A 141105-nucleotide genomic window follows, 5' to 3' on the forward strand; every position below is an offset into this window, starting at 1 on the left:
AACTCCCAAGCATCTTATGGGCTCACCGCACTAGCCCAAAAACAAGCAACGGGGAAACACCTTTCAGCCTCGTCTACGGGTCTGAAGCGGTGATACCCGCGGAAATGGGCCTCCCATCTCCTAGAATGTTGGCTATCGCAAAGCTAGACAACAACAGGGAACGTAGGATCGATTTGGACCTCCTAGAAGAAAGGCGCGAGAACGCCGCCATCAACGAGGCCAAATACAAATCCAAACTGGAAAAGTATTACAACGCGCGAGTTCGCGTTTGTACTTTCACTCCAGGGGACTACGTCCTACGTGACAACGAGGCATCTAATGCCGAGCGCCCAGGAAAACTTGCCCCCAAGTGGGAAGGACCCTACCTCATCAGCGAGGTCTTAGGGAAGGGCGCATACAGGTTACAAACACTAGAGGGCGAACCTATCGCCAGAACATGGAACGCACAACAGCTTAGACGCTGCTATATGTAAGCTATGTTCCTACACTCTCTATGTAACCTAATGGGCCGCAGGCCATTTGCAAATAAATAAATAAGCAATTTTCTACATTATTGTTTGTTATTACTATTACAAATGCGTGTTCCACTTTGCGGTATCCCAAAAACAGATTGGCAAAATCTTCATTCATGATACCCATACAAAGTGGTAACCACACACAAATATTGTAATAGGCCAGCAAAAGACAAACAGACTTGCATGTTTTATCCGGCCGGATACACAAGTTTTTGTTAAACACAATTCCTGAGCCCCAAAAAGGCAAACAATGGAATTGACGCGGACTCATACGACAAAGGTATGGAGTACACTCGACCCCATTCACAAATGGGTAGAGTTCCGGTAACATAAGCTTTTACAAAGCTTAAGCAATTCTAAAAACCCTCACACGGTAAATAACAGAATTGATGCATACCCATACAACAAAAGTATGGAGTATACTTGACCCCGTTCATAAATGGGTAAAGATTACGCATACACACGTTCAGACATGCAAGAATTAAAAACACTTGTATAAACTGAACAAAGAAACTTTATATTCAAAAAATTCAAGTATCTACATGATGCTTACTGAATTTACATAAAGTTCCTACTCTATACAAGAGGAATACAAAAAAGGAGGCACACTCGCCAACCTAAACCCTATTTTGTACCGCTGGTCCCCGCGTCTCCTCCGGCACCACCAGCGGGTTCCTCCTCTTCCACATCAGGGTAAAGCATCCGCAAGCGGTCAACATAGTCCGCAACCTCCAAACACTCGTCCAGCTCCCCTACACAGGCAAGGGGCGTGTCATAAAAGGAGGCTACGGCCGCTTTCAGACGACCCTCGGTATCTACATCCCGGAACCCGGATGCCTGATCAGTATAACCGCCTGCGGATAGTACATTGATGTGCCCAATGCAGCGGTTAAAACCAGCCTTGAAGCCAGCATCACGCGCACGTTCCTTAACCAGGTCCAAACCTGATGAGGTCTCAGGGGCATTCATTATGGCCTCGACAATCTGCAGTAAAAAGATCATAAGTCTTGCGTGCTAATCCAAGCAAATGTAAAGGCAAAGGATACTTACACGCGCGATACCGTGAGTCCGCAACCACTCACGGTCAGCTTCCAGTTGGTTCAAAGAGGACACCAAGGCATCCTTGGCCTCAACAGCAGCGTCAGCCCGGTTCTCCGCAACAGACACGCGGGCAGTAAGGTCCGTAACCGCGACCTCCCGCGCCTGCACCTCAGCCTGTTACAAGAACAGCAAACGGTTCACCCGATAAATATTTTCAAAACAATAAAGGAAATATAAAACAAAAGTAACGCAACATACCTGAAGGCTTTCAACAACTTTGCCTAAACGAATGCGCTCCGCATTCGCCTCTTCAAGAGCCTTAGAAGCACGGCTCTCCTTCTCTGCGGCCTCTTCATAGGCCTTTGAGGTACGAGCCCCGGCTTCTTTGGCCTCTTCAAGGGCCTTCAAGGCGTCGGACTTCGCCTGCAGCGCCTTCACAGAAATGGCCTCAGCCGCAGCCTTCTCTTGGCTCAAGGTAGCATTCGCTGCCTTGGCATTCGCCAACTCCTGCCGAGTATGAAACAGAACGTTATTCTGCTTAGCCCAAGATTCATTCCATTTCTTGCGCTCATTGGACAACTTTTCGTTCCAACTCTTGCGCTCATCAGCAAGGAGTTTAGCAAGGGAACGCACCTGTTTTAGCTGGGCAGCGGCAGCCCATTCCGAAGTCTGCTTCTGCTTCTCAAAAGCAGCTTTATCCTTCTCGAGCTGCTCCGCACCCGCACGAGCAGCCTCGATCAGCTTCTCGGCTTCCGCCCGCATACGAGCAGCCTCCTCCTCGCGGCGGCCCAGCACCTTATAATCTTCCAAAATGGCATTAGCCACAATGGAAGTCCCTACCAACATGGTCGAGAGCTGGTTTACACGCAGCTCCCGCGGCGCGGCACGAGCACGCTCGACTTCAAACGGGGTCCCCAGACCACCCAAAATCTCCCTACATGCCGCAGGGTCGTTAGAAATATCATCCCCCCTGCATAACAGTCCAGGGGGGTCGGTGGTACACCATACTGCGACCCGGGGAGTAGGTGCGGTAATAATACTCCAATTCAGACTCTCCAGGCTGAATTGGAGGCCCGTCATAACCCGCACCACCGGCAGACGAGCCGCTACCTTTCTCCCCAGCAGGAGACTTCTGCGGCTCAGCATCCTGCTGCCGCACCTCAGCATCAGACTTCTGCTTACCGGCATCTGAAAACCTCAAGTTCAATCCGTCACCCTCATCAGGAGAGATCAGATTGTCCGAGGAGTCCACAGTGTCAAAAATCCGGTCAGCAGTCGCCTCCACCGTCTTCTCCAAAGGGGGATCACGAACTGGCCCAGCAAAAGGGGCCGCAGGCTCCTTAGGCGCGACCTTCTCCTTCAAAACACCCGCACCCGCGGCAGCGGTGTGCGGAGGAGACGCAGGAATTTCACCAAAAGAATACCCCGCATCTCGGGATTCTGCAATCCAAAGAGTATTCAATGAATATTACCACCCATGGTACATACAAAACAAAGAAAAGGGATATACTTACCAGCAGCAACTGCAGGTTTCTTCTGCACCGGAGCAACTCTCCTGGTCAGCAGTCTCCGCCTCTTCGGTTCACCACCACCAGCAGCTTTCTGCTCTGGCCCCCTTTTCTCTCCAACAACGGGGGGAACCACACCAGTTCCACCCGCGGCCGCACCACTACCTATAACACCCAAACCCTCAAGGGTGTCAGATACTACGACGTAATCGGTATATCCCCGAGAACAAGATTGATAGGTACCTGCGGCTTCGAAAACGGAAGAAGGGGCAGCTGAGCCTTCAACACTCCCCTTACCACGACCCCGCACGGTCTTTTTTACCGTTTTCTTCTCCACAGTCTTTTTGGGGACGCGTTTCTCAAACTTCCCCAAATCCGCAAGGACACCTGGATTCACACAATCAACAGAACCAGTCAAAAAGACAAACTGAAAAAACTAATGCCGCGTAAGACGTACCTCTTGCGTCTCCCGGAACCGGGGCTTCCAGCACCGCTTTTGATGGTACGCGGAAGTTCTTCAGAATTTCAAGGTTGAAACCTTTCTTCAACTCAACCGCGATCAGTTCAACCTGGCCCTTGAAATCAGGCTCAAACATCCTCCACAAGCCAACCGCATCCGCTGATACATGCATGCAGGTTACCACAAAGGCTTGGGAAATAAGGAAAATAACAAAGGGTAACGAACTTACCACCACCCTGTTCCCGCAACACGGGTCTTTCCTTCCTATCCGGTCTAGAGAGCATCATCCGCAATATCCATAGTTGGTCATTATCCAACTTCTTGAGTTCAATAGGCCGCAGCCTAGAGAACCAGTCCGCGGTCTCTGCGGAAGCAACAGGAATATCTTCATCGGAAACTCCAACATCGACGTTCCTGAAAGACATGTTAGCATAGACCGCACAGGCTTTCACGTAGAAGAACCTCTTCTTCCAGCCTGTCACACCCTTAGGGGGTGTCATCAACTTCAGACTCCCATGCCTTTGAGTGAACGAGAAAAAACCGGTGTTCACCGTCAACTGGTAGAAACGCCGGAAGTTCTCCACTGAAATGGGCAGGCCATAGGCACGGAATGTGTACTCAAAATTCCGAATTCGGAACATTCCGAAAGGACTAAGCTGGGAGATATGGAGGTGATAATACTCCAATACCTCCGCCACAAACACCGTCACCGGCAACCTAAGGTTACCGTGGGTGAAAAAATCCGCCCACAAGGTTATATAACCAGCCGGAGCATCGGCACCGGTGTCCCCCACTTGTGGGTAGGTAGCATTCCAGTCTTTGGCCATCTGAACAGTGGCCATCAGGGTTTTAAAACTACCTTTTGTCCACTTTAACACCGGTAACCCACCACCGGGAACATTAACATCATCATCCTCGTCTTCTTCCTCAGCCACTATCGGCTGTTCAGGGTTTTCACCCTCCACATTGTGTGGATTCGATGGTTCAGCCATCAAAAATGTAAAAGAAACGGAAGATGATGAACAGAAACACTAGAAACCTCACCGGAATTTCAGAAAAAATCGTCGGAGAAAACAGATGACAACTTTCTCTCAAACGGCAAATTTTTTGAATTTTCGACAAAGTGAGAGGAAACCACAAACGGTTATCCCCTTATATACCCATCGCAATTAATGCGGAGGGAGAAAGCAAATCATCACGTTCAAAAAGAGCGTATCTTGCAACAACACGTGTCGAGCGCCGTTTTAGCTGACGGTTATCACGCGCGCGTGGCCGCCCACGCGCCTGACAAAGAAGACGTTTACACTCCCTGCTACAGTGCATTTAATGCCTCGGGCAGTGCAAATGTCCTTTCATTTCAGCACATGCAGAAACGTCTCACCAACTTCTACCAACTCACACGTGCGATCAAGCCACGTAGGCAAGAAAAAGCGACAACATCATCCAAAAAACATAAGCGGCATGCGGTTTTTCTGGTTTACCGCACCATAACCCATACCGCATGTCGTTTTTTTATATACCCTAAAAAATAGGTAGAAATATATCTATCTATGCTATAAAGGGATATATTACCTTTTCCGCATCACTCACGAGCACACGTGAAATATGCGGAAGTGACACACATGAACCCATTCAGATGTGTCAGATGCTCAGAACCAGTGTTGTTCTTTGGACTGAACCGCATCTCAGGAACAGGCAAAGCGCATTGCCTTCCTTTTCTTCAAGCTTCAAATCCCTCCTGTCCGGTTCACAACCACAGAGGGTACATGCACAACTTCTTCAGAAGAAAGAAGGAACGGAATCTACGCGCCCGCACATCAGCAGCCCTGACTCCTGAACCTTCAAGAGTTACATCCGTGCAACAAGCACACTTTGAGCGAATATGGGACTGCAACATCGCAGACACCCATAAAGAGCTACAGACATAACCATAGCTTCCGCAGAGTGGTTGCTACGGAAACGCAAAGCTCACTCCACATCACCGAACGAGGCTACCTCGTTGTAAACTCGGTATTGGAGCGTGAAGGTAAGTGGCTTCAGAAAGAACGCAGATACGTGCTCTAAACAAGCACTTATCAAGCAGCAAGTGTCCGAACAGCGGTAACAAGTCTGCCTATGACTTTGTTTACCTGCCAACGGACCGCGGTAACAAGTCTGCTTACGACTTTGTTTACCTACCAATGGATCGCATGGAATAAACAACGATGGGCATCCTCTTGCCTATGACCATGTTTATTTACCCATAGTCTAGATCCACATTGTTCGACCAAACACGGCCAACAATGACGCAACGAAGTAACCGCAAAGAACGTACGGTTACTTGAGAGCTATCAAGATGAACACGAACACCCAACAAAAAAGGGATGGTCATCTCATCATAGGATGCTGAACATAGAACTTGAGCAAAGTTCTAACACAACATCCAAAACCTTCAAACCTGACCGCAAAGGTTGGTTTACAAGTTTTTCTTTTCTTCTTCGTGCACCATTCTGGCAAATGGTTCGAAGAAGAAACCACCTCCAAGAGGTTCGAAACATGTGCAAACCTTCGAACCACCATCCAAGAGGTTGGTTCGAAGTTTGTACAGCATTACTATGAAGGTCCCTAACAGGCCTTCAACACAACAACAGGTGGCAACCCACCTGACGACATGCAACGGCTGAGAATTTCGCATCAAGCGAAACCCCTTCACCGGTACGGAAGAGGCATAGCCGGATTTTTTACCAGATCACCAGGTTGATCTGGCCTAAAATTTTCTCCAGACTGCCACACTACCTTCCTACACCATAAGTCCAGTACTCCTCCCACGTGCAACTTGCACAAGGGAGCAACACTAGACTGGGGGGACTTGAAGGGGTATGGTCCCAAAACGACCATTACCCGCATCAAACAAACCCCTACCAGCAAGCAAACCGCACCCATGCGGTCACATCCTTCGAACCCATTCGGTTCGAAGATGAATAGCTTGACCCAAGTACGAAAGAAGATGAGCATATCGATGCGGCTGGCACCGCATCATATGGCCATTTTCGTCACGACAAGGGAAGCGAGCAAATAGTCTCCACATACGATGATGCGGCCAACACCGCATCTCGCGTATTTCTTGATCACAAGTAGGAGACGCGGTAACTTCAGACGTTACCGCATGCAGCGATGCGGCTCGCACCGCACCCTGCATATCCAACAAGTGGACTGACACGCCAGGCAAGTGGCTGACACCACGAGGCAAGTGGCGCCGGCGACAGTCCCCTGTCAGAGCTATTAAAGCAATGGGCTGACGTGGCGTAACCCCCACGGCCGGCGAAACTGACACACCTGCAACGGTGCAGCTCGTCGTCAGCCCATCCATCAATCTCCTCCTTCACTCCTCGGCTATAAATACCGACCCCAAACCAGGTTTGAGGTATCTCTTCACAACTCTAACTACTACTATAATCTTGCTTTGCTTCCCAAGCAAACTACTGATTCTCACGCCGGAGAGTGGTAACAAGGAGCACCCCCCACCCCATCCTCCTTGTTACGAGTCACGGCTTGTTTCCTTGTGCAGGAGATCATCCACCGGTGACCCAGCCAGCGATCTCCGAGAGGAAGGGATTAACCCTTCTTGACGAGACCAGTGTGTTAACCCTGCCCGGTTAACCATTGTTTCATCAGTGACGATGAAGGGATTAGATATTGAGAGAGTTATTCACATGTTTAGAGAAAAAATATGATGTTTTTAGAGAGAGCACTATCGTGCTAATAACATGTCATATAACCGAGAGAAAAATATGATTCTTGTATGTTATTCATCCATATACAATCTGGAATTAAAAAATAATAAAACTATATTTATTGATATAAAAGCGAGTACAATTTGTCCGATTTTCTTTCGTCTTGGGCCCTGGGCCCAGGAGCCCATTTTTAACCTTTCTTTATTATTATATCATGTGTACTTGGGCTTCCAGCCCAGCCTGGCCCACCAGAAAAAGGAAATAAAAGGTATGGGTGTAAACGAATCGAGCTGAGCCTGAGCTCCATCTCGTTTAACTTATGAAAGTTTGAGCTCGAACTCGGCTCGGTTCGAGATTTGTTCCTAAAGCTCGAGCTCGGCTCGCAGATAGTTTGTCAAGCTCGAGCTCCGGGCTCGGCTTGTTAAGTTTTTATTGAGGTTTAAAAATAAACGTTTAACTATTATAAATGGGCTTGAAACATTGGACAATTGGGCTAACGAGTTAGGCCCTTCACCAATCTAAATTTAAACAATTAGGGTTAAATGTTAGAAATGGGTTGTGTTTAATTGAGATTATTAGAAAATTTATATATATTTCTACTTTGGTTTTTCTTAATAAGTTTATCGTAAGAGTTTTATATATATGTAATGAATTATAAGAGTAGGATCAAATACAAATGATATTTCGTTATAATATCGTAAGAGTTTTATAATAAAAAATGTTAAAACAATTTAAACTAGCCCACATAATCGGTATAAGTTTTACTTTGTTCGAAGAATATGTTACAATGAATATAATAACAAATAACAATATATGATTTGATGAAATTTTTTAATCTATTTATTCCCGCAAGTTGCTTTGTCTTTTCTGCCTGATTTACTTAAATTGGAACTAAGGATGAACTGCACAAGAATTCCGCTTCGTTATTACTCTACTGCTTCACCTTCTTCAACCACCCATTTCAATCAAAGAATCCTGCATCTCAAAAATGCCTTCAAGATCGATGATGCCCTCCAACTGTTTGATGAAATGCTTCAAAGACAACCTCCTCCTTCCATCATACAATTTAACAAGCTGATGACTCTTATTGTAAAGATGAAACATTATTCCACAGCTCTTTCACTCTTTAAGCAAATGAGATTGATGGGTGTTCCTGTTAGTATCCCTACAATGAGCATCTCTATTAACTGTCATTGCCGGTTGAATCAAGTCGCTTACGGTTTTGCCTTACTAGCAACCATTTTCAAGCAAGGTCATCCACCCGATTTGGCCACCTATAACACTCTCATTCATGGGCTTGTTCTGGCTGATCGCGTTTATGAAGTTGTTGAGTTGTTCAAGAAACTGCTTAGAGAGAAAGTTTGTGAGCCTAATCAAGTTATGTATGGAACCGTTATTAATGGGTTGTGTAAAGTAGGTCACACTACCAAGGCCTTTGAACTGCTCAGGTACATGGAATCAGGCTCTTGTAAACCAGATGTAGTACAGTACAATACAGTCATTGATAGCCTTTGCAAAGACAAAATGGTTGATCATGCATTACAACTATTTACCATTATGACTGAAAAGGGTGTCCTTGCAGACGAGATCACTTACAGCTCTTTGATTCAGGGTCTATGTAACTTTGGTCGAGAGACAGAAGCTGCAAGAATGTTGATGGATATGGAGGGGAAAGGGGTATCTCCAGGAGTGCATACCTTTACTATATTGGTGGATTGGTTTTGCAAGAAAGGATCCGTAAAAGATGCAGAGCTTGCTCTACAAGCAATGGTACAAAGAGGACTAAATCCAAATGTAATCACTTATAATGCACTAATCGATGGATATTGTTTGCGTGGTGAAATAGAGGAAGCAGAGAATGTTGATTATATCTATAAACATGGGTTAAAACCACACAACCCTAATCATGTTTATTCAATCATAATCCAAATATAGATACCAAGATAGAGATACTTACTTGTAGGGATGATTATCTTTGAGAATAAAGATGAAGCCATGATTCCCATTATGGTACCTCAGGTTGATGGATCACCTTAGAGATAATTTTAGTATTTTTAGTATTGGTGTTCTACTAGAGTTTTTTATCACCAATTATTATCAATATATAAAGATCAATAATTAATGGTCATCAATAGTGATCCGTTATAAGAACTCTATTTATTCTCTATTAATGGTACCTAAAGGGAAATCATAATTGCCCCTTAAACTAATCAATATTTACAATTACTACCATCAAGTAATTGTCGGGGACTAGTTATGTCATATTGGTAATGTTACCAAATGATCCGTGAGGCCACATCAACAGGTTATTTCTAACATTCTCCCACTTGGCCGAGTGATCATTTGTGATAAGTATAAGTAAGTTTGGCCAAGTTAAAACATTAATCAATGTTTCAAATTGAAATTGCAACAGAAAAATACAGTCATTGAGTTATTTCAACTCAAACCCCCATTAATCATGTTACAACCCCAAATCTAAACATACGTAAATTTAAGACCAAAATGAGTGAGGTAAGCCCTTTAAAATTAATTTGTATAATTCTTGTCTATACGTCATTAGGTGCACATACGTATTTATAGACAAACAAATTGTATAATTGAGGAAAATAATAACTAATCATTCATATGTATGATATGCTATTATGTAAGGCCTTAAGTAAAACCCGTCTTTATTATGAGCTCTTAAAAAGACTTTGGGTGTAGACCTTAGTTATCGGATCCGCAAGCATATCATGAATGTAAATGTATTCGATACAAGTATTTAGGTTCCTCTTCTTGTTCATAAACGAACAATAATTTTGTATCAAAGTTTAATGCAGCACCTCTCGAACTGTTACTGCTCGAGGAAATAAGGTAGCTGACTTTTTACAATAAGTCTTCAATATAGTATTTATATGGAGTTAACAAGTTAATGAGCCCACTAATAAATCTTCAACAACATTTATTGACAACTGCGTTGTTAATTAACAACATATTATGTCAATATAACTTATTTTGTTTTATCAGTTTCTTATGACTACTCCATGAGACAAATTTGTCCGCAGACATAAGGATCACCCCAAATTGACTTTTAGTTTCTTCTGAATATTACAAAATCAAGGTAAGAGTAATCAACCTCTTCTTATAGTCTTTCTCGTTTCTTAAAGATATTGTAAGATGCTTCACGATAATCTATAGTGGTCTAATTTTCATCAATGTGAGCAATATCTGAACGAGTATAGACTTGAACCTTCGTAAGGCTTCTAATTAATGAAGCATAAGGAAATAATCTCATTTATCATTTTATCCTCTAAAGGAGAGCTATATTGTTTGTTACACATGTAAGAGCCCGCTTTAGAGTAAAGCTTATGGGACGAAACTAATGTCCTGTTGGGTCTATCTCGGTATATTTTGATATCTCTCACGTAAGTGGTATCTCCGAGATTCATTATATCAAAATATGTGTGAGAAATTATTTGACTTGTGTAACATATACTTATCCAAAAAATTGCTATCTATATAAGGATAAGTTTACATTAGTTGCTCCCACTCATCTTGAGGCAGGCACATAAATCCACTTAATTCTTGATGAAAAGAATGCATTAAGATTTCATCACATTTTGATGTTTGCCTTAAACCCATACATGGAATTAATTGACTTACAAAGTAAGTGTTCTTGACCTTCAGTTTAGAACTTTCAGGTTGTTTTATGAACATGTAAATCTTTGTTTAAGGAAAGTTGTTTTAATGTTCATATAATGTAGCTCTAAATGATTATAAGCCACTAGAACAACAATGATTCTCAAAGAAACATTTTGTAAGAAAGGTAAGATGATTATTTGATAAATAATTCTCTTCTGAGCATAGCCTTTAACAATCAATCATATTTTTAGCGTCTTAACGTTTGCATTCAGATTTTGTTTAATGATGAACACCCTTAGGTAATTCAACCAAATCCCAAACGTTAAAATCAAATTTGCTAATAACAATTTTATTACATTTAGAAATTTGATTGATGCTAATGGCTTAATTAGAAGAGGTAGGATCAGTAAACTTTCTAAAATCCATTTCAACTTCAGTCAAGGAGGATACATAATCATCAAAGTTAGTAGGCTTTTAAACCTAGATGGCCTCCTTAGTTGATTATTAGGCTTATTAAGAGTTTCAGTTTTATGGATTAACTCTTGATTAAGTTGCTATCACTTTCAAGATTCTAAGTGTGTAAGAGTTGGTGCAGTATGGTGTGCAAGAGGTGTAATCGGAGTAAAATTTAATATGTCTCTTCCCCCCGCCTCTTGCACTTCTGGCAAATCCTGATAAGGACTGCTCCCACTGACTTAGAAATCTTTAACAATTTAGCATGCTTATGGTCAACATTAGAAGACCAATAAATTCTAATAGAGAAACAAATTAAAGAAGTTACTCATTGTAGTTTCTCTGTTTGAGGATTACAATTTTGGCAAGAAATCTGAGTGTGCCCACGTTTAGCAACAATGAAACTTTTGTTAGAGTAGCAATATATTCTTAAAGAGAAAAGTTGTGAAGGAGCAATGTCTTGTACAAGAGGTGCAAATTGAGGTAATAACAAGTTTTCACTCCCCCACCGCTTGCAACTTTTGCAAATTAAGATTAAGACACTTAATACTCCCACTAACCTTTTAGATCTATAGGAATGCTACAAGATAAGTTTCAATGATGTATGTGCTGTGGGAACATGTCATATATGTTAGACTTGATTTCCTTAATGTCCATATGTTATAAAAATTTTGGGGACATATTTAGAAGGAATCATAGTATATATGAATTAATTTCTTTAATACCTTAATTCATATAAGACAATACAAGTAAATATTATGATAAATGAATTATGTCTGAATATTCCATTTTGGGATAAGTTCCAATGAAATATAATTTCTAATGGAACTTAATTTATTCCCTTAGCCATTAAATATTAAGGCTTATACACATGCTCGTAAGTCTCTAAGAATGAGATTTGATAATATTTCATCCTTCATTAAACTAGTCATGATTTCTCATGAAATTTGGTCTTAATGGATGGAATTTGTAAGTCTCATTTTTCTTTTGTTAAATTTTCATTTTCATGATAACAAAAGGTTGTGAAAAATGTAGCATCATCACGTTCTATCTTATAAGGTTTCTATCCAGATTGAGATAACAAATAATATGAGAGTTTAAGGTAAAAGTGACTTTGTTTTAACCATGCAAACCTCACAACTGTCATAATGCAGCTTTTATATTGATACTAAATTCTGAATAATCTACAGAATATATAAGGTATCATTAAGCCCAATTATAAAACAGTTTATTATGGTTCTTATAGTCTTAACATAAAATTTTGCCACTAACTCTCATATTAATTATTTGTTGATTTCTAGTAAGGAAACACATAGAACTAGAGTCAACCGGTCATGTGTTGGTTAGAATATTACCATTAGCAGACTTAAATATCATAAATATCTTACTACTTAGCCAGCTGTTCCATTGAATTATGGATAGTATCGATGCTCATGCCTAGTTTAATGGCATAAACCTGTAGTGAGACTTTCCTTTGAAGAAACTTATAGCTGGAAGTAGTACTTGTACACTATCTCTGAATCTTAAAAGTATCATCCTTTCAGGTTTAGTGGCGATGAGATGAACAACATCTAATTTTCTAGTTTCATGCATTCCTTTTCCTGTACATATGCTGCTAATCAACACACTCGTTTTCCTTTGGTACTCTTGAGTGTAATAGTTGATTCTTAAGGAAACTTATGATATTAGTGGAAAAGTTATATGTAATGCACCAGAAAAGTGTACTGATTTTCATGTGTAAACCTTTAAATTATGGGTCATGGTATTGTACATCATGATGTATTCACATATGCCACTAACTTTATAGTAAGAATCTAGAGTAATGCATGCGTCTTAGGAGTTATTTTGATTCTTCCAAAGAAAATAAATTAGTCTTAGGAAATTTAGAATCTAGAATAGCTCACATGATAGCAATAATTAAGTGGGTTCTTGATTATCATAAGAGATATAATGTTTGACTTATCCCACTAGTCATGCTCTAGTTTTCTTCTGTATAACTTTTATCAGAAAAGAGCAGTAGAATTATCATATCTTAATAAATAATCAACAATCCAACAAGATAAAATTTTGTAGAAACTCTTTAGTAAGCAAAACATTTTAGGTTTTGAAATTAGAGTGGATAAAACAGATGAGATACAAACTTAGGAAGAAACTTGGAGTGATTTGCATTATGGGGTAATCAAGTAAGGCAGACACAAATTATTATATTGAAGATATAGTCTACTATAACACCAAAATAACAGACTAATATAAGGTTCTACCTGAATTTTGGCTTCGCTTTGGCTTTGACCAAAATTCAGACATTATGAACGTACATAAATAACAAATTGTCTTGATGTTCTAAATAAATTTGGCTTCGCTTTGGCTTTGACCAAAATTACATGTATTATGAACATAAATAAATAAAACCAACTTAATGTTCTGCCTGAATTTTGGCTTCGCTTTGGCTTTGACCAAAATTCACGCATTATGTACCATATAAAATAATAAACCTCGGCTTAATGTTCTACCTAAATTTTGGCTTCGCTTTGGCTTTGACCATAATTCACATATTATGAACACACATAAATATAGACTGTCTCAATGTTCTACATGAACTCTAGCTTCGCTTTGGCTTTGACCAAAATTCATGTATTATGAACACACATAAATAATAAAGTAAAGCACATAAATATAACATAACACCTTTGGGCCAGAAATGAAATATTTATGTAAATTAGGCTGATAATTTATTATGTGCATCATCAAACAATTCGTTGTTGGTTTCATTATCCAATAATACACATAATCACATAAAATGGTATAAATTAAAGTTGGGCCATTCGCAAAATAAGAATCTCACATAAAAGTTGCATATAAAGGGCTTTAAGTGTACAAACATTTAGGCACAAAATCAACTATTCACTTCATGGATTATAGTCTAGAATTTCTATAATCAATTCATTAATTGCAATCATTAAATTCAAACATTAATTCATGAGGACTCTGTAACCGATTATTTCAAGAATGCATGAATACATAATCAAGTTTGTAACTGATTGCAAAATCATGTATTATAAATTCATCCATTAATCATCATAATAAATTCTAAATAGCATTCACAAATTGTATTAAATACAACTCTAAAATATTCATGAATACATAATCAAATTTGTAACAGATGGAACCTATACTTGAATACATAATCAAATTTGTAACTGATGGAACCTATACTTGAAATAAAATATTCACGAATGGATAAATTGATAGAAAGAATTCAGCAAACTAGATTGTTCCATCCAAGTTTACCAAACATAATATTAAAATAATTTCTTATGAGCAAGGCTTTAAATTGTAAGTACAATTTATGGAAAAACTTGGATAAATATCACCGCAAACAAAAATTAATTTACGATGATGTCAAAATCATTTGCTAAAAAACAATTTGAATTGATTATCATATTAAAATGTTTTTAGTTGATTTTTTTACGACTAAGGAACTCAACTCCATCATCAACAGCGAATCATCAATATTGGATTTCATGATCGAATTTGATATAATCAACATTGCTCTGATACCACATGTTGATTATATCTATAAACATGGGTTAAAACCACACAACCCTAATCATGTTTATTCAATCATAATCCAAATATAGATACCAAGATAGAGATACTTACTTGTAGGGATGATTATCTTTGAGAATAAAGATGAAACCATGATTCCTGTTATGGTACCTTAGGTTGATGGATCACCTTAGAGATAATTTTAGTATTTTTAGTATTGGTGTTCTACTAGAGTTTTTGATCACCAATTATTATCAATATATAAAGATCAATAATTAATGGTCATCAATAGTGATCCGTTATAAAAACTCTATTTATTCTCTATTAATGGTACCTAAAGGGAAATCATAATTGCCCCTTAAACTAATCAATATTTACAATTACTACCATCAAGTAATTGTCGGGGACTAGTTATGTCATATTGGTAATGTTACCAAATGATCCGTGAGGCCACATCAACAGGTTATTTCTAACAGAGAATGTTATAGATCGTATGATGGAGCAAGATATTGTGCCCGATATCATCACCTATAACAGCCTGATAAACGGATACTGTAAGAAGAAGAGAATCGATGAGGCCAGGCATCTCTTTCAAGAAATCCAAGACAAGGGTTTGATTCCGGACGTTATTACTTACAATAGCATGTTACAAGGTTTGTTTGAATCAGGGAATCCTGCAGCAGCTAGAGAACTCTTTAACGAGATGCAAGCAAAGGGCCACACTCCAACTGTATTGACTTATGGCATCTTGTTCCATGGAATGTGCAAAAACTCCCAGACAACTGATGCATTGGCTCTCTTCCGTTCGCTGGGAAGCAACGAATTGATGAAAGGTATAGTGTTGTATAATATATTGATTGATGGTTGTAACAAATGTGGGAAGCCTAACTTAGCTTTGGATCTGTATGATGAACTTCTATTAAGAGGATTGAAACCAAATGTTAGGTCCTATAACGCAGTGATACTTGTTTATTGCCAAGAAGGCTTATTGGTTAAAGGTAAAGAATTGCTCAGAAAGATGGAAGTGAACGGTTGTTTGCCAAATAGTTTCACATACAATATAATAGTTCGAGAGTTACTAAAGAAAAACGAGTGTGGAGAGGCCGAGATATTTCTTGAAGAAATGATAAACCGAGGTTTTATGCCTGATCATGCTACTTTTGAGAGCTTACTAGTCCGGATCCCAAATGTAGGAAAAGATTCTCGTTTGCGAACAATTGTTCTAAAGCTAACAAGTGTAGAAAGAAAAGATGGGGGAATACCTAATATAACATCTCCGTGTTAACGTTTGTCTTGTTTTTTGATGGTTTCAAGAAAATAATCAAATTCTATTATTGACATACTGGTTAGTGGTTTCATACTGCTCAACGTATTAACATTCTGTAATATTTTATTATTATTATTATTATTATTATTATTATTATTATTATTTATTATTATTATTTTTTTAAATCAAATGGTATTGGGCTTACTTGACCTAATGCCAATAGGCTAACTTCTAAACCGTAAAAAAGTTTTGTAAATGGGCCTATCTCGGAGTTGGTATGGTTATACTAACTTCTAAACCATAAAAATTGTTTTGTAAATGGGCTTACATCGGATTTTTTTTAAACAAAACACATGCCCCGTAAAATCACGGACCACGTGCGGTGGCCCTCCCCGCACACCCTCATCACCGTCCATGCAACATAGGTTGGCAAAAGTGATCTCGCATGTAGAGGAGAACGAGTCGAGCGCCGTGTAGGGCAGCCATGGCCTCGTGAGAGTCAGCTACTCAGCTATGATGCTGGGGGTGTGAGCCTTGAAAGAATTTTATTATACATATTTTAGATGTTTAAAGTTAAAAAATATATTGTGCATGGTGGCACAACTTATATTTGGAACGCTAAGCAATTTTTTAGTGTTTCAAGCTTTTTTCCATAATTTTTATTTGATACAAATTTTTATGCCGTAATACCATGTGTAGTGGTTCACTTCCAGGGGGTGACCACCATCACAGCTGAAGCCACCTCGGCACAAAGTTGCCATCTCCATGCCACACCTTCCCCTCCGCCCATTCATGCGTGGTTAGAACCATGCCCACCAGCGCGGTGTTCAAGTACAAAACCTGCAAAAGTGGAGCCACGTGCGTGCCGACTAGGATCGTTCCACGCCCCTGGGTGTGGACATTTACAGATGGTCTAAAGGTATGATTAGAAAATGACTTTCTAAATACCAGTTAAACACTGTTTATTAATTTTTTAGGGCCTTTAACATTAGTGATGTTATATTTTCTAAGGCTATGTTTTTTTTATGTGGGGCTTTGTCACGAAAAAAAATGTCGCTACATGTAGAGGTGCACAAAAAACCTGAACCCGGAAAAAAAAACCGTACCTAAGTATTTTAAAAACCGCGTTTTTATACCCGAACCCGACCCTACCCGTAGGGCAGGGACCGGGTATGCATATCCTTCGCAGAACCCGAACCTGTAACCGGGTTTTTTTTGTACCTATTCCATACCCGGGTTTTCAGAACACCCGGGTTTACGTAATACCCGCATCAAGTTTAAAAAACCCGGAACCGGGTTTGCACCGGGTATGACCATTGGATTGCATGTTGTGTTCACAGAAGCCTTTTATGATCGTTTTTAACGGTAATAGAGTTGTTGGGGGCTTGTTCTGTTGCTTTTGAGAACAACAAAGAGCTACAAAAATATCTACATAAAATAGTTTGGCGCCAAACTGATAATGGATATCTTGATAGAGCCATTGGGGAGTGGATGTTGTTTATGAAGTCAAATAACAAAAAGCTACAAAAAAAAATCACTTACAAACTCGCACAACAGTTTGCTGCACGTCTTTTGTTTCTTTTCAGTGCATCGGGTTTTTTGAATACCCGGATCAGGTTTTTGAATACCCTATGGGGGTTGTTTCATACCCGAATCCGGGTACACAGGGTATGGATTTCCTGACCAATACCCGGACCTGACCCAGGTATTAGCAATACCCGAAAATTCTAAACCTGGTCATACCCGTACCCAAGTATTAAAAAAACCTGGTTTTGTGCACCTCTAGCTACGTGACACCATATAGGCACACTTTACTTTCACCGTTTAATGATTGTGTGCCTAGAAATTATTAAGTGGATATATTGTTTAACATTATGAACCTGGACACTAAAGGTGACTCATTGTTGTTTGTTTAGCTCTTAATAAGGTTTTTAATGGTTCAGACCTCTTTTACTGACCTCTTTTACTGGTTAAGCACTTAATGATTCAGACTGTTTGTTTCGCTAGCGGATGTCTAAATACTTTAGACATTTGCCTCTAAATGGTTAGGCATTATACTGAGTCTAAATAGTTAAAACCTCTTATTTGAATTGGTCAGACAACATTTGCCTCTGAACGATTAAGCATCATGGTTAAGCACTTACTCATTTAGAAGTTGCCAAACAAAGATAGGAAATCAGGAATACAATTTATATAATATTAAAGAAGAAAGTTGGTAGCTTCATATCACGGCCACCGCCTTCTTTTATATATAAGGAAGCTTGGCATTATTTTAAACAACTTTATATGGCCTGGTGGTTGGCTGTGAGTAATATAAGCAGGAGGTCATGTCCCTCTCATTTTTTGTAAGTCAGTGTTCTTTCCTTAAGTCATTTTTTGTAAGTCAGTGTTCTTTCCTTACGTAATGTGAGTAACAAATTAAAAAAACACGTCGTGTCACACATGGGCACCACACGTTAATGGAATCATCATATCGCATATCGCATGTAACGAAGTCAGAATCATGATGTTGTCTCCGTAACGCGTGACACGCGTAAAAATCTAGTTTGTATAAAAAGTAAATGTTAAAAAGTAATAACAAATAAAAAAATTCAAAAGATCATGTATTTTAAACAAAACTTGTACTGGTTTCATGAAACCAAGCCAATTCCAAATATTAGGGGTGAGCAAGAAAACCGAAATAACCGAACCGTAACCGAATAACCGAAATAACCGAACCGAAAAAGCCGAACCGAAACAAAAACCGACGGTTCGGTTTTCGGATTTTTAATAACCGAAAATTTCGGTTCGGTTTTGGGATAAACTTTTTCAATAACCGAAAAAAAACCGAACCGAACCGATAAGTTACAATTCATATATTTTTATATTTAAGTTTAAATTGTTTAAGTGTTTAACCCAATTCTAGTAGAAAATGTTATTTTTATTCTTGAATGTTAAGTGTTTATAATAAAAATATTATAACTGAATTGATTTATTATTACCAATAAGATATATAAGATATAACAAAATTTAATATAAAAATTAAATTTAATAAAAAACTTTGAAGAAACATAAAAATAGATTAGAAGGTTAGGTGTATGTAAACAACATTAACTAAAGAGGTTAACTATAATAACTTAAATGTAAACATATAAAAGATTGTTATAATATAAATTATACTTTTTATTTTTTGAATCTTACATAATTTTGTTCCAAAAAAACCGAAATAACCGAAAAACCGAACCGAACCGACGTAAAAACGGAAAAACCAAAACCGAAAAAAACCGAAACCGAACGGTTTTTAAAACCCGAAAACCGACATTTCGGTTTCGGTTTTGATTTTACCCAAAAACTGAACCGAACCGAACCGTGCACACCCCTACCAAATATCTTCATCTTGATCTTGTATTACACTATTACTACACTTGTACTGGTTTCATGAAACCAAGCCAATTCCAAAGATCTTCATCTTGTATTACTACACTTTGAATTCCAGCAAGATGATTTAATTCTCTCATAAAGCGGATGCGTATTTCCCAGCATTAATCACTTTTTGTTCGGGCAGGTCAGCCTGTGAGTTAGTGTTTTGCTTCCTCTCCAGCACCTGATCTTTTCTGCCTGATTGATTTGAAATTGAAAGTAAGGTCCATGAACTGCACAAGAATTCGACTTCCTGCTTCAACCTCTCATCTCAATCAAAGAATTCTGCATCTCAAAAATGGTTCAGGACCCACCAAGGTGAATGACGCCCTCCAACTGTTTGATGAAATGCTTCAAAGACAACCTCCCCCTAACATCATCCAACTTAATCAGCTCATCACTCTTATTGTAAAGATGAAGCAATACTCCACTGCCCTTATACGTTTAAAGCAAATGAAGCTGATGGGTATTCCTGCTAATATCTATACTATCAACATCTCTATTAACTGTCATTGCCGGTTGAATCAAGTTGCTTACGGTTTTGCCCTACTGGCAACCATCTTCAAGCAAGGGCATCCACCTAGTTTGGCCACCTATACTACTCTCATTCATGGACTTGTTCTTGCTGATAGGGTCTTTGAAGCTGTTGAGTTGTTCAAGAAGCTGCTTAGAGAGAAAGTTTGTGAGCCTGATCAAGTTATGTATGGAAGCATTATTAATGGGCTCTGTAAAGTAGGTCACACTAGCAAGGCCCTTGAACTGCTCAGGTTCATGGAATCAGGCTCTTGTAAACCAGGTGTAGCACAGTACAGTGCAGTCATCGATAGCCTTTGCAAAGATCGAATGGTTGATCATGCATTACAACTATTTACCAAAATGACTGAAAAGGGTGTCCTTGCAAATGTTATCACTTACAGCTCTTTGATTCATGGTCTATGTAACTTTGGTCAAGAGACAGAAGCTGCAAAATTGTTGATTGATATGGAGGGGAAAGGAATATCTCCGTCAGTGGTTACCTTTAATATCTTGGTGGATTCGTTTTGCAAGAAAGGATCCGTAAAAGATGCAGAGCTTGCTGTACAAGCAATGGTTCGAAGAGGACTAAATCCAGATGTAATCACTTATAATGCACTGATTGATGGATACTGTTTACGTGGTGAAATAAATGAAGCGGAGAAAGTTCTCAATGGCATGATGGAGCAGGAGATTGTGCCCGACATCATCACATACAACAGCCTGATAAATGGATATTGTAAGAAGAAGAGAATCAACAAGGCCATGGGTCTCTTTCAGGAAATCCAAGACAAGGGTTTGATTCCTGATGATTTTACTTACAGTAGCATGTTACAAGGTTTGTATGATTCAGGGAATCCTGCAGCGGCTAAAGAACTCTTTAACGAGATGCAAGCAAAGGGCCACACTCCAACTGTATGGACTTACGGTATCTTGTTCCATGGAATGTGCAAAAACTCCCAGACAACTGATGCATTGGCTCTCTTCCGTTCGCTGGGAAGCAATGAATTGATGAAAGATATAGGGTTGTATAATATATTGATTAATGGTTGTAACAAATCCGGGAAGCCTAACTTAGCTTTGGATCTGTATGATGAACTTGTATCAAGAGGATTGAAACCAAATGTTAGGACCTATAACGCAGTAATACGTGTTTATTGCGAAGAAGGGTTATTGGTTAAAGGTAAAGAATTGCTCAGGAAGATGGAAGAGAGTGGTTGTTTGCCTGATAGCTTCACATACAATATTATTGTTCGAGAGTTACTGAAGAAAAACGAGTGTGGAGAGGCTGAGATATTTCTTGAAGAGATGATAAACCGAGGTTTTATGCCTGATCATGCTACTTTTGAGAATTTACTAGTCCGGATCCCAAATGTAGGAAAAGATTCTCGTTTGCGAACTATTGTTCTAAAGCTAACAAGTGTAGAAAGAAAAGATGGGGGAATACCTAATATAACATCTCCGTGTTGACGTTTGTCTTGTTTTTTGATGGTTTCAAGATAATAATAAAATTCTATTATTATGCAGGATAATATGTGCAATTGTCGTGCAATATTCTTCTATGAAAATTGACATACTGTTTAGTGTGTTAGATAACATCTGCATACATTATATATTATAAATTAGCAACCAGATTTGGCTGCTGGGTGTTGTATGCTATGCATGAAAGATGTTTTATGCAGATGTATGTTGTACAGTGGGTTATGTTTATACTTTATACTTTAGTTTTTGTACTTTGAGCAGTTAATAATTGTACATTAAGTTTTTGGTGTTGTAAACTCATTTGGTACTGACGCGTGGTTATTGACGTGTCATAAACCCCTTTACTTTTCAATTATTTACAACTCATCTACACCAAATCTCAGAAGAGAGGGGGAGACAAAAAGTCAATTGGAAACCTATCTCCCACCGCCCTCGTCTTCGTCTTCCCGTCGCTCCTCCTCCGTCCTATCCGGCGCCTCCTTATCTCTCCTCAACAATGGCTCCACCTCTTGCTTCCTCCCTCAATTAATAGGCAATGATGACGAAGGAGATGGTCTACGCGGCGGCGGCGTCATCTTCGCTGGCGAACGGTTGGTTTTCTTCAACTTTTAAGATTGGGGCTTTTATTTTGAATCTTTACTATGTATCTCACCCTTTGTTATTTAACCATTACTAAATTGTTAACCATCGTGTGTACAACTTTGTTATCCTTAACCTTCTTTCCAAAATACACACAACCATAGATAGAATGGAATGAAAAGGGGAGCCGGCTAACAGTTTTCGGCGAACCCCTACGAGTCCAACTATAGCGATGATGAAGAACCAGGCTGCGGCGACGATTCGCGGTTTAATTTCAACCAGCTTCAAATCTATAAGTAAAGTTTGTATTCTTGAATCGGGTTTTGATTCTGGATCTAATGATTATTGCTTTAATGTTTTTGTTCAACTAATTTGTTTTAGATCGGATGAGGTAGAGAAAGTTTTTAGTATTCGATCTATCATGCCTACTGTCAGTTAATTTTACCTGCTCTTGTAAACTTCTTATAATTTCATCTCAATGTTCCTTTATTGTTTTTTTTTGTCAGCACAAGATGAATACAACGAGTTACGCTTCGAATTTGGAATAGAACTTGACGATGTGGTGAGCATTTGCATATCCTTACCCACCTGTTTGCAAATAAGAGGTGCATGATTTTATCGAGTTTTAAATATGATATACTAGACTTCTGAGAAAACGTTTATAAGAGAAGTGAAATATCTAAAATAGGAGGACGCAATTGGTGGAAATGAAGAAATAATCTACATGTTGCTTATTTTTTTTTTAACTTTTTGACTTCATGTATGTGTAATGTGCTCAACGCCAAGTTTAGGAAAACAATGTAGGTTTATTATGTTTTTCAAGTCACATAAGCTGTGATGATGAAGTTTCATGTTTTTTATACCAACATGACATGTAATATGATATATATATATATATATATATATAACTGAAATACTCTCAGATAAATAACTGCTGAGGAAGCTCTAAAGTCTAAACCATGAGTGGTAAGTATTTTTTTATTAGTTAATATATAAGCTTATAATCAAGTAGACAAGTTGTCCAGGCATAGCTGGTACTCAATCCGAAGGTCTATGGCGTCATCTTTATCCAAAGTTCCAAACAACAGTCGTTTGGCTAAGCATATATTAAATATTTTCTACAGAGTTGATCACAAAAAAAAAAGTTTATATACACTGCAAAAGTTGTAGATGTAGTCCATCTCAATATTTGAAAACACTATTGGTTCCTCTTTAGAGAGGGTAATTGAATTTGGTTGGGCTAATCATTTTTATCTTTTTTCACTTTCGCATTAAGTTTCTTCTTACTATTTTTTATGGTCTCTCAAAAAAGTTTTGTTACATTGTTTTCGTTTTAATTTGCTTATGAACTATTTCGTATAATAAGGTTATCTATATCTATGCTATTTTGTATTCCGACTTTCACATGTGGGCTTGAGTTTTCGGGTCTGGTTGACCCGATCACAAAGAGGTGTGCTTATGCAGTCATTATGTTTTGTTTTGCAGCTGCTGTGGGTTCAAACAAGGCTGCCTCTTAACGGTACTTCTCTAAACACTAGAAAGCTTGATGAAGAGACTGAAAATCTCTCCTGTGAGTGCTTATGTGTCTCCTATCTTTCTTTTATATATTTAATACTCCTGCTAAAAGTTGGTTTTGGTTATGAAGAAGGAATAGATTGTGGAATATATGAATCATCTAAGCCAAAGTTTTAATCTGAAATATGCTTACCTTAGGATTTCAAATATCCAAAGGACATTCCTATAATGCCACAGATAGAATAATAATAAACATAGGCTGTATAATGCTAATAATGATGGTGACCGCATGACAGCAGATTTTAGACCGTGGGGTATGGTGGGGCTTGGGTTGGGGGCATGAGTTGACACGTGGAGTTCGAGCCCCTCCACCGGCGAGTGACGTGTCCGTGGGGTATGGCGGGGCTTGGGTTGGGGTGTGGCGTGGCAGTTTATTAAAAAAAAATTGAATAGGACATGGCCAACAAAGCGAATAGGAGCCCGCCACATAGGATTGCTAGCCCGCCCCACGCCCGACTTCAAACTCCCGCCCCTTGGGCCACGCCCCAACCCAAGCCCACGGGGTGGTGGCCTGGGCGTTTTCAGCCAACTCAAGGCCCAACCCAAGCCCCATACCCCATAGTCTTATACAAAAAACTGAAAATGAATATTTTATATTATTGTCATCATGCATTCATGCAATATAATATGTTTTTAGGTTTGTGTTAAATATGGTTGATAAATTGCTACTGTTTCCAGTAGTCGGTGATTGGTTCGAGTTCGGTTTGTACCAAAAAGAACATAAATACAACCTCAAGATGCACAAACATGTTACTAATACATAGTATTAAATTCTGACTTATTTGATTTTCGGATGTTTATGAATATGCAGATGAGACAAGACCCAAGAGTTACTTTGTGTGGAATGATCCTTGCACTATAAATGTACCTTTAGTTTTCGTATGTAAATATTAAATGGGCTTTTTAGCCTTACCACTCTTCTTTTGTAACAAGAGAAATCTAATGATCCTCATAACGCTAAATATTCTATGTAAGTAAGAAATGTGTCTTAATTTGTAGACCCCCGGCCGCATCGCGGCGGGGGCTTCCATCTAGTTTTAAATATTTGGAACGTCCGGTTTGTTGAGGTGCGGGCGAGACATCGGACCATGTACTTGTTACTTGCCGCATGGGCTAACTTCTAAACCATAAAAATTGTTTTGTAAATGGGCCTATATCAGATTTTTTTTCAAAAAAAAAAAAAAAAAAAAAAACACGTGCCCCTCAAAATCACGGGCCCTGTGTGGTGGCCCTCCTCACACACCCTCATCAACCCCCATGCAACAGTAATCTCGCGTGTCGAGGAGAACGAGTCAAGCACCCTGTAGGGCAGCCATGGCCTCGTGAGAGCTACTCAGCTATGATGCTGGGGGTGTGAGCCTTGAAAGAATTTTATTACAAATATTTTAGATGTTTAAAGTTAAAAAAATATATTGTGCATGGTGGCACAACTTATATTTGGATGCGAAGCAATTTTTTAGTGTTTCATGTGTTTTTCCATAATTTTTATTCGATACAAATTTTTATGCCGTAAGACCATGTGTAGTGGTTCACTTCCAGGGGGTAACCACCATCACAGATGACAGTGGCAGCTTTGACGGTGTGCGGAGAGGATCTCCGCACAAGGCCTGTGATTTTGAGGGGCACCTGATTTTTAAAAAAATTCGATATATATATATGTTACTTTTTTTTAAATAGTAAACACATACCAATTCCAATATAGGCCCATTTACAATCATTTTTTATGGTTTAGAATTTAGTCCACTTGACATTAGGTTTATTGAGCCCAATACTAATTTGATTTTTTTTAAATAATAATAAAACATTACGGAAGGACACATTTTTTTCAAGCTCGAACAGGGTATGTAAATTCTCAGAGACGCCACTGAGAGCTGAAGTCACCTCGGCACAAAGTTGCCATATCCATGCCACACCTTCCCCTCCGCCCATTCATGCGTGGTTAGAACCATGCCCCCTCCATGCCCACCAGCTCGGTTTTCAAGTACAAAACCTGCAAAAGTGGAGCTACGTGCGTGCCGACTAGGATCATTCTACGCCCCTAGGTGTTGACATTTACAGATGGTCTAAAGGTATGATTAGAAAAAGACTTTCCAAATACGAGTTAAACACTATTTATTAATTTTTTAGGGGTCTTTAACATTAGTGATGTTATATTTTCTAAGGCTATGTTTTATGTGGGGCTTTGTCACGAAAAGAAATCTCGCTACGTGTAGAGGTGCACAAAAACCTGAACCCGGAAAAAAACCCGGACCTGAGTATTTTAGAATCCTCATTTTTATACCCAAACCCGACCCTACGGACGGGTAGGGACCGGGTATGCATATCCTTAGCAGAACCCGAACCCGTAACCGGGTTTTTTTGTACCCCTTTCATACCCGGGTTTTACATAATACCCGCATCAAGTTTAAAAAACCCGAAAGCGGGTATGACCATTGGATTGCATGTTGTGTTCATATAAGCCTTTTATGATCGTTTTTTAATGGTAATAGAGTTGTTGGGGGCCAAACTGATAATGGATATCTTGATAGAGCCATTGGGGAGTGGATGTTGTTTATGACGTCAAATAACAAAAAGCTACAAAAAAAATCACTTACCAACTCGTACAATAGTTCGCTGCACTTCTTTTGTTTCTTTTCAGTGCACCTGAATATCCGGATCAGGTTTTTTGAATACCCTATGGGGGTTGTTTCATACCTGAATCCGGGTACACAGGTTATGGATTTCCTGGCCAATACCCAGACCCGACCCGGGTATTGGCAATCCCCGAAAATTCTAAACCCGATCATACCTGTACCCGGGTACGTACCTGAACTCGGGTATTAAAAAAACCCGGTTTTGTGCACCTCTAGCTACGTGACACCACATAGACACACTTTATTTTCACCGTTTAATGATTGTGTGCCTAGATATTATTAGGTGGATATATTATTTAACATTATGAAAACCGACCTGGACGATTAAGCATCCAGACCTCTCTGTTATGGCAGGTCAGCCTGTGAGTTAGTGTTTTGCTTCCTCTCCAGCACCTGATCTTTTCTGCCTGATTGATTTGAAATTGAAAGTAAGGTCCATGAACTGCACAAGAAATCGACTTCCTGCTTCAACCTCTCATCTCAATCAAAGAATTCTGCATCTCAAAAATGGGTCAGGACCCACCAAGGTGAATGACGCCCTCCAACTGTTTGATGAAATGCTTCAAAGACAACCTCCACCTTCCATCATCCAAATTAATCAACTCATGACTCTTATTGTAAAGATGAAACAATATTCCACTGCTCTTTCACTTTTTAAGAGAGTAAATATGATGGGTATTCCTAGTGATCTTTATGCAATCAACATCTCTATTAACTGTCATTGCCGGCTGAATCAAGTTGCTTACGGTTTTGCCTTACTAGCAACCCTTTTCAAGCAAGGTTATCCACCCGATTTGACAACCTATAACACTCTCATAAATGGGCTTGTTCTGGCTGATCGGGTTTTTGAAGCGGTTGAGTTGTTCAAGAAACTGCTTATAGAGAAACTTTGTGATCCTGATCAATTTATGTATGGAAGCGTTATTAATGGGCTCTGTAAAGCAGGTCACACTATCAAGGCCTATGAACTGCTCAGGTACATGGAATCAGGCTCTTGTAAACCAGTTGTACAGTACAATACAGTCATTGATAGCCTTTGCAAAGACAAAATGGTTGATCATGCATTACAACTATTTACCAATATGACTGAAAAGGGTGTCCTTGCAGACGTTATCACTTACAGCTCTTTGATTCAGGGTCTATGTAACTTTGGTCGAGAGACAGAAGCTGCAAGAATGTTGATGGATATGGAGGGGAAAGGGGTGTCTCCCTCAGTGGTTACCTTTAATATCTTGGTGGATTCGTTTTGCAAGAAAGGATCCGTAAAAGATGCAGAGCTTGCTGTACAAGCAATGGTACGAAGAGGTCTAAATCCAGATGTAATCACTTATAGTGCATTGATTGATGGATACTGTTTACGTGGTGAAATAGATGAAGCGGAGAAAGTTCTCGACGGCATGGTTGAGAAGGAACTTGTGCCCAATATCATCACCTATAACAGCCTGATAAACGGATACTGTAAGAAGAAGAGAATCGGAAAGGCCATGCGTCTCTTTCAGGAAATCCAACACAAGGGTTTGATTCCGGATGTTGTTACTTACAATAGCATGTTCTAAGGTTTGTTTGAATCAGGGAATCCTGCAGCGGCTAGAGAACTCTTTAACGAGATGCAAGCAAAGGGCCACACTCCAACTGTATTGACTTATGGCATCTTGTTCCATGGAATGTGCAAAAACTCCCAGACAACTGATGCATTGGCTCTCTTCCGTTCGCTGGGTAGCAATGAATTGATGAAAAATATAGTGTTGTATAATATATTGATTGATGGTTGTAACAAATGTGGGAAGCCTAACTTAGCTTTGGATCTGTATGATGAACTTCTATTAATAGGATTGAAACCAACTGTTAGGACCTATAATGCAGTGATACGTGTTTATTGCCAAGAAGGGTTATTGGGTAAAGGTACAGAATTGCTTCGTAAGATGGAAGAGAATGGTTGTTTGCCAGATAGCTTCACATACAATATAATAGTTCGAGAGTTACTGAAGAAAAACGAGCCTGGAGAGGCTGAGATCCTTCTTGAAGAAATGATAAACCGAGGTTTTATGCCTGATCACGCTACTTTTGAGAACTTACTAGTCCGGATCCCAAATGTAGGAAAAGATTCTCGTCTGCGAACAATTGTTCTAAAGCTAACAAGTGTAGAAAGAAAAGATGGGAAAATATCTAATATAACATCTCCATGTTAATGTTTGTCTTCTCTGAAAATTGACATAATGCTCAACACTGAATAACTACAGCTGTTACTCTGTTTGAAACAGAAATTATATTGATTGTAGATTTTAAAAACATCTGGTGCATTAGAGGGTAGAGGCATACATTTTGAATCTTTGGAATGTCCGGTTTGTTAAGGTACAGAAACACATTTTCTATTGGCTGAATATCCCTATGGACTCTAAGAAGCAGGGCGTATCTGAGAATTCATGTACCCTCTTCGAATTGGAAAAAATGTGTCATTCTGTAATATTTATTATTATTATTATTATTATTATTATTATTATTATTATTATTATTATTATTATTATTATTATTATTATTAACATTATTATTATTTTTTAAAATCAAATGGGTATTGGGCTTACTTAACCTAATGCCAATAGGCTAACTTCTAAATCATAAAAATTGTTTTGTAAATGGGCCAATATCAGATTCTTTTTAACAAAACACGTGCCCCACAAAATCACGGCCACATGCGCACACCCTCATCACCGCCCATGCAACATAGGTTGGCAAAAGTGATCTCACATGTAGAGGAGAATGAGTCAAGCGCCCTGTAGGGCAGCGATGGCCTCGTGAGAACCCGTAACCGTGTTTTTTTACCCGTTCCATACCTCGGTTTTCAGAATACACGGGTTTTCGAAATACCCATACCCGGGTTTACATAATACTTGATAGAGCCATTGGCGAGTGCGTGCTGTTTATGAAGTCAAATAACAAAAAGCTACAAAAATCGCTTACAAACTCGCACAACAGTTCGCTGCACGTCTTTGTTTCTTTTCAGTGCACCGGGGTTTTTGAATACCCGGATTCCGAATTCCATACACGGGTTGTGTATTAATGCGAAGGATGTTTATAAACTAAGACAGAAATTAATTTCTATCTTTTATATAGATCAGTTTTATAAAAATAAAATCTACTTAAACCTCTAAATTTTATAAAACTAAAATGTTGGTGACCTTATTAATCTTATCATATGTACCAAGTTTTCAATTTATCTTCCACTCTTTTAAATTCGCTCCTAATGAAAAACAGAAACCAGTGCCCCCCCCCCCCCCATATCAAAAACATATCGTTACCAAACCTTAAAATTACTCATCAAATTGTAATTATAATGCTATGAACCAAAAGTTTCTTTACTCAAGCCACTCAGAATAAGTATTAGTTAGTTACCCTCATAATCTTAATGAAATAAATATTTTATTTTATTTCTACCAACATATTTGCTAGGTGTTCAACACATTTAAAAAATATGTAACGTTTTACAATTTTTTTCTATCTCTACAACTGATAAATACTAAAAGTTGTAATCGATTGTTATGTGTTGCACACCAATGACGTTTTCTCTTTATAAAACTGATTTATATAAAGAAGTTGTAAATTAATTTATGTCTTAATTTATAAAAATTAAAACATCCTTCACCTTAACAGAAAACATAAACTGAGTTAGTGATTTGGATGAAAATTTATAAAAATTATGTGACAAAACTATTAATTTTTTTTCTAAAAACTCCATGTATATTCTTTTTTATTATATATGTAACAAAAATAATTAAATAAAAGAAATTAAAAAGGGTTTGAGTAAATTGCCAAAATCGTCCCTGCGGTTTTATATTTGCCAGTTTCATCCAAATATCCTCAACTTAACAGAAAAAATAAACTAAGTTAGTGGTTTGGAAGAAAATGGCAAAAAGTTACAAACGTTGGGGGCAATTTAGTACAAGAGTGTCATTTTGGACGAAAACGACAAACGTGCCCAAACCTCAAGGACGATTTTGGCAATTAACTCAAAATTATATGTTAAAAAGTAATAACAAAGAGTTAAGTGCCATTTACGTCCATGTGGTTTGTCCACTTTTGCCATTTTAGGCCAAATTTCAAAATTGTACCATTTTCCTTCCTAACTTGTCGAAATGTGCCATGTTAGTCCAAAAATCCTAGAATAAAATGTCATTTTCGTCCATCGGCTAACTGAGTTTTTTTTTTTAAATGGAGTTGGTTTTTTTGGACTGACCCGTACATTACCCAGAAATTCTAAACCTGGTCATACCCATCTTAACACATAGTCTAAGAAAGATACGAATACATTTTGTATAAAAAGTAAATGTTAAAAAGTAATAACAAAGAGCTAAGTGTCACTCACGTCCCTGTGGTTTGTCCACTTTTGCCATTTTATTTCAAATTTGTACCATTTTCCTTCCTAAAATTATCGAAACATGCCATTTCAGTCCAAAAAATCTAGAATAAAATGTCATTTTCGTCCCACATCTAATTAAGTTTTTTAAAATGGAGTTTTTTTGGACTGAAATGGCACATTTCGATAATGTTAGGGAGGAAAATGTTACAATTTTGAAATTTGACCTGAAATGGTAAAAGTGGACAAACAACAGAGACGTAAATGGCATTAACTCAATAACAAATAAAAATACGAGTAAAGTACAGTTTCAGTCCCTGAGGTTTACACCCGCTCTCAGGTTCAGTCCCTATTTGCAAAAAAATCAACACTCTAGTCCCTGACGTATTCAATTGCTCACAATTAAAACCCTAGCACTAACAGACCGTTATTAATTCCGTGAAAGACTAAAATACCCCCAAAATTTTACTTACATTTTCGGTCCCTGCATGTTGATTTCTTAATTTCCCTCCATTTTCAAAAACCCAAGGCCAAAATAACCCTTTTACATTGTTATACGAAAGCTAATAGTTAGGCATCCTATGTACACACATGCTAGCCCCCGTCTTCATGCTCAACGACTAAAACAGAGTTCAATCCTGAACCCTCTTCTCGTCCGCAACACAACCCGATATTGGATTCGGACATGGATTTCCGGAGAAGGTGGGGTTACTAGAGCTGTGGTGGGTGTCGGGAAGACTTTGGGAGAGAGAGGGAGTGTATTGTAGCTTTTAAAGGAAGACGTGGGATTAAAAAGGAGCGAAAGGAATCAACTTTGGACGAAATGACCATATTGCCCTTCACACCGTTAAATAAGTAAATGGTCAACTAATGAAAGTTAGTGCCATGGTTTTAATTGAGCAATTGAACATGTCAGGGATTGGAGTGTTAATTTTTTTTTGAAATAAGGACCGAATCTGAGAGCGAGTGTAAACCTCAAGGACTGAAAGTGTACTTTACTCTAAAAATATTTAAAAGATCATGTATTTTAGACAAAACTGTACCGGTTTCATGAAACCAAAAGCCAATAAACAAAGGAGGTTTCCAAAGATCTTCATCTTCATCGTTACTACACTTTGAATTCCAGTGAGATGATTTAATTTTCTCAGAAAGGGAATGCGTATTTCCCACCATTCATCACTTTTTGCAATGGCAGGTCAGCTAGTGTTTTGCTTCCTCTCAAGCACCTTGTCTTTTCTGCTTGATTGATTTGAAAATGCAAGTAAGGATGAACCGCACAAGAATCGGACTTTGTTATTACTCTACTGCTTCAGCCTCAACCTCCCATTTCAATCAAAGAATCCTGCATCTCAAAAATGCTTCCGGAGCCACTAAGATCAATGATGCCCTCCAACTGTTTGATGAAATGCTTCAAAGACAACCTCCCCCTAACATCATCCAATTTAATCAGCTCATCACTCTTGTTGTAAAGATGAAACATTATTCCACTGCTCTTTCACTCTTTAAGCAAATGAGGTTCATGGGTATTCCTAGCGATCTTTATACCATGACTATCTCTATTAACTGTCATTGCCGCCTGAATCAAGTTACTTACGGTTTTGCCCTACTGGCAACCATCTTCAAGCAAGGGCATCCACCCAGTTTGGCCACCTATACTACTCTCATTCATGGGCTTGTTCTTGCTGATAAGGTCTTTGAAGCTGTTGAGTTATTCAAGAAACTGCTTAGAGATAAACTCTGTGAGCCTAATCAAGTTATGTATGGAACCGTTATTAATGGGCTCTGTAAAGTAGGTCACACCAGCAAGGCCCTTGAATTGCTCACGTTCATGGAATCAGGCTCTTGTAAACCTTGTGTACACCATTACAATACAGTCATTGATAGCCTCTGCAAAGATAGAATGGTTGATGATGCATTAGAATTATTTACGCGTATGACTGAAAAGGGTGTCCGTGCAGACGTTATCACTTACAACTCTTTGATTCATGGTCTATGTAACTTTGGTAGAGAGACAGAAGCCGCACAAATGTTGAGAGATATGGAGGAGGAAGGGGTATCTCCAGGAGTGCATACCTTTACTATCTTGGTGGATTCTTTTTGCAAGCAAGGATCGGTAAAAGATGCAGAGCTTGCTGTACAAGCAATGGTACGAAGAGGTCTAAATCCAGATGTAATCACTTATAGTGCATTGATTGATGGATACTGTTTACGTGGTGAAATAGATGAAGCGGAGAAAGTTCTCAACGGCATGGTGGAGAAGGAACTTGTGCCCAATATCATCACCTATAACAGCCTGATAAACGGATACTGTAAGAAGAAGAGAATTGGAAAGGCCATGCGTCTCTTTCAGGAAATCCAAGACAAGGGTTTGATTCCGGATGTTATTACATACAGTAGCATGTTACAAGGTTTGTTTAAATCCGGGAATCCTGCAGCAGCTAGAGAACTGTTTAACAAGATGCAAGCAAAGGGTCAGGCTCCGGATATATGCACCTACCGTATCTTGTTCCATGGTATGTGCGAGAATGGTGAGTGTTCTGATGCATTGGTTCTGTTCCGTTCTATGGGAAGCGACACACTGATGAAAGATGTGAATCTGTATACTATCTTGATTAAGGGTTGTAGAAAATACGGTAAGCTTGATTTGGCAATGGGTCTGTTTGACGAACTCACTTTAAAAGGATTGAAACCGAATGTTAGGACATATACAGTGATGATAAGTGTGCTATGCCAGCAAGGTTTATTTGGTGAAGCAAAAGACTTGCTAAGAAAGATGGAGGAGAATGGTTGTTCGCCAAATAGCGTGACTTACAATGCTATTGTTCAGGAATTCTTCAAGTATAAAGAGTTTCAAGAAGCAGAGATTCTTCTTGAGGAGATGATGAACCTAGGTTTCTCGCCTGATTCCGCTAATTTTGAGATGTTGCTTCACCTAATACCGACTACGGTACAAGATTCGCCTATGCGAACTATCATTCGGAAGCTAACAAACATTAAACAAATGAATGGATAAGTTATATAAAACCCGAGGCCCGTGTTTTGAAGCAGAGTGAACTTGTTAGCTAGTATATGGAATATCTCTCTTCCATGAAAATATCATGAATGCAGTTAAATGGTATTTTGATTGGCTTAAAGAAATATGATTTTCTATTTCAGGTTGCATTTCTGGATCTGTAAAGTGTAAATATCATGAATTCAATAAATCTTTTATCTGTTGTGTATTTAGGTGCTATTGAATTTAGAATGGAAAATGTGCAATAAATATAATAATATATTATCAAACACATTCAACAAGTAGATTAGAAACCAGTAACTTCTTGAAATTTAGTTTCCAAACTCATCTCAAATTGTTTTAATCTTAAACTAGTAATTAGACCTGCGCGCGTTGCAGCGCGGGTACATTGCAAACATCAAATGAATTAGTCTAAACGCTTTATGATGCGTTAACCTTATAAAATTTTCAAAGTGGAGGAGGTGTAAAAATAGAGTAACACAGTGCAAGGAGTAAAAACCCAAAGTTTGAAACTTAAGGGGTGGTGGCAGTAAAAATGGAGTAATAGTGCAAGGAGTAAAAACGCAACGTTTAAACTTGAGAGGGTGATAGTGCAAGGGATAAAGACACAAAGTTTAAAACTTGAGGGCGTGATGGCGTAAAAAAAATGAAGTAATAGTGCAAGGCGTAATCATAAAGTATAATTAGTTTGATCGATTGAGAACGAAACTAATCTTCACAACGAAACCAAATGTAAAGAGAGATTGACTAGCCTTTTTGCCTTTCGAACATGCAATGACCAAAACATTTTTGGTTCAGTTTTAACCGAAACCAAATTGAGTTTTCACTTCCAAAATCTGAATTCGGTTCCAACGAAATAATGGTTATTTTTTTTTAAAGATACTAATTTCATTCCAATCATCAGGGCAAATTACATAAGGATAGCAGGTAAACGAGCAACAAACTGCGCCGTCATCCCTTTTTGAATAGTTTTATCATTTGATCAATCCTGTTAATAATTGTTAAAGTCAAGGATAGTTGGTGCTTAGTCAAAAGTTAGAGGGTGTTATTGATAAACGTTCTTAGTTGAGGGACTGAAGCTGTACAAGTTAAAAGTTTAGGTTTCGAGCTGGTTACTTAAATAGTCGTTTTATGTACGCTTGATCAAGTAGCCATTGATTTGAAATTGAAAGTAAGGATGAAATGCACAAGAAGAATTGGACTTCGTTATTACTCTACTGCTTCACCTTCAACTTCCCATTTCAATCAAAGAATTACATCCCTCAAAAATGCTTCAGGACCCACCAAGGTGAATGACGCCCTCCAACTGTTTGATGAAATGCTTCAAAGACAACCTCCACCTTCCATCTTCCAATTTACTCAGTTGATTTCTGTTATTGTAAAGAAGAAGCAATACTCCACTGCCCTTATACTCTTGGAGCAAATGAAGCTGATGGGTATTCCTTCTAATATCTATACTATCAACATCTCTATTAACTGTCATTGCCGGTTGAATCAAGTTGCTTACGGTTTTGCCCTACTGGCAACCACCTTCAAGCAAGGGCATCCACCCAGTTTGGCCACCTATACTACTCTCATTCATGGACTTGTTCTTGCTGATAGGGTCTTTGAAGCTGTTGAGTTGTTCAAGAAACTGCTTAGAGAGAAAGTTTGTGAGCCTAATCAAGTTATGTATGGAAGCGTTATTAATGGGCTCTGTAAAGTAGGTCACACTAGAAAGGCCCTTGAACTGCTCAGGTTCATGGAATCAGGCTCTTGTAAACCAGGTGTAGAACAATACAGTGTTGTCATTGACAGCCTTTGCAAAGACAAAATGGTTGATCATGCACTCGAGCTGTTTGCCAAGATGACTGAAAAGGGTGTCCTTGCAGACGTTATCACTTACAGCTCTTTGATTCATGGACTGTGTAACTTTGGTCGAGAGACAGAAGCTGCAAAAATGTTGAGGGATATGGAGGAGGAAGGAGTATCTCCCTCAGTGGATACATTTAATATCTTGGTAAATGCCTTTTGCAAGCAAGGATCTGTAAAAGATGCAGAGCTTGCTGTACAAGCAATGGTACGAAGAGGTCTAAATCCAGATGTAATCACTTATAGTGCATTGATTGATGGATATTGTTTACGTGGTGAAATAGATAAAGCAGAGGAAGTTCTCGATGGCATGGTGAAGAGGGATATTGTACCTAACATCATCACATACAACAGCCTGATAAATGGATATTGTAAGAAGAAGCAAATTGATAAGGCCAGGCATCTCTTTCAAGAAATCCAAGACAAGGGTTTGATTCCTGATGTTGTTACTTACAGTAGCATGTTACAAGGTTTGTATGGTTCAGGGAATCCTGCAGCGGCTAGAGAACTCTTTAACGAGATGCAAGCAAAGGGTCTGGCTCCCAATATATGCACCTATCGTATCTTGTTGCACGGAATGTGCAAAAACTCCCAGTCTCCTGATGCCTTGGCTCTCTTTCGATCACTGGAAAGCAAAGAATTGATGGAAGATGTAGGGTTGTATAATATATTGATTGACGGTTGTAGCAAATGTGGGAAGCCTAACGAGGCTATGGATCTGTTTGATGAACTCTGTTTAAAAGGATTAAAACCGAATGTTAGGACATATACAGTAATGATAAGTGTGTATTGCGGAGAAGGGTTATTGGGTAAATGTAAAGAATTGCTTAGAAAGATGGAAGAGAATGGTTGTTTGCCAAATAGCATGACGTACAATGTTCTTGTTCGAGAGTTGTTGAAGAAAAACGAGTGTCAGGAGGCAGAGATATATCTTGAAGAAATGATAAACCGAGGTTTTATGCCTGATCACGCTACTTTTGAGAATTTACTACCCCGGATCCCAAACGTAGGAAAAGATTCTCGTTTGCGAACTATCATTCTAAAACTAACTAGTTGAGAAAGAAAAGAGGGCGGAATATCTAATCTATGTTTTATATATGTTTTGGAAGCATATATGTTCTGCACTTGCTCTCATAGATGGTTTGTCATAACGTCTGACCCATAGGAAAGTCCTCAGTTTCCATTAAATTGTAGAAAACCAAATAATAACAAAAAGAATATAATAATAATATGTAAAATATATACAGCAGAAGGTAAACTTAATAACAGTAGAAGAAACAAACATATTCGTATCTTGGTGATTGCAATATATAATGTGCATTTGTATCACCCCATCCAGATGTGTCTTTAAGATCTACACTCAATATCATCATCATCATCATACTCAGTAAATCCCGCCAATAGCAAAGCAAAGGTAGGGTCTAAGGAGGGTAAGATGCAGACAACCTTACCTCTACCCTGTAGGAATAGAGAGGCTGCTTGCAGTGAGACCTCCGGCTCGATAGTAGTTTTGCATCAAGCCTTGGACATAAGGCACATAACACTCAGCAATCGTGGCAAAGACCAATTAGTGCATGTACCCTTTTGTCTTTCAGCTATCAACGCCACCACATGATGCATGATTAACCGTCTTCCGCTTTTAACGTTACTTTCACGAAATTAGTAAAATAACATTAAAATTAGTGCACTTTCACTTTTGTCCCCCGATGGCCCAATACATATATACATTATATATGCTCATACCGCAAGCGGGGCGTAAGGATCTACACTCAATATAATCTCAATTTCTGCACACTGCCACATTTGAGATTTTGAACAATAGTTCCAATGTCTACATACTTCCCTCCATTCACATTCTGATAAAACTACACAGGATACCAATTTTTTTAAAAGTCATGTTCTGTGCAACGTAAACAAGCAAGAAAGCAACAACAGTAAGCAAACATCCAAGCTGGATTTTGACAAATTCAGGAAACGAACCGCGTTATATATTTGTGCATCCAAGGGCTTGGGGGATACACCCAACCCACCATCACTCATGAATATCCACTCCATTACGAGTAGGGATGAGCTCGGTACCGAAAATCCCCAAAAACGGGTACCGGTATTGGTACCGAAAATACCCAGTACGGTTCGGTACCAGTATTTCAAGGTAAAAACTGGTACCGAAAATTATTCGGTTCGGAGAAATCGATATCAGTACCATTTGCTCATACCTGTTTACTAGTACTGTGCCATATTGTGCCCCTTTCGCGAGAAAATAAAAACCCTCGTATATTTGGTCAAAAATAAACTCAACCATAGAATTCTATAAGTTTTATTTTATTCGAAAGCATGTTAAAAATAGAGTTAAGTGCTCCATGGTCCTTGTGGTTTGCAAAGATTTCACAAATGCCTCCATTTCGCACATCTCATCCCCATTGTCAACAATTCATAAAACCACACGGAGTGGGCGTGGTAAAATGGCGTGGTTGCCCTCCACGCCAGGATCACCGACCGCTGAGGTGGCGTGGTGACAATGGCGTGTGGTTCTTCACCAGCGTAGGAGGCAATTTTGTTGGTGATATGGCGCAAGTTGATTGATGATTTATGATTAGTGAGAGTTTTTTTCTAACACTAACAAAAAAAAGTGGGGCCATTTACCACGCCCCCTTATTGACGTGGCTCCAATATGACGCTTAATGCCCTCTTTTTATGTCCTCTCACACCGTATAGTCTAACTTCGATTATCCCTATGTTAATTAACTGATAGATTTCTCCGTTAAAGTAAGTGTGAAACGTCTATTTTACCCCTTGCTGAAAAAAAAAAAAAGACACTGACTTTTCTTTTGTTTTTTCTGTCCCTTTCTCTCTCGTCTGCAACTATCTCCATCTCTATCGTATCTTCTGTCTCTAATAACTTCAAACTCACACAAAACAAGTGAAAGAGGTTTCAAAATTGCACCGGTGGTGGTCATGGTCAAGTAGTGGCGGTTGTGGTTCGAAGTAGGGGGCGGAGGAACAGTGCTTCTGCCTGTTTTGAAATTGAAAGCAGAGATGAACTGCACGAGAAGAATTGGACTTCGTTATTACTCTACTGCTTCACCTTCAACCTCCCATTTCAATCAAAGAATTACATCCCTCAAAAATGCTTCAGGACCCACCAAGGTCGATGATGCCCTCCAACTGTTTGATGAAATGCTTCAAAGACAACCTCCCCCTAACATCATCCAACTTAATCAGCTCATCACTCTTATTGTAAAGATGAAGCAATATTCCACTGCCCTTTCACTTTACAAACAAACAAAGTTGATGGGTATTCCTACTGATCTTTATGCAATGAACATCTCTATCAACTGTCATTGCCGGTTGGATCAAGTTGCTTACGGTTTCGCCTTACTAGCCACCATCCTCAAGCAGGGTCATCAACCCGATTTGGCCACCTATAACACTCTCATAAATGGGCTTGTTCTTGCTGATCGAGTTTTTGAAGCGGTTGAGTTGTTCAAGAAACTGCTTAGAGAGAAAGTTTGTGAGCCTGATCAGATTACGTTTGGAATCGTTATTAATGGACTGTGTAAAGTAGGTCACACTAGCAAGGCCCTTGAACTGCTCAGGTTCATGGAATCAGGCTCTTGTAAATGTAAACCATATGTAGAACAGTACAATGCAGTCATTGACAGCCTTTGCAAAGACAAAATGGTTGATCATGCGTTAGAACTATTTGCCAACATGACCCAAAAAGGCGTCATTGCAAGTGTTTTCACTTACAACTCTTTGATTCAGGGTCTGTGTAACTTTGGTAGAGAGACAGAAGCTGCACAAATGTTGAGAGATATGGAGGAGGAAGGGGTATCTCCAGGAGTGCATACCTTTACTATCTTGGTGGATTCTTTTTGTAAGAAAGGATCGGTAAAAGATGCAGAGCTTGCTGTACAAGCAATGGTACGAAGAGGACTACATCCAGATGTAATCACTTATAGTGCACTAATTGATGGATACTGTTTACGGGGTGAAGTGGATGATGCAGAGAAAGTTATAGATCGCATGATGGAAAGGGATATTGTGCCCGACATCATCACATATAGCAGGCTCATAGATGGATACTGTAAGAAGAAGAGAATCCACAAGGCCTGGCGTCTCTTTCAAGAAATCCAAGACAAGGGTCTGATTCCTGATGTTGTTACTTACGGTAGCATGTTACAAGGTTTGTTTGAATCTGGGAATCCTGCAGCTGCTAGAGAACTCTTTAACAAGATGCAAGTAAACGGCCAGGTTCCAGATATATGCACCTATCGTATCTTGTTTCATGGAATGTGCAAAAACTATCAGTGTTCTGATGCATTGGCTCTCTTCCGGTCGTTGGGAAACAAGGAATCGATGGAAGATGTAAGGTTGTATAATATATTGATTGATGGTTGTAGCAAATGTGGGAACCCTAGCTTGGCTATGGATCTGTTTGATGAACTTTTATTGAAAGGATTGAAACCGGATGTTAGGACGTATAATGCTATGATGCGTGTATATTGCGAAGAAGGGTTATTGGGTAAATGTAAAGAATTGCTTAGAAAGATGGAAGAGAGTGGTTGTTTGCCTGATAGCTTCACATACAACATTATTGTTCGAGAGTTACTGAAGAAAAACGAGTGTGGAGAGGCTGAGATATTTCTTGAAGAGATGATAAACCGAGATTTTATGCCTGATCATGCTACTTTTGAAAATTTACTAGTCCGGATCCCAAATGTAGGAAAAGATTCTCGTTTGCGAACTACTGTTCTAAAGCTAACGAGTGTAGAAAGAAAAGATGTCTGAGTACCTAATCTAACATCTCGGCTCGTTTCCTGATCTTGTCAAAATCCAACTTGGGTGTTTGCTTTCTGCTGGTCTAAGTTGCACAGAACATGATTTTTAAAACTTGGTATCCTGTAATTTTATCAAAATGAATGGAGAGAAGTATGTAGACATTGAACTATTATTCAAAATCTCATATTATTCTGGATAATATTGCAACCACCCACTTGAAATGATGAAATGAACAAAGTAGTTGCATCATGTAAATATAAGAAAAAGCAACCGAAAACCGAATCGTCAACCAAAACCGCTCAAACCGAATGGTTATAGTTAAGTGAATATGATTAACCGACCATTTGGTTACGGTTAAGACATCTTCATTAATCGAATTTAATGGAACCAAAATTTGTGATTTTTAATATTTTTTTGTGGTTAGAAGTTAAATTTTAGTAAACATTAGAATTATTTTTTTTTTTATCATCCCTTCTTATTTTCTTGTCTCTATTTATTTGTTCCTTTTTATTCATTGTATTAACAGCTAACTATCTATATCTAGAGTATGGTTATAGTAGTTTTTAATTACTTATGAACTAAATAGTTTATTTTTCAGTAAACGAGTTCTTAGAAAGCTAAAATAGCTCATATCAGAATATTATATAAGAAGATAAGAAGGCTTTATTTTTTGAAACATCAGTGAACTATACAAGAATACAACCATATATTTATCTTAAAACACAAATATATATATATATATATATATATATAGAGAGAGAGAGAGAGAGAGAAGGTGTAACGTACAATAGGGCTTATCGTACGCTCGTACGCGATTGTGAAATCGCATGTTATAAAAAAACATATTGGAAATCGCATGTTGGTATTTTGATAAAATCGCATGTTGGTTTTTTGTAACAATTTCGCATGTTAAATATGATGAAATCGCATGTTGGTATATAAAGCAATTTCGCATGTTGTTTTTTTCCAGCACAAATCACATGTTCAAGAGTGAATTCGCACCAGATCGTACGACTGGGATGATGCCATACATTTTATACGATAAGAGTCATTGTACGTTAACCTGCCTTTCAATATATATGTATATATAGGTAAAGAGTAAAATACAAATGCGCTTATCGTACGATACGTACGCGATCATCCCAGCCGTTCAATCAAGTGCAGATCTAGTGCGAATTCAATACATATCGCATGTGAAAAAAATGGTTAGCATGGGGTAGTGTGAAAAATGGCATGAGGTGTGTAGATGGACAAAATCGCATGTGGAAGATTTGAATATCGCATGTGAAAGAATGGCATGGGTTAATGTGAAAAATGGCATGGGGTGTGTAGAATCGCATGTGGAAGATTGAATATCGCATGTGAAAAAATGGCTAGCATGGGGTAATGTGAAAAATGGCATGGGGTGTGTAGAATCGCATGTGGAAGATTGAATATCGCATGTGAAAAAATGGCTAGCATGGGGTAATGTGAAAAATGGCATGGGGTGTGTAGAATCGCATGTAGAAAATTGAATATCGCATGTGAAAAAATGGTTAGCATGGGGTAATGTGAAAAAATGGCATGGGGTGTGTAGATGGAGAAAATCGCATGTGGAAGATTGAATTCGCACAGCTCGTACAGTTCGCGTGGAGGTATTAAATCGCATGCTAAAAACTAAACCCCCAATAAACCTAAAAAATCTAAAAAAATCTAAATTTTTTTTTAATGTTTTTTATGTTAAAATCGCTACTTTTAGTAGCAATTTTTTTTTTTAAATTTAATTTTTTTGGCTACTAAAAGTAGCGATTTTTACATAAAAAACATTAAAAAAAAATTGTGTGTTTTTTAGCTATTTTTAGGCATTTTTGATTGTGTTCACATTGGTTCTCGCGGTTCTCACAATAAAAGGTGGTTCCTAACGGATCTTTGTCATATATATATATATATATATATATATATATATATATATATATATATATAGAGAGAGAGAGAGAGGAAGGTTAACGTACATTACGGCTTAACGTACATCACGTACGACATGTAATTACGCACGTTCATTTTAAAGTCACGCACGTTATAACTCAAAAATCTAAAATTACGCATGTTGAAACACAATAATCACGCATATTGAAAACATTAATCACGCATGTTATATAACAAATCACGCACGTTGTTGTACGTGAAGTACGTTAAGCCGTAATGTACGATATACTTTTTCTATATATATATATATATATATAGGGTAAGGTTCATGCGAGAACCACCTTTATTGCGAGAACCGCGAGAACCAATGTGAACACAAGCTAAAATAGCTAAAAAAACCCTAAAAAAAACCTAACCCCCACCCCCCCACCCCCAAAAACCTAAACCCCCACCCCCCCCCCCCCAAAAAAAACCTAACCCCCCCCCCCCAAAAAAAAAACCTAACTCCCCCCAAGCTAAATGCTAAAAACTAAAACCCTCAAAAAACCTAAAAAAAACCTAACCCCCACCCCCCCACCCCCCAAAAACCTAAACCCCCCACCCCCCCCCCCCCCCCAAAAAAAAACCTAACCTCCCCCCCCCCCCCCCCAAAAACCTAACCCCCCCAAGCTAAATGCTAAAAACTAAAACCCTCAAAAAACCTAAAAAAAACCTAACCCCCCCCACCCCCCCCCCCAAGCTAAAATGCTAAAAACTAAACCCCCAAAAAACCTAAAAAATCTAAAAAAATCAAAAAAAAATCTAAAATTTTTTTTTATTTTTTTACTATTTTTTATGTTCAAATCGCTACTTTTTGTAGCCAAAAAAAAAAATTTTTTTTTTTTTTTAAAAAAAAAATTTAAAAAAAAAAAAATTTTTTTTTTTGGATACTAAAAGTAGCGATTTTTATATAAAAAATAGTAAAAAAATAAAAAAAAAATTTTTTGGGTGTTTTTTAGATTTTTTTAGCTATTACTGTTTGTGTTCACACTGGTTCTCGCGGTTCTCGCAATAAAGGGTGGTTCCTAACGGATCTTTGTCCTATATATATATATATATATATATATATATATATATATATATATATATATATATATATATATATATATATATATATATATATATATATAGGGGATGGTTCAAATGAAAACCACTTTTATTGTGAAAACTTGAAAACTAACTAAAAAAGCCTAAAAAAACCTAAAAAACATACAAAAATTTTTTTTTTTTTTTTTACAATTTTTTTTAGAAAAAATCGCTACTTTTTATATATGGAAAAAAATTTCAAAAAAAAAAAAAATTGGTTGTACTGCACATGTGCACTAATACGGAAAGCCTAAACCACTTAACCCACCCCCCACCGACACCCCCAAAAACCTAAACCCCCCACCCCCCCCCCCCAAAAAAAAAAAAAAAAAAAAACCTAAATTCACCCTCCCACCAAAAGACTAACCCCCCCCCCCCCAAAACCTAAACCCCCCCACCCCCCACCCTCCCGAAACCCTAAAACTAAACCCTAAACATAAACCCGAAAAAATCCTAACCCCCCTACCCCCACCCCCCAAAAACCTAAACCTCCCTCCCCCCCCCCCCCCCCCACACCCAAAAACCTAATCCTAAACCTCCAAAAAAACTAACCCTAAAAGCTAAACTAGAATCAAAAAGCTAATTTTAAACATGTAATGCACATTGTAGTACATGTTATATTGCACATGTGCACTACTATAATAATAGTATTGAAAACAAGACGACACCATAAATCTTTTTTTATGTCATAAAAAATATGCTCGAATATACTTGAATGAAAGATAAGAAAATTTGTGATCTTATGGTGCCATTTTTGTTTTAAAATGATAAAGTATGGAGAAATGGGAAATGTTTGAAAAGTTATATATTTTTTGTTCCAATTTTACCCCTCCTTCATTAAAAGTCTTCCCCCCCTTCTTTTTAGTGGGTTTTAGTTAGTTTTCTAGTTTTCACAATAACTAGTGGTTTTAGTTATATATATATCGTTTAATAACCGAAATAACCATAACAGTTGGTTAACCAAGTTCGCTTAACCGACTATCGATTATAGTTACGGTTAACACTTTTTGATTAACTGACCCCGCAGTTAACCGACTTTGCACCCCCTGGTCCAAATATGAACTACTATCAAGTCACTACACTACCTACATATAATATATGTGGGCTGGATATGGCCCAATGGTCGGAAGTAACATACGCATAGCACACCTAGAGTAGTTTATTACTCAATAAACCGTTAAAACTAAGATATTTGCCTGATTTGAAATTAAAACTAAGGATGAAGTGCACAATAATTCGACTTCGTTGTTACTCTACTGCTTCACCTTTAACCTCCCATTTCAATCAAAGAATTATATCCCTCAAAAATGCTTCAGGACCCACCAACGTGAATGACGCCCTCCAACTGTTTGATGAAATGCTTCAAAGACAACCTCCACCTTCCATCATCCAATTTACTAAGCTCATTACTGTTATTGTAAAGAAGAAGCGATACTCCACTGCCCTTATACTCTTGGACCAAATGAAGTTGATGGGTATTCCTGCCAATATATATACTATGAACATCTCTATCAACTGTCATTGCCGGTTGAATCAAGTCGCTTACGGTTTTGCCTTACTAGCAACCATTTTCAAGCAAGGTCATCCCCCCAATTTGGCTACATATAGCACTCTCATTCATGGGCTTGTTCTCGTTGATAGGGTTTTTGAAGCTGTTGAGTTGTTCAAGAAACTGCTTAGAGATAAACTTTGTGATCCTGATCAAGTTATGTATGGAACCGTTATTAATGGCCTATGTAAAGTCGGTCACACTAGCAAGGCCCTTGAATTGCTCACGTTCATGGAATCAGGCTCTTGTAAACCGAGTGTAGAACAGTACAGTGTTGTCATTGACAGCCTTTGCAAAGACAAAATGGTTGATCATGCACTAGAGCTGTTTGCCAAGATGACCGAAAAGAGTGTCCTTGCAGACGTTATCACTTACAACTCTTTGATTCAGGGTCTATGTAACTTCGGTCGAGAGACAGAAGCTGCCAAAATGTTGAGAGATATGGAGGAGGAAGGAGTATCTCCAGGAGTGGATACATTTAATATCTTGGTAAATTCCTTTTGCAAGAAAGGATCGGTAAAAGAAGCAGAGCTTGCTGTACAAGCAATGGTACGAAGAGGTCTAAATCCAGATGTAATCACTTATAGTGCATTGATTGATGGATACTGTTTACGTGGTGAAATAGATGAAGCGGAGAAAGTTCTCGACGGCATGGTGGAGAAGGAACTTGTGCCCAATATCATCACCTATAACAGCCTGATAAACGGATACTGTAAGAAGAAGAGAATCGGAAAGGCCATGCGTCTCTTTCAGGAAATCCAAGACAAGGGTTTGATTCCGGATGTTGTTACTTACAGTAGCTTGTTACAAGGTTTGTTTGAATCAGGGAATCCTGCAGCGGCTAGAGAACTCTTTAACAAGATGCAAGCAAAGGGCCTGGCACCTGATATATGCACCTATCGTATCTTGTTCCATGGAATGTGCAACAACTCCCAGTGTACTGATGCATTGGCTCTCTTCCAATCGCTAGGAAGCAAAGAATTGGTGAAAGATATAGTGTTGTATACCATATTGATTGATGGTTGTACCAATTGTGGGAAGCCTAACTTGGCTTTGGATCTGTATGATGAACTTCTATTAAAAGGACTGGAACCAACAGTTAGGACCTATAACGCAATGATACGTGTTTATTGCCAAGAAGGGTTATTGGGTAAAGGTACAGAATTGCTTCGTAAGATGGAAGAGAACGGTTGTTTGCCGGATAGCTTCACATACAATGTAATTGTTCGAGAGTTATTGAAGAAAAACGAGCATCGTGAGGCAGAGATATTTCTAGAAGAAATGATAAACCGAGGTTTTATGCCTGATCATGCTACTTTTGAGAATTTACTAGTCTGGATCCCAAACGTAGGAAAAGATTCTCGTTTGCGAACTATCATTCAAAAGCTAACAAATGGAGGAAGAAAAGATACCTAATTTAACATCTCGGTTCGTTTCCTGAACGTGTAAAATCCAGTTTGGGTTGCATAGTTGCTTGTCATGGCTTCTGCCACATTATTTGGTGGACATGAACATATGTTTAGCCATAAAACCATAATTTTTAATTATCCTAATTTAATTAAAGATGCATAAAAACATTAGATAACAAACCTAATCTGGTCATTTGATTCAGATTAAAACATGTAACATTTTTATAAAATTGGTCTGGTCTAGTTGTTTGAATATATGAATAAGTAATACATTAAATATGGAGGAGGAAGGGGTATCTCCAGGAGTGGATACCTTTACTATCTTGGTGGATTCCTTCTGCAAGCAAGGATCGGTAAAAGATGCAGAGCTTACTATACAAGCAATGCTACGGAGAGGACTACATCCAAATGTAATCACTTATAATGCACTAATTGATGGATACTGTTTATGCGGTGAAGTAGATGATGCAGAGAAAGATGGAAGAAAATGGTTGTTTGCCAAATAGCGTCACATACAATGTTCTTGTTCAAGAGTTGTTAAAGAAAAACGAGTGTCACGAGGCAGAGATATTTCTTGAAGAAATGATAAACCGAGGCTTTATTCCTAATCATGCTACTTTTGAGAATTTACTAGTCCGGATCCCAAACGTAGGAAAAGATTCTCGTTTGGGAACTATTGTTCTAAAGGTAACAAGTGTAGAAAGAAAAGATGGCAGAACATGATCATAGAAATTTGCCAACTATAAGATACCCAAATATCATGCATGTCACAAAAGCAACCCGACCCGTGTCAACATAACACTACCAAAGGGTCCAAACCAAATATCTTAAACCGGATGAGCCGATATATATATTTTGTTTTTTTGTCCTAACAACAAATATAATTATTACTTGAAAATTCATAGAAATAACAACATTATGCAAATTTAAAAACTAAAAAAGGCACGCCTTTTGTTTCCAACAACAAATGCTTGACGAAGTTGTTTGTATCCCGACATGTAATGTTCCAACGAGAACGATAGCTGCCGTATCGCTTCCCTTTTCTCTTCAGCTCTATCCGACATAACTTCCTTCTGCGTGTCAACCTCTCGTTCCAATTCCATCACTTTCAGTTTTAGTTCATTTGTAACCTTTTGTGCGTTATCAAATGACAAAAGCACCCTCTCGTGCTCATGTTGTAGTGAATTCAAGTTGGTCTCAAGTTCTCGTACTTTATTGTCCTGACAACTTTTCTCGGCTCGAAGTGTATCAAGCCGAGCAGCGACTCCATCTTTCTTTAACTTCAAAGAGTCCAAATCTTTATTCAAATCATCAACCGACTTACATTTTTCCCTTAGTTCTGTTTGCAACCTTTCAATATTAGTATTCCAGTTGTCTTCTTTTTCCTTATGTGCGCTTTTCAGTAGCGAGATTTCATACGTTGACTGGTAAATCTTTGTATGTAATTCTGTGATTTGATCATCGCGCACTTGAATATCAGCTACATACGCGGATACTTCCTCTTCCAATCCTAGATTGTTTTCTTTCTCGGAATCAAGCTGTTTTTTTAACAACGCCATTTCATGCATCAGTTTCGAGGTTTCATCGTCTGTTGCCGATAATTTCTCTCTAGATGCGTCTAACTCGTCTCCCATTGTTTTGATTTGAATATTAGAGTCGGTGATCACGAGTTTAAGGTCAGCCACTTGCTTCTCTAGCTCAATCCCCTTTATTTTTTCGGTTTCAAGATACTCGTTTTGAGTTTTGATATTTGATTCTTTCGCCTGAACCTCTTGTTTCAAATTAGCGTTTTCGTCAGCTAAACTCTGAATCTTTTTGTTCAACGTAACGAGCTCTTCTTCCAAGTTGGAAATCTTGTGGATCAAAACCTCAGGGAGTTTGGTTTCTTTGACTTTCGGTGCATCATCACCGTTGACCGGTGAAATCAGAAGCTTGTTGATAGACATGAAAGATTCCGAATCAGAATCTGATGACGGTGAGAAGGAAGACTCTGAGCCGTCTCTTCTAGAAGCGTAAGAACCACCACCACACGAGCTCAAAACGTCAAAACCGATAGGTGTCCTAAATTTTTGCATGTTGCTCGTTTGATCAGGCGTAAACATTTGAGTAACTTGAGGCGAGCTTGAATCAGATGCATCAAGATGCTGCTTTTTGATCAGATGAGCGTGTTGATCGACCAACGCACCATGCATACGCAATAACTCAGTTACATGTGTTGACAACTTTGACTTCTTGTCATCATAAGTCTCAGCCGTTGTTTCAGAGAAATTTCCGTCTTGTTCTATCAGCTTAAGGATTTCTTTGGCACAATGCTGGAACCCTAGTTTCCAAGAATTTTCAAGCTCGATTAGAGTAAGGAATTAGCGTAAACCATAAATGAACAAAGTGTGATCCGTAAGTTAACTAGCTAGTTAATTTATTTCATACTCAGTTTTTAAACTATTATTTTAAATTACCATATTACTAAAAGATTTATGAAAAATGGCTAAACTACACATGTTCTGTTCTGTGGTATGCATACACCCTCACCTTCGACATTTTCTGCCAGTGCTTTTGATTCAATTCCCTCCATATATACCTAACTGCCCTGCGATATGGTATCATACGATAAGATTAATAGCAGCAACCAGCAAACATTAAGGTATCTTCATGTGTTTGTGTAGTAAAAATATATAATCTGGCAATTAATCTAAAGATTCTTTCTATGTTACATATATTCAGACTGCCGCTTAAAGGAAGTTTCAGTAGATAAGCAAAGATTACTAATATAGATCAATTCATCAAGTTGGAACCAACCGTAACGAATACATATATATCAATTCATCAAATTAGTACTACTAATCATAGCTAATATATATCAATTCTTCAAATCGGAACTAGTTTATATCAATTCATCAAATCGGTACTAATTTTTACTAATATGCGTCAATTCATCAAAGTAGTACTAATCGAAACTAACAAGGTTTAAAAGAACGGAAACAAGTTTCGAGGCGTATTCCCTTCGCCTCACGAGGCGTAAGCCTTGAGGCGAAACGAGGCGTAACTGCGTAAGGCCGAGGCGATATTAATAAATAAATATAAAAACTATATATATTATAAAAATAATAATACTAACTAATTTCATCATCAGATTCATCAAAATCATCAAAAACATACATAAAAAAGACAAGAAATGCTTGAAATTGACACAAAAAGTCAAAAACATCAAAAACAACTATGAAAATCCCATGAGGCGCACCTGAGGCGCAGCCTTTCTTAGCGCCTCAGCCCCTCTGAGGCGTATATGCAGTAAAACCCCATGAGGCGCGCCTCAGACTCGTTTTTTGGCCGTTTCACCTCGAGACGCACGCCTTGAGCGTTTTTTAAAACCATGGTAATTAACATACATTAATCCATCAAATTCATCAAATAGGTACTTATACAATCAATTAATCAAATCGCTACTAATCCTAACTAAAATACATCAATTCATCAAATCAGAACTAATCCTAAGTAATATATACATCAGTTCATCAAATCGCTACTAATCCTAACTAATATACATCAATTCATCAAATCGGAACTAATCCTGAGTAATATATATACATCAGTTCATCAAATCGCTACTAATCCTAACTAATATACATCAATTCATCTAATCGGAACTAATCCTGAGTAATATATACACATCAGTTCATCAAATCGGCAGTAATCCAAACTAACATACATCAATTCATCAAATTCGTACTAATCGGAACTAATATGCATCAATTTTACCAAATCGTCGTAACTAATATACACATCAGTTCGTCAAATCACTACTTCTGATCTCAAACAACGCAAAACACTCAAAAAAAACCGCCAAATAAGCAAAAATCGCAGATCAGACATTCAGATCAAACTAATCATCTGTGCAGCACCTTTAACTTAACCTAATCATGAACGAAGATGACGAAAACAACAAAAATGAACGAAAATTAACATCTAATTCTTCACAAAAACCACATAAATCGTCCATAAAACCAAAACTAAAGAGAGAATTGATTAACCTTTCGCGAAATCTGAAACTATTTCGATTGGTTGACCGAACAATAATCGCAAATTTCGAAGATCAAAGCTTCTTTAGGGTTTTACAGAAAAATGGTGAAGATATGGAGACAAGTAGAAACGGGTGAGTGGATCCGAACACCGAGAAACATCCGGATTTTAGGGACCCGATGTTACCCGCCTTTCGGCCGTTTGAATTTGAAGTGACTAAAATACCCTTTGGTTTTAAAATTTTGAAAGGGTAAAGGATGAATGACGAGGGGTGGTTATGGTATTTCACTATGTTATATTTGAATACAGCTATGAGCAGCAATAATTGAAAGGCCCACATGTGATTTGGGGGCCGCTCAAAGCGTTTTTTTCAAAATTTTGGAATTGTAAAGCGGGAAGAATTGTTTTAAATATGAATATTTATTATTTTTCTTATTTTGTTATCGTTGGCGGATCTAGAAAATTATTATAGGGTCAACTTTTTAAAGAAAGGGGGTAACGAAATCAGAAAAACGTTACCATCAGAGCGTTAAGGGGTAACGGAGGTTACCCCTTCTTGAAGGATAGATCCGCCCCTGTTTGTTATGATTATTTAAGAAGAAAATGTATACGAATATTTTTTGCAATAAAGTAAATGCATGAATCTAAATTGATTGTGTTTATACTTTTGTAACGGCTGTATATTGTTGGTATATAAAGGATCACACATTTATGTTAATTGTTTAAAGAGTATTCATATCGGGCGAAGGTTACGATACTTAGGGTGTAAGGGGTGCTCACCTCTTAGGTGAGTCCCCCCTCTTACACATAACCAACCATAAAATGCCACGTCAACTCCCCTCTAACACTCCCCTAATACCCCTTTTTGATGGCGGCACTCCCCTCTTAGGTGAATTGGTTTTTTTTTTTTTTTTTTTTAAAAAAAGAAGAAGAAAAGCATTGATTGGTCAAGCTCTCCCTCTCTCCTCCCTCTCTCCTCCTCTCTCTTCGGCAACTCCCCACCTATTTCACCCTCTCTCTCTACTCTCTCTCTAACTTACCTAATTGTTGGCAGCACACACCTAATAGGTGAGTTGAGTCCCCTAAGGGGTCACCGAAGGGTGCCCCGGATACCCTTATGTGGGAGTAGTCGCAAAGTTTTAATTTAAGTTCCTTTGGGTGATGCTGTTTTGTTATTTATTTATTTTTTTTGAACGGTAAATTTGGATCACTGGATCGTGTCAACAGCGGAACCACCCGATCATATCTATCTCCACTAGGCATAATGCCTATACACCAATTTAGGAGTAAATCCAATAAATATGTGATTTTAATTTAATGCAATTTATCTACAATGAGTGAATACTTAATATTAATATGATATTGTCATTGTGTTTCTAACCTCAATTTTGAAAAGTTGAAAAAAAAAATCAGTGGAAACTGAGAAGAATTTCAAAGACTCTTTTATTAAATAAACGTTTGTAATAGCGTACTACTTTTTTAGATTAAATATAGTTAATATTTTTTTAGATTAAATATATTTAATAATTTTGAGCTGTGTTAATTAAAAGTATTTGTAAAGTGCGAACATGTGAATTGTAACAGGTGATTTCCCATAAATACTAATATTATTTTTATTTTTTTTTTTTGAACTGCAAATTTCTTTTTATTCTTGACGTCTGTGGACTTGAACTCAATATCTCCCTCTTCCAAGGTGTTTAAATGCTTTGATTTTGTCAATACCTCCCTCTTCCAAGGTGTTTAAATGCTTTGATTTTGTCAATGTACCACCACCCCATTGGTAATACTGATATTATTCATTTTATTGACTAGGAATTAAAATTAATTATTAAAAGTATTTGTAAAGTGCGAACATGTGAATTGTAACAGGTGATTTTCCATAAATATTAATATTATTCATTTTATTTACTAGGAACTAAAATTAATTAAAAACACAAACAAAAAATAATAATGGGTAATAATTGCATGGGCATTATACCACTACACCCGTTTTAAAAAATAATAATGTACTTTGCTGACTGGACCGCCACATAGCGTAAAACGCCGAAAGAATTGTACATATTTGAGTACCTCTTATATATATTTTACGTAGAAAGTTGTAAATAAAAATGATCAAACAAAAAATAAGATGAAAATTTGGCCTGAAAGTGAAAACTACGAGTTATTAGTCCCATACTCCCAATAACATGTATTATATTATTTAATAGAATAAAATAAAAGAAATATATTAAATATCACTTTTATTAGTTTTTTCATTTCAAGCTAAAACATTGTTATTAAGAACAACGAGGTATATGTGATACGTGATGTTCACGTTTTTTGTCATAGTTGTACAAATTGCTAGTTACAAGCCGGCCGATATGATGATTAATCGGTGATTAATCAGGGCTTAGTCGAGAGATTTTTACAACTATGATTTTTGTATTAAGTTTAGTTATCCTTTGAACCCTATTCTGTCTTTATAATTTTTTAAGTTTTTGAATTAATAAAAGTATAGTTAACAAAATACAAGTTAAAAATCACATGGTCTTGATAGGCAAAGGTAAAGGGTGACGCAACACTTTAACCAGTCGTTACATATCATACAAGCTATAAAACTATTTTGGATAGCTATTCTTTAATGAAACATATATAAATGAGGATTTCTTTTCTTAAAAAATTAAAGGGGTATGGTCCCAAATCTCGTACCAGGTTTGGGAGCGAGTGACCATCACCCGGCCCATTATCCCAATCGACAAAGGACTTGCCTTAGTTCGTGCGAGCACGCACGAACCCGGTTTGCTTTCCCTCTCGAGAAAATATGAGAAAACTCACCTTGTATATGAAAATGGTTGTTTTCGTTAACATACAAGGGATGTTGTGATTACTACTAAAGATGATATTAGTTTACTACATTCACTTTATATCAAACATATTTCCATGTTGCGGTCCTGAACGGGCGCGCACAAAGCGGCGATGGAAGTGTTGGCACCTGTGCACAGCTTATTGCACGAAGCGATGCGGCGCAAGACCGCATCCTATTGTTATACAAGTGGAACTGGCACTTTGACTTATGTGACCAACCAGCAAGCGGTATGCCTGAGCACTAACAACAGCGGTCAGCTGACCGCCCAATATGCAGCTGCCCAGCCCACATGGATAAAAGCTGATGGATAGACTGACAACCCCAGCAGGCCACGTGGCGAGTGTTCCTTCGTGCAACCGATACAGGACACGTGGGGACACCTTCGCGTGCGCTCAACACTCCCGTGACCTACGCTCCTGTCAAGTCTACGAAAAGTTGTCAGTCGGGCCCTAGGCCCATCAAGCGGCCCATTGGCCTTTCTCCTTCATGCTTCGGCTATAAATACCCATCTCGAACCAGGTTTGAGGTAATGTTAATCTGCTCTCTCACAATTACTACTTAAATATTTATCTTGATTCCAAAACAAATACTTATTCTCACGTCGGATGGTGGTAACAAGGAGCAACCCCCACCCATTCTCCTTGTTGCGAGTCACGGTGTGTTTCACTGTGCAGGTAACATATTAGAGGACGACCCAGTTATCGATCGAGAAAAGAAGGAATTAACCCTACTTGACTAGATTCGACCCGTGAACCAACCTCTCGGTTAACCACTGTTGCATAAAAATAATCAAATAAATAAGGTGAAAACTTAATTATAATAATCAGAGTTACTTTGTAAAGAACCCCATTTTAAGGAGATAGAAGTAACCCTAATATAAAATTTGTTAAAAAATAATCAATATAAATATTGAAGTAAAATTACAATATCCATTGATACATGTTATTTGGAAGTGTAGAGAACATGCCTATTTGATGTTATTGTAATTTTAGACGTCAACGAATCCCATGGTTCAGAGGCAACGTCCTAGACGAGGTCCAAGGGGCTAGAGCCCTTGGTGGGGGTCATTTTGACCGGTCATTGAGTGGTGCCCATAATGAAATAAATATTTTGATAAATAGTGGGGGGGGGGGGGGGGGTTTCATTTTGACCGGTCATCGAGTGGTGCCCATAATGAAATAAATATTTTGATAAATAGTGGGATGCTATTCTAACAAGGAAGTCCTTGGTTTGTACACAAATCATAACTTCGGTTTTCACAGACAATACATTCTTGTTTTTACTAAGCTTTCTCCTTAATCCAATGAAGATTTCATACCCACAAAGTGCTTAAATATGAAAAATAGATTATACACGAATCAGAAGCCACATAAATCTATTGCAAAAAACGAAACCTACAATTTGTGTTGGTTTTATAATCATTTTTTGAATTCTTATAAGAAAAATTTACAAATTATCTAATATGATCACAATCACAAGGTTAACATAATTTGTTGGTTCGCTTCGCAGTTTAGTTTATGTTCGACACATATTCTAAATGCTCGCTCGTCGATCCTAGTTAGCGTGGGTAGACCATCTAGCCTGAATAAATCCTTTATTTATAAATCAAATAAAAAAAATAATATTTTATTAACATGATCATTGGACAAGACCGGACTAGACCTCTGTAATTTATCTCAATGCGCCTTTTGTTTTATTTATTTTTATTTAATGATAAATTTGGATCACTGATGGATCACTGGAGTATTATCGTGTCACCGGCGGTCATATTCGTATCCACTAGGCTATAATGTCTATACACCAATTCAGAAGAAAACCCAATAAATATGAGAAAAAAACTTCTTCTGAGAATCGAATTTAGGAGCTAATGGCCCCTAAGTCTTATATTACCTCCAAGATGCTAGTAGGATATAACGCTATAACCGCACCTCTTGTTTTATGACATACGGATTGAAACAGTTTTCTTTGACACATGTTGGTGAGACAAACGAAGGTGGATAAACCACATCTCAATAGTGGTTACCGGAAAACACTAAAATCCAAGCACATTGACACAACCAAGGTCGCAACTGGACCACTATGCCTATGCTCTCTTTAACCACTCTCTTATTCCCCACCATGTGTCTATCATCTATGCGTGTATGTGTGAAAAAGAATCATGCATGCATGCAAAAAGACTTCTACTGTCCAAGTGGGTCCCTAGCAACGTATTCATGTGGAGATGAGTGTTAGATCGTATCCCTTCCATGACAACTCTTCGATCGAGGAATTGTTTGTTTGGTGATGACAGGTGTCTTATGTGCGAAGACGGATATAGAATCGACTGATCATTTGTTTTGCCCCTGTCCGGTGGAGTCTAATATATGGAACCAGATTAGTGGTTGGTGCAAAGTTAGTCCCTTTTTTTTTCAGTTAGAGATATCATCAACGCTGCGGAATTCAGCAACCTGGGAATTATAGGAAAAAGGGTGTTTCAAGGTATTTTGTATGTGGTTTGTTGGTGCATTTGGAAGGCTAGGAACAATAAGCGGTTCTCAAATGCTGACATTAGCGTTGAGGATATCATGCAGAATATTAAATCTCTTAGGTTTTTGTGGTATAGGAACCGTTCTAAAGATAGGAATTTATCTTGGGATATGTGGTGTAAATTTGTTTTTTTTTAGTTGTTGTTTGTGCCGCTCCTGGTTCGGAGAGTTTTGGTGTTTGTGAATAAAGCATACCTTTAAAAAAAGGTTAAGTAAATTGTTAAGAAAAAGTTCATTTATTTAATAAAATGAATGGACATTAATATGTGTTTCATTCGTACTTTATGTTCGTAAAGGTTTGTTCATGTTCATTTGTCAAAGTTCGTTTATGTTCATTTTAATATTAATAAAAAGGGACAATAACTCCAATTTTCACAAATTGGTCAATAGTACTCCCAACTTTTGATTTGGACCACAACGCTCTCAACTTTCAACTTATTTTTCTCTGACAATCCCAAACTAACTAATCTATAACCCAATTAGCTGACGTCAGATGCCGCATCACTAATCAAGTACCACATCAGCAAAAAAGCCACGCCATATGACACATTATATGCCACGTCAGCAAAAAAGTGCTCTGTTAGATGCCACATCAAAAGAAGACTAACTGGGTTAAGATTCAGTTAGTTTGGGAGTGACAAAGGAAAATAAGTTAAAAGTTGAGAGTGTTGTACAAGTTGAAAGTTGAGAATGTTATCGGCCAAATGGTAAAGATTGGGTTATTTAAATCCAATATCCCTAATAAAAAGGTTATATACATATATGTGTGTGTTTCATAATTTTAAATACAAAAGCTTATTGGTGTTTGTTCACTTATGTCCATTTGTGTTCATTTATGTTCATGAACTGTTCGTTAAGAATGTTATCGAACGAACATAAATGAACACGAATAGTCGAATATGTTCATTTCCTTAATGAACGGACATGAATAAGAAAATACGTTCGTTTAATTGACCGTGCTCATGTTTGTATTCTAATAAAATTAAATAAAAGAACACAAACATGCATCCGTTCATATTCGTTCAAATTGTTGACATGTCATTGGTGGCGGATCTAGAAAATTCTTATCGGGGCAACGTTCCAAAAAAGGGTGACGAAATCGAAAAACGGTCAAATTTTCCAAAATTTACGCTACCGTCGGAGCGTTAAACTACACTATAAACTAGTAAATAGTTCATATCCAAATGGTCAAAGACAGTCACAGTAGTGTGACACTGTGACCCATTCAAGAAATATGCACTTATTGACAAACTTAAATTTGACTTTAAGATATCAATTATTTAAGTCTTCATATATGAATTCAAATCGTAAGAAATCTTCAAGGGGGATATGTTCTGTAATCTATCATCTGTTCTTTGTATTTAAATAGTTCTTTGATAATACTATATGGTTAATTTAGCTAATTATATAAAATATCAAAGAAACAACGCCAACAGATGCATAATGGTTTAATGGTAATGATGTAAATTCTATAATCAAGTTTTCATGTCTACGGTTTGTTTTTAGTGTTGGGAGACTCTGAAACGGCCTTTCTATGTGGTTTTCGTATAGAAATTTTTGGGTATATACGTTTTCGACCCCCTGGCTCCATAGAAACTTTTGGGTATATACGTTTTCGGCCCCCCTGTCGGAAACCTCAAGCTTCGCCACTGTTAAAATTGTTGTCTATTGGACATATTGTTATTGGGCTTATTATCATTCGTTGGTTTAGTTTGTTAGCTGGGTTGTTATTGGTTTGTTATTGGGCCTAACTAACATGTGGGTTTAGTTGTTGGCCTGTTATAGGTTCAAAATATCTTCAAGGGGTTTTGTATAATTACAGGGACTGGATGTGCTGATTCCTAAAAGTTCTGGATTAAAGTTGAAGTTGTAAAGTTACACCCTATTTAAGGGCTTGATCATTGTTGATGAGATCAGTTGTTCAGATCTCTTTCTCTCTCTTGTTGTTGTAACCTTCTAGGGTTTGTACGAACAATCTCTGAAGTTAGAGATTGTTCTTCTGGGTTTGTTGTATTCTTGTTCTGATGATCATCAGTGGATGATCATCTTTGTACTGCTGTACTTGTGGTTGATTAGATCTTACAGTTGTAAGATCATTTGGGTATATTGGGGGGCAAATATTTTGGGTTGGTTTAATAAGAGTTTTGTCACCTGTTTTGTCACTATCTCTTTGTGTTGATCTGTTATTAGTAGTTGTTTCTTAAAATTTCACATGGTATCAAAGCTTAAGGCTCTTGATCTTGTTGTTTTTCCGCTGTTATTTGCTGATCTTTTGTTGATTTGTGTCTAGGTCTGTTGGGAGTTACAGATCTGGTTGTTATTCTGGGTAGATCGTCTTGATCTTGGTTGTGGTGCTTCGATATTTGGCTTTTGAAACCCTAGCTAGGGTTTCATTGGGAGTGTGAAGATTCTTCTTGTTCTTGGTGGATAAACATACTGTGTTGGTCTCTAAATCCTTGAAGATTTAGGGCAAACTGACCAGTAGTGGTTTATTGTTTGTTACTGATTCTAGATCTGTTGTAGCAAACTTCAGATCTAGTTGCACCCTCTGTGAGGCTATTCTTTCCCTTCTCTTTATTTTTCTGTTGATTGGTTGGCTAGTTGAAGTCGGGGTAGTGAGGACCGGCACATCTGTTTGTTTCTTGTTGATTATCTGTTTGTTTCTTGTTGATTCTTTATCTTTGTTTTTTGGGTATTGGCTCCTGTATTAAGACCTGTCCAGGCACTATAAGTGATGAACCTGGAATCTGGACACTGATACAGCTTCGCCTTGTTTTTTGTTGATTTCTTGTTATTGTTTGTGCTGTTGTTATCTTGTCTGTTATCTTGTCTGTTGTCTTTGCTGTGATTGTTCATCATGACTGATAAGGATGATAATACTAGTTCATCTCAAACTTTGATTAGTAAACTGGATATTGGTGATCCTTTGTTTCTGCACCCTAGTGATTCTAGTTCCCTGACTATTGTTAATATAAAATTAAAAGGAACTGAAAATTACAGAGTCTGGTCTAGTGCTATGAAGTTAGCTTTGGAAGCAAAGAATAAGTTTGGCTTTATTAATGGTAAATGTGAGAAGAAAACTGATGATCCTGTGTTAAGTAGTCAGTGGGATAGATGTAATTCTGTGGTCTTAAGCTGGTTATTAAATTCTGTTTCAGAAGAGTTGTATCTAGGTCAAGTTTTTTCCAAGTTAGCATCTGAGGTTTGGACAGATTTGAAAGAGACTTATGATAAGGTTGATGGCTCTATAGTGTATGACTTGTATAAAAAAATTAATTGTATAACACAAAGTGGAAGTTTAGTGTCTGAATATTATCATAAGTTGAATACAATGTGGAAGCAGTTTGATGCTGTGCTTCAACTGCCTACATGTTCTTGTCAAGCAGCAAAAGATTTTAATGATTTTTCTACTCTAATAAAATTGATGCAGTTTCTTATGGGATTGGATGATATTTACCATCCTGTTAGAACTAATTTGCTAACTAGAGAGCCATTGCCTTCAGTCAAAGTTGCTTTTTCAATTGTGTCTAGAGAAGAATCACATAGGAATTCTAGTAATGTTACAAAGAATCAAAGTGTGTCATTTGTCTCTAAAACAAATCAATCCTTTGATCAAAGAAAAAGAGAATTTAAAGGTCCAAATCCAAATTTTAAATGCACTCATTGTAATAAAATTGGACATACTGTGGACAGATGTTTTGAAGTGATAGGATATCCTCAGGGGTTTAAAAAGAAATCTGTTAATCAAAATGGAAAAAATATGTCTAATTCTAAGTCAAATGTGTCTTCTGTTCCTTCTGCTTCTCCATTTTCTCCTGAGCAGGTTGCTAAAATCTTAAGTTTGTTGGGTGAAAAGTCAAGTACTGAGTCTCAACCTTCTAATATAGGAGGTAAGACTAGTTGTGGTTTTAATTCTTTAGGAGAGTTTATGAGTTGTTCTAGTATGGTCAACTTTGGGTTTGATTACAACTGGATTTGTGATTCAGGTGCTAATCAGCACATGGTTAAAACTGATAAAGAAATGTTTAATTGTGTTGATGTTTCTGAATATGATCTGTCTGTTTCACATCCAAATGGTACAAAGGCTAAGGTTTCAAAAATTGGCAATTTAAAACTTGCTGAAAATGTTATTTTGAGTGATGTTTTCTTTGTACCTACTTATAGTGTTAATCTTTTGTCTGTGTATAAGTTAGCAAAAGATAATAAAATTACTGTTGTGTTTAATGAAGATACTTGTGTGCTTCAGGATTTGAAATCAGGGAAAGCCCTGGTGACTGGTAAACAGGATAATGGTTTATACTTTATTAATAAAGGTGATAATGTTGTTAATCTATGTTTTAATAGTTTGAATGTTAGCAATTTGTGGCATAATAGATTAGGGCATCCTGCTGATCAAGTTTTGTCTATTTTAAAAAATGATTTAGGTGTTGTTGGTTTTGATAAACAATCTTGTGAAATCTGTCATAGAGCTAAACATGTTAGATCTCCTTTTCCTTTGAGTGAACACAAGTCAAAACATGTAGGTGATTTGATTCATTTGGATGTTTGGGGACCCTATAGGGTTACTAGTAGAGATGGGTTTAAGTATTTTCTAACTGTTGTTGATGACTATTCCCGGGTTGTTTGGTGTTATTTGTTAAAAAACAAAATGGAAGTGTTTGAAAATATTGAAAGTTTTTATGAGTTAATATTAACTCAGTTTAAAAAAAGGGTTAAGGTTTTTAGAAGTGATAATGGGACTGAATTTGTAAACAGTAAAATGGATATTTTCTGCAAATCAAAAAGCATCTTACATCAAACAACTTGTGCTTATACCCCTCAACAAAATGGTATTGTTGAGAGGAAACATCGACATCTGTTAAACTTAGCCAGGTCATTATTGTTTCAAAGTGGCGTTCCTCTTTCTTTCTGGTCTGATTGTGTTTTGACTGCTGTTTATATTATTAACAGGTTACCTTCATCTGTGTTGTTAGGAAAAAGTCCTTTTGAGTTAATGTTTGGATTTAAACCCTCTTTTGCACATTTTAGGATATTTGGTTGTTTATGTTTCAGCACTATCCTTAATGATATGGATAAATTGTCTTTTAATGCTGAGAAGTGTATTTTGATTGGTTACTCAAATGTTAAAAAAGGTTACAAACTGTGGAGTTTAGATAACAAAAAGGAGTTTTATTCTAGAGATGTAAAGTTTTTTGAAAATGTATTTCCTTACAAGTCCAACAGTTTAACCAATCATTATGACACTTTAACTGATAGCTTAAATCATCTAAATTTTTTTGATAGTGTTGAAGTTTTAACAACTAATCCTGTAATTCCCAATGATGAAGAGGGGAACAATGAATCTCATGAGGTTTCTGATGATGATCAGCAACCTTTCCCCTCTACATCTGCCACTCCAAGCAATGTTGAACATCAACATTCTTCTGTTGGAGTTGAAAGTAGTAGTATTGAAGGGACTGGTAGGGCAGAGGACATTAGAGCTTCAAATGATGAGATTAACCCATCTGAGGGAACAAATGTACCTCTTAGGAGATCAAGTAGGAAAAGTGTTTTACCAAAGAAACTTGAAAATTTTGTGCTAAATAGTAAAGTGAAGTATAGTTTAGACAAAGTTGTCAATTATGCTTGTTTGACTGCTGAGAATTTGTGTTTTGTTACTTCTCTTAATAAAACTGTTGAACCCTCTTCATATGAGGAAGCAGCAAAAGATCCTAGATGGGTAGAAGCTATGAACAAAGAAATGGAGGCTTTGTTCAGGAACAATACCTGGATCTTAGCTGATCTTCCTCAAGGTCGAAAGGCCATTGGTTGTAAATGGGTGTATAGGGTTAAGTATAAGTCAAATGGGGAGATTGAAAGGTTTAAAGCTAGGTTGGTTGCTAAGGGTTTTAACCAAAGAGAAGGTCTTGATTTTGGAGAGACCTTCTCACCTGTGGTCAAAATGGTAACTGTTAGAACTGTTATAACCTTAGCTGTGTTTTTAATTGGCCTTTATATCAGCTTGATGTTGATAATGCTTTCTTACATGGTACTATTAGTGAAGATGTTTATATGAACTCACCTCAAGGATATTATTCTAAGGATGAATTGAAAGTTTGTAAACTTGTTAAGTCTTTATATGGCCTTAAGCAGGCTCCTAGAAAGTGGAATGAAAGACTAACTGATGTTTTGTTAAGTTCTGGTTATGTTCAAAGTAAATGTGATCATTCTCTATTTATCTTGTTGAAAGGAGATGTTACTGTTTTTTTACTGGTTTATGTTGATGATGTGGTTGTTACTGGAAACTCAGAGTATGAAATTAAAAAGATTAAAACCATATTACATGAAACTTTCAAAATAAAAGATTTAGGCATTTTAAAATATTTTTTAGGTATTGAAGTTTTATATGATAAAAATATTATTTGTCTAAATCAGAGAAAGTATTGCCTTGAACTTTTAAATGAATATGGTTTTTTAGGTTGTAGACCTGTTTCTACTCCTATAGAACTGAGCTCTCTTGTTACTTCTAAAATTGAAAAAAATCAACAATTGCTTAACAATGTTACTGGATTTCAAAAATTGATTGGAAAATTAATCTATTTGTCTTTAACAAGACCTGATATTAGCTATACAGTTCAGTTTTTAAGTCAGTTTATGCATAGTCCTAAAGAAGTTCATCTGAATTTGGCTCTTAGATTACTAAGATATTTGAAACAAAGTCCAGGAAAAGGCTTATCATTTAAAAAAGGTTCTAAACTTGAATTGTATGGTTTTGCCGATTCTGACTGGGCAAAGTGTTTGCAAACTCGTAAATCTGTTACTGGATATTGTATTTTTTTAGGTTCTTGTCTTGTTTCTTGGAAAAGTAAGAAACAATCTACAGTTGCTCGTTCAACTACAGAAGCAGAATATAGAGCCATGTGTTCTGCTACTTGTGAGCTCATGTGGTTAAGAAATTTGTTGTCTGAATTAAATGTTAGTTGTAATCTACCTATGTCTTTAAACTGTGATAGTCAAGCTGCTATTTCAATAGCAGCCAATCCTGTGTTTCATGAACGAACGAAACACTTTGAGTTGGATCTACATTTTTTGAGAGAAAAATTGGCTGATGGTGTTATAAGAACTGTCAAGGTTGATACAGAAAGTTAGCTTGCTGACATTCTTACCAAAGGGCTTAATAGTGATCAGCATGAATTGTTTTGTAATCAACTTGGTTTGGTTGACATGTTTAAACCAATCGAATGAAGGGGGGATGTTAAAATTGTTGTCTATTGGACATATTGTTATTGGGCTTATTATCATTCGTTGGTTTAGTTTGTTAGCTGGGTTGTTATTGGTTTGTTATTGGGCCTAACTAACATGTGGGTTTAGTTGTTGGCCTGTTACAGGTTCAAAATATCTTCAAGGGGTTTTGTATAATTACAGGGACTGGATGTGCTGATTCCTAAAAGTTCTGGATTAAAGTTGAAGTTGTAAAGTTACACCCTATTTAAGGGCTTGATCATTGTTGATGAGATCAGTTGTTCAGATCTCTTTCTCTCTCTTGTTGTTGTAACCTTCTAGGGTTTGTACGAACAATCTCTGAAGTTAGAGATTGTTCTTCTGGGTTTGTTGTATTCTTGTTCTGATGATCATCAGTGGATGATCATCTTTGTACTGCTGTACTTGTGGTTGATTAGATCTTACAGTTGTAAGATCATTTGGGTATATTGGGGGGCACATATTTTGGGTTGGTTTAATAAGAGTTTTGTCACCTGTTTTGTCACTATCTCTTTGTGTTGATCTGTTATTAGTAGTTGTTTCTTAAAATTTCACAGCCACTGACTCTGAAAACGGCCTTTCCATCCGGTTTTATTTTTAACGTACGTCTTTATGAAGACATGATGTTTGTATATCTGATATTCCGTATACCCACATGTACATGGTGTGGTCCATCTGTTTACGTGTTATGGGCCACATCGTAATTTGGGCTTTTAAATGAATATTTGTTATAAAAGATTAGGTTTAATATAGCTTAAAGGGGTTGTTTAGCAACTTCTAAATGGGTAAGTGTTGAAATGGTAAAATGTCTGAATCATTAAAAACCAGTATAATGCTTAACTATTCAGAGGCAAATGTCTGACAAATTCAGATAAGAGATCTTAACCATTCAGAGAAAATGTTTGAACCATTCAGATATCTGCTCTCGAAACAAACAGTCTGAACCATTAAGTGATTAACCAGTAAAATGTCTGAACTATTAAGAGCTCATTAAGAGCTGAAACAAACAATCCCTTAGCTACCGTGTATAAAAGGTGAATTCAAGGATTTAAATTATTCAATGTCAAAATCATATTTTTTCTCTCAAAAACGCCCCGCTTGCGGTATGCGTTTATAATGTATAAGTGTGTGGGCCCGGGGGGAGGGGGGAGTGAAAATGCACTAATTTTAACGTTATTTTACTAATTTCGTGAAAATAACAAAAAAAAATGAGGGATGGTTAATCATGCATCATGTGGTGGCGTTGATAGGTGAAAGACTAGGGGGTACATGCAATAATCAGCCTTTGTCCCAATTGTTGAGTGTTATGTGCCTTATGTCCAAGGTTTGATGCAAAACTACTATCGAGCCGAGGGTCTCACTGGAAGCAACCTCTCTATTCCTACAGGGTAGAGGTAAGGTTGTCTACATCTTACCTTTTCCAGACCCTACCTTAACCTTGCTATTGATGGAATTTACTGAATATGATGATGATCTATCAAACAACCCCAAAATATTCTTAAGTGTAAAAAGCTTCAGTACTTTGTTTTATTTGAAGTTTCATTATTGTTATTACAAAGGTATATCAGTACTTTGTTTTATTTGAAGTTTCATTATTGTTATTACAAAGGTATAAATTATTTCAAAATCATTCAATACATTAATATTATTATAAGAAGAGTAGAAGAGTACCATACGTCTCGAACTCTTTAAAGAAAATTCAATGTGCACAAAAAAGGTAAATGGTTTTTGTTCCTAACTCAAACCATGTTAAGAAAGTAATATATTTCAAGAATATTTTAGATATTTACCACACCCACTAAAACTTCATTTACAATTAAAGATTGTAAGAAAAAGCTGGTATACATAAAAATGTTTTTGATAATAGTGCAATGGTAACATGGATGGTGGTACACTTGGGCTATATGCATATATAAATACCCAAAATCTCAAAAAGATGAGAGCATGTGACAATAGTATGGAAGAAACAAAGTTGAAGAAGCCACACTATGTGTTCATCCATGGTGCGGGTGGTGGAAGTTGGTGTTGGTACAAGATTAAATGCCTTATGCACAACTCCGGCTACACCGTTACATGTATAGACCTCAAAGGCGCAGGAATCGACCTATCTGATCCCAACAAGATCCTCTCGTTCGATGAGTACAACAAGCCACTTATCGACTTCTTGTCAACGTTGCCTGGCCATGAACAAGTGGTTTTGGTCGGGCATAGCGCTGGAGGTCTAAGCTTGACCGATGCAAGTCACAAGTTTCCAAAGAAGATAGCCCTCGCGGTTTATATCGCTGCCACTATGCTAAAACACGGGTTTTCAACGGAGCAAGATGTTAAAGATGTAAGTTGTAAATATCATGATCATAACGAGCGTGTGGCATTTTTGAAAACTGTTCTTAGAAAGCTCGGTCAAATTATTTTTATAAAAGTTGTTCATGTGCAAATGATTAAATAGAGTAAATTACTTTTTGAGTTCCTGTGTTTTAGTGCTTTTAACCACTTGAGTCCAAAATCAAAAAGTTTAACGCCCTGAGTCCCCAACCACTCATTTTATAACGTTTTGAGTCCATTTTTTAACATTTGTACTTTTTGATTTTGGACTCAAGTGGTTAAAATTACTAAAACACAGGGACTCACGTTATAAAATGAGTGGTTAGGGACTCAGGGCGTTAAACTTTTTTGATTTTGAACTCAAATGATTAAACTAATAAAACACAAGGACTTAAAAAGTAATTTACTCGATTAAATATGTGTACGTTAGAAACATAGAATTTAAAAAAAATATACGAATCATTGATAACAAATAGATTATCTAAATTTGTTAGGGTGTCCCTGATGTATCCGAGTTTGGAGATGTTTATGATTTCGAATACGGATTAGGTCCCGATCAACCTCCCACCAGTGCGATCGTCAAAAAAGAATTAGAGCGAAAACTTATCTACAATATGAGCCCTCCAGAGGTATATATGTTTACCTTTAAATAATTAAATTTACATTTTATAATAAATAAATAAGATTATATACATTTTTATGTGTATTCTCTAGGATGTTACGTTGGCTTCGATGCTGCTAAGACCAGCACCACTTTATGCATTTCAAAGAGCCGAGTTCAAAGAAGGAACCAAGAGTGTCGAAAAGGTGCCACGTGTATACATCAAGACAATGTACGATCGAGTTTTGAAACCCGAGCAACAAGACAAGATGATTGCGAAATGGCCACCTTCGAATGTATACGTTATAGAAAGTGACCATAGTCCAAATTTCTCTAATCCATTTGTACTATGTGACATATTAGTTAACGCTTACGTATCTATGGGTCATACTTGTACCTAGAAAATCTAATTCGGTTACGATTTGATATTCTTGTATCACGTCTTGTATGCAATAAAATCCTCACATATGTCACATTGTGTACATGCTTGTTTAAAACAATTTTATAAAACATGCTTGCACACATCTATATGTACCAAGTTAGACCTTTGTGCAAGTTGGTATACATATATGTTTTTTAACATTTGACTATCACAAATTTCGTGTATTTAACGTTTAAAAAATGTTAAACAATTAAGTCAATGCTTCATGAAAGTCAACCGTCAATCCAGGTGAAGTGAAAAGATTAAAGGAGACGATTTAATATTGAAGTCAACTTGATAAACATATTACTTTTACTGTTTACATGAACTTGTTGCTTTAAAAATATTTAATTCTGTCGTCGAATAAAAGAACAAACAGATTTTTATTAACAAATTGGCCTATTAGCTCAGTTGGTTAGAGCGTCGTGCTAATAACGCGAAGGTCGCAGGTTCGAGACCTGCATGGGCCACGTTTACTTTTTATTGTTATTATCAGTAACCATTGGAAAAGGTTTTATATTTTTTCAAGTCAAGAATTAATATACATGACTATAATTTGTTTTTTATACAACACAACCATTTCATTTCATCAACTACAACCCCAGATCAGATGTTCATGGTGTTTGTGCATTTGATCCTTTAAATTCTTCAGAAGAATCCCGATGCTCCGAATCCGAAACAGAAATATCGGTTTTCGGTTTTTGAAAACCGTCTAGTTTCGGTTTTTTCGGTTTTTACACCGGTTCGGTTTTTTGGTTATTTCAGTTTTTGAAACAAAAGTATGTAAGATTCAAAATAAAAAGTATAATTTAAAATTTAAGAATCTTTCTTATAAGTTTACCTTTAAGTTATTATGCTTAACATTTTTAACTAATAATGTTTACATAAACCTAACATTCTAATATAATTTTATGTTTCTTCAAAGTTTTTATTAGGACATTTTCTTTTATAATACTTTGAAGATTATTTAACTTTTATATTAAATTTTGTTACTTGTTGTAGGTAATAAATAAATCATCTGAATTATAAATAAACATGTTAATGTTTTTAATATAAATACTTAATATTCAAGAATAAAATTAATAATTTCAAATAGAATGGGTTAAACACTTGAAAAATATATGTTTTTTTTTTTCGTTTCGGTTCGATTTTTTTCGGTAAGATAGAGTACTCCTTTAGCCGCAATTAATATTTAGTCCCCTAATTTGTTGTGCTGGCTATAATAGAGTTGGCTCCTTTAGCCGTCATCTAAGATAGAGTGGACATTTTACATGTGTATTTATTAAACTGACTATTTTCTAGACTTGATGTACTTTTTAATGTTTTTAGTAACGGATAAAGTTAAGCCTCCTTAGCCATCTTTGCTTATTTTAGGTTCTCTTGTGGTCCATCTGTTTTCGTGTTATGGCCTTATGGTCCACATCTTATTTGGGCTTATCTATAAAAACTATAATTGTAAAAGAAGGTTTAATATAACTTGGTTACCATGTATATAAACTATATGTCAATTTAAGGATTTTCAATTATTCTAAAGCTTGCATTATCGTTACAACAAAAGTGCTTGGTCTAAAACTTAACACGTATTTAGACTTACAAATTTCTAACCTAATCGTAACAACTAAGACATGTTAGGTTTCAAGGGTGGCCCGCTATATTTGGAGGCATATAATGAAGTTAAGGTTGGAGATTGACAAATGTTTTTTTTTAGAAACACGATAATTTCTTATTGTTGAAACTTATAATCATACTTCGACGACCACTAGTCCATGTTGGCGTCTCAAGACATCCAATTAATTTATTTGCCTGGACCCCTACGATGGTCCAGATCAAGGTTATCACATCAACGTTTTTCAATAAGCATCTCCAATGGATGCTCTAAAAACGGATCCTTGTCACCTCCTTCTCTTCTCCACTATCTCATAACGACTATTTACGGATTATCGTGCTCCATCTCTCCTTCTCATCAATAACTTATTTTGTGAAATCATTTAATAAATTATTAAAAAAATATATTTTTATAGGTGTATTAGACCGTATATATTATAAAAAAATATTATTATAAGTGTGTATATATAAATCTTAGAAAGAATATTCAGTATGTATACAACATAAATGGTTATATATGTTCCTAACTCAAAATTCATGTTAAAAAATATATCTCAAGACTATTTTACCATACCTACATAAACCCATCCACTAAAACTTAATTTACAAAAATAAAAAATACTCAGAAAAAGTGGTTAAACACAAAAATGTTTTTGATAACAGTGTAATTATTGAAGTTAATTTTGAATTGAAGAGATATAGTTCAAGACGTAGTTCAAGACGTGTTTATCCACTATTTCTTTGTGAATTATTTATTGTGTCTTTTATATTTTAATTAGGGATAATTGTTGGTTATTAGATACGTTTATCTAATTAGTTATTTTATTATTTACAATAGAGTTTGAGCCGGGTTAGGATCAGAATGAGTTTTAGTATAAACAAAGGGTTAGACTTATTGGATTTGTGTGCTTTCAATGATAAATAATAAAACAGTCGAACAGTTTGTTCAAATATCGTGTTTGCGTGTTCGTTCAAGGGCCTGATTTCCAACAGTAATGGTAACATCAATGGTGGTACACTTGGGCCATATATATCTATAATCTATCTATATAATAACTACCCAAAAAGATGAGAGAAAGTGAATATAGGATGGGAGAAAGAGAGTTGAAGAAGCCACACTTTGTGTTCATCCATGGTGCTGGTGGTGGAAGCTGGTGTTGGTACAAGATTAAATGTCTCATGTACAACTCTGGCTACACCGTCACTTGCCTAGACCTCAAAGGCGCAGGAATCGACCTCTCTGATCCCAACAAGATCCTCTCGTTCGATGACTACAACAAGCCACTTATTGACTTCTTGTCGTCGTTGCCTGACCATGAAGAGGTGGTTTTGGTCGGGCATAGTGCTGGAGGTCTAAGCGTGACGGATGCAAGTCATAAGTTTCCGAAGAAGATAGCCCTCGCGGTTTATGTCGCTGCCACCATGCTAAAACACGGGTTTTCGACTGAGCAAGATGTTAAAGATGTAAGTTATTTGTTTAAGAATTAGTTAATGTGCAAATTAAAACATGTGTGTAGGTAAGAAACATAAAATTTATGAAAAAAATATATACTAAGTGATAATATTTAAACAACTTAAATTTGTTATGTTTATATGCTTATGATAATTTAATGTTATGTATTATGTAGTGATCAATCACATGTCTCGTGCAAATTTGTTAGGGCGCCCCAGATGTATCCGAGTTTGGAGATATGTATGATCTTGAATTCGGATTAGGCCCTGATCAACCTCCCACTAGTGCAATCGTCAAAAAAGAAGTAGAGCGAAAACTTTTCTATAATATGTGCCCTATAGAGGTATATACGTTTTCGTTTAAATCAAATAATTTACAAGATATAAATAAATATAAATACTTACATTTTGATGTGATTTTGTTAGGATGTTACCTTAGCTTCGATGCTGCTAAGACCAGCACCAGTTTATGCATTTCAAAGAGCCGAGTTCAAAGAAGGAACCGAGGTTGTCGAAAAGGTTCCACGTGTATACATCAAGACATTGTACGATAGAATTGTGAAACCTGAGCGACAAGACCGGATGATCGCGAAATGGCCACCTTCAAATGTATATGTTATAGAAAGTGACCATAGTCCAAATTTCTCTAATCCATTTGTACTACGTGGCATATTAGTTAACGCTTATGCATCTATCGGTCATACTCGTACCTAGAAGATCTTATGCGGTTATGATTTGATATTCACATATCATGTCTTGTATGCATTAAAATCAAACCCAATGTTTAAAAAAATATTTTAATATGATTTACATGTTTTATTTGTAATTAATAATGGAAACAGGATTCAAATAAACAAATGGCTTATTAGCTCAGTTGGTTAGAGCGTCGTGCTAATAACGCGAAGGTCGCAGGTTCGAGACCTGCATGGGCCAATATTTTTGTATGTTTTTATTTTAAATATTTATTGGGTTAAAAATGATATTTTGTTCTGTTATTTAAAATTGGACGATTTTAAAGTTTTTATATTTTTGAATAAAGCATTCCCAATTTTACTTTCAAAATCAAAACTCACAATTCATAAACAAATAAACAAAGGATTGTCCTTTATCTTTATACCCATTTTTAGGCGCTATCATTTATGTTCAAAATTGACGCGTTTTGTCCTTTATGTTTTCATATCATACACGTTTTGTCCTTTAGGCCTAACCCAGTTAGTTTTTTCAGTTAAATTTGGTCATATGTTTTGCACATGGGGGCATTTTTGTCAATTCAAAGGTAAGTTCAAAGGCAGATTTACAGCTCAAAGCTTCTGCAACCTTTGAATTGACAAAAATGCCCTCATGTGCAAAGCACATGACCAAATTTAACTGAAAAAACTAACTGGATTAGGCCTAAAGGATAAAACGTGTATGATATGAAAACATAAAGGACAAAACTCGTCAATTTGAACATAAAGGACATCGCCTGAAATGGGTATAAAGATAAAGAACAATTCTTGAAATTCACTCTTAAATCTACTCAATAATTTAAAAGAAGAGTAACATATAAATAGGAATATTTTACAACCCAAATTTAAATTTAATTTAAAAAAACCAACAAAACTGAACATTCTAACAATAACACAAACCATTTGAATTCATCAACTACAACTCCATATCAATTGTTCATGGAGTTTGTGCATTAGATCCTTTAGACCTATTATCTTCCGAAGAATCCCGATGCTCGGAGTCCGATGAGCGTAAATCACCAATCATTTTAACAACTTCATCCATCGACGGTCTCATATCAGGCACCCGAGTGACACAAGCGAGCCCAATTTGCAGCATTTGCACCATCTCTTCCTCAACATGTGGGTGCTTCATTAGCTCCTCATCAAACACCTCAGCGGTCCATTCTTCACGAACCACTGACCGCACCCACCTTGGTAAGTCAACCACCTCATCATGGCCCGACGACGGTAGAGGAGATTTACCTGTCAAAAGTTCGAGAAGCAACACACCGAAGCTGTAAACGTCTGATTTTTGAGTGAACTTTTGGGTTTCGAATACTTCTGGCGCGTAGTAGCCGATGTAACGAGATTTTCCTGGAGAAAAGTTCATTAATGGGGCTAAGCCCAGGTCGGATATGCAACCGTTGAAGTCTGCGGAGAGAAGAATGTTTGATGACTTGATGTTGCCGTGCGTGAATTTGGAACCGCCTTCTGAATGGATGTGCGATAACCCTTTTGCCGCTCCGAGTGATATCTTGACTCTTGTTTCCCAATCTAATGGTGTTCTTCCTATTCCTCTATTTCCTGTTGTAAATACATGGTGTTAGATTGAGGTGGTTTGGTCAGAAAGTGTTTCGGATCAACCCAACCCGACCCGTGACCTTTTAATACCTGTTTTGACCCGTTTACCCAAACTACCTATTATGAAAAATGACTTGTACAATACACTGCTTACCCATGGAGCCACCTAGGGATGAGCTCGGTACCAGTACCGAAAATACTGATCCCGAAAATTGCCAAATTTGGGTACCGGTACCAAAAATGCTTGGTACGGTACGGTATTTGAAAGTAAAAATCGGCAAAATACCAGTGTCGTACCAAACCGAAAAATGTAGATCCCGAAAACACAAAAAAGGTAGGTACTGAATTAGTACTGAAATTTTATCGGTACCGGTATTTTCGGTACCAGTACCAAAAGGCTAATCATGTTGTGTCTCTAACTGTTCAAACCGGTAAATTTTGAAAATAAGCTTAAAGCGTAACGTGTCATATCTAAAAACGTGTTAAATCGCCAAAATGTATTTTTAATTCATTAAACACACATATTTGTTTCACACTATCAATTAATTTTTTTTTTGAGTAAACTTCCGTTTTGCTCCCTGTGGTTTGGTCACTTTAACGGTTTTGCTCCAAACCTTTAAAAATAGCCATTTTACTCCCTGATGTTTTGGTTTTGTTGCCAGTTTGCTCCCTGCAGGGAGCAAAATGGAAAAACAAACAATTTGGATGGAGTTAGAGGCGGGGAGCAAACTGGCAAAAAAACCGAAACATCAGGGAGTAAAATGGCTATTTTTAAAGGTTTGGAGCAAAACCGTTAAAGTGACCAAACCACAGGGAGCAAAACGGAAGTTTACTCTTTTTTTTAATTAAAATGAAAGGTTTCAGGTTAACCCGACCGGACCCAACAAAATGATCTTTTACTCAACCCGATCATTTTGCCACCTCTGTTGTTAACTAGATTATAAACGACGACCCACAAATCTTTCATTACCGTGCAAAAGGGCGGATAAGCTGCCGGTTATCATGTACTCATAAACAAGAAGCTTCTCATCTTTCGAATAATAGTAAGCGCATAACGGCACAATGTTGGGATGTCGTCCCAACCTCCCGACAAACTCTATATGCTGTTCGAAATCCTTTTTAGCAACCCCGATTTCTCTTACGCGTTTTACAACCACTGTTGTACTCTCGTCAAGTATAGCCTTATACGCGGTTCCATAACTACCCTTACCGAGAACTTCCGCTGACGCCCTCAACAAATCCTCGAGATCAAAGTTATAACTACTCCCTTCAAAAAACACCAACTTGTTCTTCTCGGCTGCTTGTACCCCGCTCCCGAAGTCATCCGATTTCTCGTTTTTCCCTGGTGGGACCGCCTTTACGGTTAACTCACCAACCGAATCTTCATCTTTCTTTTTCAAGAAACAACACAAGCATACCGCGAGTAGGACAATGAGTAAAAAGCAGCCTATAGCAATGGCTACGATCACACCGATGCTGAGTTTTTTGTTATGTTTGTTCCCAGGCGAATTTGGGGCGTAATGTGGGGCCGACGACGCGCACGCACTTAACGGGGGTCCGCATAACGAATTCCCTGAAAATGAAGAAACTGGAAATTCATTGAGGGAAGATGGTATAGACCCGTTGAGTGAGTTATGGCTAACGTTTAAAAACCGGAGCCTAGTGAGGTTTAACTCAGGAACCGGTCCGGTAAACGAGTTGAACTGGAGGTTTAACGAGGTTAAACGCGTCAAGTTGTTTAGCGTTCGAGGGATGTTTCCGGAAAACGAGTTGAACGAGAGGTCTAAAATGCTTAACTGAGGAGAAAGAGGGGTAGAAATGTCACCCGAAAAGTCGTTGTTTTGAAGGTAAAGAAACTGGAGAGAAGGAAGTGATAGTACATCAGTCGGAAGTGTCCCGTTAAGGAAGTTAGATCTTAGGCTTAAGATTCTAAGAGCATCTAGTTTTCCAATACTATTTTTGGGAATCGGGCCGAATAGCCCGTGACCCGGGAGATGAATGGCGATAACGCGTGTTCCTTCGTCGTTGCAAGTGATTCCAACCCATGAAGTGCATATCGGAAGCGTGGAGTTCCAGTTTAGCTTCCTTACGTGCGGAACCGATGAAGCGAATTCGAGAAGAGCCTGAGCATCAGAGCTCAAGTTACCATTTGCCACACAAAGATATTGAAGTACCAAGGTAATGGTAACAACTACTAAAAAATGTAGCTTTTTTGGGTTTTTCATTGTGATTATTTGTAACTACATAAAGATGAAGCTTTGATCCCAGTAGCTCTAAATCTCTAATATATCTTGGCTGAAAAAAAAAAAAAAACAAAGTATTAAATTTTTCAACCAATATGAGTTAATTACTGTTTTCGTCCCTGTGGTTTGTCAAAAATCACTATTTCAGTCCATTAGTTTAAAAATTGCGATTTCAGTCCCTGTGGTTTCACTTTCGTAACCATTTCAGTCCCTGTGGTTTCACTTTCTTAACCATTTCAATCCATTTATTTTGTTAGTACAGGGACTGAAATGGTTACGAGGTGGACTGAAATGGTTACGAAAGTGAAACCACATGGACTGAAATCGCAATTTTTAAACTAATGGACTGAAATAGTGATTTTTGACAAACCACAGGGACGAAAACAGTAATTAACTCTATAATAAATCAAATTTGCAAACAAGAACAGCTTTTTAGATCATTTAAACACATTACTAAGCAAAATAAAAGGTTCACATATTATTATCAAGAGTAAATTACGTTTTTGGCCCCTGTGGTTATATCACTTTTACTATATTAGCCCAAAATAAGAATTTTTAACATATCTACCCCCATGGTCTCTATAACTAACCATTTTGGCCCCCACGATCTCTAGACTTAGGGGCCAAAATGGTTAGTTATAGAGACCATGGGGGCAGATATGTTAAAAATTCTTATTTTGGGCTAATATAGTAAAAGTGATATAACCACAGGGGCCATAAACGTAATTTACTCTATTATTAATCTAAAATAATAAGCAGCAATGTTTTAAAAACCGGGTTTTAACTGTACCGCGTAGGTCTCAGAAATGGTTCAATCGGTAGTACTTGGTGGTAATACCGGGTTGACTAGTTAACCCTATAATACCATAATAATACGACTCCAACTCAAAAAAATAATCTAAATATACATGATTCCATAACCATAATAAAAAAAAAATGAGTTAAATGCCATTTTAGTCCATGTGGTTTGGGTCATTTTGCCAGTTTAGTCCAAAGGTTTCATTTTTCACCTGTGGGTCCAAAAAGGTTTCACTGTTGCCATTTTAGTCCACTGGGTTAACTTTATCCATTATTTCTGTTAACGAGAAGGGCGATTCGGTAATTTTATATGGCTGAATTGCCTTTTTAGTTAACAGAATTACATATAAAATAACCGAATTCTCCTTCTGGTTAACTGAAAAAATGGATGAAGTTAACCCAGTGGACTAAAATGGCAACGGTGAAACCTTTTTAGACCCACAGGAGAAAAATGAAACCTTTGGACTAAACTGCCAAAATGGCTCAAACCACAGGGCCTAAAATGACATTTAACTCTAAAAAAATACTCCAAAAGTACTCGATTTGAACTTGGAACGCAACAATGGTCAATGGGAACTTTTTGCAGCAAGCGTTCAACGATCGCTTGGTTCAATTTCACCTTTTTACCGAAATATGAAAGGTAAATCTCGGAATTATTGGGATTTTATTAAAAGTTTAAAATTTAAAAATCAAATTTGTAAATTAACAAAACCGGTACAACGGTTTGGACCGGCATTACCGGATTTACCACCGGCACATAAAATTTACCGTTTGCTAGTTTAACATGCCCTTATCGTACCAGGCTCGAGGCCGGTATTATCGGCCGGTATGAACCAGTATTTAAAACATTGATAAGCAGAAACAGTAACACAAAGTAGATTATACTAAACAGCAAGAAAGAGTGTTGTGAAATGGTTGTTACCTGCAAGAACTGGAAACCAGAAGCTTCAAACTTTGGTAGAAGATAGCTCCTAGTGTGTGTTCAAGTTCTTGCTTTTTTTCCAAATGGGAAAAAGCAGAGAACAATTATTTAACCTTTAGCTTTCCATTAGAAAGTGCAAGCTTTAAATTTCAAAGAATAAACAAATCTCAAAAGAAAAAGATAAAGGCAATTAAAATCTTTCTAAATTCTAATCCATTCAACTATATAAGTCTGATAGATTAACAAGCAAGAAATGAACATAACATAAACATAAACTGATAAACATAACTGTCACTACTGAAAATTAAGAAGCAATTATATTTATAATATTATTATAAAATAATAATGAGTAAACTGCCATTTTGGTCCCTGAGGTTTGGTTACTTTTGTCACTTTAGTCCAAAACTCAAACCTTTTGCATCTGGGTCCATGTGGTTTCAGTTTTATTGCCATTTTGGTCCAAAAATGAAATCAGGTCATACTTGTCTTATAAAGTCCTGCAATTTTGTCATTTTCCTCAGGGGCAAATCAGGTCATATTTGTCTTTTAAAATATGGTATTTATTTATAAAAAATAAATGATCATTTGGCCCCTGCGAAAAATGACAAAATAACAGGATTTTATAAGACAAATATGACCTGATTTCATTTTTGAACCAAAATGGCAATAAAACTGAAACCACAGGGACCCAGATGCAAAAAGTTTAAGTTTTGGACTAAAGTGGCAAAAGTAACCAAACCACAGAGACCAGGCGGATCTAGGATTCCGACCAAGCGGGAATGTTTTATAAATAAGCGGTAATGAAATCGAAAAAACGTCAAATTTTTTCAAAATTTACACTAAAAATGTCAAAAATTTTCCGACCAAGCGGTAGCGGAGGCTACCCCTTGATACACTATACATCCACCCCTGGGGACCAAAATGGCAGTTTACTCTAAAATAATAAAACAAACTTTAAAAAGTAAATCAAACAAGAAAAAGTGATTAAACAACAGAGAGAATCTGAACATTAAGGAAAGACTAAAGAGGAATCACTGATAAAAAGAAAAAGCAAAAGGTAGATAAATTCTTAGTGATAAAGAAAACAATATTATATTATTTTTTATATTCTTTTCAAGAATCCAATGCAGTTGAATAAAGGGTAAGCATACTTATGAAGAGTAACACTACTGTCTGCTACCATATTTGTATGATGAATTGGCTTCACAGCTAAAATCATTAAATATCGAGTAAATTGCACGGATAGTCCCTGTGGTTTGGTGAAATTTCACCTTTAGTCCCCAACTTTTCAAAATTACACTCTTAGTCCCTGTGGTTTGACAAGTTGTTACTCGGATAGTCCCCAAAGCGGATGGAGGTTAGTTTTTCTGGTTAAGTGGGTGTGAAATGACAAGGACTATCCGAGTAACAAGTTCTCAAACCACAGGGATTATCCGAGTAATAACATGTCAAACCACAGGGACTATCCGAGTAACCTTCATCCGCTTTGGGGACTATCCGAGTAACAACTTGTCAAACAACAGGGACTAAGAGTGTAGTTTTGAAAAGTTGGAGACTAAAGGTGAAATTTCACCAAACCACAGGGACTATCCGTGCATTTTACTCTTCAATATCAACACTCCAAGACAAAAAAGTGGAGTAAGCAGGCGTGCATGTTTATATGGGACCAAAATTGGAAACAAAGCTGCTGACAAAACAAATAACTGTCATAATTTGGTCATGTCCTATGTTTTGTAAATTGTAAATTAATGTAGTTGTGAATGTGAATTGAATATCATATTATATTAATAGTAGCAAAGCAGCAGCTTATTTCTACTCATTAAACTAAGTGCTAGTGATCTAAAAAAGGCCACCATGAAATCTTATAAAAGCTTGCCAGTCTGCCATCATTATAGTTCTCTTATTTTGTGCCAATTTCAACTCCAACTTGATCCAACAAATTGATTGCAATGGATTGCTGATGTGTTGCTAAAATTCATGCAATCTTGTATATGATGGCAAGCACATATGGCTGCAAACGAACCAAACGTTCGGCGAACAGTTCGTGAAATGTTCGGCGGGAAGTTCGTTTGTGTTCGTTCGTTTATTAAACAAACGAACACAAACGAGGAATTTCGTTCGTTTAGTTAAATGAACAAACATGAACAAAGGGCGTGTTCGTTCATTTATGTTCGTGAACGTTCGGTAACGTGTTTGATAGTTCATTAGTGTTTTTAGCTTTTGTATTTTACTTGAATCCTTCAAAATTCCGACAAATAAAATATTTAATAAGTGTCATTGTATTATATATTTTGTTCAAGAAACGCTTGTTTGTGTTCGTTTGTTACCATTTGTGTTCATGAACATTAGTTTGTGCTCATTTGTGTTCATCGTCATTCGTTTTCATTTGTTGCCTAAAATTAACAAACAAACACAAACGAACACGAACACGTTCATTCCTTAACAAACAAACACGAACATAAAATCTCGTTCGGTAAGCGTTCATAAACAGTTCGTGAACACATATATTTCTTAACAAACAAACACGAACAAGGACTTGTTTGTGTTTGTTCGGTTCGTTTGCAGCCCTAAATTAGCACATAAACTACTTATATAGTTATAACTTATAACACATTAACACCAAGTTTAGTATAGATAAACCATAAAGAGGAGAATAATATAAAGGTACAATATGTTATGCAGAGAGTACAACTGGTACCAATATGTTGTTGCTCTTTCAACAAAGTTAGGGATCCCCACCAACTGATCTTGATAAGCTTCCATCATCACATCATGCACACATGCACTGCTAGGAATTAAACATATTAGGATCAAATTGCTGATGATTTTCTCTTTTTTCCTGACATATTTATTTCTTTGAACTCCAAATGTCACCAACAAAATAAAAAGTCTCCACCAAAACTATTCTTGATGTTATATAAACTATAACGAGATACAATAGACCAGCATGAACCGTATTGGTGGCTGATATCGGTACAAGAGTGACATGTTAATTGGACAAAGTTCGTATAACAAGGTGAATACAGGTCATACAGGCCGTATGAAATCACTAAGATGACTATACAACCCGTATGAGAACACATCATACGGCTCGTATAACCTAACCTGATAAAAAATAACTCATTTGATAGTGACATGACGCATTAGATCCGTATGAAAGTAACACCTCAGCAAAAAAAATGACTCGACGGTCATATGACTTATGCGGCCCGTATCACCTTTTTTTCGCCTTTCTATATGGTTTGTATGACGTGACAGTTGATGTTATAATCTATGAGAATTTCAATTCTTATAAACTAACAATAACACTAAATTATTACATAACGGTAATCCTTTAAAATATTGCAATTAGTTTGAATTCTGTTGGACTCATCAACAAAACAAAATCTCTATATCTTCAGATCTCGAAAACAACGAAAACATTGACAATATCAACAACAATTAATCAAATAATCAATCAATTATATGCATTATGTATAAAGTATACACCTCCAAAAGTTCGTATAACTCATGGCAACTTTCAGTTCTACCTTCGTTGCATCAATCAGAAGCCTAAAAACCGTCAGATCTACATCATTAACCAATCAATCAAACAATCAACGGCGATTGAAACCGGTGGTAGCGATGGGAGGAACGGCAAGGTATAAGGGGACGCATATAAGAGAGATGAAGCTGGCGGAGATGATAGAGAGAAAAGTGACGGAAGCGGAGAAAGTGTGCGCCGGAGATGAAGGTTCCGATGAGTGTAAGGTGGCGTGGGATGAGGTGGAGGAAATAAGTCAGGCGAAAGCTCATCTGCGAGTGAAATTGGAGCGTGATGAAGATCCGATGGAAGAGTTTTGTTCTGGAGATCCGGAAACGGAGGAGTGTACGGTGGTTTACGATGGTTGATCGGAGATGTTAACGACGGTGAAGGTTCCGGCGTCCTGCTGTGTGTTTCTTGTTTTGACTTTTTTTTCTTTTGTTTCGACATGTGAATTATCTGTTAAATAAATAAATAAATATATATAACTAAACTTTTTGTTTGCAAATTTAAGAAAATAATAAAATTAGTAGCGGTTTTCGGTTGGTATTGAGTCGGTTCGTTATGTTAGCAGTTTGGTTTGCTATGGTAATGGGGACCGGTTAATGTTAGCGTTCGGTATAGCAATCGAAAGAGATCTGTCTGACAGGATATTTATTTATACATGTTTTACATCAATCGAAACTACAAAAATGAATAGGCTCGATTTGTTAACTATTGTTACCGTATCACTACTCGCTATAGTTTATATACTATGACGTTAAGATTGTCATAAAAACGAATACGGTACAAAAAGTAGTTATAATAACAAAACATTATACATACTATAAACACTCTATATCAATGAACGTTTATTCTCTTTTTTACATCCTTAGACCACACGAGGTGGGCGTGGAAATCCGACGTGGTTGCCTCTCCACGCAATGCACACCAGCCCGTCGATGGTGTGGAGGGCGGCGTGGACGTTTGGGTGTTGGATGGTGACTGATTTTCCTTTTTTTAAATATAAAAATTGTATGCCACGTGCCACACAACGTCACATTTTCACCACTCGTCCCACTCCGCCCTTTTTTTGCAGCACGACACTTTTTTTACATGTGCTGTCGCGTCGTCCACATGTTGAATAACAACACATTTTCAAGCCCACACTTTGTATAATCTTAGATAATCATATATTTGTAGAAATTGACACTTAAATTACTAAAATATGATCATAATCCACGTAATATTAAAGTTAGTTTATTTTCTTTTTTTCTTTTTACTTTTTTTTTATTTAACTTATGTTTAAGCAATAACTTTTAGTTGTTTTTCGTGGCGCATTCTCAGCATTAAGCCATCAACCAATAACTTACATTTTTAATATTGTGTAATCGTTTATTAAATGAAAATTTGAAACTGATATTCATCATCTTCATTGTAAGTTTCTAGAGTTGGCTTCGTTTTCTTAGTGATCTTTTTATTTTTATCCATATTTCGATTATACATATTTTCACATCATGCACAAAGTGTATAACACACTATACGAAACATCAAAACCTATAAATAACCTAATTAAAAAGGGTTATTGAATTTTAATAATCATAAGTTTCACATATTGACCGATAATAATCTCAACTTTAAAATTTCTGTCCAACAATCCCAATTTGTAAGAATTTGGCCCTCATTGATCATTTTATAACATATAAGAATTTGGCCTTCTTAATAGATTTAAGTGCACCTGCAACCTCCTTAATTGAATTAAGTGCACCTGCAGTTTGAAAAAAGATCGATGAAGTCCAAATTCTTACAAGTTGGGATCGTTGGAGATAATTTTTAGAGTTGGGTTATTCAAAAACCAATAACTGAACCATCGGTTATTGCTTTGGTTCGGTTATTTCGGTTCTGTTAATTCGGTTTTATGCTCACGCCTAGGTTAACTTGCATTATATACCAACATTCATGATATTTATAATAGTTAAAACAGTCAAGTGACATTAACTAAAATTCCTTGGTCTAAAGAGCTCTATGATAATACAAATTTAGTTCAATGCATTGTTGAAAAGTCATGTTAGCACTTAAATCCTGCCAAAAAGTTGTCCATTTTCATACAAACCAACATGTTGACAGCCAAATCTGTGATGCAGCCAACTTCAAACTTATTTTTGCCCGTCGGGCCAAACCCGATGATCTTTCAATATATCCCAACAACATTTCCGACTCGACTTGATTCAATTCGGCCGTCATCTATCAAGTATGAACAGCTGGTTGTAAAACGAAGATGAAAAAAACAACAAATTTGGCGAGAAAAAAAGGGATCACTATGAACCCTCTCTTTCGATCTTTTCAAGTTCTTCACGATGTTTTCTCTCTGCGTCCTCGAGTTCTTTTTGGGCATCTTCTTTGTCCTCTATTATGTCGCGTGCTTCAAATTCCTTAGCGGCTGCCATTGCTTTAACCACGGGATCTCTTAGTTCTGATATCAACCCGCCACCGACCCTGTATTCTTCTTCGTCTCCAATCAGGAATAAACGCTGATCCGGTCCACTTGCCATTGGAATGTCCACTGATAGCAGCTTCATATCATACTGCCAAAAGCCGTAGACGGTAGTTACAATATTAACAATAAGGAAGTTGAAGGTGGCAAAATGAGCAGGTCCAGGAACCCACTCGACACTTTCTTATCAACTTTTTCCGAATTTTGCAAATAAGTAAGGAAAAATTACAAGTTTTGTCCTTTATTTTAATACCACTTATCAAGCGGTGTCCTTTTTAACGAATATTGACAAGTTTTGCCCTTTACAAGGAATTTTGTTGCAAGTTTTGTCCTTTAGGCTTAACCCAGTTAGATTTTCTTGTTAAATCTTGTCACCCAAGGGTATTTTAGTCTTTTACCCATTTATTTAATATTATTTAAAAGAATAAAACAAAATATTTTAGGGTTGACTCTTGAAATAAATGGGTAAAAAGACTAAAATACCCTTGGGTGATAAGATTTAACAAGAAAATCTAACTGGGTTAAGCCTAAAGGACAAAACCTGCAACAAAATTCCTTATAAAGGTCAAAACTTGTCAAAATTCGTTAAAAAGGACACCGCCTGATAAGTGGTATTAAGATAAAGGACAAAACTTGTAATTTTTTCAATAAGTAATGCAATAAATATTATTATACAGAAATTAATAACTAAAATAATGGTATGATTTCTTGTAAACCATGTAGTTAATATCACGATATATCACCGATATATCAGTTATTGGTCCCCTGGTGAGATCTCGGTGCAAAATATCGGTCAAAATATCAGTACCGATATTATCAGCGATATCTGACCGTTATATCACCGATTTTCCCGTTATCGGTACCTTTCTTCTTAGTTCTAGCATTCGCCTTTCTTCTTATTGTTGCTATTAGTGTTTTAGGTCTTAACCAGTTCCTACTTGCTACAATTGTTAGTGTTTTGCAAGTTGCAAAAAGGTTAATTTGTTAATGGTAGGAGAGTATACTGAATTGCTATGCAGTTAATGCGGTAAAATATCGGATATCGGTCAAGGACCGATATTTGAAATATAGGTTATCTCGGTGAGATATCGGTGGGATATCGGTAATTTTAATATAGTGCAGAATTTATATATATAGCAGTTTAACACCAATAATTCAGTGATATATTAGTGATATATCGGTTATATCGGTCAAATATCGGTGATATATCAGTTATGTCGGTCAATATCGCAGATAATATTTTGACCAATATTTGACACCGATATTTTACTAAGGGACCAATATGACCGATATTGATATATCACCGATATATCACCGATATTAACCGCATAGCTGAATTGTTAGTGTTAAATTGCTATATATATAAAATTCTACATGACATTAAAATTACCAATATCCCACCGCGATTACCGATGTCTCAAATATCGGTCCTTGACCGATATCCAATTTTTTATACCACATTTACTGCTTAGCTTGTAAATAGAGCAATTTAGGATATTACAAGTATTTGAACACATGAAAGGCGACTTTTGGCTTGTTTAACCTATATGTGGCGCGTTTCAGTTTTAGCTAATGTAACCCTGATAAAACATAATCGTCATTTCCAGATGAACGGGTTTAAATTTACACCTCATATGACGTATAGCAACTATATGTGGCAAAATGAATGGGTTGGGAAACATGCAAAGCAAATATCTCTTTAAGGCGTATCAAAATATGTCAGGCTGACCGACGACACTTTTTGGATTTAGCGTTACATACAAAAATAATGATACATTTTTGTTTCGTAATAAAACGGTCCAAAAAAAGTTTTAAACACCAAAAAGCTTTAAACGCTAAAGAGTACACTTCGATAAAAAGTTTTAAGCAAGATAGAGTACCAGTCCATATGAGTCAAATGGTTAATAATCATCAAGAGCGTACACTAAGTTTATACTTCCTAAATTGCTTCAAATCAAAGTATCCGATCAACATTTTAATAACACTATTTGATTCCATATTTAATATATTAATCATTTGTGAAAGAGTTAATTGCCCGGATGGTCCCTGTGGTTTAACGTTTTTTCACGTTTAGTCCCCACCTTTTGAAAATAGCAGGTATGCTCCCTATGGTTTGTTATCTTGTTACTCGGATAGTCCCCGAGTAGATGTCTGTTAATTTGGAAATGTTAGTTTGGAAATAGCAGGTATGCTCCCTATGGTTTGGCATTTTGTTGCTCGGATAGTCCCCTGACATTTACTCAGGGGACTATCCGAGTAACAAAATGACAAACCATAGGGAGCATACCTGTTATTTCCAAAAGGTGGGGACTAAACGTGAAACCACAGGGACCATCCGGACAATTAACTCTTTGTGAAAAAAAGAAAAGTAAAACCAACTATCAACCATAGTTGTTAAAAGCCATCGCCTCTTGCGCCTAGGCCCAATTTCCTAGCGAGGCGAGGCAATTGCGCCTTAAGTCAAGGTAATTGCGCTTTAATTCTCCAAGTGACAGGTTCCTATGCCTATAACTATTATACGTGACAGGTTCCTATGCCAAATCTACTCGATTTTAAGCATGCAATTCTATAACTATTTTATAGATCTATAAACACTATAATAAAATTAGCCTACTTTGATTTGTAACCTGGCTCTGATACCACTGTTGGAAATTTCGTGTAACTTTTAGAAAATAATTTTTATCAATTTGTCAAACAAACTGAACGCAGCGGAAAACATGTACACGAGGTTCGGTTCTAAACCGTTTCCACGAGTGATCTCTTTACAATCAAAATAGTTTATAATAAAATTAAAGAATCGTGACATCCAAGAAAGACACCTTGGTTCAACGAACGATCTCGCTAGATGATCGTTGACCACGAAATCATATTTGTTCGTTTGAAACGATTTCAAACGAAGCCTTAATCTATAAAGAAAAGTTCAAAACTTTACCGTATGCGTATGCGTAACCGAAGAAACAATAGCTCCACTTGTTGCGACCCTTGAAAAATTGCAAGCAGAAATAACTTGTTCTTGTTGCGTGAGTGGTCCACAAGTGGAAAAAACCAAAACAAAATCTCTATCTCTTGATTTTAATAATAGTTCCTTCTTGCCTTCAATTTTTGTCACTCTTGAAAAGCAACGAGCAGAAGCAATTCATTGAGAGTCATGAGTAGAGTTCTTTTTTTTTTTTTTTTTTTTAAGATATACATATATCTTTTATTTTAAAACAAGGATTAAGAATTGTAATCTAATCACAACTCCTCCATAACTATCTCATAATTAAACAATAACTCTCCTTATTTTATTAATTATCTAATAACTAACAATATGGATATACATATTTAATTATCTGATATTAATTATAATTAACAAATTAATTATAATATTTATCCAGCTCTACGTAATTATTCTAAATAATTACAAGTTTCTTTTGTTACGCTTATTATTTCGTGATCCGGTGATTAACGATTAAAACACCGTTACATGTTCGTTGCCCAAAGTGTAACTCTTTGGGCCGTACCTTTACGGTAACGTTGAATCTTAATCGACAATTGAACATCCTATCCAACAGTGTCCAGATACAACACCACCAGTTCTTATCAATTTCTTATAAACTAACAATAACACAAAATATGTAAATAACAGTAAGCTTTAAAATATTACAATTAGTTTGAATTCTGTTGGACTCATTAACAAAACAAAATCTCTGTATCTTCCGATCTCGAAAACAACGACACATTGACAATATCAACAACAATTAATCAAATAATCAATCAATTATATGCATTATGTATAACGTATACACCTCCAAAAGTTCGTATAACTCATGGCAACTTTCAGTTCTACCTTCGTTGCATCAATCAGAAGCCTAAACACCGTCAGATCTACATCATTCACCAATCAATCAAACAATCAACGGCGATGGAAACCGGTGGTAGCGATGGGAGGAACGGCAAGGTATAAGGGGACGCATATGAGAGAGATGAAGCTGGCGGAGATGATAGAGAGAAAAGTGACGGAAGCGGAGAAAGTGTGCGCCGGAGATGAAGGTTCCGATGAGTGTAAGGTGGCGTGGGATGAGGTGGAGGAAATAAGTCAGGCGAAAGCTCATCTGCGAGTGAAATTGGAGCGTGATGAAGATCCGATGGAAGAGTTTTGTTCTGGAGATCCGGAAACGGAGGAGTGTACGGTGGTTTACGATGGTTGATCGGAGATGTTAACGACGGTGAAGGTTCAGGCGTCTTGCTGTGTGTTTGTTGTTTTGACTTTTGACTTTTTTTTTAATCTTTTGTTTTGAGTCTTTGACATGTGAATTATCTGTTAAATAAATAAATATATAACTAAACTTTTTGTTTGCAAATTTAAGAAAATAATAAAATTAGTAGCGGTTTTCGGTCGGTATTGACTCGGTTCGTTATGTTAGCAGTTTGGTTTGTTATGGTAATGGGGACCGATATAATGTTAGCATTCGGTATAGCAATCGAAAGAGATATGTCTGATAGGATATTTATTTATACATGTTTTGCATCAATCGAAACTACAAAAATGAATAGGCTCGATTCGTTACCGTATCAATACTCAATATAGTTTATATACTATGACGTTAAGGCTGCCATAAAAACAAATACGGTATAATAAGTAGTTATGATAATAAAACATTATACATACTATAAACACTCTATACCAATGAATGTTTATTCTCTTTTTTTACATCCTTAGACCACATGAGGTGGGCGTGGAAATTCAGTGTGGTTGCCTCTCCACGCAGTGCACACCAGTCTGTCGATGATGTGGAGGGCGGCGTGGACGTTTGGGCGCTGAATTCTTCACCGGCGTGGTGAAAAGATGGTGACTGATTTTCCTTTTTTTAAATATAAAATAAATACAAAAATTGTATGTCACGTGCCACACGACGTCACCTTTTCGCGCCTCGTCCCACTCCGCCCTTTTTTTTTTGCACCATGCCACTTTTCTGACAGGTGCTGGTGTATCGTCCACATGTTGCATAACGCCACATTTTCAAGTCCCCGCTTCTTTTTCATGGCGCATTCTCAGCATTAAGCCATCAACCAATAACTTACATTTTTAATATTGTGTAATCCTTTATTAAATAAAAATTTGAAATTGATATTCATCGTCTTCATTGTAAGTTTCGAGTTTATTTTTATCCATGTTTCGATTATAGATATTTTCACATCATGCACAAAGTGTATAACACAATATACGAAACATCAAAACCTATAAATAACCTAATTAAAAAGGGTTATTGAATTTTAATAATCATACGTTTCACATGTTGACCGATAATAATCTCAACTTTAAAATTTCTGTCCAACGATCCCAATTTGTAAGAATTTGGCCCTCATTAATCATTTTATAACATATAAGAATTTGGGCTACTCAAAAAATTCAAGTGCACCTGCAGCCTCCTTAATTGAATTAAGTGCACCTGAAGTTTGAAAAGAATCGATGGATGGCAAATTCTTACAAGTTGGAATTGTTGAAGAGAATTTTTAGAGTTGGGTTATTCAAAAACCAATAACCGAACCATCGGTTATTGCTTTGGTTCGGTTATTGCTTCGGTTTGGTTATTTCGGTCCTGTTAATTCGGTTAATTCAGTTAACTTGCATTATATATCAACATTCATGATATTTATAATAGTTAAAACAGTCAAGTGACATTAACTAGAATTTCTTGGTCTAAAAGCTCTAAGATGATACAAATTTAGTTCAATGCATTGTTAAAAAAGTCATGTTAGCACTTAAATCTTGCCAAAAAGTTGTCCATTTTCATACAAACCAACATGTTGACAGCCAAATCTGTGATGCAGCCAACTTCAAACTTATTTTTGCCCGTCGGGCCAAACCCGATGATCTTTCAATATATCCCAACAACATTCCCGACTCGACTTGATTCAATTCGGCCGTCATCTATCAAGTATGAACAGCTGGTTGCAAAACTAAGATGAAAAAACAACAAATTTGGCGAGAGAAAAAGGGATCACTATGAACCCTCTCTTTCGATCTTTTCAAGTTCTTCACGATGTTTTCTCTCTGCGTCCTCGAGTTCTTTTTGGGCATCTTCTTTGTCCTCTATTATGTCGCGTGCTTCAAATTCCTTAGCGGCTGCCATTGCTTTAACCACGGGATCTCTTAGTTCTGATATCAATCCGCCACCGACCCTGTATTCTTCTTCGTCTCCAATCAGGAATAAACGCTGATCCGGTCCACTTGCCATTGGAATGTCCACTGATAGCAGCTTCATATCATGCTGCCAAAAGCCGTAGACAGTAATTACAATATTAACAATTTTTTCAATTTTTTATCAATTTTTTCGAATTTTGCAAATAAGTAATGCAATAAATATGATTATACAGAAATTAATGACTAAAATAATGGTATGATTTCTTGTAAACCATGTAGTTAATATCACGATATATATCGGTGATATATCGGTTATTGGTCCCCTCGTGAGATCTCAGTGCAAAATATCGGTCAAAATATCAGTACTGATATTATCACGACCGATATCAGTGATATATCGGTTATTGGTCCCCTGGTGAGATCTCGGTGCAAAATATCGGTCAAAATATCAGTACCGATAATATCAGCGATATCTGACCATTATATCACCAATTTTCCCGTTATCGGTAACTTTCTTCTTAGTTCTAGCATTCACCTTTCTTCTTATTGTTGCTATTAGTGTTTTAGGTCTTAACCAGTTCCTACTTGCTACAATTGTTAGTGTTTTGTAAGTTGCAAAAAGATTAAGAGTAAATTGCCATTTTAGTCCCTGTGGTTTGGGCCATTTTGCCAGTTTAGTCCAAAGGTTTCATTTTTAACATCTGGATCCAAAAAGGTTTCATCGTTGCCATTTTGGTCCAACTGACTTAACTCCATCTATATCTGTTAAAGCTGCCAAGGGCATTTTTGTCATTTCATTTTGGTCCAACTGACTTAACTCCATCCATATCTAACAAAAATGCCCTTGGCAGCTTTAACAGATATGGATGGAGTTAAGTCAGTTGGACCAAAATGGCAATGATGAAACCTTTTTGGATCCAGATGTTAAAAATGAAACCTTTGGACTAAACTGTCAAAATGGCCCAGACCACAGGGACTAAAATGGCAATTAACTCAAAGATTAATTTGTTAATGGTAGGAGAGTAGACTGAATTGTTAGTGTTAAATTGCTATATATATAAAATTCTGCATGACATTAAAATTACCAATATCCCACCGCGATTACCGACGTCTCAAATATCGGTCCTTGACCGATATCCAATTTTTTTACCACATTAACTGCTTAGCTTGTAAATCGAGCAATTTAGGATATTATAAGTATTTGAACACATGAAAGGCGACTTTTGGCTTGTTTAACCTATACGTGGCGCGTTTCATTTTTAGCTAATGTAACCCTGATAAAACATAATCGTCATTTCCAGATGAACGGGTTTAAATTGACACCTCATATGACGTATAGCAACTATATGTGGCAAAATGAATGGGTTGGGAAACATGCAAAGCAAGTATAACTTTAAGACGTATCAAAATATGTCAGGCTGACCGATGACACTTTTTGGATTTAGCGTTACATACAAAAATAATGATACATTTTTGTTTCATAATAAAACTGTCCAAAAAAAGTTTTAAACACCAAAAAGTTTTAAACGCTAAAGAGTACACTTCGATAAAAAGTTTTAAGCAAGATTACCAGTCCATATGAGTCAAATGGTTAATAATCATCAAGAGCGTACACTAAGTTTATACTTCCGGTCAACATTTTAATAACACTATTTGATTCCATATTTAATATATTAATCATTTGTGAAAGAGTTAATTGCCCAGATGGTCCCTGTGGTTTAACGTTTTCACGTTTAGTCCCCACCTTTTGAAAATAGCAGGTATGCTCCCTTTGGTTTGTTATTTTGTTACTCGGATAGTCCCCGAGTAGATGTCTGTTAGTTTGGAAATGTTAGTTTGGAAATAGCAGGTATGCTCCCTATGGTTTGGCATTTTGTTGCTCGGATAGTCCCCTGACATTTACTCAGGGGACTATCCGAGTAACAAAATGACAAACCATAGGGAGCATACCTGTTATTTCCAAAAGGTGGGGACTAAACGTGAAACCACAGGGACCATCCGGACAATTAACTCTTTGTGAAAAAAAGAAAAGTAAAACCAACTATCAACCATAGTTGTTAAAAGCCATCGCCTCTTGCGCCTAGGCCCAATTTCCTAGCGAGGCGAGGCAATTGCGCCTTAAGTCAAGGTAATTGCGCTTTAATTCTCCAAGTGATGGTTCATGCGCAGGTTCCGGCGAGATTCCTAGATTCTTGAGAGTTTTCGGCCAAATTCTCTAAATTCTGGCAAGATTCTAGCTAGATTTCTACTTTTATCTAACGAAACTACTTTTCTACACTAATAAATGAGCATTTTATAACTTTTGGTACTAAATAGACGATATTAAATGTTATATAATAGCTTTAGTTTATTTTATTTGAAGAATAGTATTAGTTTTCTATTATATAAAAATATTTTATGTTTTTTTTTGTTGTACGCTTTTTTTTTCTCGGACCCACGCTTTTTTTGCGCCTTGCGCCTAGGCCCCAGGCGAGGCCTATGCGCCTTGAGTGCGCCTAACGCTTTTAATAACTATGCTATCAACATGACATGTTTTGACCACCAGCTTCGCTACTAATATCTATGTTGTCAAAAGCGCAAAAAGCGCGCGCCTAGGCGCCCGGGCGCAGCGAGGCGCGCCTATAGCGCCTGGTGGTAGCCTAGGCGCAAAAATGGGATTTTTTTGAGAAAAACGGTGCTCAGGCGCAAAAAGCGCGCGCCTAGGCGCAAAAAACGTTGTTGAGGCGCAGGAAAAAAGGTAAAACAACACAAATGACCATTAAAAACGAAACCGAGTGCATGCAAAAACTGCCTCACGCGGGCCCGGGTTTTCGGAGCTGCATTTGTGTCCGCAGGACGTGCGGACACGCACGAGTTCAACCAAATTCCAGCTCAGAAACTCATTTTTTATTTTATATGTGGAATCTTATTTATTTTCAAAGCATAACATATTTATTATATTTTTTTTCTCTATGTGCGCTTTTCTTAGAAAAGCCCACGCTTTTTTTTTGCGCCTTGCGCCTAGGCTCCGGGCGAGGCCGATGCGCCTCGCCTGCGCCTTGCGTCTTTGACAACATAGACTAATATACGCATGTTTTGATCATTCTATGAAAGATAATCAAAGACAAGATGTTAAAACGACATTATGAACACTAACCTTGCCTTTTTTGTTCTTGACTTCAACACTCACTAACCCCTTCATTTCTGCACCTCGTATTGGAAAAATAAGAAAACACCTTTTGCTCCTGAGCCCGGCTTTGAAGTTTTTCAACGTTATACCACCTCCCGACATCACATACGCTCTTAGATCCGATCCAGTGAGCGGAGCACCCATAATTTCAAGTATGTTAGCTGACGTGTTAAGTTTTCTCATTGCCATCCGATAAACCTTGTCAGGATTTATTGTGAATCTTGAACGAAGATACAATCCCTTAACAACAAAATATTAGGTCAAACAAGATTCATTACGATATAAAATTGGTCGAAGTATTGAAAGGATATCGAATAAAATTTTATTAAAAAAAAGATACTATAAAATCAAGTATTGTTTTATCTTTAATATGAGTATAATATTGCTATACTTTATTTTAATTGACATTTTTTAAAAAAGATGCAAAGTAGTGTTTTATAACTCCGCTAATAAGTATAACCAACACATATAACAAGCAACACATGAATTTGTATAATAAGCACATACAGGTATAATTATAACCGGCACACATACTAGCACATACGTATGCGATTATAACCAGCACATAATTTATGTAAGCAACACATGAATTTGCATAACCAGCACATCATCATCATACTCAGTAAATCCCACCAATAACCAGCACATGCGTATATAATTATAACTAGCACATATACAAGCAACACACTAATTTATATAATTAGCACATGTTTTTGAAACTACTTCCATGATTTAGGAACTTTTAGAAACCAACTCTAAATTAAAATTACAAATATGCACTTCATACATGAATTACAAAGATGACATGTGGCGGGTTGTGAATGGTTCCTACTGTTTTTACACAAAATGAAGCTTGTATATGATCCTACCCAGGGGCGATGCTTTGAAGGGGCCGGGAGGGGCGCCCGACCCCCCGAACTTTTCGGCCAGTAGTGTTGTATTTGTAGTTTTCGTATAGAAATTTTTTGGTATATATGTTTTCGACCCCCCGGTTCTATAGAAAATTTTTGAGTATATACAATTTCGACCCCCCCCCCCCTTAAAAAATTTCAAGCTTCGCAACACAACACAAACCAAATCTAACGAAAACAACCCGAAACTCACAGAAAACGCGACGATAGCCGACGAAAGAGCAAGAAAACCATACTTAGCCATACCCTCACTCAACCCAATAAAAGTATTAGCAATCCCAAACATAACCCTCCAAAGCAAAATACACACCAAAACCCCACCAGCACCCACCAAAACCAAACTATTCCTCCTCCAAAACGCCTCAATCTGCAACCCAACAGCCTGCTTATACCTATTAAACCCATTCTTCACCACCCTCACAGGCTCCTTAACCTTACTCTTCAACAAACCCACATCCACTTTCCCACCAAGACCCGAACCCGGACCCGAAATGTACCTAAACCCGACGAAACCCCGGGTCAAACAGGTATCCATGGGTGGTTTCCGAGATGGGTTTTGAAAAAGTTTGGAACTTGGACCGTTTGGCAAGTGGGGTTTGTAAAAAGATGGGATCCATGGGGTTAATTTGGGGTTTTTGGTGAGAATTTGGGAAATGGGTGTTGATGGAATTGGGGTTGGGGATGAGGGTTTTGATCGGTGGAGATGAAGGTGTTTGAAGAAGATTAGTTTGGATGATGAGGGTTTTGACATGGTTGGTGATTTTAGATTCACGAAGTGCACAAACTCGAAGAGATCAAACGAATCGGATCAAGATTTGGTTGATTGATTTGTTTGATCTTACTTGGGTAGTCTATAGGGAGGTTTGATGGGTTATATTTGATGTGAGTGAGGAAGGAGGTGTGAATTTTGTTGTGATGTGACTTTTTGGATGATTTGAATGTAAGTTTGTTGGATCAAAGTGTTTTTGGGGCTATAGTCTTTGGTCTTTGCTTATGAGGCCCAATTGTAAGATTCAAAGTTAAAGTAGTGTGGATTCACCAATCACCCGTGTTATGTGACGGGAATTCTGTCGGTATCGATTTGTTTCGTTTCGTTCCGTTCGTCAGAGTACCATAATGACAGCGATGAGAATTCAGTCGGTATCAATTCGTTTCGTTCATCAGAGTACCATAATGACAGTGATGAGAATTCAGTCGGTATTGATTTGATTTGTTTTGTTCGTCATAGTACCATTATGACACCAGACTAGAAAATGATGAGAGACTTGCGTTATATAGTTGGATGACTATCACCCGTGTTATGTGATGGGAATTCTGTCGGTATCGATTCGTTTCGTTTGTTAGAGTACCATAATGACAACGATGGGAATTCAGTCGGTATCGATTCGTTTCGTTCGTCAGAGTACCATAATGACAGCGATGGGAATTCAGGTGGTATCGATTCGTTTCGTTCGTCATAGTACCATTATGACACCGGACTCGAAAATGACGAAAGACTTGCGTTATATAGTTGGATGACTATCACTTGTGCTATGTGATGGGAATTCCGTCGATAGCGATTCGTTTCGTTTCGTTCATCAGAGTACCATAATGACAGCGATGAGAATTCAGTCAGTATCGATTCGTTTCGTTCATCAGTGTACCATAATGACAGTGATGAGAATTCAGTCGGTATTGATTCGTTTTGTTCGTCCTAGTACCATTATGACACCGGACTAGAAAATGGCGAAAGACTTGCATTATATAGTTGGATGACTATCACCCGTGTTATGTGATGGGAATTCTATCGGTATCGATTCGTTTCGTTTGTTAGAGTACCATAATGACAGCGATGAAAATTCAGTCGGTATCAATTCGTTTCGTTCATCAGAGTACCATAATGACAGCGATGAGAATTTAGTCGGTATTAATTCGTTTTGTTAGTCATAGTACCATTATGACACCGGACTAGAAAATGACAAAAGACTTGCGTTATATAGTTGGATGACTATCACAACGTTTAGTTGATATGTACATGTCTTTGTGAAGAGTGTGTAAAGTTGGTGGTTAAAAAGTTTGATAGTTTTTCTGGTTACCATCAATGGGAAATTTTCATCATAAAATTAGTTATTGATGATAATTGGCGAATCATAATAGTTTTGTTGAGTGAGAGTGCCCTATGTATCTCATAACTGGTTTCTTTATTTATTATAATTTCTTTTTGTTTAAGCAAAATATAGTTGAACTAAAATAGTTTAATGGCACTAAAATTAAACCTCAGCCAAAGCCATACTACTATATTTTCAAAGGTTAACTTGGTCATAATAAGTTAGTGAAGTGTAACAGCTTTGTTTTCTAGGCTATAGTAATTTCTTGTAAATTGTGTTCTAACGGACCGTAACTGGAATAAAGCAATCAACTGTAATAATATTAAACTGTGAACATTTAAATAATTTTGTTCTAACGGAAAGCGTGATGGAGATGATGCGAGATTTCAAGTCGGGTCAAATAATATTAGTTCCAAATAAAACAAAGTGTATATTTACCAAATTACCCATCATTTATATACAAAGTTTAGAAATATTTAGGATATACAATTTAGGAAAAATAATCGGAACCGGGGGGGGGGGGGGGATCTTATATAATTTTAAAATTTTCGGACGAAAAAATCAGAAATTATACACTTCTAACCGAAACATTGGGGTGGGCGGGTGCACCCCCGGGCACCCACTATACTTAGCCCTTGTTCTTGACGGATTAATCTCATGGAATCAATCAGCTTTTGTAGGGGGTCGAAACATCACAGATGGGCCTCTCATTATGAGCGAAATCATATCCTGGGCAAAAAAATAAAAAAAGAAACTTATGGTCTTCAAGGTCTTTGAAAAAGCGTATGACACGTTGAATTGGAACTTCCTTCTTACAGTTTTAGAGACTTTTGGGTTCCCTGATAAGTGGCGCCAGTGGATCCGGGGCTGTTTAAACTCGGGGAGGGCTTCTGTCATTGTAAATGGCTCCCCAACTGGCGAGTTTCCGATCAAACGCGGGCTGCGACAGGGAGACCCCATGGCCCCTTTCCTCTTCATCATTGCCCTTGAAGCTTTGGGAGCCCTGCTCAGCCGAGCCGTTGCTGCTGGGTCCTCGATTAATCATCTTTGTTTTGCCGATGATGTGTTTTTCCTAGGGGAGTAGTCCGTAGAGAACGTGAAGAATCTGAGCAGATTTTTAAGGTGGTTTTATCTGATTTCTGGCCTAAAGGTGAACATTGATAAATACAAGCTCTTTGGCGTTGGGGTTGAGGATAACGAGGTCATCTCTATGGCAAATACGTTTCATTGCGATATTGGGAGGATGCCGTTTTGGTATTTGGGATTGCCTATTGGGGCAAACATGAAAAGGGTCAACAATTGGCAGCCGATCATTGAGATTTTTAGTAAGAAGTTGTTGGCCTGGAAAGCGAGACACTTGTCTTTTGCGGGGAGGCTGACCTTAGCCAAATTCGTTTTAGGAAGTGTCCCTTTGAAGAGGTATGGGTAACAGGGCCTGACGACGTGACAGAAAGCAAGCAATAGGGGAAGGACACGTCAGAAGAGAAAGAAGACGTCACCTCTTTTTCCGTGAGCATGGGTAACAGGGCCTGACGACGTGACAGAAAGTAACTGACGGGAACTGAAAAGGCGCCTGTTCACCTCTGATAAGACAGGGACATCAGACAGTCACATCAATATCTTCCCCAAGACAACAAAACTTCCATTAGAAGGAAACAATAACTGTCATGCGTCATGCGTCCTTTTGGCTCACCTTTTTACAAAAGTGCCAAAACCCATGCGCCATGCGTCCATTTGGCTCACTTTTTACAAAAGTGCCAAAACCCATGCGCCATGCGTCCATTTGGTTCACTTTTTACAGAAATGCCAAAACCCATGCGCCATGCGTCCATTTGGCTCACTTTTTACAGAGATGCCAAAACCCATGCGGCATGCGTCCATTTGGCTCACTTTTTACAGAAGTGCCAAAACCCATGCGCCATGCGTCCATTTGGCTCACTTTTTACAGAAGTGCCAAAACCCATGCGCCATGCGTCCATTTGGCTCACTTTTTACAAAAGTGCCAAAACCCATGCGCCATGCATCCATTTGGTTCACTTTTTACAAAAGTGCCAAAACCCATGCGCGATGCGTCCATTTGGCTCACTTTTTATAAAGTGCCAAAACCCATGCGCGATGCGTCCATTTGGTTCACTTTTTATAAAGTGCCAAACCCCATGGGCGATGCGTCCGTTTGGCTCAACTTTTTAAATCGCCAAACTTCACACGCCATACAAACCGCCGTAAAAACCACTACCCTTATAAGTCCAGAATCCCTCCTAGACGATCAACTCAACTAGAAGGCACACTGGACTGGGGGGACTTGAAGAGGTATGGTCCCAATTCCCTGCCTACATGGCAGGGACCATACCACTTTTTGAGCATACATGGCGCCTACATCAGCAAAGCAATCCAGAAGATTCTAGAAACTTCTGGAAGATCTGCAGGCAGCACCAAAGATGCTCTATTCGACAAAAAGGACAACACGTGTCACCAGTCGCAGAACGCCACATAGGCCTGCGACAAATCAAGGGGCAGAGCTGACAACGCCAGTACAAGGTTTCCAGCAGGGACAAACGTAAGCACGCCACGTGTACCACTACACTGGTTATGGCAGAGCAGACCAAGAGAATATTCCCCTTGGTCGGACAGCTGGCGCGCATCCACAGCTGGCACAGCCGCTCTTCCCTCCTTCACCCTCCGGCTATAAATAGGACCCTTCATCATTCAGGTTCAGGATCTTTTGGCTCTCTATTCTCACACACTAAACACACACAGTTTATTCTCCCTCAGAACAGTACTTATTCTCACGCCGGAGCCTGGTTAAGAGGGAAACCCCCATATTCCCCTCTTAACGAGATTAACGGTGTTGCTGTTTTGCAGGATCTAGGTCATTCAAGCGAGTAAGAAAGAAGATTGAACCTACAGAAGAAATAACCCCACAGATTATCCTCAGCGAAAACCTGTGTTTCATCACCCTTCCTATTTCTTCTCTCTATTCAAGGGCCCTAAGGCGGTTCTGAAAACCTTAAGAGGGAATTAGAAGAGCATTTATCTGAGGTAACAACGGTTCAGGAAAGAAAGTGAGATGGGTTCCATGGGAGAAAGTTACTAAGCCTAAAGATATGGGTGGGTTAGGAATCGGCGACCTTAAAGAATTTAATGTAGCCATGAGTATTAAATGGTGGTGGAGATATATTGATAACAATTCCCAGTTGTGGGCTCAGGTTATCAAGTCGATTCACTCGTCTTCCCGATCCAATAATTTGATTCCTCTCAAGAAAACGGTTACGGGTTTGTGGAAAGATATATGCGACATGGAAAAGGAGTTATGCAGCATTGGCATTCAAATTAAGCAGCGGATTAAAGGAGTCGTGGGAGATGGAAAATCCATAAGGTTCTGGGATGACTGGTGGCTTGGTAATGGACCTTTAAAAGATCACTTCCCGGATGCTTACGCATTAGCCATTAAGAAAAACATGATGGTGGCTGACGCTTTCAATTACGTGGGAGATCTTTGTGTTTGGCAGTGGGATTGGGCCAGGGGACCAGACTCAGACAACGAATGGGTCCAGATTAGAGAACTTATGGGCCTGCTCCAAGCGATGCAGTCTTGGGGGCCCTCAGACAAGTGGATTTGGCAGAGTGATTAGTGCAACGAGTTCTCAGTCAAGGGGCTGCAAGCTGATAGATCTTCAGTGAATGACCAGGATAAGGTTTTCAAGTGGAACAGTTGGCTATAAAAAATCCAACCTGTTCGTGGGGAGAGCTTTGCAGGGCAGAATTCCGGACAAAACTGAGCTAATAAAAAGGGGCATTATAATGGATAGTACTATTTGCAGCAGATGTGGTGCCTTTCCGGAGGATGCGGATCATCTGCTAGTCGGGTGTACGACTGCAAAGAACGTTTGGCAGCATATATGGGTGTGGTTGAAGATCAGCATTTGGGCGCAGTCGTCCACCGTCAGAGAAGTGCTTGAGGGTGTGCAAGACCAAATAAGGTGCAAGAACTGGAAGAAAATGGTCATGGTAGTGACGTTTGCCACTTTTTGGAGCATTTGGAGGTGCAGAAACGAAGGTATTTTCAATGGAAATTATATCCCCACTCATAAAGCGGCGGAGATGGTGAAAGAGGAAACATTCATCTGGATGAGAAACAGGTATGGGCCCAAAGTCCATATCGATTTTAAAATTCTTCAAGAACATTATACCGATAAGATCACACCCCCGGGTCAACGTTGAAACACCTAACTAGCTGAACTGGCCCGCTGCACCTTCCGGATCCCAGCCGGATCTTTCCGACCGACCGGCCCGGTCTGGGTTTAAAAACGTTGCATATCACTATACTTGGAACGGCAAAAGAAAGCACGTAATTCTTTGGGAAAGTAGGGTCTTTTTACTTTGGTTAATATTTTTTCCCATCTTTTTTTTTGAACGGCCAACAAACTCAATCCCGAGCACTCTCGGGGCACCCACCGGACAAACGGAGTACTCCGAGAGTAACCCGAGTCCACCACCAATTCCGGGGAAAACCCGGTAACCCACCCGCCCATAGGCACGACGGTGAAATTATCGGTAAAACCCGTTTGGCTCAAGGATCCAACCCAGGTTTCCCTAGGTCTCCTATCATTGCCCACCAATGCCTCACTCTGCACCAAGTGGGAGTCGAACTTGCATCTCTCAAGAGAAATGCAAGTCATCCACCACTTGATCTAGAGATCATTATTTGTTAATTAATATTGTGAAAAATGATTGCTAAATCCTTCTGATTTCAATAGAAAGATAAGTAAAAATAAACAAATAAAGAGTTAATTACAATTTGCCTCATGGTTTGACTCACTTTTCATTTTATCTCCCACTTACGAAGACTTTTTGTACTGCACACCCGTATTGTCCATACGTTGCAGTTCGCACCCCTTTTGTTAGTTTAAGTTTACTTTCCATCCATGAAGGATAAAAACGTAATTTTCAACACCCAAACCCACTAAACCATCCTCAAAACGCTTCTGCTTCATCTGGTCACACTGTTTATACGTTGTTCTAAGTTCGAATCAGCCACCCACGTAGAAGATTACTCCTGAATTTTTGTATGTTAATCTTTTTTTTGGAGGATACCCCTGAATTTTTGTTCTATATCCGCCACTGCTATTAGTATTATTTTATAATTACATGTATAACAATTCTCAAAATGATTTTTACTGTATGTTTTTCTTTTCTCTTTTCTTTTTTGACTTTTGTCTTTTTTAGGGTTTTTCTATTTGTACTCGCGATAAATACCATTATCACTTACACCCCTTAACTTTATAAAAAGCTTGCAAAGTGTAATTCTAAACACCCCCCTCCTCAAGTTTTACTTGCGTATTTTTATATACGTGGGTCAAATATAGTATGTTCTCGTTATTTTTATGAATGTTTTCGGTTGGTCTACCTTTTGTCAATAGGTTTTTGTATTTGTTTTTATGTATTTTTCGGTTGGTCTACGTGTTGTCATAAATTTTGTCCAAACCAAGTTGGGTCAAATATAATACGTTTTTACCAGATGGTATAAATTGGAGTTACTTTATGTTTCAACGACGCTGCAACGCGCGGTAACATTCTTTAACTTGAAAAAACAATAATTTTCTAACGTTTTTTAAGTACGTTTCGGTATAGATCCAAATTGGTTTACATTTTGACGTACATGGTCTACGTTTTGTCATAAATTTCGTTCAAAAACGAGTTGAATCAAATATAAAACTATTTTCTTACGTGTTTTTTCAGTACATTTCAGCATAAATCCAAGTTGATTTACGTAAATATTTCTCGGTAATGAGTTAACTTATAAATAATACGTTTTCATCTTATTTTTATGTATGTTTTCAGTAAGTCTACGTCAATTTAGTTCAAAAATGAGTCGGGTCGGTTAAATATTAAGCTAAGGGGTATGGGGACCGTCCCCCACCCCGTCGAGGACTAGCGACGCCGACTTACCATTCCCCCCCCCCCCCACGTCCCGTCCTCACCGTCGAGTTGTTGACGTTGGCGACGGTCCATATGCAGACAAAAAAATGGTAGGGGTTCTTGTGTAAAGCTGTTGCATACAAAAAAATGGTTGGGGGTTAATGGTGGTTGTATCTATATATTTGTATCTATATATATATTATTAATTATTAATAATAAATAATAATGAGATAACAGAAAGGGGAAAGGACAGCCAACATTGAAAGTTGGGATCCAACTGGAAATTAATGAAAATATTTAAGTTTATGTATTTTTTTTTAAATTTATGTAATGTTTTTTAATATTAATGAAATTATTTTGTTAGTTTATTTGTTAAAATTTAAAAAAAAAGTAGAAGATTAAAAAAATAAAAAACATAAAAGTGGTGGGTAGGATCATCTAGGACCATCATCCATACCCTCTAGTTTTGTGGGATGGACCATCCTTGGGAGGACTACGACGTGGCGCCTACGTGGCGGATCATCCTCCCTTGGAGGACCATCACCATACCCTCTAGCCTTATAAGTTTTGAGAGTGAAAACTTACAAACTTTATATCTATATCTAGTCAATAAATGCTCCTAGATTCTGTATATCTCTGACGACGATTAAAATTCTATAGCCGTTGTCTTATGCCAACTTTATATATAAATATATGATAAGATTGGGTAGAAATTAGAATATTATTGAAAACATTACAAACTTCCATCCATGGCCCAGCAGGTCGAAACCACCTCTATGGCCCACCCCAGTGCCACCACACAAGTACCATCGATGACCACACCCTCGAATACCAAATGAACGAAGCCGCTGTACCCCAAACAGTCCAGAATACGTAGCCTATTTCAGTTTGCATATAAGACCAGAATGTCACGCCACGCAAAAATTCAGCTCAAAATTTCTGCATTCCGGAAGTTTCCGGAACACTAAGGAAGCGTCTATGACTGCCCGGAAGACTCCGGAACAGCCCAGACAATACTGGAACATTTTGGCACCCTTAAAAGGTCCTAGACCAGCCTTGAAGGAGCTCGGAAGGGTCCAGAATAAGCTACATAATTCTGCCCAAAAGTTGCAGCCAAGAAGACTCTAGAACACTCATGAAAACACTTAGAATTGCTGGATATTTTGGGAGAAATCTCTAGAATTTAGCCAAGATATTTTGATGTAAAGAATTCTCTAGACTTAGAATGATCTAGAGAATTTAGAGTAGTATAAATAGGGATGGCAACCCTCATCTGTAATCACCCCTCATAACTCATTCATAACCCAACTTCTTGTAAACACTTTGTACTTATAACTTTCTTCAAGTAATACATAATCATCTTTGTTGTAGTATTGCACTATAAAATCATACTTATGATCCTCACAAACAAAGACTTTCGATGCTATACATAACCAAACTCTTCCAAAAGGCTGAACTTAGAAGTATTCTAAGTGCCGCACGAGAGTTCAAGAATAACTCTGTGACAAGTGGTATCAGAGCCGCATCGGTTCACTGGGATGGCAAACAAGAAAAGCAAGAAAGGAGCTACGAGCAAGAAAATCGTCTCTAGCGAAGAAGAGACACACAGTCATAACCAGAATCAGCAAGATGTTAAAGGCATGTCTATGGATTTGGCCGGATCCTTAGATAAAATGAAGACTAATGTTGAAGCTTCGGTCACACAACTTGGAAATCTTATCAATCGTTCCTTGGAAAAGATAGATGCGTTGGGAACATTGCGAGATGAGTTAAGAGGACTCAATGGGGATTTCACAACCACTATCGACGTCATACGCCTCGAGATGTAAGCCATGACCCATGCGGAAATCACAAGGCTGCAGAGTGAGGTAGACGAAAAGATCCAAAACCTTCACAAAAACTTTGCTGAGTTAGAAGCAAAAATGAATGACACCAACAAGGCACAACCAGAAGCATGTCCGGTCCATGAAAGTAAGGCATCTCAATACTTTAAACACACAAAATACTCCCAAAACACATGAAAAACATAACATCAAAAAGCTCCCGAACAAGGGAAAGAAAAGATCCACAACCGCAAAATCAGAAAAGAAGTCGGAAGAAGGACTTCAACTCGTCAACATGCTGGTAAACGGGAGACCCGTTAAGTCATGTTGACATAGGAGCAAGCCATAACTTCGTCTTAGTAGATGAAGCAATAAGACTCGGTGTTCGAGTCACAAAACAAGACGCAATGATAAAGACCACCAATGGACCCGTCCAACCAATACTTGGGATGACATACGGTGTCAAAATCACAATCAGCAAATGGAAAGGTAAGATCGACCTTTTGGTAGTGCCCATGAAAGAACACAATTCCGTGCTTGGCCATGATTTCTTCTCAAAAGAATCGGCCTTTCTTATTCCATTTGCAAACAAATTTTGCATCATAGACGGAAACCATGTTCACAAAATGAAGACAGAGACAAGTACCACCGATGGCCCACACCCTCGATTACGATATGCAGGAAGTCGCTATACCCACAGTCCAAGAATACGTTGCGTATTTCAGGTCGAAGACAACACCAGAAGCGCTGATGAAGAAAGGCCTGGTCAGGATTTGTAGTGAGGTTGACTCTTTCCTCACCGGAGAACTTCGCCAGAAGATAAACGAATGCAAGCGGAGGAGGATGGATCGCAGAGAATTTACCAAGGAAGTGAAGAAGATGACGAGGGCCATGGACGTGATAAAGTGGGGTTTGACTGACACCCCCTTGCCGCTCAGTTTTGAACGGCGGGTTTACCGTCGGAGGCTGGATAGCCCGCCTGAGTTCACTCGGCAGGTTAGGAGCAGCAGCACTATCCATCGCGAAGGCCTTGTTTGGAGGCGGCGAAGAGGACAACAACAACAACAACCGGTAAGGTTTTATTTAGCCGGAAATATGGGTTAATAGCCGGAATTTGAAAATTTTTGTTGTTTACAGAATTGGGGTTTCGGCTAGGGTTCTTGGGCTTGGGTTTGATTAACAAAACTAACTCATGTTGTTGTTGTGCTTATTAGCCCGTTGCTGCAGTGACTGGACCGGACCAGACGAGTTCGCCGTCGTCAGATTGTGCGCCATTGGGTTAGCCACAGATGCCCAGATTAGGTAATTATAATAGAAAACACATTTGTTTTTTGTTTTGCTTTTTTATTACAACCTAACATTTTTGATTTTACAGCTCTTTGGTGGTTCGGGGGTGGATTGAACCGCTCTGCAAATTGCTCTCACAGGGGAATAGTCGGGAGGTCCTGCTGATGAGTTTGTGTGCGCTGAAGAACATGATGATTGTGGATGGATCAAAGACGCGTGATGGAATCGTCCACTCGGGTGTATAGGACATAATATCAGAGTTGTGTCGTCATGAAGATAAAGAGGTCTGTAAGCAGGCCTCTGCCCTCCTAAAATATTCTTACACTCTGCATGCTAATGGTGGATAGGCGTCTCTCTGCCCTTTTTTGGCGTTTGGTGAACAGGTTTTTGCTTTTTGAAGTTGTAGTAATATAATGAGTTGTTTTGGGTGACTTTTCTAAAATATAAGTAAACATATAACAAATTATGTTGAAATTTGTGTTACGGGCTTCCTGCCGCTATAAATCTCATGATATAACAAATTATGACCTATACATTTGAAATTATACTGCATGTTGCACTCTTCTTCACATTTCACATTAACACATAGTGTTAATTGTTGATATCTTGTGGAAAATGAAATCAATATATATGGATTCTGCTTATAATAAACTCACTAGTATAGACTACTTGCATTCCCAAAATGCTGTTTCGGCATCACAATTTAATTAGTTGTGCATGAAAGATTGAAAGTTTCAATATATATTTGGGAAAGTTTCAAAATGCTGTTGGGCATCACAATTTAATTAGTTATATTGAAATTTGTGTTGCGGGCCGATATTCTGGCAGATAAGAAACATAAGTTACAATATTTTCTTGTACATTTCATAATCATAAATGTTTTAGAGATAGAACATACGGGACTTTTTAGAGACATTGCCCTCGCTGCTTTCATAATCATATCAAGTTCAGTTCACCCGCTCTAGGGTTTGAAGAAAATAGTGGCGATGGATGTGTGAACACAACTTGATCCGGTCCGACCTTCAACGAATTTCCGGCCGAACCGCCAGCCACCGGCCAAACCGCCGGTCTATTGCACAAACGGTTCGTAAGTGTGAACCGGCCCGGCGCAAGCAGCGAGGCCGACCGGTCGGTCCGGTCCGGGTCTAAGAACATTGGTTTATACCCACCCTCCCCCTTCATAGTTTTTATCAGATTCCAACTTTAACCCCTCATCTTCAAAGGTTTGTTCTTTTGTCCCAAACTAAATTCATTTCTATAATTACTTTAAAGAGTAAACTTCCGTTTTGTTCCCTGTGGTTTGGTCACTTTAACGGCTTTGCCCCAAACCTTTCAAAATAACCATTTTACTCCCTGATCTATGAAGGCCTTCATGATTTTGCTCCCCGCCCCTAAACGTCATCCATTTTAACAATTAAAGTCTGTCATGTGCAAAACACCTGAGGGGCAATCGTGTTTTTTCCCAACCCTCCCTTTACAATTCCAGCTTAAAACCCTAACTGTTAAAATGGATGACGTTTAAGGGTGGGGAGCAAAATCATGAAGGCCTTCATAGATCAGGGAGTAAAATGGCTATTTTGAAAGGTTTGGGGCAAAACCGTTAAAGTGACCAAACCACAGGGAGCAAAACAGAAGTTTACTCTACTTTTAACACTATGTTCCCGAGTCATTTAACAGGGGGAGGTGAGGGGAGGGGATGGGAAGGAAAATTTTCTCTCCTAATCTCTCCAATTTGGGAGAATGAATATATGGTCATATTTGGTCATATTTTCTTCCTTTTTCCCTCCCCTCCCCCTGTTAAATGAAACTCGGGAACATGGTTTTTCATATTTTCATCTCTTTTCCCTCCTCTCCCCTGTTTAATGAGTCTCGAGAACAGAGTGTAAATTTAGAGGCTTTTGCTTTAATACTCCTTTTTTTATTTATTATAACATTTTCTTTTTCTTACGATAACAAGGATTCTTCCTTTTAACCACCACTAAGTCATTTAACAAGCCTAGACTTTTTACGTTCCAATTTACGTTTTATACATGATACTATAAACACATGCAGCGTACCTCATACCAACTTGGTTTTCTTCACTACCACATGTTATTGGTCACATTGCATGTACTCCTACATAATATTGTATCACTTCAGTTATTTCATATTCGTATATCACACAACCACCCTCACTTTTATGTCTACAACTAGGGGTGTAAACGAGCAATGAAATCGAACGGTTCCTTTATCCTCTGTTACTGAAGAATTAAGGTATCAATTTCTTCTACGTTTTCTTTAGAGATTGCAATTATTTTGGTTCTCTTTTACTAGATTGATGGTTGTTCTGTTCAACTTCAATTTCAGTTACATCATTATTGTTATTCGGTTTCATTAGGTTGTTCTTGGTCTAGACTGATTGAATGATTATTGCTAATGCCTTAGTAAAATATTCGTTATAGTGAGACAGTTTCATGCAAATATTGTTGCTTTGTTTTTTATTTGCTTAAAGATAATAAGCTTAAAGATTTTTAGAGCATTCACAATCAATTCTTTTTCCTTATCCATATAATTACACTAAAAATCATTGTTTTTTCTTTCTCCTGTTCAATTAAATAATATTTTTTATACCTTTATCATTACATTTTCTCTCTCCTCCACTCACAACCACTTTCAAAAATATTAAAAAATTTATAAGGTATGGACAATGTTCCCATATATTTACAGGTGAACAGTAACATTTTCCCTCTCCTTCACTCACAACCACTCACAACCATTCATTATAATATAACTAACCCACTCACACAAATATAAGAAATCAATTGTGAATGCTATTAGAACCCCCGTAGTGGGGCGTTTTTTTTTTTAAATTAAAAAAAAACGCCAAAACACGCCCCTTGCCCATTACATACGGGCGTTTTTGAGCGTTTTTGGGGAAAAAAATTCGATTGGCGTGATTTTAAAAACGCCGGAACTCTATTTCTTTGCCCAATTGAACCTTGCCATGTGTGTATACTTAGTTTTAATTATAAAAAACAAAGAAAATTAGTTTTAGTTAGTTTTAATTGAAGGTGGTTTAAAAAAAAGTTGCAGGTTGTTCTTGTGGGTTTTGGGAAGAAGAAGAAGTTTTTTTATTTTAGTCCTTGTATTTTGATTAGTCTTTAAAAAAGATTTTGCATTTCAGTCCCTAAAGTTTTAAGTAGTTTTAATTAGATTTTGGAAATGTAATTTTTTTACTTAGTTTTGCATCTTAGTCCCTAAAGTTTTAAGTAGTTTTAATTAGATTTTGGAAATCTAATTTTTTTACTTAGTTTTGCATTTCAGTCCCTAAAGTTTTAATTAGTTTTTTTTTACTTTTGAATAGGTTTTTTTATTTCTAGTATTGTATTTTTTTAATTTAATAAAGTATTTTAAGTTTTTAATTAAAAAAAATAATTGTGTAATGATTGGAAGTGGCGTTATTGGGCATTATTCCCACTACGGCACTTTTGCAATAACCCCTAATAATACCCCCATACTGACTGAACTGTCACATGTCGCAAAACACCCCATGATAGAGGCATTATTGAGCTAACCACTACACATCTTCTTACAATTCTTATTTATCATTTTGGTAATGAATTTGGAAAGGAAGCAATAAGTTGTACGGTAATAAATTTGGAAAGTTGTACGGAAGATAAATTACTTTCAGGTCAAAAGTTTGTTAGTCTAGATAACAATGATCTAATAATTTGTACATTATGTTTTGGAAGTTGTACATTATGATCTTATCATCTTTATTATTTTAGCACTATAGAAGAAACCGAACACAATGGATATGCGTTATTATTTTTCAATAAAAGGCTATAGTCTACATTTGGATTTTATTTTATATTACGAAATATATATTAAGTTTCATTGTTAACTCATTTAGGGTACTCGGGGCACCATTCGGTGACCCCTTCGGTGACCCCGGTTGCCGTTTAGGGGGTGTGCCGCCATCAAGGCGGTGAGGTAGAGAGAGGGAAGAAATCGGTGGGGATTCACCGAAGAGAGGGAGGAGAGAGGGAAGGGTTGGACCAATGAGAAATTTCCTTTTTTTTTAATAAAAAACCAAGTCACCTAAGAGGGGAGTGCCGCCATCAATTTAGGGTGTTAGGGGAGTTTAAGAGGGGAGTTGACGTGGCACACGAGGATTGGTTATGCGTAAGAGAGGGGACTCCCCTCTTAGGGGAGTGCCCCTTACACCCTTAGTTTAAATTTCAGTTTGAGAGTTGATGTCAAGATTTCATGTGAGGATTATTTTCATTTTGCGAGTAAATGTCGCCTTAAAATGCCCTCATGGGTCCTGAAAATTCTATTTAGTTTAAATTTTATTAATATATTATGTTTGCTAATTATTTTAAAAAGTTAAAAATGTAGTTCTGGAGGGCAACCTGGTTTTACCCAGCTGTTACCCCAGCGAGTCTCTCGTGTGTAGGCAGTATGGTTTCCGGCAGCCAGGGCCCGATAGAACATCGCGTCTGAGAATGCTGGGCTGACGGGTAATCGTCCTTGACGGGGACCCGGTGACCAATGGTCCATGTACATATTGAAAGTCACCCTTCAAAAAAAAAAAACGTAGTTCTGTTTACTTTTTTTCCTTAAGTGTTATACCGTTGAAAACAAAGTTGCATACAAAATAAAGTATCTTTTTTGTATCATAGGTTGTAGCGAGTGTTGGTTTCGTATAATTATTATGGCGAACCGAACCAATTCTGAGTGAATAAAGTCCGTACTAGTATCGATATTTTCGGAACCGATACCGATGTTCTTTTTATTTGTTTTCGATCGATGTGAAACATGTGTGGATATCCTTTAAGACATTGCACGGCTTTGTTTAACGAGTGTTGCAACCATGACAAACTAAACCGATATCGATTGAAATCCTATGAAGGGCCTGAGGTCTTCATGGTTTTTTTGCTGGATCTAATGCATGACAGTGGCATCTCTAGTACCTTTCTTCTGAGGGGTGAGGTGAGCCAGGAAGCTTCTATGTAGGTCACTAAAGGACGTTATGCTCCTCGTGGGAAGCCCACAGAACCATAACCTAGCTGTTCTGATAAGGGTCTGCATGAACATGTGACAACACTCAACATTATTCCAACGTTCAACTGTAGCGGCTCCTGTGAAGACCTGTAGATGGTCCGTGGGGTCTTCTAAACCGTCATATGTCTTGACATTCGAAGGCATCTTTATCTTCGTCTGGAAGACATAGTTGGCTATCTCCTCAGAGAAACACGACAAAGAGTTCGGTTTGTAAGGCATGGAAGGGATGTCAGGATTTACCCCTGTTCCACTCGTACTGGTACCTTACTGGACGTTTGGTTGGGCTTGAACATGCGTTCCACCTAGGGCAGCCTGCTGTATCTGGTTTCCCGCAAGTTGCTGGCTCAGTTGAGCTAGTAGGGCAGCTATTTACTGAGCACCATACATTGAGAAGCCTTGCTGGAAGCTTGAAGATGGTGACAAGCTTACAACTACAACTCTGCTGGCCAGGGGCAACGATCGGAGTACTTCTTCAAAGGTTGTCCGTGGAAGTGGCCCAGCTGCATGAGCCTGTTGGAGGAGCTGTTCGACAGTGTACTCTGGGCTTCTAGGAAGGAAGACCGGGGAGCTAGTGTGATAGCTCCCAGTCTAGAGTGATCCATCAGGCATGAGATATGGATTTGGGTCAGGACTAGGTCCTGCTCGACTAACGCTTGGAGGTGTGGTAGTGCACAACGAAGGAGACATGGGGGAGAGAGTAACCTCTTGTATAAAGTTTCTTCTTACTCCCTCCGGAGTTATTTCCATCAACTTTATAAAGTTACTTTATACTCCCTCCGGACGTACCCTTTTGTCCGTTCTTCTCGGATATACCTATTCAAAAGTTCCCTCAACTGTATAAAGTTACTTCTTATTCCCTCCGGAGTTATTTCCATGGTTTCAACCGGGAAGAGAACTTCGCTTGGAGAAGTGGAGGAACTCGTGTTGAGGGAGGTGTCTGGAACTGTTGTGAATCTTGAGTTACCGGTACCACATAAAGTTCGTCCGTGTTGGTTGAGCAGTTGCCGACTTCGGGAGTAGCCGGAGGGCTAGACCGAGGCAAAGAACTGCTTGAGACTTCCTTAGGATGATGATTCTTTCCGGCCATGAAAGAAGGTAACTTAGGAACATGACTAAACTACCGGGAAAACTGTTCTAAGTAGCGCAGCCCCATGGTGGGCGCCACTTGTTAAAACAACAAGAGTATAGCGGGGGGAAGGTCAAAGATCAACTCCATAGGATAGCTCCTTGGTCGGAATCTGCAATTAAAGAACACCGTTAGTCTTAACGCGAGAGGTGGCCTCACGCGTTTGGACTCCGGCATGAGAATCAGCAGTGTGTTCTTAAGAGTCTAGCGTAAAGAAAGGATAAGAGTTTTGAGTGAGAGTTAGAGAGATTGACTTACATAGCGGTCTTGGTAAGCTTATCATTCCCTGATGTTGCTTGTAGGGTTAGCCTTGCCTCTTTGGGTATGTTTCAGGTTTGTGTGTCTAGAGGACACCATCTAATCGTGGCGGCCTTATGACCGCTATGGTTCTTCTATGGGTGTTTATGGGTTTGTTTGTCGGTTATTCCTCCGCACGATGATACAAAATGATCAAAGCCACCGAGTGGAAAAGGAACACGTTAAAAACAACATTCATGTTTCCCGGTATTCTATTCGTGTTTTTGTTCGTTCTAAATACGATAATTTGGGGTGAGAAATCATCCGGAGCGGTACGGTTTGGAACCATGTTTGCGCTCGTTTGTTTATGGTTCGGGATATCCGTACCGTTAGTGTTTGTAGGCAGTTACTTAGGCTTCAAGAAACCCGTAGTCGAAGACCCTGTAAAAACAAATAAAATCCCTAGACAAGTTCTGGAGCAAGCTTGGTACATGCAACCCGTATTTTCAATCCTAATCGGCGGAGTTTTACCATTTGGGCGGTTTTTATCGAGCTTTTCTTCATTTTAACCTCGATTTGGTTGAACCAGTTTTACTACATATTTGGGTTTTTGTTCATTGTGTTTGTGATTCTAATTATCACGTGTGCAGTGCAGTGAGGACTACAATTGGTGGTGGCGCGCATACCTTACAGCAGGGTCATCTGCACTGTATCTTTTTCTGTACTCGGCTTTTTACTTCTTCACAAAACTGGAAATTACAAAGTTGGTATCGGGGATTTTGTATTTCGGGTACATGTCGATTGCTTCATATGCGTTTTTTGTGTTGACGGGTACAATCAGGTTGTATGCATGCTAATGGTTTGTGAGGAAGATATACTCATCTGTGAAGATAGACTGATTAGTGCAAGTAAGACAGAGGAGTAATGGTTTGTGTCTATTAAAAGGATATTGTCTAATTTTCTACTATCTAGTTTAGGACTTTGGTCTCTCACTTTTTGATGTAACAAAAGTTTTTAAAAAAAAGGTAGAAAATCATGGAAATAGTTATTTCCTATATCATCTATAATAATTTCATCAATCTACCTTATTTTCTTAAGTAATAGGTAAATACAAAATGAAGAATAATAAAATAAAGGAATATTGGATTTTAATAATCCCAACTATTTGTTGTTGGCCGTTAACAGTCCCAACTTAAAAAATAACCACTGGCAGTCCCAACTATTAACGTAATAGCCTCCAATGGAACCTGACTAACAGAACCCTAATGCCGTTAGTCTCCGGTCACCGGAGAAACGTTTTTTGGCCGGAAAAATCAACATTTTCGTTCTAAACTTCTTTGTAACCTTATTTGGGACCTTTAAGAACCTTATTCTAGTAAAATCCTTAGTTATTGAAGTTGCCGGAGAACTTCTTTTTGGCTGGAAAACTAAACATTTTCATCAAAATATAAAATATAAATTATTTATTGTATTTAGATTATTAGTGCTTATTTAAATGGTACATGGCGTATATTATAAGTTGGAAAGGATGAAAAGTAGTCTTAGTTTAATTTGCAGGTAAGTGCGCATCGAAACTGCATAGATAAACTACTATACGGTAGTAGTAATAAATAAATAAATAAATAAATAAATAAATAAATAAATAATAAATAACTTTATGAAAAAGTTCCAGTCCACTAGTCCAGACCAACAGGGCTCTTTCGAGCAAGGCCCAGTGGGCTCCCCGGCCGCCTTTTGACCGACAGCGTCCCAAATTCGTAACTATAAATAGATATCCCTGCCTGCGTGACTTCCAATCCACTATATGTTTCTGAGAAACCTAAACCTAAACTCCGCGAAGAAGAAGATGTCCGACAACATCCCAATAGAAATCCAAGTGGAAATTATTAAAAGGGTTCCAGCGAAATCATTGATCAGGTTCAGATCCGTTTCGAAACAATGGATGTCTCTGATCGATAGCCCTGAGTTTATCACCTATCACAGAGTCAACCAGACTCAGCAGCCGCATCATCTGCTCGTAATGCACTGCGAAGAAGATATGAAGTTCAAATATGTCTCGATTGTTGATGATGACGACCACAAGTTTTCTCCTACTGTTACTACTCCGACTGTTAAGCTAGTTAGGCATCCAACATTGCTCGGCTGCTCTGACGGATTGGTGTGTTTGTTCAATTATTGGAAGAGGTTGATTGTTCTTTGGAATCCATCTATTAGGAAATCTTTTGGTATAGCGTTGCCCGATGGAGTAGATGCTTTAGGTTTTGGGGTTTGTCGTCAAACTTCTGACCCTAAGATTGTCAAAATCACACACACCATCCGTTACGAGGCTCAAGTTTTTACGTTAACAACGCCTGGGGCTGGGGCTTGGGGAAGCAGCAGCATATCGATGAATCTGCCTCTGCCTGAATCAATGCGATTTTCGTCGGCTAATGCGGCGGTGGTTACAGATGATGGGGTTATTCATTGGCTTGCTTTTAGTTTGACTCCTCCAAAGACTTATCGGATCATTTCATTTGATTTGACATGGGAAGAGTTTGGACAAGTAGATCTTCCGGATGCTTTAGCACGCAGTCGATATCTCAACATATATAAGCTCAAGGAGTCTGTTGTTGTGCTCGACTACAAAAGCTGTAGAGGCTGTGACGTATGGATGATGTCCTCTTTTACAAAACTATTCACTCTTAGGGATGTTGAGGTCGATAGTATAATTGGATTTAGGAAGAATGGCCAACCTATGCATCATCGACCTGTTGTTGCTGGTGAAGGTGGTGGTGAACTTCAAGTTTATGACCCCGCCTCGGATAGCATGAATGGTCTTGGGATTTATGGTGCCTCCTTCAAGATGGCCGCCTACACAGAATCCCTACTTCTGCTTCATCACTCTGATTCTATCATTGAATGGTCTTTGAGCCGCGTTTAAGTCACTCGACCCGTTTGATTTTTTTTTTTTTTTTTGTTATTAATCCAACTAACTGAAGCGTTTGATTTCTTAAAGTTTTCTACTAAGAGGCATGCTAAAAGCAGGAATCGTTTGATTCAGTTACTTAAAAAGTAACTGCAATACTGACATTGTTATTGCGATAATTTTTCTGAAGGGGAGTCGTGGTTGTAAGCCTGGCTAGAAGATCTTCATCAAGATGAATGGAGGTTCTTTTAGTAGTATTCGCATTTTGAATGTTACCGAATATTTAAACATTTAAAATATTTATTTCAACCCGTTTATAGGGTCAAAAGTTGGTTGAAAATGTATTCAAAAGCAAAAACCTCCTAAATTGCTTTATCAAAAAAGTTCACATTATTTGCTGTAATAATGTAGTTCTTGTAATCACATATAACACATTAATTATTATTAATTATCTATAATATAAAGAAATACTAAGTGTTTGTGGTCCACATAACCCAAACCATACTAAATAGTTACCACTTTGATGGAAGAGGTTCCCTTCTAAAATGGTATGTTTTGACAACTGAATCACACTTTATTTTAGGAGTCTTTGGATCTCTTGATGTTAGGCAGATCAACGATCATAATTGCTCGGGGGCTTTCTTTAATAGAAAATGCTGATTTTATTGTTGCGATGGAAGATGGTCAGTTAATGAAGATTGAAACACACGAAGAATTATACATTTCCAGTATTTTAAAAGGATTTTTACATGCTTCTTCCAAATCACATATTTTCACGATTCCCTTTTCCAGTATGCTTCTTCCCTGATTTTAGGGTTTTCAGGTAATTACTCTTCATCTACTTACTTATTAATTTGAAAACCCCCAAATCACAATCCTCTGTTGGTTGACTAAAGAGGCGATTATTGTCATCATCTCTGTTGGTTGACTAAAAGAGGCGATTTTTATTGTAAACCCCCAAATCACAATCCTCTGTTCACACGTTCACTTCCGCCATTGCAGACAAACCCTAGCGATTCCAACTTAGGGTTTTTGTTTGTTTCTCAGTCTTACTTCAAGGTATACAACTCTAATCGTTGTTATGTTGTGCCTTTTCTAGTTAATAGCAACATTTTTTCAGTTGAAGTTATAGATTCCTTTGACATTTCTGGTTAATAGCTACTATTTGCAGTTGAAGTTATAATTTAGTTTTTCTTTTGGCCTCTGCCCACTCCCTTCAGCTAGCTTACTCTTTCGCACATCACTCCTTTTCGCACCTCTCCCTACCAACCATGGCTTAAAAGCGTGAGGTTCTAACCCTGTAAGGGGGGCGGGCAACTCGTGGTTGCTCCCCCTCCTTCCTCCCTGGCAGGGAGTTTTAGTATTTGGCGCATCCCCCTACTTCACTCGAGTTGGGTTATTGTTCTTAGGTGTATGATGAAAGGTGTTGTGCGGGGGGGAGGGCCTGAGGGTGTTCGGCCTTGCCCCTTCAGGAATTTCCACTCTTGCAAAGATGGTTTTGTAGGGTCCAAAGGATACGCGAGACTGCTCTCTCACTTCCAACGAGACCACCTCAAGTCTGATAACAGGAAAGATACGTTACGGGATGCGATTGCTAAGGATCCCGACTTATATGAGGACGTAGGAGAAACTTTGAAAACGCTTAACAACTGGCTGTGCGGGGAGTGCATGGTTGTGCATGCTCTTAGCCGGGGGTGTCATCATGTTGATAACCTTGTCAAATTCGTCCCTAGCTCGAGGGGGACCGAGGACTTTATTGTGGGGATTCCCAAACCACAAGTTTCGGGAGGGCGGGCTTCAGGGGAAGGCATTGCCTCTGTCGGTGTGGATGGCTCCCTTTTGGAGCGGGTTTTTTCTCTTCCCATCACGACAGTCAAGAGCATTCCTCCTAGTTGTCGAATGGCGTTCACGCAAGCCTTAACATCGGCTATGCGGAAGGTGATTGCTACCCCTGGGTCGGTTGAATATTGGGTTAAGCTACTCTTGTTGCCTCGTTGTACTTTAAAAGTTGTGCGCCCTACCAATAGGCAGGAACGTCGGTCCGGGAACAGGAAAACGTTACAGTGCTCTAGCATTCAACGGGCTCTTTCTGTCTGGAAAGACGGGGAAGGGATTAGCGAGCTAGTTGATTCCCTCTTTCAGGATGTAAAGGAGAAAGGGGTGGTTAATGGGTCCGACCCGTTTCCCGAAGGTCGGGGGGGCCGAACCAATGTTAAGCAGTGCCTTCGTAAAGTGGCAGATGGTCATTTCACAGCTGCGGTCAAGGTGTTGTCCTCTTCTGGCGTTGCCCCCTTTGGGCCCTCCACTATGGAGGCCCTCGCGGATAAACACCCGGTTATGCCCCCTCCGGTTGTGCCGGCAGACACAATCCCCCAGGCACCCTTAACTGTTGATGCGGAGTGCGTTTTGGAGTGCATTAAGTCATTCCCCAAAGGAACTTCGTGCGGGAGAGATGGGCTCAGGGCGCAACACTTACTGGATAGTTTTTGTGGAGAGGGGTCCTCAACTTCCTCGGGTTTAGTTTTAGCCATCACCGGAGTAGTCAATGTCTTCTTGGGGGGGTTATGCCCCAGGTCTCTTGCTGAGTTCGTTGCCTCCGCTCCTCTGACCCCCTTGCTGAAACCTGATGGGGGAATCCGTCCTATTGCGGTCGGGGCCATTTGGCGTAGGCTGGTTTCCAAGATAGCGATGAAAAAGGTAGGGAAAGAGATGGTCAGGTACCTAGGGGATCATCAATTTGGGGTTGGGACACCAGATGGGGCTGAAGCTATCCTCCATAGCGCGAACAGGTTCCTTAACGCCTTTCACGATGTTGGGGCCTTTTCCATGCTTACCGTTGACTTCTCCAATGCCTTCAACCTAGTGGATCGCACAGCTCTTCTGCGAGAGGTTTGGATTCGATGCCCATCTATATTTCCTTGGATACATTTTCTTTATGGGCAAACCGCTAGTCTTTATGTGGGTAATGACTGTATTGGGTCATCCACGGGGGTCCAGCAGGGGGATCCTTTGGGGGGGATCCTTTGGGACCTCTGTTGTTCGTCCTTGTCTTGCACCCCCTCACACAACGTATACGAGACAGCTGCACCCTCCCCTTCCACGCGTGGTATTTGGATGATGGTACTATTATGGGGAAAACATCTGAGGTAGCAAAGGCTCTGGCTATCATTCAATCTGAGGGGCCACCTTTGGGGCTCCGGCTTAATATAAAAAAAAACAGAGGTATACTGGCCGTCTTGCAATGCAGATAAATTGGAGGTTAGTTTATTCCCGAAGGAGATTGGAAGACCAACGGGGGGCGTGAGACTCCTTGGGGGAGCTGTTAGCCGGGACCCCAGTTTCATTAGTGCTTTGGCTGCGCGGCGAGCTTCCCGGGCAGTGGGCCTTATGAGTAGCCTTTCGCAACTCCGAGACCCGCAAAGTGAGCTTCTCCTGCTGCGCTCTTGCATGGGTGTCGCCAAGCTCCTTTTTGGACTGCGAACTTCTCAACCTGTGTTTGTAAAGGAGGCGGTATCCTTATTCGATAAAGGGCTACGGGGGGCTATAAAGGACATTGTGGTGTGTGGGGGCCCGTTTTTTGGGGATTTTCAGTGGCGGGTTGCTTCTCTGCCCTGTAAGATGGGGGGGCTGGGGCTTATATCGGCCACGGATGTCTCCATTTACGGTTTTGTTGCCTCGCGAGCTCAATCGTGGGGGCTGCAAGATCACATCTTGCGCGAGAGTGGGGTTGTTGGGATGGATGGGGATTATGACATGGCTCTGGGGGAGTTGCATAGACACCTCCCGGATTTGGATATTGGCGGTTTCGCTAACAGGGACACCGCCCCACCGAAGACCCAGAAGACTTTGGCGAGTGCTCTGTTTTGTCGTATCGCTCAGAATATTGGATCAGATTTCTGTACGACCCCTCGTCAGAACGCCGTCCTAGAATGTTTGCGGGGCCCCACGCCCAAGATTTTCTATCGGTCATCCCCATCGAGGGCTTAGGCCAAAAGATGTCAGCCGTTGAATACCGTGCTATCTTAAAATATCGGCTCATGATTCCTATGTTCCCTGATGATGAGCAATGCCCGATTTGCCGGAAAGCTTGCTTAGACCAATTTGGGGAGCATGCTCTGCACTGTAAAGAACTGTCAGGTTTTAAGTATAGGCACGACTGGGTGCGGGATGTTTTGGGGGACATCCTCAAACGGGCGGGGATCTCGGTGAAGAAAGAAGCCCCCGTAAACTTTTTAACAGATCCGAGGGAAGGAAGATCCACATTGCGCCCCGCAGACGTTTTAGTTTTCGGGTGGGATGCAGGTAAACACGCGTGTGTCGATCTTACCGGGGTTTCCCCCCTTGTAGGCTTACGGGATACAGGTTTTGTCACTGGTCAGGCAATTGCAAAGGCGGCAGCGAAGAAAATGGACAAACATGCAAAAGCTTGCGAGGAAAATCAACATTCCTTTATCCCTTTTGCCTTTGATACCTTTGGCTCGCTAGCCCCAGAAGCCATCAGATTTCTTGAACGGGTCCAACGGGTTGTTCACAGCAACATTTCGTCTCCTAGAGATCGGGGTTTCGTTTTTACTAGGTTAGGTTTCGCTATTCAAAAGGGGGTAGCGGCGCAGCTTGTTGCCCGCTTACCGGCTATCTTGGTGTAATTGTCCTTAAAAACAAAAAGGAATTGGAATTAACAATGATCTTTTTTAACGGTAAAATTTCCATTTTGATCTCAAACGGTTCAACAGTTTAAATTAAAAAAAAAATCATGTATTAGCTGCATTCAATCTGAATATATTTTTTACCAATAGAAGTTTAAAAAAATGACAATTTAAGTGTTTGGGTCAACTCAAAAGTCAAACCTAACCTTACTCGTACCAGTACCACCTTGTTATCCTAAGACCCGTTAGTTTTGCCACTTGAAATTTATTTACTCGGTTGTGCGTTTATTTTTAATATACATTACTACTGACCGTGAATTTTGTCATGATGTTCTAGGATCTAGCACTTGATGCAACAACTACAGTTGGTGTGTGTGTGTGTGTGTATCTAAGAGAAGTGGATATTAAAAAATATATCAAGGTCCCGGGTGGCTGGCTAATTAGAAGATTCCAAAGTCCTCAAAGGTGTTATGTTCAACAAAGACGACGTAGCCCCGCGAAAAATCATAAACCAACCCCCGTATCATATTTTTACTATATTGCCCTTTGGAGTAGATTTGACTTGACTTGGTAATTGTTTTTGTTTGTAGATTTGGGATGCTTATAACGTGAAGGCACAGACCGACCTTTAAGACAGCCATTGAGGCTGCTTGTATGCTTCAAGAATTGATGATATCGTGAGTGGAATCAAAAGAGGCAAGCTCCTGGATCTAACCAACCATCAAAACCTACTGTTGAGACCGAAGGGGATGCTGACGAGCAGATGATTCCCGAGTGATGAACATGTTTTTTTAATGTGGTTTTATCAAACATGTTTTCTCTCGATTCATTCTTAATTTCTTATGAGTTCTATTTTGGCTGCCCCAAATTTTGGTCTGTTTTCTGTTTCTTTTTCCTTTTGACCATTTTTGATTCCTCGTATTTGTTGTTTGTTTTGCAATGTTGACATTGTATATTAGTTTAGAGGTAGCAGTTTGTATCGGATGTAATCTGGCTTTCGTTAACCTAAAGTTGTGAGACTGGACGCAGCGGGGCGGTGTTCCTGCACTCTCCTCACTCCCGCCCCCTCTCACTTTCTTCACCATCTGTAATAAGTATCCTGATCTTCGCCAAGATCCCAGATTTTGTCCAATGTGTAACTTCCCAGAGCTGGTGAAAAAACAAGCACATAATTCGTTGAGAAAGTAGGGTCTTTTTTACTTTGATTAATATTTTTTTTTTCATCTACATTTATTTGTTAAAAATGATTGCTAAATTGTTCTGATTCCAATAGAAAGATAAGTAAAAATAAACAAATAAAGAGTTGGTTACAATCCATGAAGGATAAAAACGTAATTTTTCAACACCTAAACCCACTAAACCGTCCTTAAGACGCTTCTGTTTCATCTGGCGACGCCGTGCATACGTTGTTCTAAGTTCGAATAACCACCCACGTAGAAGATTACTCCTGAATTTTTGTACGTTAATCTTTTTTTAGAGGACACCCCTTAATTTTTGTTCTATATCCGCCACTGCTATTATCAATATTATTTTATAATTATGTATATAACAATTCTCAAAATGAATTTTACTGTATGATTTACTTTTTTCTCTTTGAGTAAAATGCACGGATAGTCCCTGTAGTTTGGTGAAATTTCACCTTTAGTCCTCAACTTTTTAAAATTACACTCTTAGTCCCTGTGGTTTGATAAGTTGTTACTTGGATAGTCCCCAAAGAGGATGGAGGTTAGTTTTTCTGGTTAAGTGGGTGTGAAATGACAAGGACTATCCGAGTAACAACTTGTCAAACCACAGGGACTATCCGAGTAACAACTTGGCAAACCACAGGGACTATCCGAGTAATCTTCATCCACTTTGGGGACTATCCGAGTAACAACCTGTCAAACCACAGGGACTAAGAGTGTAATTTTGAAAAGTTGAGGACTAAAGGTGAAATTTCACCAAACCACAGGGACTATCCGTGCATTTTACTCTTTCTCTTTTCTTTTTTGGTTTTTGTCTTTTATCTTTTGGGTTTTTTCTATATGTACTCTCGATAAATACCATTTATCACTTATACCTCTTAACTTTATAAAAAGCTTGTAAAGTGTAATTCTACCCCCCCCCCCCCTCAAGTTTTACTTTCGTATATTTATATACGTGGGTCAAATATAATATGTTCTCGTTATTTTTATGAATGTTTTCGGTTGGTCTACCTGTTGTCAATAGGTTTTTGTATTTATTTTTATGTATGTTTTTTTGTTGGTCTATGCTTTGTTATAAATTTTGTTCAAACCAAGTCGGGTTAAATATAATACGTTTTTACCAAAAGGTATAAATTGGAGTTACTTTATGTTTCAACGACGCTGCAACGCGTCATACGTTTTATAAGTACGTTTCGGTATAGATCCAAATTTGTTTACATTTTGACGTACATGGTCTGCGCTTTGTCATAACTTTTGTTAAAAAAACGAGTCGAGTCAAATATAAAACTATTTTCTTACGTATTTTTTAAGTACGTTTCAGTATAAATCCAAATTGATTTATGATCAAATATGTATTCGAAGTTATTTTAAGTTTTGATTTAAGGGTGAAAACTTACAAAAAGTATCAAAATATCTATATCTACTCAATAAATGCTCCTAGAATGTAAACTTAACAAACATTTTATATCTATATCTATCTGGTCTAGTCATTAAGGCTCCTATCTCTCTGACGATTAAAATACTATCTCTCTCTGACGATTAAAATAATATAGCCGTTGAACATTATTTATAAATGAGTAAACTACCATTTTGGTCCATGTGGTTTGGGCACTTTTGCCAATTTAGTCCAAATCTCAAACTTTTTAAATCTGGGTCCCTGTGGTTTCACTTTTATTGTCATTTTAGTCCAAAATTCAAAACCCTTCTTTTTTTGACTGTTGCAACATGCCTATTTTGTCTTTTTGTGCAAGTACATTTTTGTCCAACTAATTTTATTTAACATGTTAACTAAATAAATCAACCAGCAGATCATCTTCCCCAAGTTGTTTCAAAACCAACATAATCGATCCCCTGATTCACCAAAATCCTCTCCCCCCTCTCTCTCTTTCTCTCTCTCCTCTCTGCTGCCACAAGCACCACCACTTTCCACCACCCTCTCGCACCCCCACCCCCACACCACAACCACCCCCACAAGCACCACCTCTTCAGAGCAGGCGGCGATCTGGAATCCAAGCAACGATGGAGTCACACTCGAATTAGGGTTTGACGGCGGAGAGGAGGTGATGAGTTTTTCGTGTGCTGGTGAGCCCTACAAACCCAAACCTTTTATATCTTCCCCTACAAAACAATCCAAGATCAATGGGAGAACAGTCTGACCGGATGTTCATCGGTCAAAATCCTATAACAGCCACCGGTGAACACCACTAATGGTGGGTTTCCGTTCATGAACAAGGAACAAAGACGGCTGCCGGCTATGGGTATATAACACCACCGCCACCTCCTCCCCTCCTTCTCACTACCGCCACCATGAACACCACCGTCACCTCCTCCCCCTAAGCTCAACCCCATCTGATAGACCGAACCCAAATTATACATCTGGTTATACCCGCCAGAGAGGGTTTGGGGGTTGGAGTGAGAGTATGAGGGTTTGGGGAGTGTGTAATCCTCTGTTCCTTCGTCTTTAGATGTGTAATCACTCGTCTCGCTCCGATCGTCTCCGTTTCTTCTATTATTATCTTCCGCCATTGATGAGGATCGAACAGGGAGGTTGAGTAGAGGTGGAATGTGTGGGTTCGGAGACTCTATACTAGGGTTTCTGCTTGCTCTGTTTTCTTTTTGTTGCTATGTGGATGAAGAGAAGATTATGAGGGTTTTGTTGTTAAATGACCATTTTGCCCCTGAGGAAAAGGACAAAATAGCAGGGTTTTCTTTTGAGAAATCTGAGTTAATTTTGCTTTTGGACCAAAATGGCAATAAAAATGAAACCATAGAGACCCAAATTTAAAAAGTTTGAGATTTGGACTAAATTGGCAAAAGTGCCCAAACCACAGGGACCAAAATAGCAGTTTACTCTTTATAAATATATGATAAGATTATGTAGAAATTATAATAATTTATTAAAATCACCACCACAAACTTCCATCCATGGCCCACCCAGTGCCACCACACAAGTACCACCGATGGCCCACACCCTCGATTACGATATGCAGGAAGCCGCTATACCCATAGTCCAAGAATACGTAGCGTATTTCAGGTCAAAGACAACACCAGAAGCGATGATGAAGAAAGCCCTGGTCAGGATGAGGTTGACTCTCTCCCACCGGAGAACTGCGCCGGAAGATGAATGAATGCAAGCGGAGGAGGATGGATCGCAGAGAATTTACCGAGGAAGTGAAGAAGATGACGACGGTCATGGACGTGATAAAGAGGGGTTTGACTGACACCCCCTTGCCGCTCAGTTTTGAACGACGGGTTTACCGCCGGAGGCTGGATGGCCCGCCTGAGTTCACTCGGCGGGCTAGGAGCAGCAGCAATATCCATCGCGAAGGCCTTGTTTGGAGGCGGCGAAGAGGACAACAACAACAACAACAACAACAACAACAACAACCGGTAAGGTTTTATTTAGCCGGAAATATGGGTTAATAGCTGGAATTTGAAAATTTTTGTTTACAGAATTGGGGTTTCGTCTAGGGTTCTTGGGCTTGGGTTTGATTAACAAAACTAACTCATGTTGTTGTTGTGCTTATTAGCCCGTTGCTGCAGTGACTGGACCAGATGAGTTGACCAGATGAGTTCGCCGTCGTCAGATTGTGCGCCATTGGGTTAGCCACAGATGCCCAAATTAGGTAATTATAATAAAAAGCGCATTTGTTTTTTGTTTTGTTTTTTTTTATTACAATCTAACACTTTTGATTTTACAGCTCTTTGGTGGTTCGGGGGTGGATTGAATCGCTCTGCAAATTGCTCTCACAAGGGAATAGTCGGGAGGTCCTGCTGATGACTTTGTGTGCGCTAGAGAACATGATGATTGTGGGTGGATCAAAGACGCGTGATGGAATCGTCCACTCGGGTGGATGGGACATAATATCAAATCTGTGTCGTCATGAAGATAAAGAGGTGTGTAAGCAGGCCTCTGCCCTCCTAAAACATTCTTACACTCTGCATGCGAATGGTGGATAGGCGTCTCTCTGCCCTTTTTTGGCGTTTTGCGTACTTATAAGGTGAATAGGTTTCTCTGATGTTTTAGTACTTTGGTATTGTGCACATTTTGGTGGGATAGTTGCTTTCATGGTTTGAACACTTTGTTCTTTCTTTTTTTTTAAATAAATGTTTCAACAGTTTGTTTCATGGATCGTTTTGAACAAGGAATAGTTTCTGTTTAAAGAGGCCAGGCTTACTTGTTTCATGTGTGGAATTTGTAGGTCGAAAACAGAATAAGTTAGAAAAGTAGTATAATATACCAGCAGATTGTTGTTTTGTCTGCTGCTGCTGATAAGTATAGTTTTGGGTTGGGTCCCAAGTGTTTCATTCTACTGCACTTCATGGGCCCACAAAATTTATGGGTCTTTCTAATTAAGGCTCTTTTGGTGTTAAGTATGACCTGATTGGGACAGGTGTACATTTTAGAATGAGGCTTGGTCGTAAATTGCTGAAGATGTTTTAAGTGCTACCTAGAAGATACTATGTTTCTGGTATGGGGAGACATACATACAACCTATGCATATGGCATACACACAACCTATAGATACTTGATACGAACCATACTTGCATCCTATACATACAAAATATGCATACGTGATGCAACCTTTAGATACGAACAGTTTGACGTCGCTTCCGTTGCTATCTCTGTTTTAAAACACTTTGTTTCAACATGAGCTCATTTTGGTTAATATTTTTGTTAGAACTACCTGTTTGGAACGGAACCATTTTAACTCGTTTCAACAAGCACGTAATTTGTTGAGAAAGTAGGGTCTTTTTTACTTTGTTTAAGATTTTTTTTTTTCATCTACATTTATTTGTTAAAAATGATTGCTAAATTGTTCTGATTCCAATAGAAAGACAAGTAAAAATAAACAAATAAAGAGTTAATTACAATCCATGAAGGATAAAAACGTAATTTTTCAACACCCAAACCCACTAAACCGTCTTCAAGACGCTTCTGTTTCATCTAGCGACACCGTGCATACGTTGTTCTAAGTTCGAATAAGCCACCCACATAGAAAATTACTCCTGAATTTTTGTACGTTAATCTTTTTTTAGAGGACACCCCTTAACTTTTGTTCTATATCCGCTACTGCTATTATCGGTATTATTTTATAATTATGTATATAACAATTCTCAAACTGAATTATTTTACTGTATGATTTTTTTTTCTCTTTTCTTTTTTGGTTTTTGTCTTTTATCTTTTGGGTTTTTCTATCTGTACTCTCGATAAATACCATTTATCACTTATACCCCTTAACTTTATAAAAATCTTGTAAAGTGTAATTCTAACCCCCCCCCCTCCTCAAGTTTTACTTTCGTATATTTATATACGTGGGTCAAATATAATATGTTCTCGTTATTTTTATGAATGTTTTCGGTTAGTCTAACTTGTGTCAATAGGTTTTTGTATTTATTTTTATGTATGTTTTTTGTTGGTCTATGCTTTGTTATAAATTTTGTCCAAACCAAGTCGGGTTAAATATAATACGTTTTTACCAAAAGGTATAAATTGGAGTTACTTTATGTTTCAACGACGCTGCAACGCGTCATACGTTTTATAAGTACGTTTCGGTATAGATCCAAATTTGTTTACATTTTGACGTACATGGTCTGCGCTTTGTCATAACTTTTGTTAAAAAAACGAGTCGAGTCAAATATAAAATTATTTTCTTACGTATTTTTTAAGTACGTTTCAACATAAATCCAAGTTGATTTACGATCAAATATGTATTCGTAGTTATTTTAAGTTTTGATTTGAGGGTGAAAACTTACAAACTATTAAAATATCTATATCTAGTTAATAAATGCTCCTAGAGTGAAAACTTAACAAACTTTTTATATCTATATCTAGTCTAGTCATTAATGCTCCTATCTCTCTGACGTTTAAAATACTATCTATCTCTCTGACGATTAAAATAATATAGTCGTTGAACATTATTTATAAGGGTCGTAATATTAACACATGGCAAAAATTTATTTACACATGGTGTATACGTGCCGTATAATGTTATACGGCCCGTATAGAATTTAAAAAACTAACTAAGTCTGTGCCAGCAGACTTTGTCAGTTTTTTAATTCCATACCGGCCGTATAACAGTATACGGCCCGTATACACCATGTGTAAATAATTTGCCTGGTCGTATACAATGTATACGAACGTGTATACGGGCCGTATACTGTTATACGGCCCGTATTCTTCGAAAATTAGACTTTTCTCAAAGTATTTAAGGGATTTAAGGTGTTAATCACACGAGACAATTTACAGTCGTGAGGTGCTCAAACCTTTCTAAAAGTAGAAAAAAATTAAACATTAACAAGTAACAAAGATTGAAGAACAAAAAAAAAACGTGTCGTATGACTGTAATAAAAAAGGAAGCTATCAACGCGGGATTACGGGCATGGTGTTATTCTTTATTTAATATTTACAGAATAAAAGGAAGGGTGAGGCATTTGATGAGAGTTGTAAGGAGAAGCGTTGAAATAAAGGGTCCCGTCATTACAATCACTTGCTTCATAGAACTCATTTGAATCGTCTCGTAAAGTACTGAACAACCGAAATAACAGCTTTGGTTTCATCAGCCTGTACCGAAAAAACCAAATTCTCAACAATGAGTCTGAGTCCATTGTTGTTCGTGAATGTTTCGAATCATTATAGAAGACGTGTCGGGTTCTTCTGCTAGTGGTCGGGCTTCCAATGCTCACACAGGGTGATAAACAACGCTGATATGAACACAAACCAACTGCTTTGTCTTGAGTCGTCGGGAAAACTTTTCCTCAGGGGAAGGTGAGTAGTATGAGTCTGAGTCCATTGTGGTTCGTGAATGTTTCGGATCATCATAGAAGACGTGTCGGGTTCTTTTGCTAGTTATTCGGAATGTTTCGAATCATCATTAAAATTAACAATGCGGTCTTGATTGAAAAGACGTAATTGCAAGACTGTTTGTCGGGCTTCCAATGCTCAGACATGGTGAAAAACAACCCTTGATGTTGAAGCCGGTTTTACTTCATGAAAAGGAAAGAAACAAATATTTTAGAGAAATGTTGGGATTCAAGGGTTTATGAGTCAAAGTTAACATTCAGATTCAGATTCAGAAAGCAGATGATTTTGTACTTGGTTTATTCTCTTTAATATATTAGAACGATCCTTGTTTTGTCACGTACATGCGTTTAATTCCCAACATCCTTGTTTTGTCACGTACATTTCGTAAGAAACTTTTCGTGCACTAAACCTTTAGTTGTGTACGCAAATTCACCACTGGTTTCTACAGCACAAGCACATACACCGGTTTCCAAGTAGGGTTTAGAATGTTTGAAGGAAATGTTGGTTCAATACCAACTCATCTTTAGTAGTGTTTGTTTGAGAACCTGATTCAGATAAACAACGGTTCTCTAATTCCAGAGTAAGCAAATACACAACGGTTCTCCAATTCCAGATCAGCAATGAACGTTCAGTTGTGTACACAAATTCATCACTGGTTTCTACAACACAAGCACATACACAGGGAGAATGTTCTCGAAATTGAAGGAAAAGAAAAAATGGTTGCTGATGTTTTTCACTATCAGGATTTTGTTGGTTTGTTTCCAGGTGGGGTTTAGAATGTTTGAAGTATTTTGGATCAATAGAAATAACTGAAATAACAACTTCAGAATCTATTAACCCACAATTGGTTTGATTTTGTGGATCAACAAATGATTGTTTAATACCAACTGCTCGAAATCCCTTTTGTTTTTTTGGATCATTCTAATAGATTAAAGAGAATAAACCATTATCACTTCCAGATTCGCTAATTTCATTGTTGAGAACCTGATTCAGATACACAAATCCATCACCGGTTTCTATAGCACAAGCACATACACAGTTAGGGTTTAGAATGTTTGAAGTATTCGGATTTTGTTGGTTTGTCGGGTTCTATAACTACAATCCTTCCAACATTATTGAAACGAGGGTTTATTCTCTTTAATTTATTAGAACGATCCTTGTCTTGAGAACCTGATTCTGATTTAAACCATGCATTTGAAGATCCTTGCATTGGATATAATTTGTTGGAATTTATGGATCAACAGAAATAACTGAAATAACTTGCCATTCTCTTGCACCTTCAACTATGTTGGTCCGGTTGAGTTATTTTCTGACTGTTTCAGTTATGATTCAATAAATAATATCTGATTGAGAATCACTAAAACGGTTGCGGTTGTCAATTGAGGGTTACTCTGTTATATACATCAACAAATGATTGGTTTAATACCAACTGCTCGAAATCCCTTTCATTTTTTGGATCGTTCTAATAGATTAAAGAGAATAAACCAATTTTTACCATTTTTTACCATAAGAATACGGACCGTATACAATTACACGCCCCGTATACATAAAGTTAAAAAAATTACCGGATCGTATACAATGTATACGATCAGTGTATACGGGCCGTATACTATTATACGGATCGTATACTATGGGTAAAAAATGATTGTATTAGACTATCTCCCCCTCCTTTTCTCTCTCTGACAACCCTAGACCCAAACCGCCGCAATCCACCACGGTTCTGCGGAAAAAACATCATCTGTTCATCATTGTTCTTGAAGATGAAGATGAAGAAACGAGGGTTTATTCTCTTTAATCTATTAGAACGATCATTGTCTTGAGAACCTGATTCTGTTTTAAACAATGCACGAAGATCGTTGCATTAGATACAATTTGATGGAATTTGTGGATCAACAGAAATAACTGAAATAACTGGCCATTCTCTTGCACCTGTATACGTTGATTGTGGATTTAACTTGCAAGAATTGGGTCCATCGCATGATAGAAGATACATATCGTCCGTTCAAGTTGAGCTTCCTGATGAAATTTGTGGATTTCGGTTGGTTCAGATCTCGGAAGTAATGAACAACAGAAATAACAGATTCGGTTTCATCAACCGGCTTTGAAAACCAGACGGAATCTACAAAGAAACTGTTGGAATTTGTGGATTTCGGTTGGTTCAGAAACTTAACAAGAGAAGCAACTAAAAAAAATACAGCTGATTACTCAGTCGAATAATGGCCCACAAGAGTTGAGCAAGAATTGGGTCCGTCGCATGATAGAAGATACATATGGTCCGTTCAAGTTGAGCTTCCTGATACATATTGTCCATTCAGGAAAAGGAGACCTACCAACAAAGGTGCACTCACAAGACTCGAAGACCTCAGGTGTTTGGACAAGGAACCCTTGATTCCAACGGGGGGAAGATCGGAAACAACCTTTGAAGAAGGAGGAAGCTTCTGTCCGCTAGCACTCCGGAGCCTTTGCCGGATATCACGGGGAGCAGGGGTTGGCCTAGGACTTGCGGCTTTCCTCTTACGAACTAAACGAACCTCCAGAGCTTCATCATCACTTTGATCAGAATGCCGAACAGGGGGGAGATCAGGGGAACTCTCCTCCCCATCGGAAAGGGCCCCTTCATCGCCTCCCACAACGACAGAACCCCCAGCCTGGGCAGACCCCCCGGTAACCTGTATCTCCACATTCAAGCCAGGGGCAACTTCATCACCAACTATAAATTTGACATCCTTGGAATCGCCTTGAAGCAACCTCCACAAAGTTAACTCTGTAATAAGAAGAACACCAAAGATGACTGCACAGTTACCAAGGCACAAAAGAAAATGACAACAAACCCAGAATAAAAGGTACCTGTTTTGCCAAAAAAAAGGCCTTGGGACGAACTGGGTAAGAAGGGCTCAGCCCTCCCATGGCAAGAATCCCCTCGGAAAAATTAAAGGCCCTTGTTGGGTTCTCATACAATCGCTTCCACTGAACGGTCTCAGTAGCAAACAGAGTAGGAATAGCATCCTCAATAGCGGCCTCAACATCCCTCGGCAGTGGAGACTCCGGTATCATGGCAGCAGAAACAAAAATAAACCGACTCTTCCAATCCTTCGGGTAAGTAGAAGTTGGCATAAAAGAGTAACATCGTTTTGACACACTGTTCTGTCGCTTAGCAAAAGTAAACCAATCCCCGTCGGAGATTAGTTTGTAGAACATGCAGAACAAAGGGATAGAGGGCTCGCCGGAAACGGCTGCACAAGACAACTCAAAATGTACCACTCTCATAAAACCTAAGGGCTGCAACTGAGAGAAGTGAACCCCAAAGTGGCGAAGCAAAGCAACCTTGAAAGGTGAAAGAGGATACCGGACTCCATAAGAGGAAAATGCCAGTGTATAAAGAGGAATTCTGTCCGGCGTACATTCAGCCGATTCATTAGGGCCCGGCAAGGAGGGAGAAAACTGCTCGGGAATGTTGTATGTCTCGACAAAGGACTTCAAGTCCTTCGCTGTCAAGACCGATCTTATCGCTGAACGGCTGGAGCGACTCATGACAGATAAAGAGAATGGCGATCGGAGAAATGTTAGGAAAATGAGAAACAGAGGATAATAATGGAAACAGAACGAGAATTCAAGAAGGATAAGAGGGTATTTAAAGAGATAATTGAAAGTGGAAATAACCGTCACATCACCGTCCTTTCGAAATTCAAAAAAGGGGGCACGTGTATTGATAGGATTAGACCCCGCCATTAATGTTTGGCAGTCCAGTAGAGGGTGAATAATAACCGCCTAGGGTACGGGCCCACATTTTCTAACCAGAGGATTACCTTTTGAAAATAAATATAGCTCAGCCCCGGATCATGAGCCTTGGGTCTCAGAACCAGGTACTAAAGATGACTTGACGACGGGCCAATGGATTGCTCCATTTACCCGATTTGGGCTGATGCCATAAAAGCCTAACACATGAGGCCCACAGATGAATTTACTTCTCCATTAAGACTTTACCCATGCAAATATGAGCGGGAAACTAGGATTCAGAAAAGAGAAAGCATTTAATGCCCGATGTGAAGGGCATCTTGGCTGGCTTTGTACTTCTCCAGCCGGAAGTATTAAATGAGGCCATCATCTCACCGTTGGGGGTCAGACACGTGTCTGAGCCCCCCGAAGATTATCAGAAATCGTTGTATCATTCGAACAAATATCCCACATGCAAGATAAGGTCATATGCTTATATAAGAAGAAGAAAGGAGTAACCGGAAGGTATGACATTTAAGACACTCTCATTTACTCTCCTTTCATTGGTTCCGACCAATATTCTTCCACATTTATCACACACGAGTATTTATTAGATTCACACCTTGGAGGAAACATTCCGGTGATCACTCTTATCGGAATAAGCTCCTCCCATTTTCCGGCAAGTTTACTTACTCTCACGCCGGAGCTTGGTCACGGATCCCCTCCCGGGGTCCCCCGTGGCGAGGCTAACGGTTTATTCTTTTGTAGCAACGAAGACAGAGGCATCCTGACATCAGCGAAGATCCATTTAACGTCAACCGGGATTTGGGTATTCGACAACTTGTTTTCGAAAGATCAAATACAAATGAGTCTTAGGTGGTGTTCGTTTTTGGCCAGAAGTGCTTCTGGCCACTTATGTCTGCCTCGCGCAGACGCGCGCAGACGTTTGATGTCTGCAGCTTGTTTGTTTTTCGGAAGCACTTCTCACCAAAAAGGTCTTCCCCACCTCTTCCCCAAGGAGACATGTCCCAACCTCTTCCAACTTCTTCTCTATGCCAAAACAGACCTGCATCACTTCATCCGCCGCCCACCCCTGCTCCGCCACCACCTCCACCCCCGACACCACCTCATCCGCCGCCCACCCCTGCTCCGCCACCACACCAGATCTTTCCCTCTTCTCCTCATCTTGTGGAAACCTTAATCAGACCTAACCAGCCGCACCCCCTTGCTTCTCCTCCTTTCTCTCTCTGTTCGGTGACCAGAGCCGGTTGCCGGCTCCCCTTCTTCTCCGGCGAGCCCCCCACCCACTCCACCTCCTTTCTTCTCTCGACGAAACCCCCATACCCCCCACGTCACCTGCAACCCCCCTCTTCGTTTGGCAGCGACGACAAGAACGAGGTGGAAGTGAGAAGTGAGATGGCGCTGGTGGTTGCGATGGTGGTGGTGGTGTTGGTGGGTTTCCGGTGACAGTGGTGGTGTTGGTGGGTTTCCGGTGACGGTGGTGGTGTTGGTGGGTTTCCGGTGACGGTGGTGGCAGTGGGTTTCCGATGACGGTGGTGGTGGTGGCTGAAGTGGTGGTGGTTGGTTGTGGTGGTGGAGGTGGACGGTGGACGGTGGTTGTGGTGGTAGAAGGAGGCAGGGAGAGAGAGAGAGATGTTCTGTGTGTGTTGTGCATGTGTTTAGTGTGTGAAGATGTTTTTATATATAAAAGAACAAACCCTCTTCTCCTTGCAGACTGCAGACATTTGGTCCACCTTTTCTTCTGCAGATGTGGTCCGCAGACTGCAAACCTTTTCCCGCAGAAAAAACAAACAGCACGTTAGTGTACAAAACGGACATAACGTGAGAGTTGAAGGAAGTTCTTTTTTTGAATTTTTTCTCAATCTATTTAAAAATGATGTTTAATTACAAAACGTAAAAAATTGTGATTTTACAGTAGTAAAGTAATTATTGTAGAGTAATTACTCTACAAAATATCATAATTACTCTACTAGTTACTAGTGTAAAATCACGATTTCGCTTTTTTTGATTATGGGACTAAATTCGTACTTAATAAGATGAGAAAAAAATTTAAAAAAAATCTTCCTTCACTTCTTACGTTAAAGGGGTTTTTTCTGTATATATGTTAAGACTACTAATTTGTACAATAACTTAACCGTATATTTATATATCTATACAAACCACCTTTCCTCTTATAATCTAACTATTTTCTGGTATAATATATTTTCTACATTTAAATTCTTAATACCACTCGTTGATGTTGGGTGTAAATGAGTTGAGTTGAGACCAGAAACATGGCTCTCTCAGCTCGGGTCGGGTCGGGTTATAATGAGGTTTGAATTACATTTAAAAAATAACAGGAAAAACAGACTACACAAAGATTGAACTCATGACCTCTTATTGGTAAAGAGGAGGGTTTACCACTAAGCTAGTTTTCGTTTTTTATGATGTTCACCAAATTGTATTTACGGGTACTTATAAAATTTAATATACCGGATCTACTATTTTTTTTAAAAACATTAAGGTCCGGGGACCTCGACCCGCTCTATATATGTGGGTCCACCCCTGTTGGTAAGTGATGAGGATATTACATTTATACAACTTCTAGATAATTTTGTTTTAAAAAGTGAGTGTTGGTAACAGATGAGGATATTACATTACATTTCTACAACTTCTAGATATTTTTAGTTAGTGTCATGGTTTCTTACAAGTTAAATCTCTAAACATACACATCATTTTTCATATGATTGCAAAATGTCGACATAAAGACAATAATGAGGCCATCTTTCTAAATCAAGCGTAAATCATTAATTGTATTAAGGTAAAATGCACGCCAAAACTGAAATTATGCTGCACCCACTGTATTATGACTTGAGATAATAAAAATAAAAAACACAAAACTCTATTTCTTGTGATATAATGATACACTTTTTTAACTCAGAAAGAGAATGATTTTATACATGATAATGAGCATAGATTTTGTTTTTTTATATATAAAACTGAGATATAATAAAATTGCAAATTCAACTTATAGGTATCTTAAGGGGTGTTTGTTGTTTCGTTTTCAAAATAGATTATGCGTTTTCAAAATAGATTTTGCGTTTTCAAAACTGTGTTTTGAAAAAGCATGTAGGTACATGATTCTTCAAAACTGCGTTTTGAAGGCAGATAATCACTTTTTCATCCAAACATTTTTTTAGATTATTTATGTTTTACAAACGCAATAATCAAATAATCACTTTAAAACGTAAGCCCAAATACCCTCTTAAGCGACCGGGTAGTATACTTCAAAATAAAGTTGTTAGAAACTTATGTTAATAAATATCTGATCGGGTAAAAGGTAACCAACTCCGTAACCCCATCTGTAGTTTCGTCAATGATCTAAACACTAATTTGGCTTATTGAATTAAAAGAAAACATAACAACCTTTTTTTTTTGCAAGAAAAAATGTTGTAGATGTCAATAAAAGAAAAAAAAATAGATAGAAGCAAAGTGTCCTTTTTTTCGGATCCAATAATATATTAAGAACTTAAAATTTTGTATGATGTATTTGTACATATTAGTTTAAATGTGATACATAACACTATATATTTTCATATTCATAAATATTTATAAGTACAATAGTTATTACTATCTAATATCTATCACCTTAGGCTATCATACTATTTACATAACATTTACATAAAACATCCCAGTCTAACAAAACATTATATGATTCTTAAGATATTAATTGATAGCTATGAAATAAACATGTTTCCGTATGAAACCATAAACAAAGTAGTTCTTTTTTTCTTAAAGGCAAATCAACTGATGCATCACTAGAGCATCATCGTGTCACCAGTGAAACTATCAGGTCATATCCATCTCCCCTAGGCTATAATGCCTATACACCAATTCAGGAGGAAATCCAATAAATTTGAGAAAAATCCTCATGTGGGAATCAAACCCGAAACCTAATTTGAAAGAAAGGGAACGAGTGGAGTATACGAAGCGAAAAGGGAAGGTGGGAGGTCCATAAGCCTTATCCCACCATTAAGATGCAACTAGGCTACAATGTCATGGGCACAAAGTAGTTATTTTAATGACAAGAGTCTAGAACATAAGAACTTACAAAGATTTTAATAACGAAACTATAAAGGACATTTCACACATCCTTGCCTTATTTTCACACCCCCTTATGCGCTGCTCTTTGGCCAACGAGCAGCATATAGGTCCGACCGACAGACAAAGACTGACGGGTGTCACTGTCAGTCTTTTTCTCGTTGACTTGGTACTTACATGCTGCACTTTGACCAAAGCGCAACGCAGGGGTGTGTGGAATTATGTACGCTGCTCTTTAGCCACAGAGCAGCGTTTAGGGTTTTCAAACGACAAAAATAGAAGTGACTGTTGACAGGCTGACAAGGCACAGTGTCACGGGGACCTATATGTTGCGTTTTGGGCTAAGAGCAGCGCATCGGGTATGAGGTTGTCTCTTAAAAAACAGACAGACCAAGCATATGGGTTTTTAAGTTCTTCACATTCAAGTTTTTCACATACGGGTCTTCAGATTACCGATGCCGTGGTTTAACAACTCCCTTTTCGGTGAATATTCTAATGAGCCCGTTGTTCCAGATTCTTACAACGGGACCGCTATTTCTGACTCGACGAGAAACCGGTCCCGTCCAACATGAGGGATGAGGAGGTTATCTCTGGCATTCGTTATCGTGACAATACGATGCCGCTGAACTTGAATATCCCTGTGGAAGACTCGTATGCACAACATGGCTATTCGAATTACTGATACGGAGGTGAACCGTATCATCAGGATGAATATCCGTACGTTCAGCCAAACTGTCCCGACCACGGTTACGGTGATAAGCAAAGCTTTGTATAACAAGACTATCCAGACTAGGGACACGGTGGTGAGAAGAGCTTTGTACAACAAGACTACCCAGACCTAGGACATGGTGGTGAGCAGAACTTTGTACAACAAGACTATCTGGATCAGGGAGACGGTGGTGAGCAGGAGGAGCTGTTAGTTGATGAGGAAGGCTCTTACCCGATTATATTTTTGTTTGAGACATACCGGACCTTTTCGTCACACGATGAGTTAGTGGATTAGGTACAAAAAACGAGAAAGGACAATGGTTATGTCATTGTGATTAAAAGATCGAATAAAAGAGGAAATAATTTCAGGGTTTAGTTTCAGTGCACGTGGGGAGTATAAGAGTATAGCTACAGTGAGGAAAACAGGTAGCAAGAAAATAGGCTGTTCGTTTGAGTTGATAGGGTTTTCAGAGAAAAAAAGGGAAGTGTTTGGAGGTTTGAGGTGACAAACCCGACGCACAACCACAGGGCATCGGTCTTCGGTTTCGGACGCGAGACTACGAGATTTTTTGTCCCGGGTGAGCTGACGAAAGAAATACCAGTTTATCTTGAGCTGAGGACGGGAGTACCAGCGCCTGCTTAGCCTCAGCAGTAGCAGCAGTACCAGCAACAAGAGCATCAACCGGATGATGATCTCCCACCACCACCACCACCGTCGCCCCCAGCAGCCACCTTAGTACCCACAGCACGTCTTCGACGGTTTGCCTCCTGCTGCACGGGCGGTCGCTTGGGACTTCTATCGTCGCCTCTGACGTGCAGAGCGCTATCAGAATTGGACGGTTTAGACGCTGATAGAGTTACGGGGGCCCGCGAGATTGGCGGAGCTTAGACTGCCACATTCAACACCGTCAGGGGATGACGACTAGCCTATGTTAGTTTAGTTTTTATTTTACATTAGACATTCATTTGTACCTTTGTTTTATATGTACAAACTGATTATATATTTATGCAGTTGATCTTTTATTTATACGATGTTTGTTTGGAATGTTTGTAATTTTTTCGAATGTTTCTTTCACAACATATTGTACGATGTTTAATTAAATATGATTGTGTAATTTAATATAACTGAAGTTTTATAAATTTTTAAAATAATAAATAATATAGAACCAATGTAATAATAAAGTCGGTTAAATTTTATAAAACAATAACATAATAAGTCAAATCTATAAACTTTTCAAAAAAAATGTACAACTTTTAAATATATATTAAAAAAACCAAAATCTACAACTTAAAAAAAAAAAAAAAACACAACAACTTGTTACTTCTGTTTGGGTAAATAAGTTTATTTATTTTTTATTTTTTTTGAATGACAAATTTGGATCACTGACAGACCACTGAAGTATCATTGTGTCACCAGCAGAACCATCCGATCATATCCATCTCCAATAGGCAATAATGCCTATATACCAATTCCTAATAAACCTGGGAAAAACCCCATTTGTGGGAATCGAACCCATGACCTAATGGTCATAAGCCTTATCTCACCACCAAGATACCACTAGGCTATAATGTCATGGGTGGGTAAATAAGTTTTAGTTGTGTATAATTCAGTGTTAAAATACACCAAAAAATAACCCAAATAAAACATCACATGCCCATGCGCTCCTCTTTGGCCTAAGAGCAGTATATATAGGTCCCGTCCATAGACAAAGATTGATGGGTGTCAGCTGATCATTAACCTGATACCTATGTGCTGCTTTTAGGCTAAAGTACAACGTATGGGGTCTGGGCCAGTATAAATTACACCCGTTAAATCATCGTACGAAATAAAGTGGTTAAAAAGATCTTGTCGTGATTGAAGGCCGTCCATCTGATGGTGGTTTCAGAGCTATCACCTTGCATTGGGTGGACAACTTGCACCCTGAATCCTATGTGAATTTTGGGACCATTTGTTTTACACATTTCTTACATGTGATTCCGTGTATGTAAGAATAATATATACGAAAAGGAAAACACGGGAATTAGTATATTTTTAGATAAGTTTTTAACCTCTTCTATTAATTTACTCATGCATAAATTTCTATTAATTTACTCATGCATTACTTTATATTATTTTGTATATGAAGAGGTATGGCCCAAATTCACCTTTATATATCTAGCAGAATTGGTTCGAGTATACTCGAATTCAGTTACTTCTACTTGGCTTTGGCAAAAAAGATAAAACATCCTAAATTAAATGATCACACCTCCACCAATATAGATGAGAATGTCACTATCATGACAATTCTACGTTAATTTGGGACTAACATCACACAATCGTGACATCAAACCTTAATTTACTCAATATACATACTCAATGATCAAGTAATACATTCATTCACAGTTACTATTATGCACTTTATTTAATACAACTTCCTCTCTTAGGGGACTAGGGGTGGTTCACTAGTGATAGAATCCATTACTCCCACTATCCAATAAAATTATGCCATGCCATCAACCAAATTTCCATCACTAGTGATAGAAATGTAGGAGGGGTGAAATCACTAGTGATGGAATTCTATCACTCCCATTTATTTTTAATTTTCATTTTAAAATTATAAATTTCACTAATTTTTTTAATTTTTTATTTTAAATTAGAAATTAACAATAAAACACTAAAATTAAAAATTTCATTAAATTTAAAACATACTACTTCAATTTAACATACTAGAAACATACAATTTTTTTTTAAAAAAAAAAAACCCTACTCCAATTTAACATACTAGAAACATACAATTTTTTTAAAAAAAAACCTACTCCTCGTCCGAATCCGGAAACTCCAAACCTAGAGAACCTACTAGTTCGATTAAATCGAATCTCAACCGAAAGTGAGTTTCTTCGTTACGCAATTGTAAATTGATATCTTGTGGAACTTGAACTTGTGTAGGAGGATCCGGCACCCAATCCGGGGATATTGCACGTCCGTCGTGTTTGATCAACATATTGTGCAATATGATACATGCATACACTATGCTATGTATTGCTTTCTTGGTCATCGAACGAACCGGTCGGTGTAGTATACCCCATCTACCCTTTAAAACACCAAATGCCCTCTCAACATCTTTTCTTGCCGATTCTTGCAATTTTTTGAACGCCTTTTCTTTAGCCTCGACAGGAAATGAGGGAGCTTTCACAAAAACAGACCAAGACGGGTAGATACCATCCACAAGATAAAAGGCTCGTGTGTAATGTCGACCGTTAACATAGAAAGGAGAGGAAGGTGCGGTACCATCCGTTACACTTTGGAACAACGGCGACGTGTGCAACACATTGATGTCGTTGTTTGAACCTGGCACACCGAAATACGAATGCCAAATCCATAAATCATTCGACGCCACCGCTTCTAGTATGATGGTTGGTCTTTTGATGTCTCCCCTCACATACGCCCCTCGCAACTCTCTTGGACAATTTTTCCACTCGATATGTGTACAATCGATGCTACCGAGCATCCCGGGAAAATGCCATCTAGCCTCGTGTGCGGCGTAAATACGTGAGATGTCGTGGCTCGTCGGTTTACGTAAAAACTCGTTAGCATACAACTTAATGACCGCATTGCAAAAAAATTGCAAACACTCACGTGAAGTTCTTTTAGACATAGCTAGGTATTCATCATATTGATCGGGTGGGTTACCTGTCGCTAGTTGGCGAATGGCGGACGTGCATTTTTGTATCGGCGTGAAACTTGGTTTGCCCCTCGCATCGTAACGTTCTTGAAACCATTCCTCGCTTGCTTCGATGTCTCCAACAATCTTTAAAAATAATTCTTTGGGTAAACGAAACCGATCTCTAAACGTTTCGGCATTGTAAAGCGGGTTTTCCACAAAATAATCGTTCATCAAAACTTCGTTGGCACTTATACGATCACGGTCGACCATCTTCTTCTTTGGGCGGGACGACTCGGCATCAAGCTCGTTATACACCGACACGAAATAGTTTAGCGTGTCGTTGTCGGAAGACGACTCGGTATCGGTATCGCTAGACATCAGAAACGTCGAATCCGTAGGGAATTCCATTTGAGAAAGATATAAAAATTGTGTGAAATGGGTTTAAAATGGTAAAAGGATATAGTTTGGTGTGTGAAAAATGGTTTAAAATGTAGATATATATCGATAAATGGTTTAATTTTTTTTTTTATTGAATTTACCGTTCATCAACAGTCATATACGTGCCCAACGGTCGAATTTTTGAAATGTTTAACGCGTGATCTGTGTAACGCGTTGATGTTATAACGCGTGACCACAACACCGGCGGTGGTGTTCCATTGATGTTCAACGCGTTATGGGCTTCCATAACGCACCCGCCCCGTGTGGCCTTATAGAGTAAATACTTATTTTTACTTCGGAAGATGGTCACAGAGAGATATCATCTCTTTCTGTAGCATCTGTTTTACATAGTTATTGCAGTGATGATCAGTGATTTTAATCAAGAATGACCAGAAAACATTCTTTTATAAGTTCATATCTTTTCTAAGCATCCAATTAACATTTCTTTCTCCAATATACATGTAACATACCTTAAAACACTTAAAATGTAATTTATCTGAATTTGAAGTATCCATCAATTTTTGGATGACACTTTTAAGGAAAAAAAATATAGAACTAAAAAAAATTAATGAATTGGAGATCAAGGACCCATGACATTACAACATAGTGATATATTGGGGTGGGATAAGGTTTAGGGATCATGAAGTCTTGGGTTTGATTCTTACAAGGGGGTTTTTTCATATTTATTGAGTTTCCTCCTGAATTGATATATAAACATTATTGTCTGGTGAAGATGTATAGTTTCGCCTTGAATTGGTATATAGACATTATTACATTATTGGATAGCGGTGATAAATATGATAAGGTGGTTGAATTAGTGTATAGACATTATTGCCTAGTGGAGATGTATACTAACGAGTGCTTCCGCTCGTGACATGATAATATTCCAGTGATCCGTTAGTGATCAAATTTGCCGTTAAAAAGAAAGTTGTAGATTAAGGGCAAAAATTGGGCCAATGAGGTGGTGGTAGAGTGATAAGGGAGAGGCTTGGTGTTTTAAGGGACCAAAATTCAATTCCTGGCCTCCCCATTGTTTTCTGCAGCACCTGGTGATGTGATGATGAGAGGCTAGATGAAAAGGTGAAGATCGCTAGTTCGATTCTTGAGCTGAACGGATTTTACCTCACCGCTATGTTAATTTCCATGAAAAAATCTTTTAGCAAATTTGCAGCGACCATTACTCCATATTTAATGCAAAATCAATCCTTTTAAAAATATCCCATTTCACCTCTTCTTCCCCAATTCCAATTCCAACTGTTCATCTCAATTCCAATAACATAACCAGAAAAAAAACCCTAGAATCCAATACTCAAAATCCACAATCCAAATCCTCACATTCCTCCTTTTATCAAATCATCACACACACATTCACCTACAAAAACCGCCATTCAACCATCATCACCTCCACAATTGAAAATTTTATCAAATTGAACGTTTAATTGGTATAATCGTTGTAATCGGTGTAATTTGTATGCTCAGATTGATGGATACAACAGGTGTTAGCGTTGATTCAACGAATTCCGATGATCATGTGAGTAATAATAATCAAAATGCGTCAAATTCGTCATCGCCGACGTCACGGAGGAGTTCGTCGCCGAGAACGACGTCGTTTTCGTCACCGTCGTCGCCTCCGTTTCCGATAATTAGGTTTTTACAAGCTCCGGTAACTACTTTGATTGAATATTCAGGTGTTTTTTCTAGACCTAGGTTGAATAATGAGTATAATGAATCTGAGAGTTTGATTTCTAATAATCGGATTCGTGATCGTACCTCTAGTGGTTCTGGTTCTGGTTCTGTTACGGACAGTAATCGTAGTAGTAGTAGTAGTGATGGTAATGGTAATGGTAATGGTGATGGTAATAGTGAGGTTTCGATTCGGATAATGAGCGGCGGAGATCATGAAGAGGAACGCGGTGAAGCGGAGACGATGGACAGGGGAGATGGTGGAGGAGAGAGGGAGGTGAGTGGCTCTGGTGATGTAAGTGGTGTGAATGGTAATGATAGTAATGGTAATGGTCATGGTAATGTGGATTCGGCGTATCAGCAACGGTATGATTTGCAGCAAGTTTCGAGGTGGATTGAACAAATTCTGCCGTTTTCGTTGCTGTTGTTGGTTGTTTTCGTTCGGCAACACTTACAAGGTAGTTTTTGATTGAAATGAATTGTCTCTAGGTTGTTGAACTTGGTTAAGTACTCTAGGATTTCTTTTGTTTTGGATTTTTTTTGTGAGTTATTGAATTATTATTCTCTAAAACCTTTGAGGTTTTGAATCTTTGAGTAACCTGGCCATTTGATTGCTTCCGTATAGATGATTACGGCTTAATTTTATGAACTTTGAGCCAAATGAGCATGCAACACAAATTTGCTTCAAGTGTAACTGATTATGAAGAAAGTGCTGGTTTAGAAGCTTGGGTTTATTACATAGTTATTAAAAGCCATCGTCTCTAGCGCCTAGGCCCATTTTTTAAGTCGAGGAAAGCGCACATTTCGGCGAGATTCCTAGATTCCGGATAGTTTCCGGCCAAATTCTCTAAATCCCGACAAAGATTCTAGCTAGATTTCTACTTTTATCTAAGGAAAACTACTTTTCTAGACTAATACACTAATGTTTTTAGAACTTTTGGTTCTAAATAGATGATGTATAGTTTTATATAATAGAATTTGTTTATTTTATTTGAAGAATAGAATTCTTTTTCTTATACATAATATATTTTTAACTTTTTTTCATTATGCGCTTAATTTTCTCAGGCCCTCGCTTTTTTTGCGCTTTGCGCCTAGGCCCCAGGCGAGGCCTATGCGCCTTGAGTGCGCTTAGCGTCTTTAATAACTATGGTTTATTACTTTATTATATGTCTTAGTTCTAGCAAATTGACTGCTCAATGATCGTATCACAGAAAGCCGGAATTATCTTCAAAAGTTTTGTAATGCTAGGGAATTTATCTGATATAATCTTTCTTTACTGTTCTAAACTGAGTTTCTATAGTGCATGCATGATATGTCATTTATGTAGATCTTGTAGGATATATCAGAATATAGCATATGCTGCGGTTCTTTATCCTTTGAAGTTTGAATAACATGAGCTCTTGCATTGACTATTTTTTGCATGATCATTTGTAGGTATCTTTGTTACACTTTATATAACTGCTTTCATGTACAAATCAAATGATATTCTACGGAAGCAAACAGCTTTAAAGGTATAAATTTGGTGTTAAATACATCTACATGTTTAAAGTCTCGTCGCACTTATAGCTTAATGATTGAAGAACTTTTGCAGGGGGAGAGAAAGTTATCTGTTCTTGTTGGATATTGCATAGTTTTCATGGTTCATGTGATCGGAGTATACTGGTGGTACCAAAACGATGATCTTTGCAACCCCTTGTTCATGGTTCCGCCAAAAGCAATTCCACCATTCTGGAATGCTATATTCACCATCATTGTAAACGGTACATATATTCTTTGAGTAAAGTACACGGATGGTCCCTGTGGTTTACCAAAATTTTGGATTTGGTCCCTAGCTTTACAAAAGTACATGGATGGTCCCTGTGGTTTGCACTTTGTAACGCATTTAGTCCCTAGTTTTTTCCTAAAGTACATGGATGGTCTCTGTGGTTTGCACTTTGTAACGCATTTAGTCCCTAACCTCAACCGTCTAAAACCTTTA

The 141105-nt window shown here is 38.1% G+C and overlaps 19 protein-coding genes, 2 non-coding genes and 2 pseudogenes across 28 annotated transcripts in view; 19 read left to right on the top strand and 4 right to left on the bottom strand.

The window, feature by feature from the left end:
• Positions 1 to 1330: 1330 nt before the first annotated feature.
• LOC118480307 lies at positions 1331 to 4516 on the bottom strand. The gene is made up of 7 exons (XM_035975082.1): positions 3754 to 4516; positions 3522 to 3683; positions 3308 to 3451; positions 3071 to 3229; positions 2869 to 2996; positions 1629 to 1730; positions 1331 to 1369 (listed from the first exon to the last, which is right to left on the bottom strand). Exons 1-7 carry the CDS (start codon positions 4514 to 4516, stop codon positions 1331 to 1333), a joined length of 1497 nt encoding a protein of 498 aa, XP_035830975.1.
• Positions 4517 to 8134: 3618 nt separating this feature from the next.
• On the top strand, positions 8135 to 16154 carry LOC110867163 (putative pentatricopeptide repeat-containing protein At1g12700, mitochondrial). Its single transcript, XM_035975083.1, has 3 exons — positions 8135 to 9097; positions 13413 to 13486; positions 15320 to 16154. Exons 1-3 carry the CDS (start codon positions 8135 to 8137, stop codon positions 16140 to 16142), a joined length of 1860 nt encoding a protein of 619 aa, XP_035830976.1. The 3' UTR covers positions 16143 to 16154.
• Positions 16155 to 19475: 3321 nt separating this feature from the next.
• Positions 19476 to 28769, top strand: LOC110869127 (annotated as a pseudogene).
• On the top strand, positions 19659 to 21568 carry LOC118480502 (pentatricopeptide repeat-containing protein At3g22470, mitochondrial-like). Its single transcript, XM_035975404.1, has one exon. It carries the CDS (start codon positions 19752 to 19754, stop codon positions 21504 to 21506), a length of 1755 nt encoding a protein of 584 aa, XP_035831297.1. The 5' UTR covers positions 19659 to 19751; the 3' UTR covers positions 21507 to 21568.
• LOC110869128 lies at positions 21875 to 24706 on the top strand. Of its 7 annotated transcripts, none has more exons than XM_022118419.2 (4): positions 21875 to 22393; positions 22604 to 22659; positions 23583 to 23667; positions 24484 to 24706. In XM_022118419.2, the coding sequence occupies exons 1-4, from the start codon at positions 22330 to 22332 to the stop codon at positions 24564 to 24566; spliced, it is 288 nt and encodes a 95-aa protein (XP_021974111.1). In that variant the 5' UTR covers positions 21875 to 22329; the 3' UTR covers positions 24567 to 24706. The 7 variants fall into 7 exon arrangements, with proteins under 7 accessions (XP_021974111.1, XP_021974110.1, XP_021974114.1 ...); XM_022118418.2 differs by having other exon boundaries at positions 21880 to 22108; positions 24466 to 24706; XM_022118422.2 differs by having other exon boundaries at positions 21880 to 22108; positions 23583 to 23616.
• A 2908-nt stretch (positions 28770 to 31677) lies between the features above and the next one.
• On the top strand, positions 31678 to 33877 carry LOC118480503 (pentatricopeptide repeat-containing protein At3g22470, mitochondrial-like). Its single transcript, XM_035975406.1, has one exon. It carries the CDS (start codon positions 31912 to 31914, stop codon positions 33667 to 33669), a length of 1758 nt encoding a protein of 585 aa, XP_035831299.1. The 5' UTR covers positions 31678 to 31911; the 3' UTR covers positions 33670 to 33877.
• Positions 33878 to 34815: 938 nt separating this feature from the next.
• Positions 34816 to 40526, top strand: LOC110869126 (protein Rf1, mitochondrial-like). Its single transcript, XM_022118415.2, has 2 exons — positions 34816 to 36574; positions 38488 to 40526. The coding sequence occupies exons 1-2, from the start codon at positions 34847 to 34849 to the stop codon at positions 40309 to 40311; spliced, it is 3552 nt and encodes a 1183-aa protein (XP_021974107.2). The 5' UTR covers positions 34816 to 34846; the 3' UTR covers positions 40312 to 40526.
• A 3938-nt stretch (positions 40527 to 44464) lies between these two features.
• LOC110867159 (pentatricopeptide repeat-containing protein At1g12300, mitochondrial) lies at positions 44465 to 46444 on the top strand. Its single transcript, XM_022116290.2, has one exon. The coding sequence runs from the start codon at positions 44552 to 44554 to the stop codon at positions 46295 to 46297; it is 1746 nt and encodes a 581-aa protein (XP_021971982.2). The 5' UTR covers positions 44465 to 44551; the 3' UTR covers positions 46298 to 46444.
• A 669-nt stretch (positions 46445 to 47113) lies between these two features.
• Positions 47114 to 50471, bottom strand: LOC110869125 (protein NETWORKED 4B). Its single transcript, XM_022118414.2, has 3 exons — positions 50319 to 50471; positions 48820 to 48877; positions 47114 to 48610 (listed from the first exon to the last, which is right to left on the bottom strand). The coding sequence occupies exons 2-3, from the start codon at positions 48860 to 48862 to the stop codon at positions 47217 to 47219; spliced, it is 1437 nt and encodes a 478-aa protein (XP_021974106.1). The 5' UTR covers positions 48863 to 48877; positions 50319 to 50471; the 3' UTR covers positions 47114 to 47216.
• Positions 50472 to 64786: 14315 nt separating this feature from the next.
• LOC110869123 (methylesterase 17) lies at positions 64787 to 66312 on the top strand. Its single transcript, XM_022118412.2, has 3 exons — positions 64787 to 65248; positions 65733 to 65867; positions 65953 to 66312. Exons 1-3 carry the CDS (start codon positions 64796 to 64798, stop codon positions 66238 to 66240), a joined length of 876 nt encoding a protein of 291 aa, XP_021974104.1. The 5' UTR covers positions 64787 to 64795; the 3' UTR covers positions 66241 to 66312.
• Positions 66313 to 66656: 344 nt separating this feature from the next.
• Positions 66657 to 66730, top strand: TRNAI-AAU. The gene has a single exon. It is a non-coding gene; the product is annotated as a tRNA-Ile (tRNA).
• A 2166-nt stretch (positions 66731 to 68896) lies between these two features.
• On the top strand, positions 68897 to 70127 carry LOC110869124 (methylesterase 17). The gene is made up of 3 exons (XM_022118413.2): positions 68897 to 69329; positions 69527 to 69661; positions 69744 to 70127. The coding sequence occupies exons 1-3, from the start codon at positions 68934 to 68936 to the stop codon at positions 70029 to 70031; spliced, it is 819 nt and encodes a 272-aa protein (XP_021974105.1). The 5' UTR covers positions 68897 to 68933; the 3' UTR covers positions 70032 to 70127.
• Positions 70128 to 70176: 49 nt separating this feature from the next.
• On the top strand, positions 70177 to 70250 carry TRNAI-AAU. The gene has a single exon. It is a non-coding gene; the product is annotated as a tRNA-Ile (tRNA).
• Positions 70251 to 70800: 550 nt separating this feature from the next.
• On the bottom strand, positions 70801 to 75852 carry LOC110869122 (probable inactive receptor kinase At5g58300). Its single transcript, XM_022118410.2, has 3 exons — positions 75572 to 75852; positions 72579 to 73903; positions 70801 to 71611 (listed from the first exon to the last, which is right to left on the bottom strand). The coding sequence occupies exons 2-3, from the start codon at positions 73831 to 73833 to the stop codon at positions 70983 to 70985; spliced, it is 1884 nt and encodes a 627-aa protein (XP_021974102.1). The 5' UTR covers positions 73834 to 73903; positions 75572 to 75852; the 3' UTR covers positions 70801 to 70982.
• Positions 75853 to 78914: 3062 nt separating this feature from the next.
• On the top strand, positions 78915 to 79587 carry LOC110869121 (calvin cycle protein CP12-3, chloroplastic). Its single transcript, XM_022118409.2, has one exon. It carries the CDS (start codon positions 79082 to 79084, stop codon positions 79460 to 79462), a length of 381 nt encoding a protein of 126 aa, XP_021974101.1. The 5' UTR covers positions 78915 to 79081; the 3' UTR covers positions 79463 to 79587.
• A 1544-nt stretch (positions 79588 to 81131) lies between these two features.
• LOC110869118 lies at positions 81132 to 92679 on the bottom strand. Of its 2 annotated transcripts, none has more exons than XM_022118406.2 (3): positions 91968 to 92677; positions 90831 to 91103; positions 81132 to 81658 (listed from the first exon to the last, which is right to left on the bottom strand). In XM_022118406.2, the coding sequence occupies exons 1-3, from the start codon at positions 92523 to 92525 to the stop codon at positions 81392 to 81394; spliced, it is 1098 nt and encodes a 365-aa protein (XP_021974098.1). In that variant the 5' UTR covers positions 92526 to 92677; the 3' UTR covers positions 81132 to 81391. The 2 variants fall into 2 exon arrangements, with proteins under 2 accessions (XP_021974098.1, XP_021974099.1); XM_022118407.2 differs by lacking the exon at positions 81132 to 81658 and adding an exon at positions 87288 to 87821 and having other exon boundaries at positions 91968 to 92679.
• On the top strand, positions 85238 to 85910 carry LOC110869120 (calvin cycle protein CP12-3, chloroplastic-like). The gene has a single exon (XM_022118408.2). It carries the CDS (start codon positions 85377 to 85379, stop codon positions 85755 to 85757), a length of 381 nt encoding a protein of 126 aa, XP_021974100.1. The 5' UTR covers positions 85238 to 85376; the 3' UTR covers positions 85758 to 85910.
• Positions 92680 to 97662: 4983 nt separating the features above from the next.
• LOC110867158 lies at positions 97663 to 98082 on the top strand. Its single transcript, XM_022116289.1, has one exon. It carries the CDS (start codon positions 97663 to 97665, stop codon positions 98080 to 98082), a length of 420 nt encoding a protein of 139 aa, XP_021971981.1.
• Positions 98083 to 101118: 3036 nt separating this feature from the next.
• Positions 101119 to 103364, top strand: LOC110867471. Its single transcript, XM_022116476.1, has 3 exons — positions 101119 to 102674; positions 102818 to 102905; positions 102979 to 103364. The coding sequence occupies exons 1-2, from the start codon at positions 102255 to 102257 to the stop codon at positions 102884 to 102886; spliced, it is 489 nt and encodes a 162-aa protein (XP_021972168.1). The 5' UTR covers positions 101119 to 102254; the 3' UTR covers positions 102887 to 102905; positions 102979 to 103364.
• Positions 103365 to 108809: 5445 nt separating this feature from the next.
• LOC110867157 lies at positions 108810 to 110198 on the top strand (annotated as a pseudogene).
• Positions 110199 to 111145: 947 nt separating this feature from the next.
• On the top strand, positions 111146 to 112219 carry LOC110867156 (putative F-box protein At1g32420). Its single transcript, XM_022116288.1, has one exon. It carries the CDS (start codon positions 111146 to 111148, stop codon positions 112217 to 112219), a length of 1074 nt encoding a protein of 357 aa, XP_021971980.1.
• Positions 112220 to 129576: 17357 nt separating this feature from the next.
• LOC118480308 (sulfated surface glycoprotein 185-like) lies at positions 129577 to 130020 on the top strand. Its single transcript, XM_035975084.1, has one exon. It carries the CDS (start codon positions 129577 to 129579, stop codon positions 130018 to 130020), a length of 444 nt encoding a protein of 147 aa, XP_035830977.1.
• Positions 130021 to 138652: 8632 nt separating this feature from the next.
• Positions 138653 to 141105, top strand: part of LOC110869116 (E3 ubiquitin-protein ligase RNFT1) — a 6620-nt gene continuing 4167 nt past the window's right edge. The window contains exons 1-3 of the mRNA XM_022118403.2: positions 138653 to 139585; positions 140562 to 140638; positions 140719 to 140887. Coding sequence (XP_021974095.1) covers positions 138916 to 139585; positions 140562 to 140638; positions 140719 to 140887 — 916 coding nt within the window. The 5' untranslated portion in view covers positions 138653 to 138915. The remainder of the gene's footprint in view (positions 139586 to 140561; positions 140639 to 140718; positions 140888 to 141105) is intronic.

This window comes from Helianthus annuus, chromosome 7 (assembly GCF_002127325.2).
Source record: "Helianthus annuus cultivar XRQ/B chromosome 7, HanXRQr2.0-SUNRISE, whole genome shotgun sequence".
NCBI lineage: Eukaryota > Viridiplantae > Streptophyta > Magnoliopsida > Asterales > Asteraceae > Helianthus > Helianthus annuus.

Coding starts and splice junctions, on each gene's coding strand:
- LOC110869124 (XM_022118413.2), top strand. CDS start 68,934: ATGAGAGAAAGTGAATATAGGATGGGAGAAAGAGAGTTGAAGAAGCCA. Junction 69,330..69,526: donor CTGAGCAAGATGTTAAAGAT/GTAAGTTATTTG, acceptor CAAATTTGTTAG/GGCGCCCCAGATGTATCCGA. Junction 69,662..69,743: donor ATAATATGTGCCCTATAGAG/GTATATACGTTT, acceptor TGATTTTGTTAG/GATGTTACCTTAGCTTCGAT.
- LOC110867158 (XM_022116289.1), top strand. CDS start 97,663: ATGGATAGTACTATTTGCAGCAGATGTGGTGCCTTTCCGGAGGATGCG.
- LOC110867156 (XM_022116288.1), top strand. CDS start 111,146: ATGTCCGACAACATCCCAATAGAAATCCAAGTGGAAATTATTAAAAGG.
- LOC110869125 (XM_022118414.2), bottom strand. CDS start 48,862: ATGGAGGGAATTGAATCAAAAGCACTGGCAGAAAATGTCGAAG. Junction 48,611..48,819: donor ACTGGCAGAAAATGTCGAAG/GTGAGGGTGTAT, acceptor CTTGGAAACTAG/GGTTCCAGCATTGTGCCAAA.
- LOC118480503 (XM_035975406.1), top strand. CDS start 31,912: ATGCAAGTAAGGATGAACCGCACAAGAATCGGACTTTGTTATTACTCT.
- LOC118480308 (XM_035975084.1), top strand. CDS start 129,577: ATGTCCCAACCTCTTCCAACTTCTTCTCTATGCCAAAACAGACCTGCA.
- LOC110869120 (XM_022118408.2), top strand. CDS start 85,377: ATGGCAACTTTCAGTTCTACCTTCGTTGCATCAATCAGAAGCCTAAAC.
- LOC110869123 (XM_022118412.2), top strand. CDS start 64,796: ATGGATGGTGGTACACTTGGGCTATATGCATATATAAATACCCAAAAT. Junction 65,249..65,732: donor CGGAGCAAGATGTTAAAGAT/GTAAGTTGTAAA, acceptor TAAATTTGTTAG/GGTGTCCCTGATGTATCCGA. Junction 65,868..65,952: donor ACAATATGAGCCCTCCAGAG/GTATATATGTTT, acceptor TGTATTCTCTAG/GATGTTACGTTGGCTTCGAT.
- LOC110869122 (XM_022118410.2), bottom strand. CDS start 73,833: ATGAAAAACCCAAAAAAGCTACATTTTTTAGTAGTTGTTACCATTACC. Junction 71,612..72,578: donor CTTATCCGCCCTTTTGCACG/GTAATGAAAGAT, acceptor TATTTACAACAG/GAAATAGAGGAATAGGAAGA.
- LOC110869128 (XM_022118417.2), top strand. CDS start 22,330: ATGATGAAGAACCAGGCTGCGGCGACGATTCGCGGTTTAATTTCAACC. Junction 22,394..22,603: donor AACCAGCTTCAAATCTATAA/GTAAAGTTTGTA, acceptor TTTTTTTGTCAG/CACAAGATGAATACAACGAG. Junction 23,668..24,465: donor AGAGACTGAAAATCTCTCCT/GTGAGTGCTTAT, acceptor TTTGATTTTCGG/ATGTTTATGAATATGCAGAT.
- LOC118480502 (XM_035975404.1), top strand. CDS start 19,752: ATGAACTGCACAAGAATTCGACTTCCTGCTTCAACCTCTCATCTCAAT.
- LOC110869121 (XM_022118409.2), top strand. CDS start 79,082: ATGGCAACTTTCAGTTCTACCTTCGTTGCATCAATCAGAAGCCTAAAA.
- LOC118480307 (XM_035975082.1), bottom strand. CDS start 4,516: ATGGCTGAACCATCGAATCCACACAATGTGGAGGGTGAAAACCCTGAA. Junction 3,684..3,753: donor GTTGCGGGAACAGGGTGGTG/GTAAGTTCGTTA, acceptor TGCATGTATCAG/CGGATGCGGTTGGCTTGTGG. Junction 3,452..3,521: donor GGTTCCGGGAGACGCAAGAG/GTACGTCTTACG, acceptor GTGTGAATCCAG/GTGTCCTTGCGGATTTGGGG.
- LOC110869118 (XM_022118406.2), bottom strand. CDS start 92,525: ATGTCAAAACCCTCATCATCCAAACTAATCTTCTTCAAACACCTTCAT. Junction 91,104..91,967: donor CGGCTATCGTCGCGTTTTCT/GTGAGTTTCGGG, acceptor TTTGTTGTTAAG/GGATTGTATCTTCGTTCAAG. Junction 81,659..90,830: donor TCAAGAACAAAAAAGGCAAG/GTTAGTGTTCAT, acceptor GGCTTTTGGCAG/TATGATATGAAGCTGCTATC.
- LOC110867163 (XM_035975083.1), top strand. CDS start 8,135: ATGAACTGCACAAGAATTCCGCTTCGTTATTACTCTACTGCTTCACCT. Junction 9,098..13,412: donor AAATAGAGGAAGCAGAGAAT/GTTGATTATATC, acceptor AAAACATTTTAG/GTTTTGAAATTAGAGTGGAT. Junction 13,487..15,319: donor GGAGTGATTTGCATTATGGG/GTAATCAAGTAA, acceptor CCACATCAACAG/GTTATTTCTAACAGAGAATG.
- LOC110867471 (XM_022116476.1), top strand. CDS start 102,255: ATGGCCCACACCCTCGATTACGATATGCAGGAAGTCGCTATACCCACA. Junction 102,675..102,817: donor GACAACAACAACAACAACCG/GTAAGGTTTTAT, acceptor TGTGCTTATTAG/CCCGTTGCTGCAGTGACTGG.
- LOC110869126 (XM_022118415.2), top strand. CDS start 34,847: ATGAAATGCACAAGAAGAATTGGACTTCGTTATTACTCTACTGCTTCA. Junction 36,575..38,487: donor TCATTCTAAAACTAACTAGT/TGAGAAAGAAAA, acceptor ATGGTCAAGTAG/TGGCGGTTGTGGTTCGAAGT.
- LOC110867159 (XM_022116290.2), top strand. CDS start 44,552: ATGAAGTGCACAATAATTCGACTTCGTTGTTACTCTACTGCTTCACCT.